The following is a 123,418-nucleotide window of genomic DNA, read 5'->3' on the forward strand; positions in this document are numbered from 1 at the left end:
GAGACTGAAGAAAGCCAGACCTGCACTTGCAGCTGCGTTCCAAAATTTGTGTCGAGCATTGGAAAGATAAAAGCCCACACGATCTTCATAGAAGCAAGAGCAAGGCGACAGAGAACTTCTCTAACGTTAGAATGATAGTTGACTCATCAACCAAGGCGTTGACATTATCTCAACCTACTGTGCAGATCGTCTTCCTCGCCTTGACCTGTGTGTTCGATAGTTCCCAAAAAACGAGGGACCAAAGTCAACTCTTTCATCGGTTCCCACTATCGGAAAAACCGCCTGAACAGATTAAATGCCCACCAGGACGATAAATGAAGACAGAGAACAATGACGCGTTGACTCTTCCTTAAACTAAATTCCGCACCAGGAGAGGAGAGGAGAGGAGGGAGTTCGACGAATTTCTGGAAGTTCCTGACCATTTACAATATTTTCACTTTGACTTGTTTTGACTTGTAACAGCAGCATTTGGAAAAGACAACTAATGAGCAAGTGCGATGATCGAATATATTGGAACTGATGCTCAATCTCGTTGATCTTCCACGTTGCTCCTCATACGAGAAAGTTGCCTACCGTCTGAAACAATATGAATGGCTTCTTCCATGTAAATTTCAGGGAAGATTGGACAGGTTGCAAATCATTTTTATATATCAAAAACCCGAAGTGTTTGAATGGAAAAAGGTATTTGAATTGGGGAAGAAAAATCCCACGAAAGCATCCTATTTTATTTTCATTTCTAGAGTCAATTCTCTTCTAGCGAAATTATTTTGCTCCCATGAAATGATTTTCACAACGATTTTTTTTCTTTGGATCAAACTTTTGTTTGAAATTTCCTGTCATAGTTGTAATAACAAAATTGACGTTTTGGTAGAAAAAAACAATTCTTCCTAGTGAATTTCAAATTTCATTAGAACAGATTTCAAAATCTGTTTCAATGAATTTTGGAATTTACAAGAAGATGTGTTCGATAGTTCAGCCTACACAAGTGATTGAGAAATCTCTTGTAATAATCCTAATTCCAACCTTCATTTGTCTTAATCTATCAAGTTATGTCATGGATTTGAGCAAGGTAGATATTGTATTCTTCTTTCTTGCAAGTGAGGTCTCAATTTACTAAAAAAATTAATTAATTTTCGTTTTTTCTCTAACCCATGCCAAAACCAGCATTGTATGTCTCTTTGGGTAGCCATACCAATTTCAAAAACTCCTATTTGGAGGGTTTTTCAAGTCTCTTTCTAGTTTGTGAAATTTCATAATTTTTCATTGGCTGAAACCCTAATTCCATTGAATTATTTTTCATGTGGGTTTAAACCTCTTAATTACTTGGTCTCTCTCAATCATGTTATAGGCCATTATATTTTTTATATTAAGCTTCTCTTTTAAAAAAAAAAAAGGAATTTTTTTGCTTCTTATGGGGCCTAGGAATTCAACATAGCCATATAATTATTCTCTTCAAATTTCTAAGTTGTTGAAGAAAGAACTTATTCTCCTACTTGCAAGTGTGCCTACATAAACTTATTTCTTTGTTTTCAATTGAGTTCCTTCTCTTTGAATTCTTCAAGTCCAAATTTTTATCAGGGTTGAAAGTTCTCATTATTACCATGATTTTTGGAAACATGATTATTCATAAATTACTACTATTCCTTTAAAGGGTGTCTCTAATAATTTGTCTTGGTCTCCATCCATCAAGAGATTTTTCATCACTCGTGACAGGGGTATTTATTACTTCCCTAAGCCAAACAAATTATTATTTGGTCGTTTGTAAAAATTTGACAACTCGATGATCGATCAATTGTGTGTAACGACTATATTTTTGTTAGTCTTTAGGCTAATTGATCAATCAATGTCTGTCTGGCATATTGGAAAATTTAAGTTGAGCGATCAGTCCTGTTGATCTATCAGTCCATCCTGGCTGATCGACCATGCATTGATCCTCCAACTATGCAAAACTATGTATGATCAATCAATGGCTTGTGTCTGATTGATCATGCACTATGTCCTTTGTTGGCATACTCCTTTATGATCCATCAATATTGTAGGTATGATCAATTAATATTGTAGGTGTGATGCATCATACTTCATAATTTTTCAATGCATGGAAAAGATTGATCAATCAGTCCAATTGGATTGATCGATCATGTTTCATAGTACATTCTAGCCAAGTTCTATCTAATCGATTAATCACCTTGATTGATTAATCAGGTTTTATATTTACAACCAATGTGCATTCTAGATGATTGATCATTGCCAGGTAAGATCTATCATGTCAATGCCAGTTTTCTAATCTAGGCTTCAAAACATGATAAAAAATTATTCTCAGTGATTCTAACATATTTAAAAACTTGGATATACATTTTTTAAAGCAATATGCCATATAGCTCCAAAAAGTTCATTTGTACCTCAATTTGAAAATTTATGGCTACTCTTTTACATGGTTAGAGTTCTTGAGATTTTTTAGACAATTTGGACTCTAAACTCCCATTCTCCAATTCTTCACTTATGGGTACTTCTTCAAGATGACTTACACATCGATGGAGCTTGAGGACTTGAGATGCAAAGGTTGATTGTTTGCAAAGACCTCGATTTTTGTCTCTTGAATGAAAATGCTTTGAAATGCTAAATTTATGATTGTTAGCTCGATTAAGTTTTGTTATCATCAAAATATGGATGAGAGTCAACTTTGGATCAACAATTTTCTATAGGGATTGAATCCTTAATTGATTCAAAAGTTAGTGTAACTTGGGTTCGACGTGTTGTTCCTTTCAATTGATTGTATGAGCTCGAATCCTTCACTATGGGATCGACTCCATATGAGTATGGGTTCGACTCCACTTCTTCCCAACTGATTCTCATAACAACTTTTCAAATTTGCTTTATTGCCTTTTCTGACTATGTTCAATTGCAATGTCATGTGCTCAACCCCATTAAGTTTAAGAAGAGTTAGGTCATGAAATTTTGAATGTTGTGGGCTCCTCTTCTTCATCTCCTTGTGATAAGTTTTCAAATTGAAACTAATTTTTTTACACTTAAGACAAAAAATAATAGATGCATGTTTGTTATTATCAAAATCTGGGTACTTAGAGAGATCTATGAGAATCTTGTTCCTCAAACAAGTACTTGTCACATATAACAATCATACTTGGGAGTTGACATCTCTTCCTCAGAAAAACCTTGTGAGTTGTAGATGGGTTTTTACACCGAAGCACTATCCTGTGGAACAATTGCTAGATACAAATCTCGATTGGTCACTAAGGGCTAAGTCATATGGCATTGATTATAAAGAAACATTTTCCTTGGTGGCCAAATTGAATTTTGTATGAGTTCTTATCTCTCTTGCTGTCAAGTTTAAGTGGTTTATATCTCAATTAGATGTCGAGAAGTATTTCTCAATGGTGACTTGTTTGAGGAAGTTTATATAATCCAACTACCTGATTATGTGATTGAGGGAGAGAAAGTATGCAAATTTAACAAGGCTATTTATGGGCTAAAACAGTCACCACATATTTGTTTTGAGAAATTTAAAGGGTAGTTCTCTAGTTTGGTTTTAAAAGGTGTAAAAGAGATTATTCTATTTTCTCCAAAAATACTAATCAATGCATAATTCAAATGGTTGTTTATGTAGATAACTTCATCATTACAGGCAATGATACTATGGGAACTCAACAAGTTAAAAAAGATTTTGATAGACCCTCCCAAACAAAAGGTCTTGGTTCACTAAAATACTTTCTTGGAATAGAAATTCTTCAATCTCGCCATAGCATAGTTTTATCACAACGAAAGTATATTCTAGGTCTCTTGAAAGAAATATATGCTTGGATGTAAGCCAATAGATGCTCCTATGAATCCAAATGTTAAATTACATATTAAATCTAGAAGTGATGTACATGTAGTTAGATTTCAGCGTTTAGTTGGTAAACTCATTTATCTCATAGTTACAAGACCTGATGTTTCATACTTTGTCAGTGTTACTAACCAATTCATGCATCACCTCCAATAATTTCATTGTTTAACATTGCCAAGAATCCTAGGAATACTTAAAAGAAAAATCCAAGTCAAAGTCCATCATCTAAATGTCATGGGCATACTAATATTGAAGGATTTTCAAATGCATATTGGGCTTGTTCTCCTGATGACAAGAAATCTACCTCTGGTTATTGAACAACAAGAGATGAAAATTTGGTCACTTGGAAAGTAAAAAAAAGAAAGTGTTCTAGCAAGATCCAGTGTTGTGTTATAGCACATGTAGTAAGTGAGTTGATGTCATTCAAATCCTTAATGTTGAAACTTGGTTTTCCTACAAAAAGGCCTATGCAGTTTGACAACCAACCAGTTATTCATATTGCAATAATCCAGTCTTTCATGAATGAAAAAAGTACATTGAAATTGATTGTCATCTTGTTCGAGAATAGTTACAAGTTAGGTGTATCTATACATTACATTCCATCTAAAAATTAGTTATCATATATCTTTACTAAACCGATAGCAGTTGGTCCTTTTACTACTACTTGCTCTAAGCTTGAAATATTTGATGTTTTTGCACTAGTTTGAGGGGAAGTGTCGAAGAAGATCAATTACTCTTATGTAATGGCATAGCTTGTGATTTCTTATTTTCTTTTAGTTATTCATTACACATTGTTAAGTTTCGAGGCAAGGAAGGGAGAGAAAAAGAAAAAGAGAAAATGTGGCAGGAAGAGGTGAGAAAACAGAGAACCAAGAGAGTATGTGTAAATTGATATGTGATGAAAAATATGAGAGAGAAGTATTATGCTCACTTACATCATGTCCTTTTATAAAGGAATACAACTTGAATCCTACCAACAATAAATTTTTCCAAAGTTCCCAATTACACCCAAAATATAACTTACTAAACTAACATAAAGAGACAAAACATAACTAGGAAACATCCCTCTAAATTCCTCCTTTTTGCTTTGAGCTTACTTCTCTTGTGAGACTTGTCTTGCTTGAGATTTAGCTTAGACTCCATGAGATATGTTTTGCATGAAACTTAACTTAAAATCCTTAATATGGCTTCATTAACACTCCCCCTTAGCTGCTATTTATAACTTCAACTTGTAAAAATCTCATGAAACTTGTCTAGCTGAAAATGAAATTTTAATCTTGTGTGGCATGAAAGAGAAATTTTGGTCACGTCTGGATTCATCTTGTTCTTGTTTGCATGTTGCTTATAGTCTTCAACTTGATGTCATCTTGTTCTCCCCTTACTTGAATATTTTGGTCACATAAAATTTGATTACCATTACGCGTGAAATCCTCCATTATTCGTTACCTCATACTTGTACTTCTTTTTCTACTTCTCCCCCTCAAACTTTTTGCTCTTTGCCTTGAGACCTAGCTTGCACAAAATAATGGTAAGAGAAGAAAAATCACCCCTAGCCCATTGACAAATTCCAACTCCAATCTGAAATGGCCGCACAAATTTAAAGGTGGTCTAGCCTATTTTAGGGCAATGAAAAGAGTCTACTTACTTCTTAAGGGTAGCTCAAAAATACCACTTGGCTATCCACTTGGGTAAAAAAAAAAAAAATTGAATTAAGTTGGAGGTTGGGCGTATTTTTCATCTTTGTAGGTAGTTGGTCTATAGGCCTTTCTATGTAGTGATTTGGAAAGACTCAAATTGAAGAAAATACTTCGAGGAATTAAAAGTGTGAATAAAAAATACCTACTCTCATACTCAAAAAGGAAAGAGACGCACAATGCACTTCTTCATACTTTCAAATAAGGAGATGTTTTTAGACCAATAGATGGATAAAAAGTGGTCAGGTTTGACTCGAAAAGGAGATAAAAATAATTCTTCTACAAACATTTATGATTGAGAAAACTTAAAGAAACTCTAATCAAGAAAGTTTTGAGATGGAACAATATAATAGAAATTTTCTAAAAATAGAATTCTCAGGTAAGGAAACTGTTTTCCAACAAAACTTGACTAACTTGGAAAGAAATTTTATATGAAAGAAATTTTTGAGACTAGTGAGATTTAAGGCACTAATATTTGGAATCTATAATGAGGAAACAATTCAAAAACTTCAGATTTTATTAAAAAGGAAACTAAACTCATGCCATTACAAGATGGAAAGAGGATGTAGGAGGAAAGCGACCAAAAAAAATTCTTTGAATTGAAAACCCTTAATTAAAACTCAAAATTACCAATCATAGAGACGGAAAAAAAGAAGAATGGGTGAAAACAATAGAATTTTTACAAACAACATATTTCCAACCTGGCCTTTTATTCTTCTAATGCTGATATCTTTCTCTGGAAAATTAGATTGAGAAACGGTTTGTTGGGTTAGAAAGTAGACTCACAGAGATTTATTTTAATATATAATTCTCTATATAAATTCTCTTTCTTATTAGCAAAAAAAATGTCCTGCAAATAGAAGTTTTATATTGTTGCTCGAAACTTTTTTGACGTTTGATCTTTGTAGAAAACTCCAATTGAAAATATAAATTGCATTGGAAATTAAACTCAAATATCTTTCACTAAAAATATAATTTTTTATATAAAAATTGTGGTAAGAAATCCCATGAAAAACAAGAACTAGGAAAAAGAAAAATTAAAGGGAAAAATGAAACTCCTTTTTTTTTCTTTTTCTTCTTCTTATTCTTTTTCCCTTTATTCTCCATCTTTTTTTTGTTTTTTATGTCAGAACCTTGTCTGCTTTGATACCATGTTAAGTTTCAAAGAGGAAGCGTAGAAGAGAGAGAATAAGAGAAAACATAGATAGGAGATGTGAGAGAAGAGAGAACCAAGAGAGCATATATAGATCGATACCTAGGGAAAAAATATGAGAGAGATGTGTCATGCCCTCTTACATAATATCCTTTTATAAAGAAATACAACTTAAACCCTACTAAAAATAAACATTTCCAAAGTTCCCAATTATACCGAAATGTAATATTACTAACATAAAAAGATAAAATGTAATTAAGAAACATCCTCCAAAATTTTAGCTTTTTCCTTTAATCTTACTTCTCTTGTGAAACTTGTCTTGCAAAAGTTTCAACTTAGACTCCATAAACTTGTGAGATATGTTTGTATGAGATTCATCTTAAACTCCTTGATATGAAAAGGGAGCAAACTCTCTTATTGTTGCCCTAAACCTTCTCTCTCACTCAAAACGTTTCTTCCTTTGCCTTAGACTCTCTTCAGCTCACCTTCACTTCTCTTCTTCTTTCTAAACTTTTCTCACCTCAACAAACCCTTTTGAAGTATGACAGCCTAGAATCTAACATCGATTTCACATAAATTTTGTAGGGCCTTGATTTTCTGATGTTACTCCTTTCTCTTTATTATTTCTTTCCAAGGAAAATTCTCCTATGTCAACAAATGTTTCATTCAAAAATTTAAAAGCCAATATTGACACAAGGTGACTATAGAGGGATCAAGTGCATTTTGCTTGTCTGCAGACCTACACAACAAGGATACAGATGTTGTTATCTGTGTATATAATGGGTTACAAAACAAATAAACTAAATCCTCTTCCCCCTTGGATCCATTAGAGGCACAAATCAAATAAGCAAAATCCAAAGTTACACAAAGCACTACTTGTTACTTCACAACAAACAACTAGTAAACAGGAAGAGACTTGTGCTCCGGATGGTAAGAAAAACTAGTAAACATGAAAGCAGGGAAGAAGCATTAGTGACACTAAAAAACTTCTTTCGGAAGTTGTTTTAAATGATCCCTCTTGTCAGTAGCTCCAGATTACTTTTTTTTTTTTTTTATCCATGAACATCAAGTGAACTGCTCCAAATATGCCTGTCCGCAGTTAAAATCTCTGCTGATGTAATGTTCCTGAAATGCTGAAGGTTCAGAATGTTGACATGAAAAGCAAAAGAAAAATTGAACTAAATTAAATTAATTTTTTTCTAAATATACAATAAATAATTGACCTGAGTCTATCAGCAAAATGTCATTCAGTATTTTTTTCCAATAAATAGTTAGGCATCCATTTCCAATCTTAATCCTTTGTTGTCCTTTACAAAACCCACAACAGTTGATTTGATGGAATAGAATTTCAACATCTCTTCTTCCAGTTCATGGGTATTGCCTACGATAACAAGGCAATGAAGAGGTGCACCAAAATTTACATCTAGAAGTTCTTTCATGGAACCCACAACAATCATTTGATCTTCACTTCCCAAACGAGCAATGCCAACACATTTTGTTTCCTCGCCATAAGCTGCAAAACAATAAAATAACATATTGCCTTATGTTTAGAGAATTTTCAGTGTATATCTAACAGACACTTGTAACTAAAATATAATGCTACATCTAAATAGGTAAAAGCAGCAACCAAAAACATTAGATGTATAAATGTGCTTTTACAAGAAAATTTCAATAGCTTTGCCTAGAACAGCAGTCGAAAAATCATAACAAAAGTCACCATGGGCGAAAAATACCCATATATAGCAAAAAAAAAACAACTCAGGAACTCCATAAAAGGGAATAACACAAGCAATTATTAAAACACGAGAAAAACTTTTCCAAGATGAAGTTCAAACCACAGAATATAAAAGTCTGAACAAAAACATAGATTTCGAAAACAGAATATAAAGCATTAGTTTTCAAAAATATGAGAGAGTTCACAGAATACGAGATGGAATGCGAGACAGGTACCATGACAAAAACTTATGGGGGATATACCGACATAAGTACAATGAAACACACTTAATTTAAAGTGCCCAAGGATTTAAGATATCAAAATTAATCATGAAGTTAACCATAAAATTGACCAATAGCTTGAAAAAAGAATTGACCAGACCACGAGTTAGACTAACCAATCAACAAAATCAGACTAGAAAATCAAAACATGAAATTGAATACCAAGGGAGACAAATTTTTTCTTAGAAGATCATCAATATGGAAGGATTGAACCATTACAAGTTGAGTCGAAGAGTGCAGCATCCAGAGTAGCTGGGTTTGTTGAAGCAAGGAAAGATCAAATGAAAAGATATTTAGCAGAGACTGACGAGTGAAAATCTAATTCCTCAAGTGCTTCTCTATTATAATTTCTACAGTGGCTCTCTTTCCCTACTCTTTAATTGTTAGCAGTAAAAAGTGGATAAACCTTAAATATCTGGTTCAAAACAGGAGCAAGGTATTGTCTGGTACTGTCTTCCTATCACTCAAGGGCTCACAATATTTTAAACCACAAAACAGTAGACAATTCATCGACCTGTCTGGTAATTCAGTAAAAAGGCTTCAACACCACATCAAAGAAAACTTCAAATTTGCCTGGTTTCTTATAAATATTTGAGGAAGTTCATCTTCAATGTAATCCGTGAAATGAACATAAAGAGGTTCGACAAATCCAGAGTTAGCATCGTATGTATCAGCATACAAATGCCAATAAAAATTAGATCTGACATTTTTAGATGATGATAGAGTCTAGTCGTGTAGTTTCTTTTGAAACTGTCTTCCACGAGATTCTTTCACGTTATAAATGACCTGAATTAAAGCATCTCTAAGAAAACTAACAAAATCAGTAAACCTTTCACATTTCTTAGCACTTGAATAACCATTATTTTCTATCCTTCAATGAAGCAGCAGGCGATCTAATTCAAACAGAATTCTTGGACAATAACAAGAATGGCAACTTGAGTTGAGAAGAGGATGGTTAAGATAAATGAAAACTTGAAGAATTCTCTAGAAGGCCATATGCATAAGAAAACCAGATCCATAGAGAACATTTTTTATTCTACCTTCCACCTTCAATGTCCACATAACACAGACCAGATCACAACAAACTTCAAATAAACTCTATTGAACCAGCAGCTTCACACCCAATTTCCAAAGACTTAATAAAAAACAATATTGCCACCAAATAGGGACAGAGGATGACAATGTTGATGACTCAAAAAAATATCTGAACCTTCTCAATCGTCTTTCCAGAGCCAATTTCTTGATGACTCTCGTTCTGCCAACTCCAATAATAGCTTTACCAGGAGACAGAAGAGCACAAATTAGAAAGCCAAAGACATCCACCAAGGAAACAAAATTAGAGCTTTAAATCATAACCAGAGAAACCTCTGATTTCCTCTTTCATAGATAAGAACTTGAAATAGGGTAATTGGAGTCAACAAAACAGCATGAATTGAAAAGGTAACATCAGACTGCTACTGGAATCAACTCGTCAAATCCATATCTCTCTGTACTACCCGTGTATAACAGGAGTGAAGAACTTTGCTCCAAGGCCTCTCCGATGTCTGTGTTGTAGGAGCGCTCTAGTTTCCAGTCTATATCTTCTTCCTCCAGTCTCATCAATGTTAGGCCTTGGAGATTACTGAGGTATCGATGTATATCAAACTCTCTCCTAGAATTGTTAAAATCAAATGATTCACGCCCTGAAGACATAAGGGACAGCATTCAACGGGCCATTAATTAGCAGAGTCCCAAGTTGATAATGTTGAACTTCTTGTTTGAGGCAACCTTGCACTATAGAGCAGGCAATGACGATAATGCCATCATCCGCATGGTCGACTTCAGGCTCGTACTCAAGGTGACTGTAAGTGAAAAGCGAGAAATTGTGTCTAGTGCCTAAATCAATGAGCAGAATACAAAACACCGAGATGTGATAGCCAGTAGACATCAATGAGTTCCAAGCCGGAAGAGGAGAAGACAAAGCAATCCCAAAACCAAACATCATAAGACTCCTCCCGTTGCACTAACATGAAAAAAAATAGCCAAACAGGGGACAAACAAACCAAAAACTTGAAGAACGAACAAAAATAAAATTATTCAAAAAGGAAAGAAAAAAAAGTCCAAACCGAAAAACACATAATCTCTATGAGTTGATTAGGTCAACTTGCAGACCGGCTCTAATACCATATTGCAATTTGCAAGAGAAAAAAATGGGAGAAGTTATGGGTTTACAGATCCCTCTACCTTAATTATAATATAAACAATATCAAAAATTATATCCATGTCCTTGCAGCCTATAAACCCAAGGAAACTATTTGTTCAATTTTTGGAAAAGAGAAAATCTTTATTGACTTAATGTAACTTGAGTATAATGAGCATCTATTTATAATAAAAGAAACAAGTAGAATCCAATTACAACTAAACTACCCTTGTCCCAGTTACACCCAAAGTTAAACACTAAAAGATAAGTCCTAGAACAATTGAACAACTGAATATAAATAGAAAACTAACATAACAAAAACACCTTTAACTAAGACTCTTCTGTGAGACCTCCTGTGAGATTCTTATAAGACTCCACCGAATTAATACCAGCATTGTGAGACTTCTTGTTGTGAGAGTCATGTAAGATTCTTCTATACCTGTTTTTCAACACTCCCCCTCTAGCTGGAGTTTATAACTTTAGCTTGCAATGAAAATGATTTTTGGTCTTCAATTTTGGTCTTCAATCTTCATTGGCTAAAATTTATCATTGAATGTAAAATCTTCATATTTTGTTCTCCCCTTTTCTTGAATATTTTGGTCACATAAAAATTACCACAACATGTGGAATAAAATACTTATTTTTTGTACTTCTTCCCCTTCTCCCAATCAAACTGGGGATAAAAAGGACATAAAGACCCAACTTGGACAAAATACAATATGGGAGAAGAAAATCACTCATAGTCGTACAACAAAACTCCAAATACCAGTCAAAACAGTCATAGTGAGAAACACACTCAGCTCAATTTTAAAGGCAAAAAAACGGCCTAGCTTTAGGGCACAACAAAGAGATTACTCACTTTTTAAGGGTAGCTCAAACACAAATCACCTCTTGGGTGAAAAATAAAAGACTTGATGCTAGGCACACTCATATTTTTTTTAGGTAGTGGGTCTAGGCATTGCTCTAAAGTGATGAAAACACAAGATGATAAAGTAAAAAAATACTAGAGAAAAATAACTTTAATCGGAAGGAGGCGACTTTGTAACACTCAAACTTCCAAACGAATCTAGAATATAATCTTTTTTTAAAAGAAAACTAGGGGAGCATATAATGATAGAACTTAATAAATGTGACCAAGGATAACTTTATTTTTCTTTGGCGACCACAATTTTTTGGAATTTACAACTACTTCAGCTTCAACTTCAGCTTCAACTTCAAATTTAAATTCAAATTCAATTGAATGATCTAATTCAACTTCAAGTTCAAGTTGGGTGTTAGTGTGGACGAGTTCAAGGGCACTGGAAAACAATTTCCAGTGTTAGTGCCCCAAAATTAAGGTTTCAATTAGAGCTGTGTGGAGATAATGCATCTTGTCCAGTATTCCATCGGCTAACTTCGACACAAAATCATCCATGTTTTTTTTATCTTCTTGGATCACTTCCTTAACTTGTTGAAACACTTTCTCCCGAATCGAAGGGTGCTTACAGAGCATGTAAACAAACCACGACAGAGTGTTTGCGGTAGAATCTTTTCCAGCAATTATGAAATTTAAGATTATATTTCTAAGGTGTCGGTCTATCATGTTTTCTGGATCCCTTTCGCTCTCTACCAGGAACCTTGAAAACAGATCTTCCTTAACATTTTGTGAAGAAACAAAAACGGTAGCAGTTAAAGGATATGATGCCTCATCCAGAAAATGATAAGAACTTTTGCCAGTAAACTTATATAATCGCTTAGATTATAGTGTCTCTCCCTCTTGTTTCGGATTTGGCTATACACGAAATCATCAACTAAATCGATATTTTTCCAAAGCCTAGCTTCTGAACCCACATTCAGCCGCCTCTTAATCTTCCACAGAAAATCTGCATATCACCAATAGACAAAGGCATTTGATTCATTGAACGCCTTGATGAATGCACTCCCCGCTTTGCTCGATTCCTCCACGCAATTCAAGTCGACCCCAAAACCCACTTCAAATATTGAATCCAAAGTGCATTTCATTAGCAAGTCCTGTAGCAAAACATATAATCAATCAGATTGAAGAACTACAAGGAAAGCTGAATTTCACCATGGAGCATTAGTGGATGTCTGAAAATTCACTTGGATATCAAAGCCACTTCTTTATTCTAAAAACTTGTGAACGATCAGCACAAGTTTGATTGAGTTTTTCAAGAAGATGTCGCAGCTGAAATCTCCGAGGACCCCTAGTGGAGAACTCAAAGGTAGCAAGCTTCCTCTGTTTGCGCCACTTATCGCCATTAACAGCAAAGATGCCATCGCCGAAGAGATCACTCACAATGGCGTAGGTGTACTTACCCTTGGGGTAATTCTCGAATTTGGTTTTGAGAATATGCTCCACGTTTCGTGGAACAACTGTGTAGAGTTCGCTGTGTTTGAGAGCGAGGAGTCGAAAAGTTGGGTACCGACAGCTGAAGTCGGTGAGGTAATCAAATAGATTGTCGAAGTAGAAAAGTTGATGGAAGACGGTCGCCACCAAGGTGGGTAAAGAGGGTTGGTAGTCGACTTCCCAGTGAAGATTCTAAGCAGGAAGATAAAGAAGCTAATTAAGGGAAATCGAAGAAATTGAAGCCGAAATGGCGAAAATCGAAGGAAATCGAAACCAAAATGGGGGAAATCGAAACCGAAATGGGGAGGATTTTTAGGGGAAAAGAGAACAGCGAGAGGGATAAGGGAGAGGGAGGCTGAGAGGGAGAAGAGAGAGGGAAGCCTAGAGGTAGGGGTGGCTTCGAGCCGAGCCGGTTCGCGAGCCGGCTCGGTTCGGCTGGGTTCGATTCGTCATTTTTCGAGCTCGAGCCGAGCTCGAACACCGAAATCGGCTCGTTTACCTTAACGAGCCGAGCTCGACCGAAGCTAGGTTTGGTTCGTTGGCTCGCGAGCCGGCTCGAAATGAGTCGGATCGGCATGAATCGGTACGGGATCGCGAGCGAGCGGGGGAGCGGGAGCGGGAGGGAGAGCGAAGGGGGGAAAATTTTTTCCTCCCCCCTCGTCACCGCCGACCCCTCCCATCGGTTGTTGTCGCCGCCTCTACCGCCGTCGTAGCTGTTCTCCGGCATCTATACCGCCGTCGCAGCTGCTCGCCGGCCGCCCCTGTGTCCGTCCGTTCGATTTCTTCCTCTCCTCGCCGTCGCCTCTGTTTCCGTCGCCGCCGCTTCCGTCACCGCCGATTCCGTCGCCGCCGACTCCGTCGTGGCCGTCATCTCCGACGATAAATCCTCCCCGGCGCCGTAAGCCCCTTCCCTCGGGGTCGTCTCGGCGGAAAACCAGAACAGGGGAGAAATAATCTCCCCCTTCCTCGCGAGAAGATGATCTCGCACGTGCAATTTTGCACGTGCGAGATCATAAAATAAAATAAAAACTTTTTCCTCTGGAAAAAATTAAAAATAAATTTTATAGAAATAATTTTCTATAAACTATCAGTGTCTCATGTTTTTTAAACACTTTTCTAATTGAAATTTTTTATTAAAAATCATATAATTTTCAAAGTAAGATTTTTTGTACCAAGATGGGGTAGAAAACTGTATAGAAAATTTTTGAATAAGTATTTAACAGTTGATGCTGTAATACTTTTAGCATGAAATAATTTTCATTGCAATTTTGTGTTTGATATTTTATTTAATTAAAAATTTATCGATAAGTATAATAATATATTAGATTGATTATTAATTTTTATTTATTTCCCTAGAAGAGACAATAAAAGGTCCGTTTAACTTTCCTAAGAAAATTTTAAAATATTTCCTATAATTTTCTAATAAGTCACTAATAGTAATAAGATTTTATTTAAAGGTTTTTTTGGGAATATGTATCATAGGAAAAATATTTTTAGTTTTTCCTATAATATAAATTTTTATCTAAGGGCACTAAGGAGGCCATAATAAATTATGGCCAAATTCAAAAATTACAAAACAAGCTAGACAACAGTTGGAGTAAAAAATATTAATATTGGTGCATTTTAATCCATTATTGAAATTCAATCCTGAACCTCCCCTATCATTATATTTTTTAAAAATGTATGTATAATTTTATATATAATTTATTCAAAGCCACCCCTACGTGCGAGATCATAAACAAGGAAAAAAAAAACTCTTTGTCCCTTCCTCATGGCTCTTAAATAAATTGAAAAGATATTTTAGTAGAAATACGTTTCCAGAGACTAGTTTTTTCAATAAATGTTGAAAAAACATTTTTAATAGAAATATAGGGACCATTAGTGCCTCGTATTTTTTCAAAATATTTTTTTAATTATAAATTCTTTTTAAAAAATCCTATAATTTTTCAAGTAAGATTTTCTTGCCAAGATGGTTTAGAAAACCATATAGAAAAATTTTGAATAAGTATTTGACAGTTGATGATATAATACTTTGAGCATGAGGCAATTTTCATAGTAATTTTGTGTTTGACATTTTATGTGATTAAATTTTTATCGATAAGTATAATAATATATTAGATTAATTATTAATTTTTATTTATTTCCTTAGAAAAGGCAATAAGAGGTCCATTTAATTTTCCTAAGAAAAATTTAAAATATTTCTTGTAATTTTCTAGTAAGTATGTAATAGTAATATGATTTTATTTAAAGAATTTATAGTTTTTATTTGGGTGATTGTAAATTGATAGTGATATTTTATTTAATTTTGTTGTGTTTGATTATTGTATGGAGTTTATTTATAATGTTATGCAGTGTATGGAGTGTTTAGATTATTTTATGGAGTGTATAAACAATTTTATGAAGTGTTTATGGAATGTATAAACAATTTTATGAAGTGTTTATGGAATGTATAAACAATTTTATGGAGTGTTTATGCAGGTATTATGTATATTGATTATGCCCAATTTTAAGTAAAGGTCATGCCGAATTTTATACAAGTATTATATATATAGATTATGCTCAATTTTAAGTAGAGGTTATGCCCAATTTTATGTAGAGGTCATGCCCAATTTTATATAAAATGTATGCATAATTTTATATACATTTTATTCGATATATATTTTTTGAAAAGTTTGAAATGTATGTTGAGGCTCGAGCTTGGCTCGAAGCTCGGCTCGAACTCGTTGGGCTCGAGCTCGATAACAATTTTAGGCTCGAGACGAGGCTCGGCTCGAAGCTCGGCTCGAAATATTTAAATCAAGCTCGACTCGAACATAGGCAGGTTCGGGCTCGGCTCGGCTCGATGCCACCCCTACCTAGAGGGAGAGTGAGTGCGAGAGAGCGAGAGAGAGAGAGAGAGGGAGGCTGAGAGGTGAAGGGACTGCCAAGACAAAGAAGCCGAGAGGGAGAAGAGAGCGGGAGAGAAGGAAAAAAAATTCGGGAGGAATAGACGCGTCCCGACGACTTCAAGTGGATGACTCACAAAAATGGGCGGATTCCTGATTCCACACTTTAAACCTGGGGTGGCTTCATCCCGATCACCAGCTTCATTCAGTTGAAGCCAGTGTTGGTGCACCACTAACGGCTTCTTTGAATGACCTAAATAATCAAGGTGAATCTCCTAATTCATGTTGACTACCCCCCCCCATGTGAAAGATACACAACCAAGGAACAAAATGCAAACCTTAAAAACAACATCGAAGCAGGATGTTGCATACTTTGAACGAGTACATCATGGAGTGATTAAATTTGACCAAAACTCTTCAATTGGAAGAAAATTTTGGCTAAAAAATATGTTTCTAGAAGAAAAGGAAACTCAATTCACGTCAATGCATGGAGAGAGAATAGGAGAGAATAGGGAAAGGAGAGATTTTTGGAAAAACTGACCTTTGGCACTTCTAATATCCATATCTCTCAAAATATAAATCACAATCACAAACTATTTGTTTCTTAAGAAACTCTTTTTTTTTTTTTGAAAAAAGTGTGAATATATTACTGAGACAGAATAATACAAACCTTACTAAACAGGACCTTCCTCCACAACAAGCTGTTGGAGAAAAATACCTTTTTTAGCCTGACTATCTAAACTCAAAGAACTTAACGTGATACCTAATTTGATATAAAAAGTTTCGTTCTTGAATCTTTTATGACCTCTTGATTTGCTTCGTTCTGTAGCTTGACTCTTGACTACTCCAATGTAAATAGATATATAGATCATACTGACATGAAATTTGTTCCTTCTGAAACTAGACTTTGATACCTTTCATTCAAGTACAATATCTTCACAAAATATACTTATTTGGAGAAAAAAAATCTAATAGATTTTGGACTTTGTAATCTGGCCGAACTAAGTATTCTTTATTTTTTTGCCAGGATGACCATTGACCCTTGCGAAATTGATATCTCCCTCTAGAAAACTCAGATTGAGAATTGGTTTGATAAGGTAGAAAATAGACTTACAGATCTTTCTTTTGACATCTAAATCTCCATATAAAGTTTTGTTCTTGATGGCATAAAACGGCTTAAAAATTGAATTTTTTTGTTGCTGCTTGACCTTTGTTGCTTCAAATATCGATTTCTCTTTGTAGAAAACTCTGATTGCCAAAAAAAAAGATTGATTTGGAAAGTAGACTCAAAGATCTTTCTATCAATATATAATTTGAAATATCTTCTACCTTGTCCAATGGTTGTTTGCCAAAAAATTGAATCATTAAAAAGGAGATTTCTGTGGAAGGGATCAAATGGTAACTTTAAATATCATCTTGTGGAATGGATTGATGTTTGTAAGCCAAAATCCCATGGAGGATTGGGTATTCGGCTCACACAAACAACGAACAAAGCCTTCCTTCTTAAGTGGCTATGAAAATTCAATAACTCTCCTCAGCTAATTTGGAGACTACGGTAGCCACAAAGGTAGGTTTTTACAATTTTTGGTGGACTCAAGGTGGAAAAAGGCATAATCTCTCCTCGCTTTGGAAGACCTATTATCCTCTTCTTCCATTGTTTGAAAAAGGTACAAAGCTCTATGTGGGATGTGTGGGATGTGGTGACAGAATTCAATTTTGGTATGATTGGTGGACTGATCAGAGGCCTTTAAGTGATAGATACAGCATGTTAAAAAGGCCAAGTATGTGCAGTAATGCCACAGTTCAGCAAGTTTGGATAGATAATGACTCCTGGAATTTAAACTATTTAAACTTTTGAAAAGGTTTCGACGAATTAGAAACTAATTTGGTTTCCAGTCTTATTGAAGAGCTTAGCTTACTTCAGATATACAGAGATAAACAGGACAAAATGATATGGATGAATGATGATAGTGGTCATTTTTCAGGCACTTCAGCATATAAGTATCTCAGTGGATGGATTAATAATGATAATCACCATGATGCAGCTATAGCTTGGCGGTCCTCTGGTCCTCTATAGTTTTGATTCTTTCTATGGTGTGCCCTTTTGAATAAGATCCTAACAGTGGATAACTTGAGAAGAAGAGGTAATCAGCTCCATTGTCCCCTCTGCTTCTTGTGTAATGAGGCTAATGAAACAGTAAATCACTTATTATTACACTATCCTTATGCATGGAAGATTTGGACTCATGTTCTTGATAAGATTGGAAATCAGTTTTGTATTCCAATGACACTCATTGGTATGTGCAAAATGACTCTTGACTTTAGGATTCAAAAGCTGGGAAAGATTATTATATCAGCATGTTTAGCTCATATTTCTTGGGGCATTTGGAAACAGAGAAATAATAGAAGGTTTAATAGCAAATTCAGACCAGAAACTGACACTGCGTCAATGATCATAGCGTCAATGATCATAGGACATATCTCTTCTTGGCTTCATACTCAATCTGAGTTTAGCACCATGAGAGATATTTCTTCGCCATAATTGGAATATCCTTGCTCACATGACGGTTCCACCTCGTCATCCCATAATGATTAGCTAGAGTCCACCACCGTTTGGTTATTTAAGACTAAATTTTGATGGTAGTTCTTTTAATAATCCTAGTCAAGCAAGAATTGGAGTATTAGGGACTTGTAGGGTGTTTAGCTTATAACTTTTTCAGGTCCTTTAGGAATTTCAGATTATACCAATGCTGAAATGTCTACTCTTCTTCAAGGTCTTATTGTTTTTTGGGAGAATTTTAACATCCCTCTTATTATTGAAGAAGATTCAAAGGTAATAATCGGTTGGTGTTCAAAAGTTGCAGACACACCTTGGCTGCATTGGAGATTTTTTCATCAAATTATGAAGATTATTTCTTAATTTTGAATGTTTTTGGTCTCATGTACCTAGATCAGTAAATGATATTAATGATTCTTTAGCCAAACAAAGAGTTCCCCTACAATCTCTTATTGTTAGGGGAGTTTTCTTGTAGTTTGTATTTTTCTGCACACTATTAATAAAGCATCTTATTCAAAAAAAAAAAAAAAAAAAGCTGGGAATGACAATTGTTTTCTTAGGGAATGACAACAAGCTGGGATTGACAAATATCAATTCACCAGCTCAATGAGAAGTATTGAAGCACAACATGTACCTTTCTGTATTTACATTTCTTGGGACTTAGATATAAGTTGTTCTGAGCTGTAATGTCTTGTTAAATATGTTTTAGGCACAGTTGAGAGAACTGGAAGTCCCTAATAAATGAAAAACGAAATGCAGCAGAACCTGCATACACTCGGGAAGAATTTTCTTGCATGACAACTTATTTTCCATCTCTACTCTTTCTTCATTGTAGCATCAAGAAAACCCACAGAAAAAATTTAAAACTTACAACTTTAGAAAGAGATGTTGAAGTTAGCTGAGTCATCTTTCATTTATGAGGCATGGATTTTCTTGTTTTCACCTGAACGATGGGGACTCAGTCAAAGATAAATCCCTATCAAAGAACACGACTCAAGTAGGGTGAAATTATAGTTTCATGCAGAAGGGGTGGAATTTTCAGAACTTGCTGTACTCTGATAATTGCCATTCAACGGCCATTATCATAAGGCAGTTTTAGTTTCACACTCAAACAACCAAAAGGCATGCTCCTCAATGAAGATGCAGATCTACAGCATGAAAAACTCATTAGTGAATAAAACTCACCATTTTGACTCCGCATCTGTTCAACTTCCAGAAGTTGTTCAATTGCAGTCTGGACTGTCATGTATTTTGGAGGTTCATAGCACTTTCTTCCTCTGAATCAGTAAAATGGGGTTAGTAACCTTCAGAACTTCTCCAGACACTTAAAAATAATAATAATAATAATAATAATAATAATAATAAAAGCAAACCATATTATACTGGCAAATTTAATAGAAATGTTAGGTATTTTAAAAGCAGAAATGCTTTGTAACCCTAATGTTACTGCAAGCAGGTTAGCAAGGGTATGCATGCAGATTCACAACATGTTGGTGCCACCACTACCCAACCGAACTGGAGTGTTATGAATTAGTAACTTCCAGAAACAAAGTCCTTCAGATAGATTAACATACAGATCTAAACCACTGAAAGCAGCATTTATATCATAGGTTAAGAAGCATCCATAAAGATTCAGATACGGGCCACAACAGTTTTAGAAAATAATAATTCTTGATAAATGACTGGTAAAGGACTTCTTGAATAAGGTAGGCAGGTGGTCTACCAGCAATATGCCATGTGTCTTCAAACGACCTTAAGTAAATAATGCCAAGGAAACATCCAAATTCTAACACCAACCAATTCGCCAATCAAAAAAATAAAATTAAAAAAATAAATAAAATAAATAAAAACTCTACAGGTAGTACCTGGCAAGAGACTCTATTGAAGGTTCCTTAACACGAATATCTGAGATTAAAAAATATAGCAAAATTTAGGAAAAAAGGAAAATGGAGAAATAGGAGTAGCAAAAGGAGTAATTGTTAACAGTTTCTTGATAAGAAACCCCACCTAACAAGCAAAGTGTGTGCAACCCATTCTCACGATTACTCCTAATCTTCTCATAGAAACTGTCAGGTCGCCATGTCTCAGTGAAGAATGGTATAGACACTGTCTCACCATATCGATAAAGTTGCAAACCACAAACCCCAACAGCATTCATCACCGATGCATTATGTACAATTTTAACTTTGACACCCAGTTTGTTTGCCCTAACAACAAGATCAGTATGAGTCGTTGCTCTGCATTTCAAAACAAGAAGGTGATCTCTCAGTAAGTGGTACAAGATTAATTGCTCAACTACTCTTTACTGAATAAAGTGTACAACTGATTGTTAGAGTACTCAAGTACAGTTGAAGTCACTAGTTTTTATCAAAGTATGAAATCACAAAACAATGCAAATTTTTAAAGAAACATAAGAGGTCAAAACAACAGTAAATAGAAAATTTTAAGGATAGTAATCATACAGATAGGAGTATAACTGCCATAGAAGAAAAACAACGTTAGATCTTGCCTTGTAGGCTGGAGAGAGGAGAGGTGCTTTGGTAGAGAGGAAAGCTGAATGGAGAAGAAGATGGAGAGCTGAGGCTGTAGTGCTCATACAAGAGAATTGGACACAAAGCAAAACAGTTTAAGTTTAGGGTTTGATGCCATTTCTCATGTTCCATTCACTACTTAAATAGATTATTACATCTTATGTGAAAATCATTCATATAGCAACTAGGAAACTCTCAATTCCTACTCGGGTAGGAACTCAGTTTCTCCAGTACTCCAACTACTTAAATTAGCAACTTTTTTTTTGAATGAAGATGTATAAGTTATTAAAAAGAGTAAAGAGTACAATACCTTGCTAAACAAGGCCTTCCTCCACAACAAGGTGTTGGAGTGAAACACCTAATTTAGCCTGAGCATCAGCTAAGTGATTAGCTGACCTAGGAATGTGCTTAAAATTACAGTTTAAAGAAGAGATTAAATTACATATATCATAAAACATGTCCCAATGACGCCATGGTGGAAGAGTTGTCTTGCACACTAGTTGATGACGATTATTGAAGATCCGAAGCCCATTAAGTAACCCGGAGAGTTCAGCAGTAGTTGAATCTGAAATTCCGATTGGCCCAACGAAAGAAAAAAGAAGAGTACCGTTACCGTCATGAACACCACCAAAGCCAACTGGGCCTGGGTATCCAAAAGCACTTCCGTCAAAATTCAATTTATAGTAGCCCATTGGGGGAAGAGACCAAATTTCCATAGTTGGGGGGCGAGGTGGATAAGACATGCCAGCAATTACTCGCCAGTTCTCTCAAAAATTAGATCCCTTTAGATTTCTAAATTCCTTACGTAGAAGAATCCACACAGTAACTTAGCCAATAATTTTTTCAACGAGTGTATCGCCAAGAATAGATTTTAAATTAAATTTGCAATTATTCCTTTCTTTCCATAATGCCCAAATGATATGTCCAACATAGCAAGAGATCAATAATTTTCTGAGTTTTGGGAGGTTAGCATTAGTAACGAGAGGATGGTAGATAAGAGATTTTGAGAGGGGCAGTACTGGAAACCTATTTTGTTGAGGAGGCTAGTCCATGCAAAATGGGCAAAGTTGCAATGTAAGAGGACATGGGTGGTTGTTTCAGGGGAAATTTGGCAAAAGGGGCATAGAGAGTCTAGGACAGGGGTTCCTCGCTGGATTAGGGAATCTGATGTGAGGATTTTATTCTTACATGCGGACCAGATAAAAAAATTTGCACAAGGAGGGGCAAGCAAACTCCATGCAATGGCAGCGGGATGTTTGGTTAGTGGAGGGCTGTGATAGCTCAATAAATTGTAAGCAGATGAAATAGAAAAATTACCCTGAGAACATGGTGTCCAGATGAGAGTACCATGCACATTTAACTTCTGATTTATTATGTACTTGGAAACATGTACCAAGATCTGCTAATCATTTAGCCGATGTTCAAGCTAAAAAAGGCGTTACCCTCCAACATCTTGTTGTGGAGGAAATGTCTTTTTAGTTTTTTAGTTTGTATTTTATCTCTTTTGAATACATTTACAACTCTTCTCAAAAAAATAGAATAGTGATGAGATCGGATGTCATCAGGGCCTCTAAGTCCGAAAGTGATCTTCGGAGATATATGTTCCATCCTCCAAAATCAGTTTGCTAGTCCGAGATGGACGCTTCAATATTTCTGGCCAAATTAAAAACCGAGTTGTGGCTGATATTGATGCTGCGAGTGCCGGCCCACCAATCTGACCAAAATTTTGTTACATTTTCTGTACCAGAGTAGCACTTGACAGCTTTCTTAAAAGCAGGTAATAGTATTACAATTTTTTTCACACAAGGGACAGTCGATTACATCTGCCACCCTCAATCCACCAACCAATTAATCTATTTGCTTTTGCAACAACTAATTTCCTCCAAATCAGATCCGGATATAAATTAAATTTCCAAATTCATTTAAGTAACAATGCAAAATTAGTGGTAGCAGTATCACAGATCCCGAGCCCGCCAAGAATTTTAGGTTTACATGCTTCGGCCCATTTTATAAGACAATATTTACTTTCGCCGTTCAGTCCTCCCACAGGAATCTCCTTTTGAGCGGTTCAATTCTTTTACGGACAGAATCGTGGCATCGATATAAAGAGAGAAAATATGAAGGGATATCGTGCAGGCAAGACTTAATGAGAACAAGTTTACCTGCCTTAGACAAAAATGTTCCTCTCCAAGATGCCAGACAGCCCTCCAAACGCTCAATAACAGGATGCCAAGAGCTTTTGGAAGGCAGAGTAGATGACAAAGGAAGGCCAAGATATGTAAAGGGAGGTATAGCAATTTTAAATCCCAGATAACAAGCCATAGAGTTTAACACATTATGATCAATATTGAAGCCAGTTATAGAAGATTTAGTCAAGCTTACCTTTTGACCCAAGGAGAGGTCAAATAAATTAAGTAGGGCTTTAATATAAGATATTTCATTAAAGAACCTTCACCAAAGAGAATAGTGTCATCAGCGTACTAAAGAAGGGAAATGTCTTGACTGGGATCATCAGAGATAGGGCAAAGCCAACCGGAATTTTTTGCAAGACGGACCATGGATTACCAGGTGTTCAGCTATGAGAGTGAAGAGGAAAGGAGACAAAGGGTCCCCTTGCCAAATGCCTCTTGTGGGGTTAAAATAACCGCAAGGTTTTCCATTAACAAGGACAGAGTACGACACATTAGAAATGCAACTTCTCATTCAAAATTTCCAACATGTCCCAAAACCCATTTTGTCAAAAAGCAGATCAATTAATTTCCAGTTAACACGGTTGAAAGCTCTTTCAAAATCAAGTTTCAGGACAAATCTGGGCAATTTGGATTTTTTGAAGGAATCTAAGAGTTCATGTGCTGCCATGACTGAATCAAGGATATTACGACCACGGATAAAAGCACTTTGATAAGGGGGAATGATTTTGGGAAGGAGAGATCTGAGTCAATTAGCAAGAATTCGACCTATGATTTTGTAGTAACTGGTGGTGAGGCTGATAAGTTGAAAATCTTGGGGCACGGCAAAGTTTGTTTTTTTTGGAATTAGAGCAATGAAAGAGGCGCCAACAGTTTTGTGAGTGATGCCGACTTGGTTTAAATTAGCAACTTAAGCACATGAAAAAGAATCTTTCTCTGAATTCTCTACAACTCCTACCACTTAACTTAGCAACTTAAGCACATGAAGTCTCAAAATTCTACCAGACTAGAGGACAAAGTTCCCATTATCCGCAAGCAGAAGAAACAAAATAAAAACATCATAGTATTACAATGTTGTGAGACAAAGCAACCAGAATCCATTTCTGAGAAACAATCCAAGGTCTTTTTTTTTTTTTTTGATAAAGATATATTTATAAAACAGAAGAAAATTACAAAGTTTGAGGGAGCATTTCCCTTACAACCAGAGATTGTAGGGTAGCTCCCTGCCTAGCAAGTACATCTGCCGCTGAATTTGCGGATCTCAAAATGTGGGTCCAACAACAAGAAACAATCGAGGTAATATCTAAAATTTCCTTAAATGTATCCCAATGTCTCCACGGAGAAGAAGACACTCTCTCACACCATCCAATCACCACTTTAGAATCCCCTTCAACTTGGAGGGGCCCACTACATCTTTCTTTGAAAACACGAAGACCGGAGAGGAGAGCCTGTAACTCTGCATTCATAGAATCAGAAATTCCAAGGGGGCCCGCATACGTGAAGAGCTGATTACCGGAATGATCTAAAATTACTCCACCATAACCGGAAATACCAAGGTTGCCAAGAGATGAACCATCGAAATTTAGCTTGAGATAACCGGGAGCTAGAGGAGTCCATTCTTGCATGACCGGAGGCTTTTTTCCAATGTATATCAAAACCAAGTTTCTCCAATTTTCACGAATGGAGGAACCCAGATAGGGAGAAAATGTTTTTTTTGTTAAAAGCCAAGTAGATATGTGACCCACCACTCTGTCCGCAACCCGGTCTATAGATTCACTTTTAGCATCAAATTGTCTTTTATTCCGCTCATTCCAAAGCCCCCACGGGATGAAACTGGAGCAGGCAGAGAGCATCATCTTTCCAAGACGCGGCATAGAGGTACCTAAGAGTGAGATACTAAAAGTGAAGAGGTCCTCTGCCATGCAGAATTGAAGCCCAAACTTACCAAGGATGCTTATCCACACCTTCCAAGAGAAACTGCATTGTAGTAGAATGTGTCTGATAGTTTCGTTCTTAGAGTTACAAAATGGACATAAGGGATCAACAGAGGGGTGGCCTCTTCTTCGCAATACATCAGCCGAGAGGATTTTACCTTGACAGGCACTCCACATGAAGAATTTTACCTTTAGAGGGGCACATAAATGCCATACGAAATAGATCCCATTCTCCCTCCACGCCGAATTACTACCGTTCAAAAATCCGTATGCCGATGAGACCGTGAAAGACCCCTTTTTGTCCGGCCACCAAATGAGCTTGTCGGCCTCCCAAGGACGAATTTTGAACGAAGCGACTAAATCCAACAATCGGCTAGCTTCCAATGCCTCACTATCTGAAAGACCCCTTCTAGGATGGAGGCTCATCCCTCCCCCCTCAAAAGCTTCAGCTACTGATATTTCTCTGCGAGTGGTGAGAAGGAAAAGACTTCTGAAAGCAGTCTGCAGAGGTTCCGGCCCTATCCACAAGTCGTCCCAAAACTTGAGCGATCTACCATTTCCAGCATAGAATCTACTTGCAGATTGAAATTTTGGGAGCAGAAGATAAAGCGCTCTCCATATAGGAGAGAGGGTTCTACGGTTCCCCCCAGACATCCACCAATGAGGTTCACTACCCAGCTTTGTGAGAACCATTTCCTTCCAAAGATTTGAAGAGTGAGTGTTAAACTTTCATAGCCATTTTAACAATAAAGCTTGATTCATGTCTCTAGATTTCCGGATTCCCAGGCTCCCCCTCTTTGGCTTGCAAACATCATCCCAACTAACCAGGTGGTACTTAAAAGCATCACTCGATCCCCTCCATAAGAATCTTCTTTTCAACTTATCCATGATCTTACAAATAGCAATAGGGCAAGGCATGAAAGACAAAGCATAATTTGGGACACCTGCTATGCATGACTTTAGGAGAACGAGTCTCCCCGCTTTACTAAGAAGACGACCCTTCCATGATGATAATCGGGATTCCATTTTTTCTACCACCGGATTCCATAGCCTCCTGCATATACGCCCATTGAAGAGAGGTAAACCAAGATATGTTACGGGTAATTGACTTCAGGTGCATCCAAATATATTTGTCATCTCAGTGAGAACCTCAGGATTAACATTGAAGCCCATTAGGGAAGTCTTTCCCCAATTTACTTTCTGACCAGAGGCTAACTCAAAAAGCCCCAACACAGCTTTAATCTTTATTGCACAATCAGTGGTGCCGACTCCAAAAATGATGGTATCATCTGCATACTGAAGTAGGGGAGTATTAAAAGCTGGGCTGGAACTAGTAGGGGGGAACCAACCAAGATTTCCTGCCGAGCAGAACATTGCAAATAGAAATTCCCTAATCATATTGAATAGAAGCGGGGAGAGAGGGTCTCCCTGTCTAATTCCTCTGTTTCCTTTAAAATAACCACATACTGAGCCGTTGAGGAGGAGGGAGTACGATGCTGAGCGCACACAACTTCTGATCCAGAATCTCCATTTGTTGCCAAAACCCATCTTTTCCATGATCTCATCCAATAGAATCCAAATTGACCCTGTCAAAAGCCTTTTCAAGGTCCAACTTTAGGGCAATTCTTGGGTCCTTATTGCGCTGAAAATGATCGATAAGTTCATAGGCAGCCATAGTAGAATCCAGGATCTCTCTACCTTTCAAGAAAGCGCCTTGCCCTTTGTGAATTACTGTAGGAAGGAGAGTTTTGAGACGATGAGCCAAAATTCTGGCTATAATCTTGTATGCACTAGAAACGAGGCTGATAGGCCTGAAATCCTCTGGTTTCTCCACACTGATTTTCTTCGGGACCAAAGTGATAAAGGACGCGCCAATACTATGGAACGTGATCCCATTGTTGAAAAAACCATTAACCATGGCTATGATATCCCCCTTGAGACACGGCCAAAATCTTTTAAGGAAATCCCCATTGAAGCCATCAGGGCTTGGCGCCCTATCACTATCCATGCCTAATACAGCGCGTTCGACTTCTCCCAGTGAAAATGGCAACTCTAGAAATGAAGCAGCTGCTGGAGAGAGGCTAGAAAAATGAATATTCTGAATTTTTGGTCTGTGATGGCATTCCTGCATATATAAATCTGTGAAAAACTTGAGCAACACATTAGTGATCGAAGTCCTACACGATGTTACCTCATTATTGATACATAATGAGGTAATACGGTTGGTCCTTCGCTTAGCCGAAGCCACTGAGTGAAAAAAATTTGTGTTGGCGTCTCCCTCCTTGAGCCATTTAAATCTGGCACATTGTTTCCAACGGAGCTTCTCTTGATGAAGGATTAAATTGAGATTTGAGAAACAATCCAAGGTCGTATCCATCTATTCTGTTTTCTTTCTATGAACAGAAATTTTAAAGGAGCATTGACTGTTCAATGGACAGCCGAAAACATAAGAGAAACTTAAGAGACATTTAACGAAATTGCATTCTCCCTGTATAACGTTGCTACTTCATATAAATCTGCAGCATCAGAATGTCTAGTACTTAAATAATATTAGTCATTTATCTGTTAGAATTTACTTTCTAAATCCTCTCTTCATCTAGTTCAGCAACAGATTATCATTGATTGATAGTTGGCAATAAACTTTACCCAAAAGGATCGCCAACAACAAGAAAAGCCACATCTGATCGAGAAGCTTCAAACAATATACAATCTGCTTTTTCCTCTACCATTTCTCTATCAGCAACTATAACTGAACGTCCATACAAATCTTCCTGCAATTAGTGTGTAAGATAAAAATAGATCAATCAACTATCCGAGCTTTGACAACATTAGTAAAACGAGTCCACAGAGCCAGGGGAAGTACAAATACCAAAGCAGATAGACCATCAGGAGAGAGTCCAAAAGACAGCAGAGAAGTGTAGGCTTCCATATACACTTTATCACACCTTTTCACTGTCTCAAGACCTCTCAACGTTATGTCTTTCTCATTGCCCAAACCGAGTCCCACTATGTATAACATCTTGCTCACTTTTCTGGGAATTGAGACTACAAAATCAATTAGCTTTTTTTCGAAGAAAAAATCCTAAAGGACAGATAGGAGCTCATTAAATGTTTACCACAAAATTTCACAAAAATAACAGAATAGGAAAGAAAGGGAAAAGCACAAGATTTCTAAATATTATTCACCCAAAATTATCATCAATAAGAGACTAAAATTTTATGTCAACCAGTAGTCATAACTGCAGATTAGAAGAACCAACATTACCAAAGCTGTCTTATTTTTTCCTTTTCCCCCATAATGTTAGACGAACCAACAAAAAAATCTCTACTTACGAAAGTTTGCTTATTTTGAATAGGTTAAGACACCCAGTTATCTTAAACTATCTTCTGAAGAGGAACAGGCCTCTCTTCCAAGCCTCGGACAAAGCAAGAAGACCCGATTGTGGTGTGGAAACCTGTAGCTAAAAAAAAAAAAATCAGAATGGTAAAAGCATGAGATGACAGAGCATCAAAAACTGATGCTGTTAGAGGCAAGTCACCGCTCTCGAATCAAGGAAATGGAGCAGTAGGAAGGAGCTCGTTGGTGACGGAAGGAAAGGCGACTAGAGGTTCGAATATAGAGACCATGAAAGACTAAAGACCCTAAAGGTGTGCTCGACATTTTATTTTCATTAGCAAGTTATATATAGATAAACTACATCATTTAGAATAACTTTCAATTTCTCTATCTTTACCAATCTATTACCCTGTGCCCAGACCCCCTATCCCTAAAAAAATCTTAATACTTAAAATGTGAGAGAAAATAATGACCTGTTTTTTTTGCCATAAATGAAACGATGGCTTGCATGTCTTCACATGCTTAAATGCACACGTTTTTGTGACAAATTATATAAAATGGAGAAGAAATAGCACCTAGATAGTACAATTTGTTACTATGGTGCATTGCATTATCCTCATAGTGTTGACACAATGCCACCACAACGTATTATGTTGTTAACATGATGCCAACACGTTGCATTGTAGTTGTGACAACACACTTTGTTGTCATTATGGTGTACTGGTCTTGTCATTGTAGTTGTTATCAAGGCATCACAAAATATTGCCACCATAACTCATTTGTGTTATAGCTAAATGCAACCATAATTGCACAGTATCTTGCCATTGTGACAATATATCTTGTTGATGTGGTCCACTATGTTGTAGACTAGTATTGTTATCCGCAAAGTTTCGTGCAATTGGAGGTTTTTGCTTCATTTTTATGTAACTTTTTAGTGTAGCATGTGCATCATGTGCAGAATATCAAAGCCTTGTGTGTCACAATTTTATTTATTTATTTTGAAGATTTTGTTTTATGTGTTTCAAAATTTAAAAGTGGAAAATAACATTTTTTTTCTAAATTTGCCTCCTCTCATACCAAATGAGAAAAAGTGACTTACTCTTTCTCTTTATTTTGTTTCTCCTTGTTTATCTTTCAAATCAAACATAACCTCACTAACAAATAATTCCTAAGACTTCTTGTTAAGCACTATTTTAGTTACTACAAAAATTATGTCTTTTATAAGGGTATTAATATAATTCTAGTGTAAGCAGAACATAAAGAGAATTACTTTAGTTCACAAAAGTAGTGTGGACATTAAATTGTAGTTAGGGGCAGTCTTAAGATTGTAATTGTCTATGTAACAACCAAATTGTGGTTAACAAATAAGAAAAACCATGTTTCTTGTTTTTTTTATCTTTTATTGTCTTGTCTTACAAAAGCTCGAGCACAAGCTCCACTTAGCCTATTGTCTTCTTCTATAAAGAAACCCTTTATGTTAGGGACTTTAGAGCGTTTGTAACTGTTCAGAGCAACTATTGAAGACTTACAGTTTTATGTTTATTTATGTATTTTATATTACTTTTTACCCTATCTTTAAGGGTATGAACACATTTTGTAATTAAATTTTTATTATAAATAAGAAATTAGGGGAAGAGTTCAACCATTGATAAAGGCTCCCTCTTTTTGTTTCAAGAAGAATTATCTCCTCTCTCCCTCTTACCTTTCATGCTAAACTCTCTGTCTCTCTCTCTCTTTCTCTTCTCATTCAATATCTCTCTTTTCCTATTGTTCTGTATTCTTCCCCTAACCTATGCTCTTTCAACCTCTATCCCAATGTTAGACCAATGATAAAATCATACTGATCTCCATTATTTTTATGAGAACAAAATGCTAGCTTGAAAGTGTGCTACCGGTGTTATTAGTTTATGTTAGACACATGCTTTCCATCACAAATTAAAGTGGTCTATGATAAAAACTCAAGACTAGAAGATAATCAATCAAGTTGCTAAGCAAAACCCAAAGCAAATCTCATTGAACAATGTTGCTATGAAGAAACACTTACACAAAGAAGAAGTTTGAAGCTTTGGAGACCTAGAGTCCAAGCGTAATAAAAAATCTAAAAAACTTTAGCCATGTAAGATAATAGCTAGCCAATTTTCAATTCTTAAGTAGAAATACATTATGGAGCATTAAGATATTCATATATCCAAAATCACACTAAAAATCATCATATTCATATTATAGAAAGATTTTGGAATATAACATAAGTTTCCACTACATATAAACATCAATTAAAAGTTGAATCTTATGCTTTTGTATCATATTGATATTTGAATTCAAGAAAAAACAATAAGACATGTAATATTTTCTAAAAATATATTTTTTCAACTTTAAATCCCTTGTAAATGGCCTAAATCATGCTAATAACTCAATAGAATATACTGCAAAGCAACATGATCGATCAACCTTCGTAGCAGAATCATCATAATAAATGTAAATACCTCTCCAACGTCAAAGAGATGGCAAATGAGGTAATTAAAAAGTCTACTCTTAAAGGATGACACAACGGTGTAATTAAAGAAAATGATGTATGTCTATTTATGTATTTTTTTTTCAAAGCTTGTAGCCCTAAGGGCATTGTAATCATTGTGAACCCCCTTAAAATAACTATAAATAGAGGCTCAACGCATTGGGTAGATCATTAAGTCTCTCCCCTTTCTCTCAAATGCGTCCCTAGCTTTCTCTCTTCTCCCAAGCTCTCTCTCTCTCTCTCTCTCTCTCTCTCTCTCCATCTCTCTAGTTCTCTCTTCCCTTTACCTCTCTTCTTCTTTCTCCCTCTTCTTCCTCTCCTTTCTCACCACCTTGGTCGAGGACCTTGTCATGGGATCCTAAATCTAACATGGTATCAGAGTAGTGGATTTAGGATCCCAACATTAAGATGGCGATTAAGATTACAAAACTTCATGTAAAGTTCTTTTGAAGAAGCAAGGATTAGGCTGCGCCAAAGATAAGTTTTTCATCCTTGATATTTTTTTCTCCAATATCATTGGCACCGAGGCTTTAATCTATCAAAGTTGAGCAAGGGATGATGATTCTTGTTTAATCTGGATAGAAAGCTTGAAAGTTGCATCTCTTATTTCAGTGGTTACTCTTTCATGACTTTTTTATATTCGATTTGAAAAATCTGCTTCAATTGATCAAGCTTTGTTATGCTGTTGTTTTTGTGCATGAAAAGTTGATTTGGTAGCTTGAAAAATATATGTGAACAAGCTTTTATGATTAACATAATCAAAGCTCATTGATCTAGTGTGTTTTTGAGTTGTTGATTTTGTTATATGTTGCTCATCCATCAAGAACTCGATTTGCTAAAAAAGAAGGTTGTTGAGACCTTCAAAGGTTGATATCATTTTTTTGTATCATGATTCGATAGAACATTATCTTATCTCAAAGGAAATATGTGCACAATTTTCTTGAAGAAATAGGAACTCTTGGTACTTTAATGGATCCGAATGTGAAATTTTGTGAGGGGTTTGGTAATGAGGTAGTTCTATACAGATCAGTTAGTACAAATATCTTGGATTTATTAGTTGGAAAATGGGGTTTTTAATTTTGCTAAGTTATTTTAGGATGGGTCTCAGACCCAACTTCATACGGTACCAAAGCAAGTACTTATACATGAGCCTCCACCCAAACTGCCAGCATATAGGCTACAAAAAAAAGGGTTGCACATGACGGAGAGTGTTAAGAATGGTCCCAAATAGATTTGTAAGTACAAATATCATGGGTTTATTTTTGTCTCGCGGTTAGATTTAGACTAAGTTTGTCTAGCCAAGCGGAATATCTACCTCGTGCGGCCAAGTTCTTCCCAAGAACTAGTCAGCCTCCTTGTGCCTCGGATCTTCCAACTAACCTCCACACTAGATGTTGCAAGACAAAAAGGACAACTAAAAGACCAGATATGGAAGAGAAAAGCCAACTCTGTATTGAAAAGATAATGTTACAAAGGGTGGCCAAACACTTTTGAAGGCCAAAAGCTAAAAACTCTTTTTATACACTTGAAGAGCAAAGAATGCTAAGAATCTCCCGAATATTTTTCAATGGGAGAGGCCCCTCTATTTATATCCTCCTCCCCTGGCCTTTAGAAGGCCCTAGAAATACTCAGAAACTAACCAACCAGCAAGTGTCGGCGCATTCGCCGCGCATATATCCGTCTCGTGCAGTCGCTACTGCATCGCGTGTGATGCGCGTGAAGGGTCTTCCGCATGTCGCATCACATGTTGAGGTTGCTGAGCGTTGTTTGCATAGGGCCACGTGCACCTCTGCCTCTATCGTGCGCACGCGTTCTATTTTTGAGCGTGTTCCAACAATGCATTCTGGTGTCGTGTGCTATATGGGTGCCAATACCATTTTGCCCTTTTCTCCATCAAAAGGCGTAGCAGAATCCGTCTTTTTGCTTAAGGCATCTGCAGCAGCATAGGCTTTCCCCGCCTTGTACATCATCTCAAAGTCAAACTCGGCCAAGAAAACTTGTCACTGAGCTTGCTTTGGGCTGAGGTTGCTAGCATGGAAGTATTGTTCCACTTGCAATAGAAAATTATCTATGACTTTCGCGTTTCTCTTTCAATTGAAAGACTTTGGCTCAGGCACCTCTATCTTGGCATTCCCGTAGGTATTGGCTCCCCTCGCAAGAGCACGCTCATGGAGAGAAAACCATGCACACAATGCATTCATCCTTGCGCTCCTCTCTTGCACAGGTTCCTTGAGATCAACACGCATCACAGCTAGTGAAACCCTCACGTCTTCTTCCAAGTCATAGAGCCATTTCGGGATTGGATATCTTTCTTCCAATGCTTGCCTAATGCCCTCCTCGACTTGTCTGGACAAAAGATCCTCCGAAGTCACCTGGAGGCTCATAAGACCAGAAAGACGATCTTCAATGGAAAGAAATCGGTTTTCGAAGTCACTTATCGATTGTCTTGCTCTTGAAGCATCTTCCCCACTTGTTGAAGCCATAGATTGCAACGAACGCTCTGATACCAGTTATCACATGGTTAGATTTAGACTAAGTTCGTCTAGCCAAGCGAAATATCTACCTTGTGCGGCCTAGCTCTTCCCAAGAACTAGTTAGCCTCCTTGTGCCTCAGATCCTCCAACCAACCTCCACACTAGATATTGCAAGACAAAAAGGACAACGGAAAGACCAAAGATATGGAAGAGAAAAGCCAAGTTTGTATTGAGAAGATAATGTTACAAATGGTGGCCAAACACTCTTGAAGGCCACAGGCTAAAAACTCTCTCTATACACTTGAAGAGCAAAGAATGCTAAGAATCTCTCGAATGTTTTTCAATGGGAGAAGCCCCTCTATTTATATCCTCCTCTCCTGGCCTTTATAAGGCCCTAGAAATACTCAGAAACCAACCAACTTTCGTCCCTGGCCCTTAGAAATCTCTAAAGACTCCCAAAAGCATGCTAGTTCCTAAAAGTTTGAATTCTGGCGTCCTGGTCGCACGTGCACCTCAGGATGCGCCTGGGCGCAACACTGCTTCGTGCGCCTCTGGATGCGCCTGGAGTCCTGGTCGTGCGCAACCCCATTTTGACCCGCTTGCTTGCCTGTTCGTCGGGCTACTGAGGTCGTTGCGCATCTTGCTGCTTGGTCATCCGTCTGGAAAGCTCAAGTATGTCTTCTTCCTCTGTAGTTGCTGTCGAGCCGGCTATATGCATGTGCCCCTCTAGGCTGTGCCATTGCACTTGGCCGTTGCTGGTGTTGCTGTGCACTGGACTTGCACAGTCTTTTGCCTTGGTGTGGCCAAACAACAAGGCACCAAAGGACACAAACGAGGGCATCTACCTTATGGCGGTGGGAGTATGAGACGAGGGTGGCCAAACACTCTTGAAGGCCAAAGGCTAAAAACTCTCTTTATACACTTGAAGAGCAAACAATGTTAAGAATCTCCCGAATGCTTTACAATGGGAGAGGCCCCTCTATTTATATCCTCCTCCTCTGGCCTTTAGAAGGCCCTAGAAATACTCAAAAACCAACCAACTTCCGTCCATGGCCCTTAGAAATCTCTAAAGACGCCCAGAAACTCGCTAGTTCCTGAAAGTTCGAATTCTGGCGTCGGAGGTGCCTTGGTCGCGCACACACCTGGAGTCCTGGTCGCGTGGGCGCCTTTGAATGTGCAGCCCTGCTTCTTGCGCCTGGGCACAACCCCGTTTCTCGCGGGAGTCCTGGTCAGGCGCGTGCCTGCGCCTGTAGTCTTGGTCGCGCGCAACTTCATTTCAACCCACTTGCGTGCCTGCTGGCCACGACCCCATTTTGACCCGCTTGCGCGCCTGTTGGCTAGGCTGCTGGGGTCGTTGCGCGTCTTGCTGCTTGGCCATCTGTCTGACAAGCTCAAGTATGTCTTCTTCCTCAGCAGTTGTTGCCGAGCCGACCATATGTGTGCGCCCCTCTAGGCTGTGCCATTGCACTTGGTCGTCGCTGCTATTGTTGTGCATTGGACTTGCACAGTCTTTGGCCTTGGTGTCTGGCCACACCATGGCTTCATCATCCGTCTCATACTCCCATCGCCATAAGGCAGACGCCCTCGTCTGCGTCCCCTGGCGATAGTCAGCCACCTCCTTTTCAAACTGCCACAACTCAGCAGCGTCTTGCCATGTTGCCTCACTTTTCGGTTGACCCTGCCACTTGACCAAGTATTGTGTCCTCCAGGGCTTGCCCCTTTGGCGCTCCTCTCGGTCTGCAATAATATACTCTACTTTGTTTACAAAAGTAGTTGATACATCCATTGGAGCTCTTGGGTCAACTATTCTATCCGGGTCCGGTCTTCAAAATAAGGTTTAAGGTTTGATACATGAAAAATATTGTGGAACTTAAACCTTTTCGGTAGCTGCAATTTGTAGGCGAGGTTGCCCACAAGTTCAATGATAGGAAAGGGCCCTTCATATTTCTTGAAAAGATCTTTGTTCTTGATTCTTAGGTGACGAAATTGTTCAGGTCTGAGTTTGAGAAGGACATGGTCACTTACATTGAAAGAAGACGCCTTCCTCATCAAATCAGCATGTTTCATCATCTTTTTAGCTGCCTTATGCAATAAGACCCGTGCCAGCTCCGTTTTCTCTTTCCACCTCTTCGCCAGTTGATGAGCTGCTAGACTTTTCCGTGAAGTGTCTAGAATGAGACCCATGGGAGCCAAAGGATGTCGTCCTGTCACCAACTTGAAAGGATTGTGCCCGGTTGATTTTGATTTCTGCAAATTGTATGATAATTGGGCCACGTCTAACAAGTCTGGCCAGTTTTTTTGATTTGCTGCAACAAAATGGCATAAATATTGTTCTAACAAAGCATTTACCCGCTCTGTTTGGCCATCACTTTGAGGATGAAAACTAGTGGAAAAATTTAGAGATGTTCCCAATAGTTTGAATAACTCGGTCCAGAATTTCCCTGTGAATCTGGGGTCACGATCATTGATGATCGTTGTGAGCAAGCCTCAGTGCTTCACCACATGTGTCATGAATGCTCTAGCTGCTTCGTCTGTTGTACAATCACTTGGCACTGCTACGAATGTACCATACTTCGTAAATCTGACTACCACCACCATGATAAACGCCAACCCATCTTTCTTACGTAATCCAGAGATGAAGTCCATTGAAACAGACTCCCACGACCGCTTTGGAATAGGTAAGGGCTGTAGCAAACCCTTAGGCTTGAGTTGTTCAATCTTATCTTGTTGACAGATAAGACACATGTGCACAAACTCCTCCACATCGTTCTCCATGTCCGACCAATTAAACTGACTAAACAGCAAGGTCAACATCCTTCTTTGACCTGGATGTCCTGCCCACAAGGTATCATGGCTTTCCCTCAAGAGGTCACACCGTAGGTTATCTTATTTTGGCACATAAAGTCGATTACCTTTAGTTTTGAGCAATCTATCGTTAAGCCAAAATCTTCTCATCTCGCCCAAGGTTGCAACTTACACTTATAAGTGATTTAACGTGTAGTATTAGAATATATTAATATCCTAATTAATGAAAAACTATATTATATTATTTAATTATTATATTTTATTATAAATTAAAACAATAATTACGTGTGACTAGAATAAATTATACAAAATTATTAAAAAAATAAAAAATAACATAAGAGAATATAATAAATAAACCTAATGGTTTAATTAATTATATAAATTGGATAATTAACCAATTAATGATTACAGTTTATTATAAATTAATATACTAGTTACGTGTGACTAGAATAAATTATTTAAAATAAAAAAATGTTAAAAATAACATAAGTGAATATAATAAATTAATTAATTATTTTGTAATAACATAAGATATAGTTTAACATTAGAAATCACTATTTTAATACAAAATAAAAAATAAAAAAATAAAAAAATAAATTTATCAATAACATAATATATATTTTACATATTATTAATTAATAATATATTTAAAAAATGAAAAAATAATGGTTTAATTAATTGGATAATTAAACCAATTATGACGATGGTTTAATTTTTCCTAACTTAGGAAAAATTAAACATCGTCTTCGTCTTCCTCAGCGGCGGGCCAGCGGGCAACAGCTACAGAGGCGATGCTCCGACGGTATGCCGAGAGGGAGAAAAGAGGGAGGCTAAGAGAGAAGAGAAGTCGGGAGGCCGAGAGGCTCTGCGATAGAGAGTCGGCCTCCCGTGCTCTGCGACGAAGGTCGAGAGGGAGCAGAGAGAGCAAAGACAAGAGGAAAAAGATGGGGCGAAAAATCGTCAGGAGAGGAAGAGGAGAATAACGAATGAGGAGAAATTTTTTCGTTTCGGGGGGGGGGAAGAAGCAAGGAAAGTTGATAATTCACAAAATAGGTAGGAATCAACTTTTCCCCATTTTTGCCTGAGCGAATGAAACGGTATAATCTCACTTCAATTCAATTATTTTTTTTATGAACTAGGTAATGCAGGGGAATTCATTCCACTTCATTGTGGACCCCCCCCCCCCCCCCCCCCCCCAAACGAAAAATTTCTGAGATTCAACTTTACAAGACTCACTTTTAATACAAATTTGTGTTGCCAAACGCTTAGAAGTCTCACTCTCTCCCACAGAAAACCGAGAGTCAAAACATTGTCCAAAAACCCTTCAGGTAATTCTCTTTCTCATGATTGGAAGGGGAGAATTCTGATTTTCTTCTGCTCTCTGAAGCTCCTTCTCCGGCCCACATCTTGCTTCCAGATGAAGGGAAAGCAGTTCATATAAACTTCTCATGACTAATGTGGCTACGTACGCATGCAATTGGCAGTTTAAACCAAGACATTGTTGCGAGAAGAAATTTTTCTGAAGAATGCAAAGACCATCTACAACTCAAACGGGTTTTCGACCACCTGAAGCTGGTTCTGGAGATGTTCTTCCAGAAAAAAACCAAGTAATTCGACAACCACAACCAAACCAGAAATAAGAAAAAGAACTGTTCTTGGTTGTCCGGTGAATGTAGACGACACAAAGCCAAAGAATTCTTTTGAACAATCAGCGCAACTATGACCAGGTTCCATTCGTGTCTAATCTATGACTAAGAAAGATGCTGCAATGTTACCATATTAGCTTGTATAAGTTTGGTTCGTCTTTCTCAACCCTTCATCCTGTAGAATATACAAATGATACAGAAGGGCCTATTCTTGCAACAGTTTCGACCTTGGATAATTGTTTTGAGCTTAATATTTTATCAGGAATGATCATGAGCTTCGTGGCGAGTAGGTCTGGCAATCTGTGATAAAGATGAGTGTCTTCCATGTCATTAGACAACTATGACCAATGACAGGGATTCGGAACACCCAAAGCCAAGGCTCGAGTAATCAAGATTACATAATCTTCTGTTTAATAGGAAAAAGATAGAATTCTGAATGAGTGATCTATGGAGAGGAACTTGGACGTTGGCAATCCTTGTCGTTTTTCCTCGTTGGCTCATGACATGGAAGATGCTTATCTTTATCAATGATCTTATGGCTGTCTCGTGAATTACAATAAACTATATCACCTTAAGTTTCTCGTAGTGAAGGTCAGCTCGTGCTTGCACGAGTCATTGTTTATCCCTTCGCTGCAGAGAAGAACAAGGTAAAATCAACAAAGAAACTGCTAACTAAGCATGTATACACATATATGCCGCTTATAACTTCAGCTTGGTTGTAAGACAAATCCTTAATTCTTCCTGTCGGACTTCCTGAGGCTGAGTGCATTTTCCATAACTCTTTTCTGAAAAGGCTCCTTTCCTCAAGATGAAAATCATTCTCATCACAGGTAGCTCACTTATCCAGGCACAGAGGGACATTAAAATAACCAGATAAAGAGGGAAATACAATAGAAAAGTATTAAAATGAAATGAGAGAAAGTTCAAACAATTGAAGCTACAAAAGTCTTTCGACCAATACCAAGAATTAGAAGTGAAATGTACCTCTTCATGTTTTGCTAGTCTTTAATATAAGCTGGATTGGAGAGCTCATTTTATCATTATTATTGTATATTATTATGTGTTTATGCTTGTAAAAAACTCAAGGAAGATTAGAGCAGAAGAAAAAATTGCCTCGGAGCTTAGTTTTCTTGTGTTGCCCCCCATTTGCCATATAATTTTTTTTTCACCTTGGTATCAACATTTAAGTAATAACACAATATGTGAAGTTGCTTCTGATTTATCAAGTGAAATTTTTTAAAGAAAACTTTAACTTTCTCTTGGCATAAATGCCAAAAGTTTTATCAGATGGAAACAGAGAGTAAGTGCTGAGAATCATTACAAATTACAAATAGAGCAGTGGAGGCTGTTCAAGAAGTAAAATCTATGAAGCACTATCTACATACAAGCTTGACACTCGAAAGGAAAGTTTACAGGGCTCTAACCATAGTGCAAACTTGATGCAGGATCAGAAATATGTTATGATCACTAATTGGAAAATGCTTTTCAAATTTGGCTAATCAGTTTTCAGATACCGACTGTAGCCGACACATTATGTAATCTTTCTCTTGAGCATATTGTAATTCAAATAAGGTAACACATATCTAGGGGCAGACCCCATCTTCTTGTTTAACAGACTTACATAATCCAGATACTGTTGTGACTCCATTAGTAGACATAATATAAAAAATTAAAGAGTCATTGATCAAAGCTGTCTTGGCAGGGAGACTCTATCAATGGATACTTTGCTTAAGTGGAAAGAAAGATGACAGCAAGAAGATGAAAAATATGAGATAAATGTTTTAATCTGAGCATCAATTTCTCTAGTTGAGAACTTTTCTTTCTTATGACAATTTGTCATAAATTACCATGTATACTAATGTTCCACAAACTGTAATGCATAACTTTGCTGAAAATAACTAAAGATTGTGATTTTTCAGATACAGTAATAGCTCTAAATCTTAGAACTCAAAAGAGAATCCCTAGAATATTACACTCATAACCATTGATCATTCGAGGCCATTTAGATGTGTTGAGTTAGATACGCTGAAAACATACAGAGGATCATGTAGATCGTTTCCTGTTGCTTAGCTTGCTTTAAACCTTAGCTGTTATTCTCGCGTGGAGCTCTTGTCAGAAACTATCTTTAATTGCAAGACTCGTTTAGTTTGTGGACAAAAGCTTTGAACAAAACTGGAGGAAACACACAGGCAGTAGTATCAAATTACGAAACATGCTCGATCATTAGCAGAAAATGAAGTAAAGGTGAAAACAATTGATATATAGAATTGAAGAGCTAGTCTCATCAATTGGGTTGTTCGGGTAAAACGGAAAATGAACATCAGTAGCTGTTGAAGCATCAATAATAAATTTTCGACATCAAATGTTACTGAGAAAGATCACCATAGAACGGGAAAGAAGGAAAAGAAGAAAGAAAGAAAGAACACTTTCAAGTTGGTTACTTCTTCAAGTTCTCCTCACCAAGAGCATTACGGAAGTAGTCGAAAGGATATGGAAAGGATGAAAACTTGCCATGTTCAGTACTATTGCTTCCTACTTCTTGCATAATTTCTTTCCTCCATAGAAGAGGAACTGACTTAGGAAACAAGGACATGATGCAGGACATAGAGAGAGAAGGAGAGAGAAGGAGAGAGAAGGAGAGAGGAGAGAGAGTCTCTGGAACCCTGACCAAACCCTAGTGGCGTGATTCTCCGACCGAAAGTGATGCACAGCAGTTACCTCGAAGTAGCGGACGAGCAGATTGTGTCAGTCAGTTTCTGCTGCAGTTGGCTTAAATCCAGTTCTTTGTTATGGACCTGCACATAATTAGTTGAGAAAACTCCACATCAAGCCCAGACGTGGTTGAAGCCACAGAGAAGCAGCAGGCAGTGAAGCGAGGTGTAAAAGCAGTACCTCAGACTGGATAGTGTAGACGACAAAGTGGTTGACTGTGGTAGAGACACAGCTTACAACATCAAGGCCGGCTTCAAGGAGCAAAGCAATGACCCTGGAGAGAGGAGCCTCTTCCCTAGAGAGAGTGCTGACCAATACCTCAATTCCGATCCAACACGGTCGAACGATCACATTCGTGGATCTCCCCTCCAGAGAAGAGGACCCATAACCCGAGGATCCAGATACAATCCTTCTTAACCCGTCTCTCTTCTCCGCTAGCTCCTGTATCTTCTTCTGCTGGTGCTTTATATAGTTAGCGGCTTCGTTCATGTGATCGGATATGGACCTCTTTCCCTATATTCCATAAAAAACCTAATAAAACACTAAAATAACTGTTGAAATTAATCAACACAAGGAAAAGAAAGAACGCGAGCGGAGTATTCACCTTGAGATACTCTATGGGAAGGAGAGTTCGAAGAGACGCATAAAGCATAGCCATCTCATGGCGTCGCTGGCGTTCGACATCCCGGTGGATAATCTTCTTTTTCTTAGAATTTTTTTGGTCATCTTGTACATCATCATCATTGGAGGAAGGTGCAGAAGCCAGCTTTCGTCGCGGGCCTGATTGCAGCTTCAAGGAAGAGGGAGCAACGAGCATGCCCGGGGTTATTTGCTGCTGCTGCTGCTGTTGCTGCTGCGGTGGTGGTCGGGAAATGGGATTTTGATAACACAGCTCATCACCTTGCTGGAAATGAAAGGCGTGGCCGATGTAATTCATGCTTTCCAGTGGTACAGGAAGATCTTCTCCCCAACAAAAGATCTCGGGAGTCAAGATTCCCTCTCTATAATCCCCTCTCTTTGTTTCTCAGTGAATTTACAAGGTAAGATGAAGGACCTCACGGCTCGGTCTTTGTTTTCTGAAAAAGGAAAAATAATGTTTGATCATAAAGAGAGAGAGAGAGAGAGAGAGAGAGAGAGAGAGAGAGGCGCCGCAGTACCAACAGTATCGAGAAGAAGATCGGAGCTTACAATATTTTATGGCAACACCGACCGCGTTTGAACTGGGAGAGATTGTGGGCTTTAAAGAAATGGGAGTAAACAAGTCGTTTTTGCTTATGACACCAGTACAATTTTTTTAAGAAAAACTCAACCCCATTATTAAAGGGAGAGAGATATAAAAGTGAAGACGTATACGGGATGCGTACAAATGCTTATACAATTTTTTTTTGCCTTTGTTTTAAACGCAGACAATCTTCTCATATCGTGATCCAATATATAAAAGAAAAGTGGATATGAGATTTTGGAACCAAATTTTTAATTAGGGCCTGGGTTCATAAACAGTAGGACCCCAAGCGGAATTTCGGTGCCACTTCGGGTTCCTATTGCTCTAAATCTTGATCAGAATCGTGAGACTTTCTTTGGGAAAAGCCGAAAGCATCTAATTTGATTTCTTTAAGTGTTCATGAGCTTTTAACGAAAGCTCTATCGTTTAATTTCCTGATCTTTATATGGGAATAAAGGGCTACTCTTGAGTTGGGCTCTGGGGAATGCGCCTGCAGTTCAGATTTGAGCCACATTAACTGAACCTTCCAACACTTAAGTAGCAGGAAAAGAAAACGAACTGGTTGGACCCCAAGATATTAGCTATGTATAATCAATGGTTGGAGCAAGTCATCTGGTCCGGCTATAAAGCAACACGCTCAGTCATCTGGCAAATTTTAAAAGCCACAGTGGGGATATTGCAAGTACGCTAAAACGTCAGTTCATCTCGTGAATGAAGGGCATTTGGCTTCCATGATGAGAATACTTTGTTTTTATTTCTTTTTTAGCAGTAGTGTAAATTGAACTGTTCTATATGTCTAGACTCTAGAATACTACTCTTCTGGCTTTTACTTCTCTTGGCAAAACCTAGACCTTACAAGAATACTTATATATTCTTTGGTTGAATGATTTCATCATCAGAGAAGAGCTATTATTCAAAACATGCAGTAGACACAGGTTCAGTAGTTCAAGTAATGGGATTTCTTCATTAATTGGGTGGGAGCTCAAAAAACAGGCAAGAAAGAACGACTGCTGGCTTACAGGTTTTTTAACATGTAGAGAGAATGCCAGTAGAAAACTCTTAATCTATAACCAAAACCCTTCATTATACTAATTGATTTTCATATCTTTAAGTAGGTTTATATAGTGCAAAATGGGATTACTTGTTCTTACTGAGTTTGTGTCCTTGGCCAGCATGAGCAGGCGATGGCAGGAAAAAAATTTCCGTTAATCTTTCATAAAGCAAACATTTGTTTAGCTATAAATCACCAAACCTCATTGATTTAAATCAACTTTAGCAGAAATTTTAATAATCTTTGGGTGGAAAGCATGCAACACATGTACTAACCCGGTTTTACAAGTTAAGGATGACTTCTCCCTCACATCTATGTTACCAACAGTGAATAGGAAACATAAATGTCCAGTTGAAATTGACGCTAAACAAACAAGAAGAACACAATGATGTAGTGATCACCAAGAACTGGGTGTTCACACTCTTTTGCATTGCAAAAAGAGTTGTGCTTTCCCCATCTATTAAGCAGCATCCAATGGCATAATCACACTTGACATATCAAACTGTTCTCTGAATGATTAATGATCACTGGCCACTTTTCATGTGTATCACACTCTGAAAATTGAAATTGTTCAAAGCATGCAGCATCTACATTTGATGTGATTATAATCATGTTGTCGGAAGTTTCATCGTAAAAACCCAAAAAAAGACCGATACATTCGTCACCCTTGAGCAGTAGGAAATATGGGATTAATGAGCCAGTCTGTTAAGCTCAAGTGTGATGGAGTAATGGCTGCGTATAACAAGTTAACAGCACAGGAACAGAACCACCCAACTTGCTTTAATTTGTTGCAATTGAAAATTTTGCATGCAATTCGCAAGCTGAGTGCTGATGCTTTATTTATTTATTTTTTTTGTTGAAGACATGAAAGTTACTTCTGGGACTCAACCAGCACGTCTTACAAAACCTATACAGGTTAGTATCAGCTTAATGGAGAGGACATAATTCTATTCTATCGTATTGAGCAGTTGCCAAACTAAAAGGATAAAAAGGAGTTTATTCTGAAGAAGAAAAGGATAAAAAGAGTTTCTTCTTTTGATTCCTGGTTTCGGCATGTCACAAATGGTTTTCTCTTTCACTTTCAAAACTTAAAATATTTCAGTTTTGGGGTTTTTTTATTTAAGTTGCAATTTTGAAGAAAAAAAATCGTCACCCATGATTTTGATTTAAGTTATTTTCTATTGTTTGATAGCATAAAATCATTGAAAAAAAAGAAGAAAATAAGAGTTTTGTTAATAAAATTTCTCTCACAAAATGATGGAATTTGGGAAGAAAATAAAAGAAATAGAAACTTGAGAGAAAATTTAGATATATTACTAATTTTATTTTTTTTCTTTTTTTTTCTCATTTTCCATTGGCATTCAAACAAGAGAAAAAACAAAACCCTCGTTTCTTCTCTTTTCTTTTCCCTTTCTCTTTATCTTATCTTCCTTTTCTTTTCTCTCCACTTTCTGTGTTCCAAACGCAGCCTATGATCTTGAGTTTTCTATCAAATAAACGGAAAAAGGACCTACACCATCAGCATAATATAATTGTGACACATACATTGTTTCTTTGTAAAAAGAAAAGAAAAAAAAATAACTTAAATGTTGCGTAGACGCAACAAGATTTGTTGTGATTGAGCGTGTCGATGAAAACAAATCGAAATTGTAATTTAAAGCATCACCCACACTCACTAACACTTCCATTAATATTACCAAAAATATTTATCTAATTTATAGTTCACTTTCGTTGATACCATCAACCTGTCCAAAATATGACACTAAATCATCATTCACTCTCAAAGATATCCCACCTGATCACTCACAACATTTCCAGCACAACCACTATAGAAAGTAAAGAATTTTCTTAGCATACCAGAAACTTAGGTGAGAAACTAGCAAGCTCAAGTAAAGACCACGAGCCTCACACTTGAACATATTTATATACCGTTAGATATATAGATTCAGTGATGCTGAATGCTTGCACCTGTATTTGTATTACTTGTACATATCTATGGTGGTGAAGCAATAATCTTGGGGGTTGTGATGGACGATGAAATCCAAAAAATCTGCCTAATGGACAGAAAAATTATCTATCCATTGTAATCAATCTACGTGCTCTAGAGGATTCACTAGATTCCTGTGTTGGATGCCTCTCAATATCTTATGTGATACATTGATGGCTCACTTCCATCACCAATGGAGTTCATTGATGATAACACGGACTCTTTCATCATTATCTAACATTTCAAGAATGGAATCTGTATGATCAACTCTTTATCAATTGGCTCAATAAGGATTTGAGCTAATTCCTTTTTCAATATCTTATGTTTTACCATTTTGGACGAAGACAAAGAATTTTGGCTTTTGCACGGCTTAAACGCTCCATATGAGTCATTTGTGACAATTATACTTGTAAGGCCCCCCCCCTCCCTTCTTATGGCGAGGTACTTCCAATGCTTCAGAGCCATGACCTGCGTCTCATGGAGATGATTGGTCACCCATTCTCCTCCATGCTTTAGAGTCGTGACCTGCATGTCATGATGACAAAGACCAATTGTTTCAGAAAGGCTCCACACAACAATGACAACGATAAAAATGGGAATTACTAACCCAACCAGCAGAGTAATCCACATTTGAACTATAATAAATCTCCTTCCAACTACAATCCACCCTCACCTCTCCTTCTAAACAGAAGAAGCTGTCCTCCAATTCAGATTCCACCTCTACTCATTGTCAAATTTGCCATAAGGTCAACCATATTGCTGAGGTGATTTGGCATTATTTCAACCACTACTACCAATCTGAAAGCATTTCTGCTCCATTAGCCAATCTATCTATTGCTAACACAAAAGAAGTCTCCAATGATCTCCAAGTAAAGCAACCCAAGTATGTTCATTCAACTTTCTCCTTACAAAGGAAATAAAAAAGTGTGTTATTAAAAAAAAAAAGGTTCTCTTGATTCTAAGGTTCAAAAAAGACCACAATTATTTAATGAAGTTTTACCCTAACTATTTTCACACGAAGGACAATCTGATTGGAATAATTCGAGCGAACGGGACTATGTTTAATGATCTCAATATTTTTCGACAAGATGAAATAGTACTTGACTTTATCCTCTTTTTGGTAACGCCAAATGGGACACTCATAATCTGCTGTTATTTCCACTTCAGTTTGCCATAATTTGCTTCCTAAATTCCGTATGTCTTAGTTGCCAAATGGCAAAACAATATAAATTAGCATTTGATAGATCTATTAATAAGGCATCAAGGGCATTAGAGACTATACATTTTGATTTATGGGGACTAGCTCCTCATGTTTCTAGGGTTAATTTTCAATATTATATCATCTTAGCAGATGATTATAATTGTTTTTTTGAGGATTTATTAACTTAAGTCTGAACACAAATCTTTTGGCACATTTGTTAAGTTTAAGTAAATGGTAGAAAATTAGATTTTATGCAAAAAAGTATTTCACTCTGACTGGGATGGTGAGTATATGTCATCATTATATAATGTTTATTTAGAACAACATTATCTTCTTTGTTGTGCTTTCTATGAGAAAAATAGAGCTACAAAATGGAAACATAGACATATTGTGGAATCTAGTTTAGCCATGTTATTTGATGGTAAAGGATAAATGACTTTTGGGTAGAAGCTTTTACTACCACGGTATATCTCTTCAATCATCCCCCAACATAGATATTATAAGGTAATCTCCTTCCTCTATGCTTTATAATTCTTCTCCTATTTGTTTACATATTAGGACTATTGAATTTCTGGAAAAGAGAAATGTTTCACAGACTTGTTGTAATTTGAGTACAATGAGTATCTATTAACAAAAGAATAAAAAAGTATAATCCAATTACAATTAAACTATCCTTGTCCCAGTTACACTAAAGTCTAATACTTAAAGATAAGTCCCAGAACAATTAAATAACTAAACATAAATAGAAGACAAATATAATTAAAACACATTTAACTGAGACTCTTCCATGATACCTCTTCCTATGAGACTCCTGTAAGACTCCACCATATTAATTATGGCTCTGTGAGACTTCTCGTTGTGAGAGTCATAGAAGACTTTTCCATACTTGCTCTTCAATACTCCCCCTTAAGCTTGGAGTTTATAACTTCAACTTGCAATGAAAAAGATTCTTGCTCTTTAATTTTCATTGGCTAAGCTTGCAATGAAAAAGATTCTTGTTCTTTAATTTTTCACAGAGACAAAGTTTTCATCTTTTGTTCTCCCATTTTCTTGAATATTTTGGTCACATAAAAATTACCACAACATGTGGAACAAAATCCCTCTTTCTTGTACTTCTTCTTCTACTTCTCCCCCTTAAGCAGGGATAAAAAGGACATAAAGACCCAACTTAGAAAAAAATACAATATGGGAGAAGAAAACCACTCACTTTCGTACAACAAAGCTCCATACATCAATCAAAATGGTCATAACATGAAATACACTCCGCACAATTTTTAAGGCGAAAAAATGGCCAAACTTTAGGGCACAATAAAGAGACTACTCATTTTTTAAGGGTAGCTCAAAACATAAATCTCCTCTTGGGTGAAGAACAAAAGACTTGACTCGAGCTGGATGTTGGACATATTTTTATACTTTTTAGGTAGTAGCTCTAGATCAAGATGATAAACTAAATAAATACTAGCTAGAAAAAAATAACTTTAACCCGAAGGAGGCAATTATGCAAGACACATAGTCCAAATGAATCTAGAATGTGATCTTCTTCTTTCTTTAGAAAAATAGGGGAGACTGTAACAGTAGAAGTATAAATATAACAAACAAGTTGGACCAATTATGACCCAAAAGAAATTTTCAAGGGGTGAGCATAATTTATGAAGATGACATTGTGGAATACACAACCAAGTAACAAAAAAGTTTAAAATTGAAAACAATATCCAATTAGGATATTACATACCTTGAACGAGCGCATCATGGAGTGATTATGTCTAACCAAAACTTTCTAGTTAGAAGTGAAATTTTCAATAAATTAGGACCTAGGATAAAAGGAAACTCAATTCACATCAATACATGGAGAAGTAATTGGAGGAAAAATAGGAAAATAAGAGATTTTTGGCTAACTCACCTTTGGTACTTCAGATACTAATATCTCCAAAAATATAGCTCAAAATCATAGAATGATTGTTGCTCAAGAAACTACACTTAAAGAGCTTTAGTGTGATACCCAATTTGAGAAGAAAACATTCATTCTTAAATTGTTTATGACCACTTGATTTGCTACATTCTGTAGTGTGTGCCTTGTTGACTCTCTCCTCACATATAGATCAAATACACATGAAAGTTGCTCGTTTTGAAACTAGACTTCGACGTCCTTTATTCAAGTATAATATTTCTTCATGAAATATACTTTTTTGAGATAAAGAATCTGGTATATTTTGGATCACAATCTTACTGAATTGAATATCTCCATCTAGGAAACTCAGTTTGAGATTTGATTTGATAGGTTAGAAAATAGACTTACAGAAATTTCATTTGAAATATAAAGACTCATTCTTGATGACATAAAATAGCTCAAAATTGAAGGTCACTACTACTCCTCGAACGTCTCTTACTGACTAACCTTTGCTACTTCAAATATTGATTTATTTTTTTTATAAAAAACTCCAATTACCAAAATTATTTTTGAGTTGGAAAGTAGATTCAAAGATATTTCCTTAAATATAGGATTTTTAATATGAAAACTTCATTATGGAGGTGAAAATTCCAAGAAAACAATGGGTATTGGATCACATTATGTCTGTGGGATTGACTGAGTCAACTCACAGAACCCGCTCTAATACCCTATTGAATTTATGAAAAAAAATATATTTGGCCTACTTATTGTAATTTGAGTACAATGAGTCTCTTTTTATAATAGAGGAAACAAGTAGAATCCAATTACAATTAAACTACCCTTGTACCAGTTACATCCAAAGTCTAACACTTAAAAGATAAGTCCTAGAACAATTAAGAAACTAAACATAAATAAAAGAGTAACGTAACTAAAATAACTTTAACTAAGGCTATTCTGTGACACCTCCTCCTATGAGACTCCTATAAAACTCCACCATATTAATTCTAGCTTTGTGATACTTCTTGCAATGATAGTCATATAAGACTTTTTTATACTTTCTCTTGAACACTTCTGGATCTATTTGTTTTCCATGTTTACATGCTCACTACAAAAATAAATTCTCCCCGCACTCTCTAACTTATGTTTTTATGGGTTTCCATGATGAATATAAAGGTAAAAAATGTTATTGCCCGTCTCTAAATAAAATGTTTAGTACTCATCATGTGTATTTTGACAAGTCTTCTTTTTCCTAGGCTACTTTGGCACAATTTAAGTTCCCACCCTCCATGATTAAAATAAGTGAGCTTTCCTTTGGATGCAAACATACCCTCGGTGACACATCTTTTTGATCCCCCCAACCCTAGCTTCTCATGACTTCTTTATCCCTAATCCCTTCACCTGGTCTTCCTAGCCCTATCCCTTCAACATCCTCGCCCTTGGAGTCTTCATTTGACCTTTTTGCACCCTCACCTCTCTCTAACTTGTTTGAAATAGTTTTACCCCTATACTCACCACCAAACACTTCCTTGCTTTCCCAACCCACAAAAACTCATTCTATGATGACCGGGGCAAAGAGCAAGATTTCTGCTTTAGCTCCACAAGTTCCCATGGTAAAAAAGAATTTTGAACCAACATCTGATAAAAAAAAATAGTTACATTTCTCATTAGCACACAACCATGCAAGAGGAATACAATGCCCTAATAAAAAATAATCATGAATCGGATCTTTGCCGCAAACTACTTGACATGTATGTTGTTGGTTTTAAAAACAAAGTATCATGTAGATGATAGTATTCATAAGTTTAAGGCAAGTCTAGTGGCCTAGGTCATTGCCAACTTCTTAGAGTTGATCATAGCCAAATGTTTCATCCCCTTGTTAGGGCCCAAATGATTCAAGTTGTATTTCCTTTGCTCTCTTTTGTAATTGGCCTTGACATTTTGATGTTAACAATGTGTTTTGAGGCAGACAAAGCTCATTGACTTCTCTAAGTACCCAAATTTTGATGATTTTACTATTTAGTGTGAACAAGTTGACTTCAAGTTGAATATGTAATAAAAGGGGTTGTTCCACGTCACAGGAGTCAAGTACAAATGAAAAATGAAGCCTACTATATTGAAAACTTCAATTTCAACTACTCCAAAAAACAAGAGTTATGCCCAAGGTGCACATGCTATTGTAGCTGATGACAAATAGAAAAGGCAACAAAATAAATTTGAAAAGTCGCTACATGCCATGATTGGAAAAAAAAGTGGCATATAACACATAAACATATAGAGGCAATCACTTTCTCATGGAGTTGAGCACACAAGCGATAAGCCAAGCTCTTAAAATGTAATTTTAAACCCAAACTTCATTTGAATCACAATAATGAGTCGACCCCTTAGAGAAGGAATTGATCCCATACCATACAATCACCTGCAAGAAATAAGGAGTCTAACCTAAGTTACAATATATTTTGAATTAATTAAGGAGCTGACCACTGTAGGAAGAATTTTTATATTGGACTTGGACTACATCAAATGATTTCAACCCAGACTAAAGCTATTAAAAAAAAGGATTTGGCTCTTTGAAAAAATGAGTTGAACCCTTTAGGAAATAAAAGTTATGAGATTTGAGTGAGATAGAGGATTCAACCCTCAAACGGGCCATTGGAGCACAAAAGATTCAACCCCAAATCAAAGGATTCGACTCCAACCTAATAAAATAAAATTTTAATATATTCAATTTAATAGATAAAATTTTAACTTTGGCTATAGTCTTCAATTTATGTAAGTGAACATCAAAATGACAGGAAACACTAGTAAAATTTATTAAGTAACTTCCATAACTTTTGCATTATTTTCATTGATTTTTATAAGAGGTAGGAACAAGCCTATCTTTTTGCAACCATTAGTTTTTTTTTTTTTTAACTTGGATTTTGTTCTATAAATTCCCAAGTTATTTCTATCTTTAACATCAACTTCATCCATGAAAATTTTAACTTCTCTTTGGAATTTTTGGAAAAGATAAATAATTCGTTGACTTGATTATAATAGAGTACAATGGGTCCTATTTATAATAGAGAAAATAAGTAGAATCAAATTATAATTAAACTATCCTTGTCCCAGTTACATGCAAAGGCAAATACTAAAAGATAAGTCCAAGAACATCTAAACAAATCTAAACAACTTAATATAAATAGAATACTAATATAACTAAAACACCTTGAAATTGAACCATTTCTGTGAGACATCCTTCCCATGAGACTTCTCTTAGACTCTACCATATTAATTTTGGTTTCATGAGACTTTTTTTTTTGTGAGAGACATGCAAGACTCTTTCATACATGTTCTTCAATAGTCCCCCTCAAGTTAGTGTTTGTAACTTCAGGTTGCAGTGAAACTAATTCTTGCTCTTTATGAAAAAGTTCTTCATATTGTAATCCTCCCGACGTAGATATTCTAGTAACATAAAATTTTATTACCACAACACGTAGAATTCTTCACGGTAAATTGTACTTATTCTTCTCAAATGATAGCAACACTCGCACTTCAATTGGAAGGAGGCGCAACCACTGCATGCAAAAATTCTTACACGTATAAATGATTTGAAGAAGATGTGCATCAAATCAATAGAGTAATGAAAGTGATCAAGCTTGGTTCAACTTGTAGAATCCTTCACACTTCTTCTATTCTCCCTCTCAAGTTGGGAAGTATCAACAATGATGCAACTTGAAACAAAAAAATAACTATAATAATTATCTATTCCATTAGGGTGTCCTAAGGATAAGTATTAAATTGGACACAAACTCCCCAAAATTAAACAATATGGATGATAAAAAGAAGTCAAAACCAACCTCTTAGTATCTCGAACAAAAAAATTATAATAATCACTAAAATGGGTAATGCCTATCACTCAAAGGATAGTGATAAAGGCCACCTTAAGGGTACCAGTAAAAAAGTCTTAATGGACTTAAAAATAATTAATATATAAAAAAAGAAATCATCTGAAACAACACACCAAGAGGTTGGCCCCAAAGGGTAAATAAGAGTCAACAAAAAGTGATAGGAGCAAGGTAACCAAGTTAAAGGGCTCCAATGATTGAAGTTTGGGCACTAGAGTACGACTGCAGCTCAAAGCTCAAACTTTCAAATGTACGACTAAAAGCTTCTTCAAGAAAGACAAGTAACAAAAGAAACGAAGAGAGATGAAACCAAAAAGAAACCAAAGTCTACCTAGAGAGACAAAAGCTACAGCCAAGCAACAAAAAGACAAAAATTCGGATTTGAATTTTAATTGGAACCTTGTACTGTATGAAAGAACGAAAATAATAGGGGAACTCTTCATCCCAGATTTCGTGCAATTTGTAGGCTCTTTTATCTTCCCAGGCTGAAAAAATTAGTAAAGAAAACCATGAACAACTAAAGATTCCCCAAACCTGATTACTTCCCTGTGAATAAAAAACTGAACTTGTTTCAAAATAGCACCTGCTATAAAATGTATAACAAATTCTAAGAGAGCTCATTGATGGACATACTGGAACTGGAAAAAAGACACCTCTTTCAATAGATGGGTTTGTGATAGAGGGGTCATAGAGAAATGCTTGAGAGAACTGGGGCAAATAAAAAATAAAAAGATTGAGATAAGGAAATAAGTAATAATAGAATAAATTAAACTAAAAACTTATTAGAAGAGAGAAACATATTATCTTTGCATGTTCTAATACCATGTTGAATTTATGGAAAAGATAAATAACTCATTAACATGATTATAATTGAGTGCAATGAACTTCTATATATAGTAAAGGAAACAAGTAGAATCAGATTAAAATTAAACTATTTTTGTCCCAATTACACACGAAGTCAAACACTAAAAGATAAGTCTTACAATAATAGAATAGTGAACATATATAAAATATCAACATAATTGAAATCCCTTTAAACTGAACTTCTTTTGTGAGACCCCCTTTCCATCAGACTCTTCTTAGACTCTATCATATTAATTATAGCTCTGTGAGATTTCTTGTTATCAGAGTCATGTAAGACTATTTCATACTTGTTCTTCAAAAGCTTCTCAATCACATTCAAGTGGTTTTAAAGGGTATGAGTAAGCCTTTGGTTTTGAAATCAAAACTTCTGTTCTGATTAGCATAAATTGATTTTGGTTTTTTATCTACTACAATGTGGCTAATCAAACTGATAGTTTCATGAAGAAATTTTGGTGTAACTCTTTTATTGCTTTCAATTGTGTATTTTCCCTTTAAAGAGATACTTAGTGACCACATTGTAAAGCAAGAAATCATTATTGTTGTAATTCATAAATCCCTTTCAGGTCTGTATTTCTACATAGAACTATTGACCATAAGTCTCAAAGTGTTTGAACAAGTGGTGTAAATGAACCTGAAAGGTTAAAAGTTGTAGATGTCATTTGTCTTTTCATAGTCAATTTTTTATTATAGGGTAAGAGTTCCCTCGGAGTGGAGTCGCAATCTAAAATAGTGATTGTGAACCACTATAAAATTTTAGAGTAGTAGATGTATTTTTGTATGAGTTTTGTCGAATTGTAATAAATCTTAGTAAACCTATTCACCTTGCCTTTCTTGGTTTACTTGAATAAAACCTTTTTAAGTGGTATCAGAGTCAATATCTCTACAAGTTTGGTCAAATATTTAGGTAGAGTATAAAATATCCAAAAATGTTTTCAACACATCAACTCAAGCTTCCACCACATGTATGTCAGTTACTAAGCCTCCATTACGTGATGGAGCTAACTATTCTCAATGGAAGTATAAAATGAAGCACTACCTTCTAGGTTACGAATTTGATCTATGGAAATCACAACCCAAGGTTCTTATACTCCCAAAAAATAGGATGGAGAAAAGGAAGTAGAAAAATAAAGTTTCTCTCAACCATATAGTCTTGTAATTGCTCTTATGTTTACTTAGTGCCATTGGATATTCAAAGAGTAATAGAAGTTGTTAGGTCTAAAGAAGTACAGGATAAAATTGAGGTGACCCATGAAGGGACAATTAAGTTAAAATTGCTTAAAATCAACATACTCATAAATGAGTATGAAAACTTTATGTTGAATTTATGGAAAAGATAAATACTTCATTGCTTTTTTTTGTAAGCAGAGTACATGAACCTCTATTTATAATAGAGGAAGTAGTAGAGTCCAATTACAATTAAACTACCTTTGTCCCAATTACACCCAAACTCTAACATTTAAATATAAGTCCTAGCATAATTAAATAACTCAATATAAATAGAAGACTAACATGACTAAAACACATTTAAACTGAAACTCTTCTATGAGACCTGCTTCTATAATAATTCTGGCTCTGTAAGACTTCTTATTGTGTAAGACTCATCATGCTACCTCACATGATCATGGTGGATCTCACCTGTTCGAATGATCATGGTGGGTCTATATCTTATGGGCTTGGGCCATCTTCCAACACTATTGAATATGTGGGCTTTCCTTGGTCGTGTGGGCTTGAGCCCATCTTCCAACACTTCAAAATGAAGGCAGAAGAACTGTAGAAAAAATGAGTGAGAGATTCAATGACATCTTAACCAAGCTAGCCTTGTTGGAAACTACCTTCGTTGATAAACAAAAAATGGAAAAAAAAAGGAATGGATGCCAAAAGTAATAGCTATAAATGAAAAAAAGGGAAATAAAACCAATTACTCTTGATGAGGTCATAGGTAATTTCCTCACCTACGAAATGATTCTAAGAGAATTTGAAAAGGAAGATATAAAAATAAAGTAAATATCAAATGCTCTTATTGTTAATGAATCTAATGAGTCTAAATGTCAAACTGAATTGAATTATGAAATAGCTTTGTTTGTCAAAATTTTCAAAAAATGAAGACAAACAAGTTAGAAAGACAACAACAAATGCTTCAAGTGTTGAAGCAAAAAATCTCTTCATTGTTGATTGTCAAGTGAAGAAAAGGAAGCAAAGTTGTCAAAAAAGAAGGCATTGAGAGTTGAAAAGTGGGATAAAACACTCTCAAGTTTTGACAATGAAGCCTAAAAGGAAGAAGTTGCCAACTCAGCCCCCATGGCATTGGAAGAAGAGGTAGACTCTGAAGTAGAAAATGACGAGTAGTGTTGATAAACTTAATGAAAAACTTTGGATATTTTTATTCAAAAACAGAAAATTAGCTAAGCCATGCAATTGAGAAAAACATAAAAAAAATAAACATAAATACCATGTACAAATAAGTAGTTTCTAAGCTAGACAAGCATAAGGAGTTGTGATGCTTGTGTATGTAGAAGAGATTGAGTTGTTAAAAACTAAATATACATCTTTATAAAAAAAAAGAGATCGTTTGATATCTGATTTTGAAAAAACTCATTTAATCATGATAAGTTGGATACATTAATTCAAACTCAAAGAATTTCATATGATAAAAGAGTAGGCTATGATTAAAATACTAGTCTAGGAAACTTGAAAGACTACTTTGTTAAGCCTAACATAGTTGAAGTTTTCTATATTCCAAAAGATCAACCTAGCACCCCAGTCACACAAAAAGTCAACAAGGTGTTTAGCAAGGATGAAATAGGTAAAGGGAAAGAACCTATTTTCTCAACACAAAAAATACATGTTGTTACATGTTTTTATTGTGGTAAGAAAGGGCATGCCAACATTGATTATTGGTATAAAGAAAAATGGTACAAGACCAACATATTTGTCAAAAGAAAAAGGCCAAGTTGTGTGGACCCATTCAAAGGGAACCACACCAATAGAGCATATTTGTGAATGGAGGTCAAAGGACAAGAAATATGTCACAAAGGCCAAGAAAGAGGAGGAACAGGGTTCCTCGACAATAGATGTTCAAGACACAACTTGAGACAAGAACTTGTTCATACATCTAGGCCACAAGGAAGGAGGAAATGTGAAAGGCACAACACATGGATTGGAACCATAGGTATGTAACCCCATCCTACTATGGATAATGTTTTATTTGTAGAAGGTCTTATTGAAACTTAGGATTCCATGATGTATAATCACAGTAGAAGAGGATTAAGGGGGTGAGAAGAAGAAAAAGAGTTGTAGAGAGAAGTTTTAGGAGGAGAAGAGGAAGAGTGATGAATTTGGAGAAAAGAGGAGGAAGAATAGGGTAATGGACTTGTCCAAACCCTCCCCCTTAAGTTGTATTTATAGATATCAAAAGTACTAATATTACAACAATACACTTCACCCTAGTAAGAGTGAATAAGAGACATAAATCATAAACTAGTTATATCAATGCCATTTTTATGAGATGACTCTTTATTTACCATCATGCCACCATTATGTGGGCCTTTTCCTTGGTCTGTGGGCTTGAGCCCAACTTCCACACACTTGGATGTGTAGGCCTTCCTTGGTCGTGTGGGCTTGGGCCCATCTTCCAACAGGTCTCAACGGCAATATTTTGAGCATAATCCAATTATGTGACAAGAGATTCAACTTTGAGTATATGGTGGATGGATGTCAAGTATTTTTAAATTTCAAACCAAATTTTGATTCACATAGGAAAGGAAACATGTATGACCTATGTTTAGATGACTTTATCAAAAATAAATTAACACATCGTTAATTATAAAGATACTACTTTATGACATGTTGGTATGTAATTTTGAAAAGCCTTTCATCAAAGTTGTTGAAGAATAAGTCTTACATGAATCTCACAACAAGAAGTCTCACAGAAGTGTCTCAGTTAAAAGTGTTTTAGTTATGTTAAACTTTTATTCTTGTTTAATTATTAATTACTCTAGTACTTATCTTTTAAGTGTTTAACTTTGGGTATAACTAAGACAGAGGTAGTTTAATTGTAATATGATTCTACTTATTTCTTTTATTATAAATAGAGGCTTATTGTACTTAGTTATAATCAAGTCAATGAATTATTCATCTTTTCCAAAAATTCAACATGGTACGAGAGCAGGGTTTGTAAATTAATGTTGCATCAATTTACAGGACAATGTTTTTCTCTCTCCTAATAAGATTTTAATGTAGCTTATCCTTTTTTTCACTGTCACGTATTTCCTTGCCCTAATTTATCTTTTTGTTATAGGTCCTAGTTTATAAATCTCGTCTTCATGCATGCCGCTAGTTGCTCATTGTTTAAAACCATTCTATGACCTCTGGAGCTCCCCTTCTAATCTCAAGCATAGTTTTCTACTTCTATCGTTATCGAATCATCGGGATTCTAGTTTTTCTCCATTTGGAAACCACAACAAAAACCAAGGACTTATGTCTGACTTCAACCACCTATTTGATTATTATCTTGGATTATTGGCAGCTTATTACTTGGTGCACAGCTTCCCGATGGACTCGTTGTAGATTATTTCATGTGTCCTTATTACACTTAAGGACTTTCATTATTTACCGGTTTTTTGTTGCTATATAACTGCACATTTGGTATGTGTTGTTTGGGCATTGGCCCATTTCCGCTGCTACTATTGTATCTCTTTGATTGTCACATTATTACTAAAGAAGAACTCCTTGATTGTTTTCCTTGGGTTCATTATTTTTTGACTATTGTCGGCATTGATTCATTGGTTCATATGATGGAGATTTGCATTACTTAGGAAAGTAAAACACATGATGGCTCCAAAATCTTATCTTCCTTTGATTCCCATTACCCTCTTGTTATTTGGCAGTTTTTCTCCTACCATCCTTTATTTGACTCTCACTTACCCCTTTGGCCAACCTTTTTTGAGTGGTGCATTGGTTGGTCTATTTATTTATATAGGTGTTTTTAAGCCCTTTGAGACTTTTTATTGGTACCCTTGGTTTTTTTATCGTCATCTTGTGAATGACAGGCATAACCCACTTTAGTGATTAATATCACTATATATGTTCAAAATCATTTGAGGTTACTTTCGACTTATCTCCCATTTTTACCCTTTGAGAGTCTGTGCCCAATGTCATACTTATCCTTGGAACACCATGATGGAGAAGCTTATTACCACTGCCATTACTTCCCACCTGAGGGGGAGTGTTGGAAGATATGATATAATTAGGGTGTCATTGATGTAATTAGTTTATGTTTCTTGTCTCTTCTTCACTCTTACTAGGGTGGAAGGTATAATTATAAAATTGTACTTTTATCAGTTATAAATAGAGCTTAAGGGGTAGAGTTTGGATACAAGTCCAGAATCCCATTCTTCCTCCTTTTTTTTCTCTCTCCACCATGATATAGAGTCTTGAAAATCAATATTTATACTAAGATAGGATATTAGTTTAATCAAATAATGAAAAACAAGACCAACAACAACAATGATCATGGACAACCAACAACAAGTCGATATAGCAACAACAGTGAGATGCTTGATCGTAACAGACGAGTTCTGAATTTCAATGATTAAGAAAAAAAAGATAGTTGTAGTAGTAGAAGATGTTTGGTTGATCAGAATATTGTTGCTTGTTATGTTATGAGAAGAAAAAGTGTAGCATCAAAGGGAAAAAATAAACAACAATAGGAATTATGAGGTTGCTACATCTTGCACTTGGAATTAAGGACAATTAAACTCCATGAAACAAACACAAACTTTACAATCAAATAATCAACGAAATTTAGGAATAGAAACCTTTGCAAACAAGTCTAAACTTACTACCAACTTTGAAACTAACATTAAAACTTGCACATAGCAAAAAATAAAAGACTAAACTAATCAAAGACTAAAAAGTAAAGGATCACACCAAAATAAGTGCTCCATTGTGTATGTGGGCTGACTTGGTCAATTCATAGAACTTGCTCTGCTACCATGTTTGAATTTTAGGAAAGAAAAATAATACATTGAGTGTGTTAATCGAGTACATTAGGCTTCAATTTATAATAGATGAAACAACTAGAATTTGAGAATAATTAAACTACTTATTTCCCAATTACACCTAGAATAATTATAATTAAAGTAAATAATAATTAAAGAGAGCTAAATTAATTAAAACACCTTTGAATTAAGATATTCCTGTAAGACTTCCTTCTATGAGACTCCTGTTAGACTCCAAAATATTAATCCTCCTTTTAGACTTATTCCTATAAGAGTCGTGTATGATTTTTTTATAATTGCTCTTCAATATTTAAGAAACTTAAAATTTGAAAATTTGTCATTTAATGATTAAGTGATTTGCTATTACATTGATTAGGTATATAAGATTGTTGTACCTATATACTTGTTATTGAATTATGAAATGGTGGCTACTGAGAAGCACCAATATTAGGCTGCAATTGTAAGCAAGTAACCCTTGCAAAGTGGGTCATACCTTTGGCAAGACAAATCATCTGCATCTCAAGTTGGTTGAGAGGCCCCTATGTAGTTGAAGAGCAAAAAGGGTGAAGGCTACTTTCTGTTTGAGTTCAACGCTTCTCTAGATCATATTAACCAGATAACTTAAATGTTAAAACATTAGTTAGAATTCTTGCTTTCTTCATCCTAATTTGGAAGTAAATGGGTGTTTTAGCGTTGGGGAGAGTGGAGGAATTTCCCACCCAAATGTCTAAGAGGGGCGATGAGCCCCTCCCCTCCCTCATTTTTGCATCGTTCTTTGCCCTCTTTGCCATAAACAACAGGGAGGACCTTTTTGTGCGATGTGTGACCCGCTGACCTAGTAGGGTCAATCAATTCATAGGTTGAACCGAACTACCTGACTCAGTGAGTTGAGTTTTTGTATTGGGTCTGATTAAAACCGGTTTTCTAAGAGATGTCATAAAAAAACATTTTTCCAATATTATTAAACCCAAACAGAACTCTTTCACATGACACAGTTTATTGCATGTAGAGAAATCCCAGCCAAAACGATCTCCTTTTGTCTTATAGGCATAAGATTTTGAATTTTCAGCGGTAACCTCCTTTTTACGTTGAAGTTCAAACCTTTATTAAAGAAAAAGATGGACTTTTGAGTTTGTTGCTTTAAATGGAACCAGTGAACGAGGCATTCACAAATTCCGCGGGTTAATGAAGAACACTTGAACAAAGGACATGGGTTCCGTTCACCCTTTCGAATGATCAGAGGGAGTGACTCTAATGCTGCTCGATGCTAGTTGCAAGGAAGACGACTGTCCCCACGCGAACCAGCAATGCATGTATGAAATTCCGCATTTCTTGGGGGAATCACAGACAGCATGAGAACATGAGAATCGAGAGGAGACTAGGAATGAAAAAGCGACTTCGAAGTCGAAATGGCAGATGGCCTTTTGCTAAATATAGCGGAGATAAAGCGACTCAGGGAAGCTGGGGAGCCACGAATGAACGCGACATTTTGGCGGGTTTTTTGCAGAAACCGAACACCATGACACAGCCGAAATCAATGGAAGGGTATTTGAATGCATTACAAATCAAAGCCTGCAGAAAAGATCATAGCCCGGAAACTAACGGATTTTACAAAACATTGGCTTTTTTTCTTCCTTCCGTCTCTTCTGCTTTGCTTCAGTTCTTCTCCCTTTCCCTCCTCGTCTTTCAACGTACCATCGATTGTATCTCCCAGAGAAGAATTGATATGTTTGGTTTCATACTGGACGCTTTGCTGTCCGGTGGTTGGTTCATTTTCTGGTTTCCGGTACATGTGCATTGTGGCCAACGTGATATACTGAAAAGGCTCTGGAGTGTGCCTCAGGAATAGAATGTTTCAGTCTTCTTTGTGTTTTTTTTTGGGTGTTTGGAAGTGAATTTGTTTAATTCCGATGGTTCGACAAGGTAGAGGTTGGGGAAATTGAGATTCAAGCTCCATGCGCAATCCGAATTACTCATTCTCCGAGGCCTGTGTTTGCAGTGACATATCCTGAGAACACTAGTGTGCCGGGCCCGTTGGACGGAGAGATTGTCTAAAATATTTGGTCCTTTTCCTTGCTTTTGCAGTAAGAAATGGTAAGCTTGCTTTTTCGATTAAGCATTTTCGTTTCATCAATTTGATGGTAACTAATAAGCACATGAACTTTTCTTTGAAGCTGCTATGTGAAATGTAGGTTGAGGTATTCTTGTTTTTTTTAAGCTTGCTTTTTCGATTTAGCATTTTCGTTTCATCAATTTGATGGTAACTAATAAACACATGAACTTTTCTTTGAAGCTGCTTAGGTTGAGGTATTCTTGCTTTTTCTTTACTTGGTGTTTCTGTAGATCAAACCTCCTTAATTCTTGGCAGATTTGATAAATATTTGTCCTGATATTATGAATTCTTTCAGTATTTTTATCTCCGCCTTCAATTATATCAAGAGTCTTGTTAGTTTAGTTGTGGGTTCCATGCAGAAGAAGCTATTAAACAGGCATTGTTGTATAAACGAGTACCATTTATGTGAGAATGGTAAAATGAAATATGCTAAAAGAGTGTTTTTATGCTAAGTAATCATGTTTGACGTTAAACATGTTGGTCTACCTATATGGTGATAATGGGATCTAATAAATGGTTCTGTAGCAAGCACAAAATAAGTTGCCACAAAATAAATAGCATTTGTTTTTTAGCACGTTTATTTTTTGAGATATCTGTGTTTTAAATGTTGATTTAGAGATATCCTGCAATGGTAACATGGGTTTTTTAACTGCTGTAGGCAATGCTAGTAAATATCAGTGTAGGTTCTCATGTATGGGTTGAAGATCTAGTAACAGCTTGGATTGATGGGCAAGTTACAGAAATTAGTGGTACAAATGCTGAAATTGATACTTCAAATGGCAAGAAGGTATTGATCATTTCATCCCTTGCCAATGTATTGGTGTTTCCTTGGAACATCTTGTTGTGGGGTGTTTTTTCCCTCTGGATGTTTTATGATTGCATTTGGTGGTTTATTCCTTCTTCTTTCTTAAGGAAGTTCTCATTCTTTTTTAGAAAAATGGCAGTTATGCTTACTTATGCTTGACATTTTGATCCTTATGTTCATCTATGATGCTAAAGCTTCTCAAGTGCAAAAATCATTAATAGATCTTTTGTAAGGAAAAGTAGAAAAAAAAAAAGGAGTTCAAACAACACTGTTTGAGATATCTTTATCTTTCACTTCCAAAGAGGTTTGAGGGGAGTAGGCAATTCGACCATGAGTTGTATATTATCCTCAAATGACTACAGAATTAACATCTTTTAATAGGTGTATATAACTTAAAGTTACCTTGAGATTCTGAAGTTCAGATTACACTCCTTGTGAAGTCAAAATTGGTCTTATCCCAGCTGTGGTGCATAATTACAACCGATTATGAGCAAAGAAGAAACACAATATGAGAGAGTTGAACACTTCCTTGTTGTTAGCAGTAATGCCCCGCATCTGATCTTCTTTATCTGCTTGTCTTAAACTTTTCTGAAGGATATATATTTAGAATGATAAGAATTTAATAAAAGAAGAAGAAAGAAAGCAAGAGAGCCTTTAGCCTTTTTTATGGTGGGGCTAGCCTTAGCATAATTTATGTGCACATTTATTGTATTTCTTGATAAAGTATGATCTATTATTCCAGAAGAAAAGCCCCACTTTGTTATTGTTGCAGATCATAACTGTGAGACATTTACGTCTTTCTACTTCAGGTTACTGCAGATCTTTCAAAGATATACCCAAAGGATATGGAAGCTCCCCCTGGTGGAGTTGATGACATGACTAAACTCTCTTATTTGCATGAGCCTGGTGTACTGCAGAATTTGTCAACTCGATTTGAACTGAATGAAATCTATGTGAGTTGCAAAGTGTTGTTTTCCTGGTACTCACTGCTGCAGCCAGCTGCAGTTGTTTGAAGCATCCCAGTCACTTTTTCTTAGATGTGTTCCCTTTTTATTTGGTTGCAGACTTATACTGGCAACATTCTTATTGCTATAAACCCATTCCAAAGATTGCCTCATTTGTATGATGCCCACATGATGGAGAAGTACAAAGGTGCACCTTTTGGTGAGCTAAGTCCACATGTTTTTGCAGTTGCAGATGTAGCATACAGGTGATTCATACTTAAAAATCAATTGAGGATGTTTAACTAGTGTTAGAAGTAGTAATGCTTATCTTGTAAATGGACTTGGAAACAGAGCGATGGTTAATGAGGGAAAAAGCAACTCTATTCTGGTTAGCGGTGAAAGTGGAGCAGGTAAAACTGAAACTACGAAAATGCTTATGCGATATCTTGCCTATATGGGTGGGCGTGTAGCAACTGAGGGACGAACAGTTGAGCAACAAGTTCTAGAAGTAAGTTGACAAGCTTTATTTGTAGTTAAATGAAGTACTTACTAATGGGTCGGCCATTTGTTCAATATCCACAGTATTTACCTGTTGGCATGAGCTTTTACATTCAAGTCATATTGTGGATACAGTTGAAATGATTCTTGAAAAAGGAAAAGAAGTAGGGTGTAATTTTTATTATAGATCTTTCCTCATTATTTTCAGCCAATATAGGTTTAGACTTTGACTTCCTATCCAGTGTTTAATTGTTGAAACTATTGTTGTGTCTACAGTCTAATCCAGTTCTTGAAGCATTTGGTAATGCAAAAACAGTTAGGAATAACAATTCCAGGTGCGTCATTATTCAAGCTCATATCTTTTGGAAGGAAATTGATTTCTTATTCACTTAAATTTTGTTTCTTAGTTGTTGTTTTCCACATAGTAATAAATTCATCTTGTTTTTTATTATTATATATAATCATGCATTCAGTGGGTACCCTTTTCTAAGCTATTGTTTCATTTAATGTTCCAGTCGTTTTGGTAAATTTGTTGTGATCCAATTTGACAAGCATGGGAGGATCTCAGGGGCGGCCATCAGGACATACCTTCTTGAGAGATCTCGAGTTTGTCAAGTTTCTGATCCTGAGCGCAACTACCATTGTTTTTATCTTCTTTGTGCTGCCCCACCAGAGGCAAGAATTTTTGTTTTCACTCTTCTTTACGTCATATCATTAGTACATATGGGCAAAATTTATCGTAATTTACTTTCTGCTTGCTGAAGTTTATTTATACTTTAGGTTGTTGAGAAGTATAAGTTGGGGAATCCTAAGTCTTTTCATTATCTTAACCAATCAAATTGTTATGAGCTGGTTGGTGTCAGTGATGCCCATGATTATCTTGCGACAAGGAGAGCAATGGATATTGTTGGAATCAGTGAACAAGAACAGGTATTTTCTCGTCACTTTTGTCAGGGCTCGGACATGTATGTATATATATAAAAGAATGCCATTTACAACAATTCCATTGTCTTTATTTTATCATTTAAAAATGATAAAGATAAGAAAAAATCACATTGATCATCACGATGAATGCATGAGATAACAAAATAAATGAAGAATAAAAAGAAAATAATTTTATAAGTCATTCAATTCAAATTAGATGGTTAAATTGGAAATTGGGTGCACAAAGCTTATATGGATTTGGGTCCATGCTTTTTTTTTTTTTTTTATGTAAAGTGTGAATTTATAAAGAGAGAAAATTTACAACCTTGGGGGGGGGGGTGCTCCCACCGCATCAAGAACTTGGAGGGAAGTGCCCCATTTAGCTTGAGCATCCGCAAGATGATTAGCAGATCTAGGAACATGATTCCAAATACAGTCTAGGGAGGAAGAGATGTTAAAAATATCCAAAAAGATGTCCTAATGGCGCGCCAGGTGGGAGACTTGGATTTGGCGCACCGATCAATGATCACTTTAGAGTCTCCCTCAATGATGAGGGGATCGGAGAAGCGATCACGGAAGGACATCAACCCTTGAAGCAACCCAGCAAGCTCCGCTGTGGTGGAGTCCGAGATGCCCAAGGGGCCGGCATAGGAGAGAAGAAGGTTGCTGCAATCATCATGGACGACACCACCAAATCCCGTAGGCCTGGGGTACCCAAAGGCGCTGCCATCAAAGTTTAGTCTAAGGTAACCAAAAGCCAGAGGGTTCTAGGTAACCATAGTAGGAGGGTGATAGGCCCCAGCCATAGCAGCAACAAGGCGCCAATTTCCCTGGAGGTGGGAGCTTTTGAGATGGAGGAAATCTTTCTTTGTTAGCAGCCAAGTAGAGACCTGACCTGCAATAGATTCAGCAATTTCAGAGTTAGTGGAGGTCTTGAATTGGAATTTCCACCTATTCCGCTCCTTCCAAAGTGCCCAAGGGATATGACCCACACAACTAGAAATGAGGAGCTTACCAAACTTGTGAAGCTGAGAGCTAATAACTGATTGGAGCATCGAAGGAAGATCATGGGTGACACGATATTGGATACCGATTCTGTTTAGGAGGCTGACCCATACCGACTGGGCGAAGCTGCAATTTAGGAGTACATGGATGGTACTTTCCAGCGAGTTGTCGCAAAAGGGTTAGGACGGGTCGACGACAAGAGTTCCGCGGTGAAACAAGACATCGGAAGTGAGTATCTTATTCCAACAGGCGCACCAGACAAAGAATATGGCGTGAGAGGGAGCTTGAAGAGACCAAGCAATAGCAATTGGGTGGTGGGCCAGGGAGGCATCATAGCCCATCAAGCGGTTGTAGGTGGAAGCAGTAGTAAAAAGACCCTTTCGACCAGGGCGTCCAGATAGGAGTATCAGGGGTGGAAGGCCTGATTTTAATCTTCCCGAGATCAGAGAGAAATCAGGAAGCTTCCAAAGCCTCCTCATCAATATGATTTATGTGGAAGTGGAGGTTCCAATCACCCGAATGGCACCAAAATTCAGCAATTGGAGCAACAGGATGGTTTGAGAGGCTCAAGAGAATGCAATAGGATTCCAGCAGTGACTTGTCTCCCAACCACCTGTCCGACCAAAATTTGGTGCGGAGACCATTTCCAGGGAAACGTTTGACTGCAACCGAGAAGTGAGATAGAAGAAGAAATTTTTTCTTCCAGATAGGCGAGAGCCTGTGGCATCTTCCCCCTTCCAGCCACCATTATCAGCTTTGGCAGCCACCAATGAGTGCTAGATCAACGAAGGAGAGGTGTTGAATTGCTAGAGCCATTTGAGGAGATATGCAGAATTGGTGCCCGAAATGCTCCTGATTCCAAGGCCGCAAGGAGCAACAAGTTTAAAAATATCAGCCCAATTCACTAGGTGAGGCTTCCTCTCCCCATTGGGACCACCCCAAAGGAAGTGCCGCTTGAGGAATTCCTATTTTCCAGCCACAGCAGTAGGGCATCGGAATAGCGAGAGGTAATAAGTTGGGATTCCATGAAGGCATGATTTAATAAGAGTGAGCTTGCCGACCTTAGAAAGGAATTTCCCTCGCCAAGTAGCCAGTCTATTCTCCATTCGATCAATGACATGTTGCCAGCACTACTTACCCAGGTTACCATCAGTCAGTGGAAGGCTGAGGTAGGTGCTAGGAAGACTAGTGACTCTGTATCCGAGGTTGTCAACCATACAATTGAGAGTGGTTTGCTCAATATTATATCCCGAGATAGAAGACTTGGCCTAGCTGACTTTTTGACCTGATGAAAGCTCAAAGAGATTCAACAATGCCTTGGATCGGATAATTTGTTCCATCAAACCCATGCCAAATAGAATAGTATCATCTGCATATTGAAGAATAGAGACGTCTTGGTTAGGTTGGTCAGTGATGGGAGAGAGCCAACCAATGTCTTTAGCGTGGCGGATCATGATAGGCAAATACTTAGCAATAATGGTGAGGAGGAAAGGAGACAGCGGATCGCCCTATCGGATCCCACGAGTGCCCTGGAAAGTTCTGCATGGGATGCCACTGATCAGGATGGAATAAGACGTAGATGAGACTGAGTTGCGCATCCCAAACTGCCAACGGTTATTGAGTCCCATATGCTTGAATAGATGGTCCAAGAGCTTTTAGTTGATGCGGTCGAAGGCCTTCTCGAAATCTAACTTGAGGGAAAATTGAGGTAGCTTTGAGCATTTGAAGGAGTGAAGGAGTTCATGAGCCGCCATGGCCGAGTCAAGAATATTCCGGCCTTTGATGAAGGCACTCTAACATGGCTGGATAATCCGCAGAAGGACCTTTCTGAGGCGTTTAGCGAACAACTGTGCGATTACTTTGTAGGAGCTGGTGGTGAGGCTGATGGGTCTGAAATCGGAGGGGAACTTGGTATTGGTTTTCTTGGGAACCAAGGCTATGAAGGAAGATCCAAGTGCCCAATATGTAATACCACAGTTGTAGAAATTATTCGCAAAAACGTAGACATTATCATGGGTTGGTTGCCAGCAATATCTGTAGAATTCCATATTAAACCCATCAGGTCCAGGGGCACTGTCAGTGGGTAGGCCAAGAGCTGCATCTTCGATCTCCACATGGGAAAAAGGAAGTTCCAAATTATTGGTTGAGTTGGGGCTAATACTCTGAAATTGGAGGTGCTGGAATATAGGCCTGTCAAACCTGTCTTCAGTGTAAAGGTCTACAAAGAATCTCACCATAGCATTAGTAATGGAGGGTCCAGCCGAACTCACTTGTCCCTCAATATTGAGAGAGGTGATTCGGTTAACCCTCTAACGGGCCGATACAATGGAGTGGAAGAACCTTGAGTTTCCATCATCAGGCCTTAATGCGAACCTTAAGAGACCAGGTCTTAATGCGAACCTTAAGAGACTTGAGTTTGAGCGGGAAGTTCCATCTCAGGTTGGGGTTGGCAGGAAGAGAAAGCCACCAATCCTTGATTTTGGAGTTAAAGTCAGTTTTCCGGAGCCAATAGTTCTCGAAGCAGAAAGAAGAGCACCCCCATTGCTGGAATTTTGTGTCAATGAGGATTGGCCAGTGATCAGAACAGATCTGATTAAGCACTGTGCCAGTGGTGCTAGGATAGAGGTCTAGCCAGCTGAAGTTTGCAAGAAACTGATCAAGCTTTAATAGGATGGGAGGCTATTGTCCATTGGTTCAGGTGTACGTCTTCCCAGAGAGGGGAATTTCAGATAGGTCAAGGCTCCCATTGAGATCAGCGAAGGATCTCATAGTGGAGGTGGTCTTTCTGGCAGGAGGAAAATTTTCATGGCAATGGCAGAAATCTCTGGCTAGGATCCAGGGTAGGCTCCATTGCTGAGAGATGCTCAGAAGTTCATCCCAAAATTTGGCACGGTCCCGATAAATTGTGGGACTGTAGACGCCAACAATGGCCTAGCAGTGCCCCGAAATCCGGTCTTTTAGATGAAGTCCAATGGAGTATGTAGCCGGCACAATCTGGAGGGTTTCAATAGAGTTTGGGTTCCAGGTGATAAGGATGCCACCCACGTGCATAATATCATCAACAGCAGACCACTCAAAGTCGGAAGAATACCAGAGCTCGCGGATGATAGTGAGATCAATGGACTGAGCCTTAGTTTCTTGAAGGACGGCAACAGAGGGACTGTATATATGTATGATATATATATATATATATACATGTGTGTGTGTGTGTGTGTGTGTGTGTGTGTGTGTATCTATCTATATATATCTATATATACACACACACACACACACACACACACACACACACACACATATATATATATATATACACACACACATATATCTATATCTATATATACACATATATATGAGAGAGAGATGCAAGTCCATGAGCCATAGTACTCGTATCTGCTGTATCTATCATCTATTCATCTATTTATCTCTATATTTATATGCACACACAAACACACAGACGTGGAGGTGCATGGCTTGGTTGCATGACCTGGCCCTGCACTGCAAATTTATAACTGTTTTTGTCACTGGGGCCTCTTTGATATATAGGGATGACATTCTGCTTCCTTTTATAGTTGTTAAGTCTTGCCATTCTCTCTCTCCCTCCCAGTATATATTTATGCCCGTACACATATCCATATCCAGATGCTCATGCAAACATGCATATACACACAGAGACACATATATGTATATCTAAAACATACATATATACATGCATATGTAAGCATTTGCAATAGAAAAGTCATTGTCAGAATGTATGATCTATATGCCTTATAAACAAAATGAGAAGCTTTCATATGCAAAAGTGAATAGTTGGCTGAAGTGGCGAGATCACTAGAGTACAGAATGTTAAAGGAATATGGTCTATGGGCTATTGTCTAATTCTTTTTTGGTTCTTTTGTCCAGGATGCAATCTTCAGAGTTGTTGCTGCCATTCTTCATCTTGGTAATATTGATTTTGGCAAGGGAAAGGATATTGATTCATCAGTTCTGAAAGATGACAAAGCAAAATTACATCTTAAGATGACAGCTGAACTTCTCATGTATGGTATTAGTTCTGTAATTTAAATTGAATCTTCCCCTCTCCCCCTCTCTGTCTCTCCCATCTGTTTTTTTTTTTGGAAAATCTCTCACGCCTTCTGTCAATCTCTCTCTGACTATGCATCTCTTTACATGTCTCTAAACATATATACAAATGTCCATATTGCGTTTTCATTTCATTTGTTGTTGAATTTTTTTACTCTTTATTTAATCATCATTCTTCCAGGTGTGATCCTCAGAAATTAGAAGATGCTCTGTGCAAACGTGTGATGATAACCCCTGAAGAAAAAATTACAAGAGCTTTAGATCCTGTTGGTGCAACAGTTAGCCGAGATGGCTTAGCAAAGACAATTTATTCTCGATTATTTGACTGGTACTATGCTGGCCTTGTCAGGGACATGTATTTTGTTTTGTTATTGCTCCCTGCTGATATAGGTTTTATATTTAATAAACTAATCCAATAACAGGTTGGTTGATAAAATTAATGTCTCAATTGGGCAAGACCCAAACTCAAAATCGCTGATTGGAGTCCTTGATATCTATGGCTTTGAAAGCTTTATGACAAACAGGTAATAGACTGAACCTTTGCCCGTGAGATACTCTATCTCAGTCTTATTTACTTGTATTTTAGGTTTAATTATTGTTTAAAAATCTACTTTGTGCAGCTTTGAACAGTTCTGCATTAATTTCACTAATGAGAAACTGCAACAGCATTTCAACCAGGTAAGGACCTATATATCCCAAAGGGAATTTTGTGTTGATTGTTCTTTTCATTCTGATGCTCATAAAGTATTGGTATTGTGCTTTCAGCATGTTTTCAAGATGGAGCAGGAAGAGTACACAAAGGAGCAAATTAACTGGAGCTATATTGAATTTGTTGATAACCAGGATGTTTTGGATCTTATCGAAAAGGTCTTTGCTATTTAAGCTATTTTTTACTGTTAGCTGCTAACTCTGTAATTTATCTAGCATCGTTCTACTTAGTTTATTTTTTTGGTTAGCATGGCATGTGGTCTAGTTTTATGTATGTGATATGCAATTGCTCAGGATATTAGAAACTTGTGCATGCTCCGTAAATCCTTAAGTAGTAATCTTGCTACTTGTGATTTCTCAAGTGAAGCTCTTAATTATTGTTATGGTTCCATGTGCTCAAATGTAAGGGTATAACATCAGGTTAGCTCATCCAAGTATGGGATAGTTTCAAGGGTCTAGTTCTCCATGTTCCATCATCTCTAGAACTTAATAATGGTTATTTACCTAATATGCACCTAGCATTTGCTAGAGCAGACTAGAGCAATCCATGGAAAAGGTTATTTGGTACCAAGTGGAGCTGGCACAAAAAAATGTGAAAAGGACTACCTGGTACATGTGAAAGTCGTCATAGAGTGGGTTATTGTAGAAATCAGCACAAAACTGTGGTGGATTCTTATGATCGTATGGGGCCCATCATGTAGTATTACACTGGGTTGGGCTAGCTTCATATTAGATAGTTTAAGGGTTGACCTTTTCTGTGTTTCATAAGTTTGTAGTTTATAACATATTGGCTAGGTACCTAACAGTTATTGAGATAACTGTGACTATTTTCTATCCTTTTTAGGTTATACTACAGAGTTTTTGTGCATATATATTAATGTGGGAAATTGCTAATTCAACCTGAGCAAACAGAGATAAAAATGTGGTCTAGGTGGATTCACCAGAAGATATTGACATTAGAAAACTGATGGAAAGAGAGCTAGAGCAAATTTCAACTGCTTTTGTCTAGTTTGATTCACCACAAGGCATTCACATTAGAAAACTGACAGAAAGAAGAGCTAGTGTACGTGTTAACTCCAATTCATAAGGTCCCATCAATCGCCTCAAGGAGAAAATATCATTCATATTTGTTGAAACTTGCAATTCTTCAAAAAAATGTATTTGGTTAGATTGGGCCACCTCCTCCTAGAGTTGTTGAAGATAACAAAGATCTTCTCAACAAATAAGTAGAAGACCTTTCTAAGAGCAAAACTATGTGGGACAGTTCTCCCTTAACAACCTCTTTCATTATCTGACAACTAGCTTGAGAGGACATGTACAGCCTCAACGGTAGGACTTCTACCCACCAACACTCTCCGTCATGTCTATGCCTAAGCAGACGACTTGGTATATGACGTGGAGAATGTATACACAAGGGCAACAAAGAACACAAATAGACATGGGCCATTGAATTGAATAGATGGGCTTTGTTTCATTTTAGGTTAGGTTAGTTCCTTCTAGTATGACTAACTGAAGTTAGGTCTTTTCTTAATTAATCAGCATAGTATCTTTCCAAGCCTGAACAAGTGCAGGACTATTGTTTGATAACAATGCCGACTCTAATTAGCTTGAGAGTTGAAGCAAATTTACGATCGTAATGGTGGGAGTTTTTAACCTTTAATGCTTAGAACTTCTAAACCCTACTAAGTTAGTTTAGTTGTACTTTCAAAAGTCAGTGACTCTGCTAAAAGCTTTCGAAGTTATTTTTTTGGAAATTCTGAAAATTTTATTTAGATGAAATAGAAACTACAAAGAATATACCAGGGCAGTAACATGAGCACAACTCAAAGCCAAATATCATCTAGGGATTCTGACTCTTAGAAAACAAAAATGAGAAACACAAATTACGTCAAGGATTATCATTGAATAGAAAAACTCTCTTACACCTACAACCAAATGCTTACAAGGAAATCCTTGATATGCCATTTTGATCTATCACTAGTAAGCAGATTGAGGAGTGTGTCTCCAACAGATATGCAGTGATTTGGAGATGTTATACATGCACACCATTGAGAATGCCTAAGTTTAGGGGTTGCAGGAATTGGCATGCTGGGGACGAGGCAATATGACAGAGATTACTACTCTCTGAAAAGTTCAAATACCTAGTTTGTTGCAAAGAGAGCAACATACTTCATCTGTATCATGATCTCTTATTCCTCAACGAAAATTTGAGATCCATTTCCAACAAAAGAGCTTGAGATGGATAACATGTGAACTTCTAACAACATTAAAGTGCTCAGGAACTTCGCTGATTGAGGAACATTGCTAATCCACTCATCCATCCAGAACTTCTCTAACCTACCAATTTGGGCATGAAACCTAATCTTATGACAAAATTCTTATGGCTTGGATTATTGTCTTTCATGAAATTTAATTAACTGTTAGTTTTACATACTTGTCAATTTACCCAATGTGGCCGATGGTTTTTATATTTAAGGATCGGTAATCTCTTATCCTGACCTTTATTCAGTGTTTTTCTTTTACAGAAACCTGGAGGAATTATTGCTCTCCTTGATGAAGCCTGGTTGGTAGCCATTCCTTTTTTCCACAATCGGAAGTCTATTATTATCTTTTTGTTAAAACCTAGTTAATCTTTGAAATATTAACTACTGGCAGCAATAAGTAAGTAGGAATTTGACTTTTGTCTCCTTGCTTCTTATTGACGATGTCTTTTGTTTCCAAAATTTACTTTCAGTATGTTTCCAAAGTCCACATATGAAACATTTAGTCAGAAGCTCTATCAGACATTCAAGACTCACAAGCGTTTTATCAAGCCGAAATTGTCTCGTACTGATTTTGCGATCTCTCATTATGCTGGGGAGGTGAATTTTTTCCTTCCACCTCTGGTTTTCATTTTTAACTGTAGTTATCTTTTATGAAGATAAAAAAGATATAGCTTTGGTTGCATATGAAGTAAAACTATTTATTACATACTCTTTTCAGGTTCTATACCAGTCTGACCAGTTTTTGGACAAAAACAAAGACTATGTTGTGCCAGAATATCAAGACTTGTTGAGTGCTTCAAAATGTCCTTTTGTATCAGGTCTTTTTCCTACACTACAGGATGAAACCACAAAGTCAACTAAGTTTTCCTCCATAGGTTCTCGTTTTAAGGTGCCATTTCTAGTGCTTCTTCCTCATTTTCTCCTTTTTGATTGGGTTGGGATGTAGTATGGAATTTTGATGTGACATGTCAGATTATAACCTTCCCTTCTTTCACTGACCATAACAATTAATGAACATAACTCTGTCACTTAAGTCCCGAAAATATAGGAACTCAAAATACCTTAATCTTATTGCTAAAAAAGTGTAACTGATGCAGCTGCAACTACAATCTTTGATGGAGACTCTAAATTCAACAGAACCCCATTATATCAGATGTGTGAAGCCTAACAATCTTCTGAAGCCTGCCATTTTTGAGAATGTCAATATCTTGCAGCAGTTGCGTTGTGGTGTAAGTTAATTTAGACTGAATCAATGTTACAAACACAGAAAAAGGAGGGGGGAACTAGCAATTTGAATAGATTGTGGAATCATGACTGTAGGGTGTTCATGAGGCTATAAGAATCAGTATGGCAGGATATCCTACTCGGAGAACTTTCTTTGAGTTTTTCAACCGTTTTGGTATTCTAGCTCCAGTACACATGGAGGGGAAGTAAGTATTGTTCTGCTCTTAAAGTAAGTGGCATGTAGATTTGATTAAATTTGAATAAATGATGCTTTGAATACTGTGAAATCCGGTACAGCTATGATGAAAAGCTTGTTTGCAAAAAGATTTTGGAAAAGATGAATATGAAAGGGTGGCAGGTAATTTCATTTTGCTATCATCAGAATTTACCCCATTTTTGTGTTTTATTCTCTTTTATCTCCTGGTTAGCTTTGCTTGGACCCATTGCTCATAGTTACTGATAAAAATTCTAAACAGCTGTTATATTATAGTCAATGACTTTTCAAATTGGTTTTTCAGATTGGCAAAACAAAGGTTTTCCTGAGAGCTGGTCAGATGGCTGAATTAGATGCACGAAGAGCTGAAATACTTAGTAGTGCAGCAAAAACAATTCAACGCCAAATATGCACACATATTGCTCGAAAGCAATTTATTGCATTGCGGAAAGCTGCTGTTTTTGTTCAATCTCTCTGGAGAGGTGCGTCTTTTGATGCTTTTGAAGCATTAAATGAGTGACTAGCTTTTAGTTTCTAATGATTGTTGGATCTATATATGTTATGATTCTGTGGTGCCCAATGTAGGTCCTACAAGACCATAATATTATATACATTTTATGATGCTTCTGTTTTGCTTTCCTTTTTTTTTTTTAAGTTAAAAATACAGTCATTGCCTTGTCACAGATGTGCTTATGATGAGTTCTTGACAAGTTTTTTAAGGCATTTTGATATAATCTTTGCTTTTGTTGTTAGTCGAATATGCCAGGATCATTAAAGTGAACAAAACAAGAAAAAATTGGAAACTGTAAAATGCTTGCAGAGTTAAGATTTAATCATACACATAAAACAACATGTTATAAACATAAGCAACTTATAAATGGATATAGCTTTGTTTTCTATATGAAAGAGACAATTTTCAAGTGTATGAAATCTGTATGAAAGTTAAAATAGACTTAGCGATGTGCGACTCGGAGGTCTCGGTGACTCGGGGAGTTGTTGTCCCCTCCCGTGGTGGATGATGGCCGGCATCGACCTCCGGTGACCTCGGTGACTCGGGGAGTCGCTGTCCCCTCCCGTGGTGGACGATGGCTGGCATCTACCTCCGGCGGCCTCGCCAAAGGTTCGGAAACCGCTCCGGCGAGGTGTACCAACAAAAGGAGATAGTTAGGGGACAGGATACCATGTCGCCCCCCTCCCTCTCTTTTCTTTCTGCTCGAAAGGATGATCTTCAGCGTCATCTCGAGAAGGGGAAGAGTAGTGCATGGGTTCTGTGTCCCAGTGTCCCGGCCTCGTGATAGATCTGGTCCCGCAATTTGAATAACGGTGCACAACGATGGGAAACGAGCTTTCATTTCCTTCCCTGCGGTGGAATTCTCCTCTTTTCTCAGCCAGTTCGAGACTACTACGTTGGTCGGAAGCCGCCGAACTCGATCCAAGGAGCTTCTGGTGGGTCCAATCTCCTTCCGCTTCTTCGTCTTTTGCTACCAGAAGCGATGGGAGTGCAAGATCATTCAAAGCCGAGGGGAGATGATCATGGAGCGAATATACATCCCGGAATCGGAAGGTTCCTTTGGCTGGTCGGCATTCCAAGCGGCTAACAAAGACTACTTTCCTACGGCGTCGAGCTCCCATTTCGTGCCGCCCAAAAATTCCCAGTGACGACCTACCACCAGTGCAGCGACCTCCCCACCTTTGCCAAACAATGCAACGACCTTCCCGCCTCTGCCAAACGGTGCGCTTGCTGCCCCGCCTCGGTCGAACTCCTAAAATTCCTCCGCTGAATTGTAGTACGGAATCATCCCCAAAGATCTCGGTCAGGGCAGGCATATGCCAAGCGTGAATGCCCCTAGAAGCCACGGTCAAAACCCCTGGAGGAGAGACCCAATCTTGAGTGAAATAAATACCGCGACTTCGGTCTTTTTCAACAAAATCATCATGTAGTAAATCAACAAAACCCAAAGTGAGTTCCCGTTCCCCTTCCAATTTACCTACTATGGTATTAGAGTGAATATGATCTCCACCGGACAAATATAATGCTTTTGCATGCGTGCGCCGTTGCTCCGATTACCACACCCATGCTCGGTAAATCTGCTGAGTCGTCGTGGGTCATGGAAATCTCTCTCCCCCGATTCATTGGTGCATGGGAGGTTGTTGCGAGCTATTGATGCGATGGCGACCATGGTTGATCCAAGCTGGAACTCCATTGGCCTTGCAAACTAGTTCCGCGCTCGGCTTCGCCTTGATTATCTGCCATGAGCCTCTTATCTTGGGCCACTAGTCCAGCTGATTTCTTTCACATCCATTGACGATAAGGCTAATGCCTTAAACGCTTTATCATGCTGCTAGGCACCACTCGCTAGCTTTACCGATTGGGACCTGTTAACTCCCCTCACCCAGTATGGGCAGCGGATCTCGATTTGGGGTATCCCAGTCGAGCTTTGGTTGGAGGAGACTTTGCAGCGGATTGCGGCCCGCTTTGGTAGGCTTCTTTACCAAGCTCCGGAGTTTGCCTCACTCTCTTGCATAGATGTGGCGAGACTATTCATTATCCCGAAACAACACTGAGTGGGGTCTCAATTCCTTCGGTTCTCGGTTGGTGATAAATGTTACCAGACAAAGGTGGTTTTTGATGACCTGTTCGCCTATGATGGCGCCGGGAACTTGGTGCCACCCATTGTAGCAACCCTCTTCTCTGAATCAGATTGACCGGACCATTGCCAGATAAGGTCACCCATCTTTGGGTGTTGGGGCACCTTGTCCCTACCCTCTGGCTAGCTCTGCCATGAAGCTCATCCCTCAGCCAGCCTTTCTCGAACCAAATCCTCAGTCCCAACCTTTCACTACCACTTTTGCCCCGCCTACCCCATCTCTTCTTGCAACCCCCCTAGCCCAATAGCTTTCTCCTTCCATTTAAACCCTACCCAACAACCCTCACAATTACCAACCCCCAAACATCCAAAACCTTCTCTTTTCGACAAGTGGTTCCCTCTACCCTCTGAAATGGCCTCCTGGAGACATCCCGCAGCTCCATAAATCCCCTACCTAACTCGAGCACCCCCCATCCCTCACCCAACCCTGATCCTCCCATAGAAATACCCACACCACCTTCATCCCCATCCTAGCCTAGCTCTGATTTGGGTCTCTCAGACTTGAAGTCAGCAATTGATACTGCTGCCTAGCTTACGATTGCTGCTCCAATCATTAGTCAGACGGGGATCTCAACCACCCCTGCTCTTGCTACATATCAGAGGCATCATAGAGCTCCTGCTCTTGCTCCCCCACCAGGGGAATCTCTTGGGCGTTGGCCTGACAAGTCTATGGAGCGCATCCCTTTCCTCCCTCCGGATGCTCGTTCGGAGCAGATTGTTGCCACCCTTAAATTGGAGTGGCACCGATATGATGATGATACCCGGCATCAGATGATGAACCCTGCCAGATTTATGGGAGTAGTCTACAAGGGTTATATGCCTGGTGATGAGGACTCAGGAGCGCACAAACCGCCCTAGAAATGATTGTGCTCTCCTGGAACATTCGAGGAGTTGGCTCACCTAGAAAATGTGTTGTTATTGGCCGAGTTCTTGCCTCCTACAATCCCTCGATTGTGATTCCTCAGGAGACAATGTGTCAGTGCACGACTGCCTCCATTGCCCGGGATATCTGGCCTTGCCCTACCTTGGACTGGCGTGCTATCAATGCGGTGGACCACTCTGGTGGTCTGATTATTCTCTAGAACTCTAGCTAGGTCGACCTCACGGATCTCTGCCTTGGCCAGTTCTCGGTTGGACTGAGCTTTCGGGACTGTTGCTCTATATACACTAGGGGGCTTGCTAGGGTCTATGGACCCACTAGATACCGACATCGTAGATATTTTTGGGAGGAGCTTCACACTCAGCTCCAACTTTAGTTGGTGCCTTGTCTCATTGCGGGGGATTTCAATGAGATCAAATTTTGCAACGAAAAGTCCCCTCCTGCCACCCGTATTTCCTCTTCTATGAGGAGCTTCATGGATTTCATCAGGAGTGCTGAGCTGGTAGAGATTTCTTTGTCTGGGAAGACTTTTACTTGGTCGAATGGGCAGAGGCAACCCATTCTTTCCAAGCTAGACAAAATTCTTGTGAGTGGTGATTGGCTCCAACTTTACGAAAATGTTTCTAGCAGGGTTCTCAATCGGGTGGGATTTGATCATTGGTCGATTCTCTTTTCCACATCTTTTGGTAGATGGGGATCGGCCCCTTTTTGCTTTGAGAACTCTTGGTTGCTAGATGTGGATTTTGACCTCCCCCTGGCTGGCTGGTTGACGCAAAATTTAATTACATCGGCTTTTATACCTCGCAAGTGTACGAATTGTTCATGTAATCTAGCGGGAAGCGAGGGTCATATCCACAGGGAGGACTGAATTTTGTGTATTCTTCAGTCAACTAGCCTAACCAAATATGATGAATTAATCTAAACTAAACACTAATTATATCCTAAATTATCAAACCATCATCTGGTTAACTACTTCCACAACAGGAAACGTCAACTCTGGATTTTACCGTGATTCATGCCTCTCTCGAGCGCCACGTAACCACGAATCCTGATTCTCAATCCTTGCGTCTAGCCCCTCTCGGGCGCCTAGAGTTAATGACAAAGAGCGGATTACAATAGAATGCAGAGAATCAATTTCCTATTGTGATGATGCTAAAATTATCAACTCTGGATTTTATCGTGATTCGTGCCTCTCTCTCGAGCGCCACGTAATCACGAATCTGATTTCTCAATCCTTGCGTCTAGCCCCTCTCGGGCGCATAGAGTGAAAGACAGAAATCGGATTAACAAAATCCAACCTAAATTATAATCCTACCCTAACTAGCCAATTTAATAAAATATCCGGAAAACAAATATTCAATAAACATTAATTATCAAATCACATTTAATAAACGTTCAAAACCTAAGTTCAAACTATAGAAAAATTAAATTTGAAAATGACGGATTACTCCCCTTCTCCTTCCTCTCGCTCGGGCAGCAGACTCGTTCTCACGGGTGCTGCAATTTCCCGAAATCAATGGCTTCGGGTTGGCAAGAGTGAGTGGCCGGAGGTAGAAACGACGCCGGCGACGAAGGTTGGAAGCCGACGGACGGAGGTAACGTCCGACGAAGAATGAAACAGAGCTGACATTCTCTAACCGGCTCTCTCGAGTCTCGGTCGCAGTCGGAATAGCTCCGGGAATGGTCGGAAATATGTGATAGACGCCGGAGGATGGTCGGAAAGCGGAATTGGCACCGGAGAAGCCCTCTCGGATCCCCTCTCTGCCTGGCGAGCGACGACTGTCGAACTCACCTCGATGGAGACTCTCTCGAGCTCTCCTCGGGTTTGTTCTCGGTTTCTGGATGGCAGTGGACAACGGTGGCGCGGCGAAAGGCAGTGGCCCGGCAAACGACGATGGGGAACTCCTCTCGGATCCTCCCCTGTTTCCGGTCCAAGGTCCTCTGTTTTGGTCTCTGTTTTCTCTTGATGCTCCTCTCTCGGGTCTCCCCTCTCGGGTGTCCCCCCGTATTCCTTTCGACGCTCTCCCCTCTCCTTTAATACCATCTTATTTATTTTAAAACGATTTGACCTAAAAATCACCTCCATTTCACTAAGGGCATTTTGGTAAATATCTCTTTCTCCACCAAAATTCTCTTGAAATTCCATAATTAAATCTATAAAAAGCATTTCAGGAAGAAATAAACCTTAAAAACAATGAAATATAATTCAGGAGAGAAAAATATGCAATATCGACAGTGATTAATGCCAAATTCAATAAATGCTCATTTCATTTGAAAACCGATAAATAACCACCTATAACACAATTATAAAGGTTATTCTATTATAATTAACTTAGTTCTCATGTCAGAATATGGCATCTATCACTGGTGGTGGCCGTGCTGAATGGGATCTCCCTAAAAAACTTGAACTCCTCGAAGGCAAGTTGAAGTCATGGACCTCACTCTTGAAGTCCTCCCTTGGTGCCGAAAAAGCTTCTCTCACCTCCTAGATTGGTATTCTAGACCAGATTGAAGAACAAAGGTACCTCTCAGATGCTGAATTCTCTTCCTGCATTGCTCTTCAGACTCGTCTCTTTGCTCTTCTCTGCTTGGAGAAAGTGATATGGAAGCAACGTGCCCGATTTAGATGGCTGAAAGAGGGAGTCGACAACACAAATTTTTTTCATGTCATCGCCTCGACGAGGCGGAGGACTAACCGAGTTACCTCTTTGTGTATGGACAATGAGGTAACCTCTGATAGATCCTCCATCACTGATGCTTTGATCAAGTTTTAACCTCTGACTCTTTAATCCGAAGGGGTACCCAAATCCAGGGACCACTTTGCCCATTTTGTAAAGATGCCCCAGAAACAGCCAACCACATTCTCCTCTCATGTCAGTTTGCCCATTCGGTCTGGACCTCCCTTTTAAATAAAATTGGATCCAATATTGTATTGCTGCAAATTTACCAGATACTATCCTCTCACTTATTGATTCCAGACTCCCAAAGTTTGGTAAAATGATTATATCAGGTTGTATTGGTCATATCATATGGGTACTTTGGAAAGAACGTAACAGGAGAAAATTCAAATTCAAATCCTCCCTTGTCGAAGTTCTGACAAATCTCCGGCCAAGTAACTATTTGGCTCCTTAACAGAAAAGAACTTAGAAACTTTAGTGGCACCAACTTCAGGGGAAATTGGCAGTTAATTGCAGGTCTCTCTCTGCCCTCTCGCCCTCCGATCATGGCTGTATGGACCCCGCTTCCACTCGGCCATTTTGATGGGAGTTCTCTCAGATGCCCGGGTCCTGCGGGATTCGGTGGAGTTATTCACAATGCGAATGGCGACCTCCTCTTCTCTTACGTGGGCCCCCTTGGCAACTCTGACTCTACAACAACAAAACTATCAGGACTATTAAACGAAATCAAAATTTTCTCAAATCATCTCTCGGGTCCACTTTGCATTGAAGGCGACTCAAACGTGGTCATCAACTGATGTGCGAATTCCATCAGGCCCCCGTGGCGTCACTGGATATGTATTCGGAAATATGTAATTTATTTTCTCATTTGAATTGTAATTGGAAGCACATTCCTTGCTTTGCCAATCACTTGGCAGACTCCCAAACCAAAGAGGGCATTTCACTCTAACACCTTGCTGTGGAGGCAGCCCCCAGACCTAGGTTTCTGTTATGAACCCAACAACAGGCCGAGTCATGCAGACGCCATGGCTGCGTCAATTACTCTGGCTGAGTCAGTTACTTAGTCATTTAGTTTACTTTTCAAGTTAAATGCCATGGAGGGGCAAAATTGTAATTTTCCGTTGAACCTTTTGATTTTCAAGTTAAATGCCATGGAGGGGCAAAATTGTAATTTTCTCTTGAACCTTGTGGTTAGGAACCCTATTTAGAGGGGGAATGGAATGAAAAGAGGAAAAAGTCTGAATTTAGGTCAAAACAGAGGGCTTGAGTTCTCCTAAATGAGCTTGAGGGTTTTCAAGTTTTCCTTCGGCTTGATTTTCTATTTTTTTCTTCTTCCGTACGAATCGCCGTGTTAGATCCAGGGGCCGTAACATTTTGGTATCAGAGCTGAAACAATGAGCGATTTGTGGATCGTAGATGAAATATGCGCAGTACTGCGCGAAGAAATCTCAGCTATGCTACATCAGTCTGCCATTAACATAGAAGAAGGTTGCTAGAATTCAAGAAGCGTCAATTTTTTTTTCAGAACGGAAGCTGAGCGCCAGTAAGGGTTCCAGCCATGGTTTCTTCGTCCGCAAAAACCTCAAATGCGTTGTCCTCGGTTTTGGAACTCCACGCAATCCAAACCAAGGGAGGGAACTCTGGCGGGAAGGCAGACATGCAATCCAACAGCAGCATGAGGGCAGTGTGGAGGCTTCTTCCTGGGGGTATGGCAACTTGGGCTTCGAAAATTTCATTGCGGACCAGTTGGGTGTTCCAGGAAGTAGTTACTGCAAGGGGTTCTTGGAACTCTAGTCGGGATGGTAATGTGTATGGTGGCAGTGGGGGAGGTGGTTATGGTGCCCCACCTAGCAGTGATAGAGGTTTTGGTGGTGATAAATTTGGAAGTGGTGGCGGGAGCTATCCTGGGGGTGGCGGGAGCAACGCTGCTCAGAATTATCAGGGCGGACAGGTATGCTCAATCATCTAACTAATCCAGAGCTCTATGAAGACATGGGAATTTCTGGAATGTGTTGGAGGGAGCTGACTACCGTTGATTATGGGATCCTAAAAATTGTAACTCTTCTGTTTGCTAAAAGGCTGGACAGAAAGGGGGTGTATGGGATGTCTGTGCTCAGAAGTCTTATTGAACAGGGGAAGGTGAGGAATTACAGTACTGTTGTTGGAATGTGTTGGAGGGAGCTGAATGCTATTGATAATGGGATCACCGAAATTGTAACTCTTATGTTTGAGAAAAGGCCAAAAAGAAAGGGGGAGTACGGGATGTCTGTGTTCAGAAACCAGAAGCCCAGGAGAAGTGAGATCAATTTCTTGGCGACCTTTTTCATTATCAAAATGGCTGATGGATCATACCGTCCATCTGTTTATGAGAAGATACGCACTCAGTCTCATCTTTTCTCAAGATTGTCTCCTAACCTGCATGCTAGAAATGTGGGCCTCCGCAACTTCTCTGGTGCTCAATACATGAATGGAGGCCTCCAAACCTCCGTGATTCATGAAGCTAATGGGCCACTTGGCATGCCTTTTGTCTCACCTTCATCTCCACTGTTTGTCCAAGCACCTTCTGAAAAAGGTGCTAAGGCTTTCCTTATTGAATTTCTTATGGGAGGTGTTTCTGCTGCTGTCTAACAACAGCAGCTGCACCAATTGGGCAGGTGAAGCTCTTGCTCCAGAATCAGAATGAAATGATCAAAGCTGGAAGGCTCTCTGAACCTTACATGGGCATTGGTGATTGCTTGGCATGAACAATCAAGGATGAGGGTTTTGTATCTTGGTGGAGGGGAAATACTGCAAATGTTATCCGTTACTTCCCCACCCAGGCCCTTAACTTTGCCTTTAAGGATTATTTCAAGAGACTCTTCAATTTCAAGAAAGATAGAGATGGATATTGGAAATGGGTTGCTGGTAACTTGCCATCGGGAGGATGTGATGGTGCTTCTTCCCTTCTCTTTGTCTATTCACTTGATTATGCTCGAACCCGTCTAGCCAGTGATGCCAAGGATTCCAAGAAGGGAGTCGAGATGCAGTTCAATGGTCTTATAGATGTCTTCAAGAAGACACTTAAATCAGATGGCATTGCTGGTCTTTATTGGGGATTTAACATCTCCTGTGTGGGAATTATTGTCTACCGTGGACTCTACTTTGGAATGTATGATTCCCTTAACCCTGTGGTTCTGGTTGGCGAGCTACAGGATAGTTTCTTCGCATGTTTCTCGCTGGGTTGGGGGATCACAATCTGTGCTGGGTTGGCTTCCTACCCAATTGATACTGTTTGAAGAAGGATGATGATGACATCTGGTGTAGCTGTGAAGCTATCTGGGACCTTAAAATATGACTGTGTTAGTCCAAATAGTAAAGGTACACTTTGCCATGCTGTTGAGACTGATACTGATATAGAAATTGTTGAGACTCCAGGGTTACTTGTACACTCTGCTCGAGGTAATTCACCAGAAAAACAGAGTGCGGTTGAGACTGATGTAAAATTGCAGGAGGTGTGTCAATTCGAGCAACCTCAGGATGAAGTGGCAGGATGTGATTGGGAAAATTTAATGTCCGATGCTGCTGATCTTTTGATATTCGATGCATCTTCTACACCTGAAGCTTGTAGGGTACAGAATCAGAAACTGGTGGAACATGAAACTGTGAATTTTTTCTGCTCATGGTCTGGATTTGAAACGTCAAAGGTGAGTACCCTGCTTAGTCCTGTTAATTAGCTGAAAGATATATTGAAGCAGGAAATAAATGAATTTGAAAGGGCCTTCGTTCTCGCTTGTGCTCCATTATTTGTCTCATTGACCTCTTGCATGGTAAGTGATGGTGCTGGATTGCTTCTGCCTCTAACTGGCTCCAATAATGCTGTAATTGCTGTTTCTGACAATGAACCAACCAGTATAAGGGCTTATGCACTTAGTTCAAAGGTGGATATGGATTACATGACTGATAGGTTTGAGTGGCATGAAATCTGGCATGAGAATGATAATAGCAGAGAAGATAATCTTGAACAGGCAAAGGCACGTGCAGGCAGTATTTATGCTGAGATTCTTAGCCATGGAATGTCAGGTGACGCTGATCACATTACTCAGCCACACACTGATGGGAGGGGGGGCATTTTGGCTATGACTACTGCGCTACACTAGTCAGGGCTTCATCCGAATCCAGTCGATTATGTACATGCTCATGACACATCCTCTACACTGGGTGATGCTTTTGAAGCCAATGCAAGTTCAGGGGTTTTGGCATTGTCTCAAAAAAAGGGTGCTACTGGTCATCTCCTTGGGGCAGCTGGGACAGTTGAAGTAATCTTTGCTGCCTTGGCACTACACTAGGGAATGGCTCAACCAACCATACATTGTCACCATGCAGATCCTGTTTTCCATGATGGTTTCAGGCCTCTGAGTGTTTCAAGGTGCAGCAAATTGAGGGGGTTAGTGCTGCTGAGTCTTCTCAATCCCAGGGGGCTGGTCATGATGTTGTTGCTGCCATGCTGGAAAAGTGTGGGCAGTGCACCCTTGCCAATGGGAGGCCGCCGTGAGGGGCTGTTTCACACCAGTCCAGGACTGATGGAGGGTAGAGATGCTACTTGGAGAGATGTGGTGACGTTCGGCACGCATCCCTACCTTCGACCTTGAGGACAAACTCGTTCTCCAGGGGGGTGTAATGTTATGAACCCAACAGCAGGCCAAGTCATGCAGACGCCGTGGCTGAGTCAATTACTCTGGCTGAGTTAGATACTTAGTCATTTAGTTTACTTTTCAAGTTAAATGCCATGGAGGGGCAAATTTGTAATTTTCTCTTGAACCTTGTGGTCAGGAACCCTATTTAGAGGGGGAATGAAATGAAAAGAGGAAAAAGTCTGAATTTAGGTCAAAACAGAGGGTTTGAGTTCTCCTAAACAGAGGGTTTGAGTTCGAAGGTTTTCAAGCTTCCCTTCGGCTTGATCTTTTTTTATTTTCTACTTCTGTACGAATCACCGTGTTAGATCTAGGGGCCGTAACAGTTTGTTTGTACTTTATTTCTTTTTTAATCTATCTACACACTTCGAAAAAAAAAAGTTTTATGCAGATCTCTATTCTAAGGAGTGTCCTCGTCGCCCTAAGCTTCAACCCCGTCACTTTGCCAGTCTCCGTTGTCGTTGCCTTTTTCCTTGAGCTTCCTTTCCGATCTAGAGATTGAGAAGGTTGTTCTTGGTTTGGCTTGTGATCGTGCGCCAGGTTCGGACGGTTTTAATGAAGATTTCTGCCACGGAACTTGGCCCATTATTAAGTAGGACATTTATAGTCTGATTTGGGGCTTCCACAAGGACGACATCACTTTCAGAAGTATGGGGGCTTCCTTTATTGGCTTAGTTCCAAGAAGGTCAATGTTGAGCAGCTAGACGACTTTCGGCCCATCACTCTCGTCTCCAGCTCGTACAAAATTATTTCATGGCTCCTCGCTGGGCGTTTGAAGACTTTCCCCCCGGGTCATTCATAATGGTCAAGGCGCTTTCCTTAGGGGAAGGAACATCCTTGACTCTTCCATGGCGACTCATGAGCTCTTCGATCATTTGTCCCGCTCTAGCTCTCCGCGCTTTGCTTTGAAGTTGGATCTTGAGAAGGCATTCGATAGGGTCAATTGGGACCTCTTGGATGATCTTTTGGGCTAGATGGGCTTCGGTGACCGTTGGTGGTTTTGAATTAGATCTTGTGTTTCTTTGGCCTCCTTTTCCCTCCGTCTCAATGGGACCGTTTGTGGCTTCTTTAAGGGATCAAGGGGCATCCGGCAAGGGGATCCACTCTCCCCCCTTTTATTCAATATTGTGGTTGAGCTCCTCTCGGCCATGACCTATAGGGCAAAGGAGGTTGGCTGGCTTGAGCCGATTAGTAGCATTGAGGCCTTCAACGTTCCCCTTCTGCAGTATGCGGATGATACTTTATTATTCGGGGTTGGATCCTTGGATTATATTGTGAAGATCAAGGCCTTGTTGGGTCTCTTTGAGATTGTTTTGGGGCAGAAAGTGAATTGGCTAAAGACATCTTTGGTGGAGTTTAACATCAACGCGGAGGAACTTCGGTCCATGGCGGATCTCTTGGGTTGCTCTATCTCTACCCTACCCGCCACCTACCTCGGTCTCCCTTTCTTTACCTCTCGCATCAGCAAAGACCAATGGAGCCCGGTTATTGAGAGATTGGAATCTCGTTTGGCTACTTGGAGAGGTCATTTCCTCTCTAAAGCTGGAAGACTTACCCTTCTCAAATCATGTTTGGTTGGAATCCCGACTTACTTTATCTCGTTTATGCATTGCCTTGCTGCAATTTGCCATCAAATCGATGGCTTGATGCGGAGATTCCTTTGGCAAGGTACCTCTACTGAGTTCAAGTACCATCTGGTGAGATGGAAGGATGTGTGCATTCCCAAATCTACTGAGGGATTGGGTATTAAGCTCTCCAAGGATATGCATATGGCCCTCCTTAAATGGATCTAGAAATTCAAAACTACTGACAACAATCTTTGGAGATTAATGGTGTCGTTTAAGCTCAACTGGTATGAGGCGTGGTGGACCTTAGGGGGGAGGAGAGCTGCCCTATCTCAAATTTGGAGAGCTATTTTTCCTCTCCTTCCATTGTTCCAATCAGGCATCCACCTCCATGTTGGGAATGGTCGCTCGATCTGTTTATGGGAAGATAGATGGGTTAGTTGTGGGCCTCTGAAGGCCTCTTCTGGCGGGCCTCCACGCAGAGCTGCTTATCGATTGCGGATGCTTGGGGTTTGGGAGATTGGGATCTTCTTTTGCATCGGGGCCTGAATGATGTTGATGCCCTTCTTGCCTCTCGACTGTTGGAGGTGATTTCCGCCTCAATGCCTTGTGATACTTTGGATGATTTGATGCTTTGGTGGCCTGAGGCTAGTGGATTGTTCTCGGTCTCTTCCGCCTACTCCTCCATTAAGGGATGGACCTCGGCTACCCCCAATCATGAGGTGGATTTTATTTGGCATCTCTCTGCTCCCCCAAAAGTTAAGTTCTTCCTCTGGAGTGCTGGGCTTAACAAAATTCTCACTACTGTCAACCTCCATCGTCGTGGTAATCTCAACGTGTGCATCTTGTGCTCCCTGTGTGGCCTTGATGAGGAGACTTCTTGCCACCTATTTGTGTCCTGTCCTTACTTGTGGTCCGTTTGGATGAGCATCCTCAGCCAGTTTGATATTCAGCTTTGCCTGCCAGAGGACATCCTCTCGGTTGGATGTTTACTTCTCGGGATTCCCCTCCCTAAATTGGGGAAGCTGATCATCTCTACTTGTGTTCTTTTCATCACCTGGGGCATCTAGACGGAACACAACAATAGACGCTTCAACACCAAGCATCTCTCTCCGTGACCGGGTAATCTCCTCTGTTACTGGCCACATCTCTACTTGGCTTTACTCCAAGGAGTTTTCCGCTCTTTCTGGGCTCTTGCTCAGGAAGAATTGGAGTACCATTGCTCATATGGGAGGCCCGTCGAAGTCTCCAATGATGCATGAATGGCAACCCCCTGATCCGGACTACATCAAGATGAACTTTGATGGAAGCTCCCTCGGCAATCCTGGCTTGGCTGGATACGGTGGTGTCTTTCATGATTTGGATAGTAATCAGCTTTTGTCCTATTTTGGACTTGTATGCATTTCTGACTCCACTGCTGTTGAGCTTTAATCCCTCCTTAGAGGCCTCATCATCTTTTGTGAGCATTTCTCCGGTCTGCTCCACATTGAAGGAGACTTTGCGGTGATTGTTGGATGCTTCTCCTCTCCCTCTTCCCTGCCGTGGCGTCTTTGGGATGTTTGCTATTCCATTATGGATATTCTTCCCCATCTTACCTGTATTTGGTTCCATGTGCCCACATCTGCAAATTCTGTTGCAGAAAGGTGTGCTAAGCAGGGGGCCTCCCTCCTTGCCCCTCTTGTTAGGGGGAGGCCTGCCTAATCTTGTTTGCTTTGTTTCTGGTTTAATAAAATCATCACTTCTCAAAAAAAAAAAAAAAAAAAAAATCTGTATGAAAGTTATATGTAATAGGGAGGTAGAAGAGTTAAACGGAGGAGAGCATTAAATAAAAACGAGAGTAGAAAGTAAGGAAGGGAGAAAGAGCTGTTAAAACTGCCTACCTATAGAGAAGAGGAGATGATTAGTGCTTGTGCTGTTGTTCTGATGGACCCATCCTTTTCTTATTGATAAGTTATCACAAATATATTGATATGCCCGTAGTATTATATTTTATTACATTTTAACAAAGATAATATTAAGTGCGGCCCTAATTAAAATATTGACTGGTAGCACATACGAATGTGAAGATAAGTTTACTTGCTAATTTCCTAAAGCAAAGTGTTATGACTGAACTTTGGTTAGGGAAAGATTTATATGTTATTGATTCACATACATCCATGCAGGGATTTGCATTCATACGGTTATACATTTATAAATTTCTAAAAGAAAAATCTTGAAGAAACTGAATTTACAAATGTCACTTTAAAGCTTTCAAAATCCTTCTATGTCCAGGATGATTTACCGAGTTCATTGTTCTTTTTGAGTATGAAAAGTAAAAACATAACATGCATGAGAATATAGTTTCTGACAGAGGTTCTTCTGTATGATCTTCTTCTCATTTTCTATGCTTTTTCAGGTAGACTGGCTTGTAAGTTGTATGAGAACATGAGAAGAGAGGCAGCTGCTGTGAAGATTCAGAAACAATTGCGTAGGTACCAAGCTTGGAAGGCCTACAAGCAACTACGTTTGTCAGCAGTTATCTTTCAAACAGGTTTCAGAGCAATGTCTGCTCGCAATGAATTTAGATTCAGGAAGCAAACTAAAGCAGCAATCCTCATTCAGGTTTTTGAGTTTGTTAATTACACAACTTTAAGTGAAACATTTTTAGATATTTTATCCATGTAACTCAATCTTGATATCTCTCCTTTTAGGCCCAATGGCATCGCCATAGAGAGTACTCTTATTACAAGAAATTGCAGAAGGCATCAGTAGTTACTCAATGCAGATGGAGAGGAAGGATTGGAAGGAGAGAACTCAGGAAGCTCAAGATGGTCTGTGAAACCATAGTTCACTCACAATTTCATTAAACAAACAAAACATTAGTTATAAATGTATACTTACAACTGTTAGACAACTATTCACGGTAAAATGCTTTCATATTGGCAAGTTTGTTCCTTGGTTAAGTATTTATGCATCTTTCTAGGCTGCTAGAGAAACAGGTGCTCTTAAAGAAGCGAAGGACAAGCTTGAGAAACGAGTTGAGGAACTCACCTGGCGGTTACAGTTGGAGAAGCGCTTAAGGGTAATATACATGTGCTAAAAGTATATGTCTTAGTATTTTTTTTTTTTCGTTGAAATGATTATGTCTTAGTATTGTTGCCAGTTTAAGAGTTTAAATATTGATAATTTAGATTATATATGCAGACCGACCTGGAAGAAACAAAAACACAGGAAATTACAAAGTTGCAGAGTTCTCTTCAAGTCATGCAGGCCAAAATTGATGAAACAAATGCATTGCTTATCAAGGAACGAGAGGATGCACGGAAGGCAATTGAAGAAACACTACCAGTTGTCAAAGAAACCCCTGTGATGGTGCAGGATACAGAAAAGATTGATACCCTGACTGCACAGGTGGAAAAATTGGAGGTAACACAATTCGTGTTAGGCCAAGAGATCCACATAATTTTGTTTTTTTGAAACTTTATTTTGTTAGTGTTTATCAACAAAATGGATCTATTTTTTTGGGGGGTACTAATAACGATTCTGCTCCATTCTTTGTGGCCATTATGATCTCCTTTTTGGCCTTTCTTATGAGTCGTTATCCTCCTTTTGTGCCATATTCCAGGCCATGTTGCAGTCAGAAACACAAAGGGCTGATGAATCTGAGAGAAAATACTCTGAAGCACAAAAAGCAAATGAAGAAAGAAAAAAGAAGCTTGAGGAGACAGAAGGAAAAGTTCAGCAACTTCAGGAGTCTTTGAACCGGTAAATATGATCTCTTATAATTCTCAATTACATCTGTTTATGATTTGAATTTATTCTGTAAATTTCTAACTAGTCTTAGTCTATATCAAGCAACGACCTTGGTGACTGTTTAAGTCATTTAAGTGAATTTATCTGAATATATATATATTTTGTCTATCAAACAAGAATGATGGGTGAGTATGAGTGTGGTGTGTTCATTTGAAAACCATAATTAAAATGGTCTTGTTCATCTTTCCAAGCTAAAAAATTTCCTTGTTACCACTTTCATGCTGCATCCATTCATAGGAACATGCTGTACTGTGTATGAGGTTAGTAATTGATTCCAGTACCCTATCATGAGGAATAATATTTAGGTCTCAACGTATGTGACTGAAAAAGGAAGTCAGTTCCAAGTTGTTTTGAGGATATATATTTCTTTATGGCAGCACAAGCTAGTTTTACATTATCTGTTGTTTTCATCGTCCTTCTGTTGGAAGGCTGAAAATATATGGCTCTTTATCACACTTAGACACAAGTTGGTATTTCCTATCTTCTTCCATTTGTTAGAAGTAAATGACATCATAGTTGTACAATAATGTGATGATGGTCCATCCAAGGATTGCATGATCATCTCAGCGAGGGAAACACCCTCTTTTGCTAGCTTGTCTGCATGCTCATTTGCTGAGCTTGGAGTGTGCACCATGATTGCCAGATGTAGATTTCTTCAACCAAAATTAGGAGATGCCAGGAGTATTTGCTCCCTTCTTGCACCACGGGATCACTATGAGACTCTCCCCTTGAACCATAGGAAAGGTGCTGAAATGATTGTCGGCAATGCAGAGCCCATGGAGAAGGGCAGTAGTGTCCGCAAGGTGGGATCACACACATGTGGGGTAGAGTAGGAGAGAACAATATCTCCATTGTGATTTTTGAATGTACTACCAAAGCCAACCAAACTGCAGAAGAGAATAAGAGAAGAGAAGAGAGAAAATGGAGAAAGGAGAGAAAGGAGTGAAGAGGTAGGAGAGAATGAAAGAAGAGTAGGACGAAGAGGCTACCTAGAGGAAAGAAGGAATACAAGTAATACAAGAGCCTACAAGGTAGAGAAGATGATTGAAATCGGCATCAATGTAAAGGAAAAGCCCTGACATCTGAAGATGAAGACAATGCTCATGGAAATGCTGTTATTCTACCTGCCAATGAAGATGAAACCGAATGGCAAACCGTTTGTAATAGAAGAAATTGTCCAAACAAAGCAAAAGAAGATGACATGGATACTCTTTTTCGATATGGTATTTCTTCTATTTGTATTCGAAAGATTGCTGTTTGAACGGGATTCATCATCAGACTAACTGCGAGAAATAGAACAAAAAGATCTTTCATCTATTCCTTATTCTGCTTGCCAAGCTTTTGTCAAGCAAGTTGAGGTTGTCACTGCTGCAAATAACAAGAATGGATATACAAAGGAGCTATGGACTGAATCATTGGTCTTTTACTTCTCTGTTTTCCAGTATCTTGGAAACAGAAAATTTAAGATCACACAGTGTAGTAAAGGTAAAATCATGGGACGTGTTTACATCCCAGAGGTTACAAATACAGGATTTGGATGGAAAACTTTATTAGAGCATCTCTACTGACTTGGTCCACCAAAATCAAAAGAAACATAGTCTCCAATTCCACCCCATCAATTCCCTCCATTGCCACAGGGAAAATATATGGTCACCCCTTCATCACCAGTTCAAGTTACTCATGCATCGACTACTATTTCCTTAGACCCTCTGATGCAACCACTAGAAGTTTCCATCCCAAATCAGATTATTGTGGAGGGATGTGACAAACTGGCTTTCTCTATTGTCGTTAATGTTGATCTTGGATTAGAAGAGGGTTTGTGATTTCTAATTGGTTTGCTGAACTCTCCATCTAAACTACATTCCACATCACTCTTATTTAGGAGATTATATCTGGTTAATCTCTTTTTGCAATTCAGCAGATAAGGATTCAGCACTCAATCTGCATCTTGCTCCAGAACTCAGAATCACTACCATTCATCCTTGGATTCCTTCATCTTTGGACAAACCTCTTGGACAATGGATTAGAGTTTTTGGATTACCTTTAGAGTTTTGACATGATGATACTTTAAATCTAATTGCAATGTCTTTGAAAAATATGAAAAGCTAGATGAACCAATGCAGGAAAGGTTTAGGGTTTAGGGTCTAGATTTTGCTCAGTTTTTTATTATTCTAGAAAAACCATGGATGACTTTTGTGAAAGTCAATTCAAGCAATGACATCTCTGGATTCAAGTTCATTTTGAAATAATCACCCCTCTGGTTTCTCAGAAGCCTGCAAGCAGCTGTCTAGGAAGAACAATATGACTTAACCCAGACGAACCACACTCAGACATGCTTAACCTAGTCAACTCAAGCCAACAGGATCATGCCGAAATTAATGGGGTTAGTAATTTTGACACCTTAATGGTCAACGTTTTAAATTCGAATTTGAATCATATTCAAATTTCATGAACTCATCTGGCCATAATGTCATCTGTAATGTCTCATCAATGCCATAATTGTCACAACAAAATAGCTGTTAGCAATACCAAACAGCTTAACCTGCCAAATCAGTTGCCATTCGATAGCACATCTACCAAAAAGTGTAGTCCATCCACCTCTGTTGTTAACCTCAATGTCATGCCAGAAACAACCTCCCTCCTACCCGAATTTGATGTTGAATCTCAATTCAAAACTATTCCAGAAAATGCCACCCAACTACCCGCAATTAATGCTGATTCTCAGCTTAATAAATCTCGCAAAATGGTCAGAATGGAAGCCGAAAATCTTCCCAATGATCCTTTTGAAACCTCTCTAAACAATTGGGGAAATCCTTCCACATCCATCAATCATGATCGTCAATTAGCTATTTTGAAAACTCCAATCCTTGTCAGTCATCCTAATCTAGAAATGGTATACCCCATCTTCACCTATACCTGATTTATACCAGAATGAGCACTCTGATTCCGAATCCTCTATCTATCAATTGAATATTTTTTTTTTTTTTGAAATGGTGCTGAATTTTATTAAGACAAAAACTCAAACGAGCAGATTACAAAGGGGGGAAGCCTTACCAAACAATGAAAGATTGCCGGGAAGTTTTGAATTTTTCCAATTTATCAGCCAAAGAGTTAGTTGATCTAGGAATGAGATTCCAATTACAATGAATAGATGACACAATGTCAGCAATACAATTGAACGACTTTGAAGCTGCCCAAATTTCTTGCCAACCGCCTCAAATCCCTCCTTCCTAAAATCATTAACCCTTGTCAAAGTGCTTTTATTCGTGGTTGAAATATTCTTGACTCATCAATGGCGGTCCATGAACTCCTAGACTCCTTCAAAAAATCCAAGCTGCCCAGATTTGTCCTGAAACTTGACTTTGAAAAAGCCTTCGATCATGTCAACTGGAAACTAATTGACCAACTTTTTGACAAATTGGGTTTTGGGACCCGTTTGAAATTCTTGATGAGAAGTTGTATCTCTACAGTGTCATACTCTATCCTTGTTAACAGAAAACCTTGTGGTTTTTTTAATGCAACCAGAGGCATTCAGCAAGGGGACCCTTTTATCTCCTTTCCTCTTCACTTTCATTGCAGAACATCTGGCGTCTATAGTCCGTCTTGCAAAAAAATTTGGTTTGCTTAGCCCCATCTCTGATGACCCTAGTCAAGATGTTGCCCTCCTTCAGTATGCTGATGACACCATTCTCTTTGGTGAAGGTACAATGAACCAAATTTCTCATATTAAAGCTCTGCTTTACTTATTTGAACTCTCATTTGGACAAAAAGTAAGCTGGATAAAATCCTCCATCATTGGCTTCAATATTGATCCAAAAGTGTTGAACTCTAAGGCTAGTTATCTAGGATGCAAAATTGTTACACCTCCTTGTACCTATCTAGGCCTCCCCCTATAATCTGCTCTGCCTTCCAAAAGCTCTTGGCATCCCGTTATTGAGCATCTGGAGGGCTGTCTGGCTTCCTAGAGAGGAAGATTTCTCTCCAAAGTAGGTATGCTTGTTTTTATTAAGTCTTGCCTTCACGGTATCCCATCTTATTTCCTCTCATTATATCAATGTCCTGCCTCTATCCGGAAAAGAATTGAACTCCTCAAAAGGAGATTTCTATGGGGAGGACCAAACAGTGAAAGGAAGTATAGTCTTGTGAAATGGGCTGAGGTATGCAAACCTAAACTCCTTGGAGGTCTTGGGATCTGTGATACTGCTACCACTAATTCTGCTCTGCTGCTTAAATGGATTTGAAAATTTAATTTGTATCCTAATTTGATTTGGAGGACTTTAGTTGCCACTAAAGAAAATAAATTATCTGGATGGTGGACTAAGGGTGGGAGATGTAATAGGTTGTCCCTAGTATGGAAAAAAATTGTAATTTTGTTACTTAATTTCAAAAACGCAGTCAAATGCTACATTGGTAAGGGAAATCTAGCAAAATTTTGGTCAGACTGGTGGACGGGCTCGAGCAGTATCACTATCAGCCATAGTTTGTTTCAAACTTGGCCAGAAATGTGGAAACCACTATCTCAGACTAGTGGACCGATTCTAGAGGATGAAACTTAAATCTCCAGAGAGCGCTTTCGGACTTAGAGGCTCTAGTGGCATCCAACCTCATCACTTGTCTATCCTCCATGAGCCCTCAGAATGTGCCTGATACACTCATATGGGCACCTTGCTCCCTAGGTACTTTTTCAACTTCCTCTGTTTATAATTTCTTGAGCTGCCCCAACCCCCCACAAATCAATCATCTTGCAGCCATCGCATGGACCTTACTTGCCCCTTCTCTTGCAAATTTTTTTATCTGGAGCGCATGTCGGAAAAAAATCCTCACGTCTGATTCTTTAATCCGACGAGGAACCCCTGTCCAGGACCCTTATGCCCCTTTTGCCAAACTTCACTCTCAAAACAACCACCCATGACCTCTTACTTTGCAATTTTGCCCACACTGTTTGGACTAGCCTCCTCAACAAAATCGGTTTCTAGTACTGCCCCTCTCAAAATCTTACATCCACAATCCTTTCTGTTACTAATGCTAGTCTCCTAAAGCTCGGGAAATTACTTATCTCTTGCTACGTTGGTCATATCATTTGGACATTATGGAAGGAAAGAAACAACCGAAAATTCAATTTAAAATCTATCCCTAGTGATATACTGATAGAAAATATTGTTGGCCAAGTTTCCACGTGAATCCTTATGCGTAAGGAATTCCGAAATTTAAACGGCTCCAACCTTCGTGGGAATTGGCGGCTGATAGTTGGCATGTCTTATCCTTCTCATCCCCCGACTATGGAAATTTGGTCTCCCCTTCCGATGGGCCACTACAAATTGATTTTGACAATAGTGCTTTTGGATAACCTGGCCCTGCGGGTTTTGGTGGAGTTATCCTGTATGGTAACAGTAGTTTTCTTTTCACCTTCACTGGGCCAATTGGAATCTCAAACTCAACCACTACTGAGCTCTCCGGTTTGTTTAATGGGCTGCAGATTTTCAAACGCCATCCGGTGGGACCCCTCTGCATTGAAGGCGATTCTAAATTTTTATCAACTGGTGTGCAAAGTCAGTTCCTCCTCCATGGCGACACTGGGGTATGCTTTTTGATATATGTAATTTAATTTCTCTTCTAAACTGCAATTGGAAGCACATTCCTAGGTCAGCTAATCATTTAGCTGATACTTAGGCTAAATTAGGTGTTTCATTCCAACGCCTTGTTGCGGAGGAAGGCCCTTTTTAGCTAGGTGTTGTACTCTTTACTCATTTAATAGCTTATACATCTTCATTCAAAAAAAATGAAAAAAAATGACTTTGAAGATATTTTAGTTTCTAATCTTATTGAGGAGCTTCGTTTGATCCAGATTTATAGAGATAAACAAGACAAAATGATTTGGATGCATGATGAAAGTAGCTACTTTTCGGTTACATCAGCTTATAAATTTCTTAATGGATGGATAAATAATATTGCTTCTCATGTTGGGGCTATCACTTTGTGTGTTTTGGGACCATTAAGAGTCCGTTTTATCTTGTGGTGTGCTCTCTTAAACAAAATTCTTACCGTGGACAAATGAGAAGAAGAGGAAATCAGAGGTATTGTTCTCTGTCTGTTTTGTTATGGGGAAGACAAAACGGTTAATCATCTTCTATTACATTGTCCTTTCTCTTGGAGAATATGGACTCATATCCTAAATGAGATTGGGCTACAATTTTACATTCCAATGAATCTTGTTGGTATGTGCAGAATGATTCTTGATATTAGAATACAAAAGTTAGGGAAGATTATTCTTTCAGCTTGTGGAATTTGAAAGGAAAGGAATAATACAAGACTTAATTGTAACTTCAGATCTGCAAAAATTGAAGTTGCTTCCATTATCATAGGACATATCTCTTCATGGAACCATACTCTTCCTAAGTTTGCCAGTATGAGGGATTCTTCTCTTCATCATAATAGGAACATCCTTGGACATATGATGGTCCCTTCATGTCCTCCTATCATGGTTATTTGGACTCCACCACCACCTGGGCATTTAAAACTTAATTCGATGGAAGTGTTAATGGGAATCCTGATCAAGCTGGATTTGGAGGAGTTATTCGTGAGTTTTCTGGAACTCAACTTATTACTTATTCAGAACCATTGGGAGTATCAGACTCTACTACAACAGAATTTGTTTGCTTTTCTTCAGGGGCTTATTGTTTTTTGTGATAATTTTAATGCTCCTTTTGTTATTGAAGGAGACAACCAAAAGCTTAGGGCTTTAACTTGTCAACAATTTAACAAGACACAATACTCCTCTCTATAACACAAAATCACCTTAAGTAATCCAATTTCGAGGAATTTTTCAGTTGATGCAGTTGCAGACTCTGATTTGAAACTCTGCACAGGTAAAGGAGGGAAGAAAGAGCCACTAACAACACTCTAGGAGAAATCATAGATAACTGCTCAATTGGTAGTACAAGCCATTAACCCTAAGGTTATGGCAAAATTAGAAGGAAAAAAATCGAATCTTTACCTCAGATCAGTAGTAATTTAAGAAAATTCCTCTTTTTAGAAAAAATTGCAGACTTGAGAGAAGGAAGATTAGTGCTAAAGGTTCATAGTGATCAGATTGATTACTTTGATGCCTTGTGAAAAGGTTAAAAATAAGAGAAGAAGGAAGGAGCATAATAGAAAGGAGAGAGAAAGAAAAGAAGTGCGTTAGTTGCACTCTGGTGGAGTGGAGAGACTCACGTCCCCTAATCCTTTTATTTCACTCAAGTGAGACTTAATGTCTTTTTAAAAAATGCCCCTTAAGGGTTAACACTACATAACCCACTAACTACGTATCCAAATAACATAAAATTTGAACCATAGACTTCTAACATTAATCCAATCTAACTACTACCCCTATGGACTCGTACATGATATATAAAAGGCTAAAATACTCCTACACATATAACTTTAACAATTATATATATAATGAACAAGATTTTGGGCTTCCTGAAGAGCTCAGAGGGGAAGGTTTTATGGATTTTTAGCTAGTTAGGGATGATCTTAACATTGACTTCTGGGTCAAAATCAAGTGATGGGAACATGCATTCAGAAATCTGTATATATGGAAGAGCATTTTTGCTTTGATCTTAGTTCTCTCAATCTAGATGAGTGGTTGAATCAGTCTTCCAATTTCTTTCACTTTATTCTAATGGCTTTGGAATCTGTCCAGCTTTGTCTTGGTCGCGCTGGAAAGCTGCTTTGGATACTATCAACTTTCCATCTGGAGCAGTGACATGCACCAGTTGAGTAGCTTCCAGTCTAACTAAAACTGAAGTTTGTCATACCATACACTACTTTTGTATGAACGGACAAGAAGCTGAAACTTTGTTATTCACAAGCTTACAAAGCAGAGAACTAAGGTGTTTCTTGATGGCAGTGAGAATTGATCTTCAAAGTGAAGGCAAATATTGATCTGGAAGTCCCTTGCATCAATAGTTGACTAGAGAATTAGGTGGGTGAATTCCTAGAATTCTGGAAGTTGGGAGTCTTGATAAAAGAGAAGCAAGAGGATAACACTAAGCGAAGTCAGTAGGTGAGTGAAGGGGAAGTTATCTCCAAGTCCAAAAGTGATTTCTTAGGTAAATTCCATGGCATATCTGCTTGATTTTGTTGGAGAGTAAGCCTCATATTGAGTCAAGGCCCATTATCAATGTCTTGAAGTGACTAATACCTCATTTGGACAAGCCTGTTGAGCTCAATGTAGTTGCTACCATATACCTTAACATTTCTAGCCTTTGTCCACTGTTCATTATTGTTAGATTTTTATTCAAAAGCTACTGTATGACATTGTACCTCGACTAATTTTTTAACTTGTCCCTTTTAGAGTGGGAAAACTGGACTTTACAATTATTCTTTTCTTCTTTTACAAACAAAAAGTTTTGTTAAATTTTTTCTATTCTACTTCTTTTTTCTTTCTCATATACCTACGCTACTGATTGATTTATTTACTTTCTATGAGCCATCTTGCTACAACTCTTGAATTTAGCATAACCAGTTTTCCCGGTCATTGTGTTTTTCAGGATCTACTGTCGAGATTGGAGGGTATCGTGAGTGTTTCGGTTTGAACTGCCTTCAAGATCCCTTTCAGCTGAAGGTTTTTTTTTTTTTTTTGAACCTAAAAGAGTGTGCTCATTTAGGGTATGCTAATTCTATTGATTTGATTTTTTAGGTCCTTCACTTTTCAGGTGGTAATGTACATTGTTCATTTTGTACTTCTTGATCATTTTTATACATCTTCCTGTGGCTGAATAATAAAATTTATTTTCGTTTAGCTCGTCTTTTCTGACGCTTGTGGGCTGCCGTTGACTCACCAAGGGTTAGTATTTTGTTAACTAAGAGGATTGGTCTTTTTGAAAGAGGGAAGACTGATGGATGTATCTCATAGAACAGAGGTTAAGTGGATATAGATTATGTTATAAGTGCATGTCAAATAAAGTGAAGGCACAATTCTTCAATGCTATAATTAGACCACCCCTGCTTTTATGGAGCCAAATGTTAAGCATAGAAGTAGCTTGTTGAAGAAATATGAGTTGGCAAGTGTGGCAAAATGAGGATGGACGAGATCAAATTTTAAAGTATCAGAGGCTGTTCAGGAGTATTGCCTGTCCATAGACAAAAAATTTAGACAGCCAACTAAGGTAGTTCAGATGTGCACCAGAGATTTAGGATTTATTAATGTTGGTTGTGGACTTGTGAGACTTAGAGAAGCCCAAAATCATATGGGTGGAAGCTATGAAGACTTGGAGAAGACTGATTTGAGTAATGGAGCAAACAAGAGGTACATTGGAAAGCAAAATTGGATATTGTAGAGGACCCCTGCCTAGCTAGGAGAAAGCTACGACAAAGATGATGATCATGACACCATGGTCGAATCTTATCATTGATTAGAAAATCCCGTGAGTCAAACAAATTATTTGTCAGAGATTAAAATTGGTAAGACTTTCATTTAAAAAAAAAAATTGGTAAGACAGTCCCACCTAGTTGTATGAAACTTTCCAAGGGATGGGATTAAGGTCTGCCTTTCTCTCTTGACGCAAAATGGAATTACCAACATAGCTCATGTCCAGTCGAGGAAAAATCAGGTATTCAATAATCTCTTTAACTAGAACTTATTTTGGTCCTTTGTACTCATCATGTGTAATCCTGTTTTCATAGACGGAGGCACCCATATGATTATTAGAATATGAGATTTTTAAAAAAATTCCGTGTCTTAATTTGACAGTACTCCTGGTAATATATTACTGTCTTTATATGTCAGTTCTTGTATAAACAACAATGTTTTGATTGAAGTTATGCTAGAAGTGTTGCCTTAAGGGACATTTTAATGGAGATATGAGTGTTCTTTTTTCTTTTTTGGTTGTCAGTGATTGAAATAATGTATTTTAAACTATCCCTTATTGTTTATTAATAAGGCTCTACGGTGATGATCCTCAACAAATATCATGCTCTATGGTTGCACTCTACATTTGTTTCTTACACAGTCACTGGTAATGTAGTTTCATAGTAATCTAAATATGCATATACTAATGTAAGGAGATCACTAGAAGTATAATGTTGACATTTTACTGAAGGGATCTCTATGCCAATTTCACTAAAGCATTTCATTTTTTATTATAGTAGTAATTGGTGAATATCTTGCAGTCATTTTCATATGTAGAAGCTTTTCCAAAAAAAAAAAAGGAATTCATTTTCATGCATATTCACAAATCATTCTGCTACATTGTAAAGTTTGCTTGTAAAGGAATTGATTGATTTTCATATTCACAATTCTTTCTTCTACATACTTTATAAGTTTTGCTTGTATCCTCAATTACAATTTTTTATACAAATTTGATGTGATTTTGCATTTCTCATGTCATATAATAGTTTCTATTGTGTTTGTGGCTACAAAGTATAAAATGTCAGTAACTATGTCATGTTTTACCTTGTTCAACTCTTTTGTAAGTGACAGAGCCGTTTGGACTTTACATTCATGACAAATATCACAATTCTTCTCCTCAGATTCGGGTTAATTAAATTTAATAGTTATGTGTTTTGAAACCCAGACTTGAGGAGAAACTGACAAATTTGGAATCAGAAAATAAGGTCCTTCTTTGGCAAGCTCTCTCCATGGCACCCAATAACAAGTTTCTCTCAGGATGCTCAAAGTCATCAATTCAGTTAAAAGTTAGTTAAAAGTTCTCTGTTGCAGATGCTGATTCAGTGTTTCCAATTACAGAGGAACTCAGAGAGTGGTCATGGTTTGACCATTGATAAAAGAATGGCAGCTACGGTAAGTCAATAGTGTGTCAGTGGTTGGTTTACTTGTGAATTTGTTTCTTATGTTGGTTATAAGTTTTCCATGTTATCTCAGGATTCACACAGTACTGTATCAACGCCAAGAGAACTTTCAGAAGTAGAGGAGAAACCACAGAAATCACTTAATGAGAAACAGCAGGTACCCTTAAGACCAGCACTTTTCTTTTGCATTTTTAAAGTAATTTGACTGTCTGATGGATTGTCTTTTGTCTTTCAGGAGAATCAGGAGATGTTGATCCTGTGTATTATGCAACATCTTGGTTTTGTAGGGACCAGACCTATTGCTGCTTGTATTATTTACAAATGCCTCCTGCAATGGAGGTCATTTGAAATTGAACGGACTAGTGTTTTTGACCGGATTATTTCTACAATAGGCCAAGCCATTGACCCAGAGAGTGCTCTTTGTAATGATAAGTTTTTGGTTTAGAGTTTTAGAGGAACGCCTCAAGGTGTTAACCCTCTCTTTTGTCAATGGTAGCTTGGTTGGTGGGTTGGATACCCTACACCAAGTTGAAGCAAAGTATCCAGCATTACTGTTCAAACAACAACTTACAGCTTACGTAGAAAAAATATATGGAATGATCCGGGATAATCTGAAGAAAGAAATTTCTCCCCTCCTTGGGTTGTGCATCCAGGTATTTCATGTTGTTTTTATGACAGTAGGTTTCCACCCTATTAGGGAATATTACAGCATTTCTGTGTCTTTCATATCACTATCGAACTACAATAAAATTTCACAAATGGTTCTTAGGCACCAAGAACATCCAGAGCAAGTGTAGTGAAGGGACCATTCCGTTCAGTTGCAAATTCTCCTGCTCAGCAGGCATTGATTGCTCATTGGCAAGGAATTGTGAGGAGCCTTGGGAACTTCTTGAATACGTTGAAGGCAAATCATGTTAGTGGGATCTCTGTTGTTTTATTTCTATTTTCATAATATTTTATCCTTTACCTGAATAGTCTTTCCCTCGTGGAATTAGTAGATTGGTGTTCTTTGAAACTCGAGTCCGCTGATTACTTCTACTCAGCTTCTTCGTGGAACTGGGTGCTATTACATTTGTTAAGGAATAGCCCAACATAGATTAGTGAGTACAAAGAATTTGAGTTTATTAGTTGGTAAAGAGGTTTCCTAAGTTGGCTAGTCATTTTGGGATAGGGCCTTGGACCCAACTTAACATGGTATCAGAGTGGGTACTCATATGTGGGCCTGTACCTAAACTATCTACTTGTAGAGCCACAAAAGAGGGCCTACACCTAAACTATCCACTTGTAGAGCCACAAAAGAGGGTCTACACGTGAGGGGGAGTGTTAAGGAATAGTCTCACATAGATTAGTGAGTACAAAGATATTGAGTTTATTAGTTGGTAAAGAGGTTTCCTAAGTTGGCTAGTCATTTTGGAATGGGCCTTGGACCCAACTTCAACATAGTATCAGAGCAGGTTATGTGAGTTGACTCGGTCAACCCATAGAGATAATGGGATACTTTTTTGATCTATTATCTCTAGCAGTTTAAGTTCATATCTATCTTTTTTTTCTCTTTTCAGTCCCTATACCCGTTGTTTTCTTGGCTTTCACACCACCATACTGAGTTAACAAAATGTCTTGTCTAGATTGGGGATCCATAGAAATTATCACATGATAGATGGAGTGTCCAACTGAAAATTGGTGCTATAGAGCAACTGATGAGGTAAATTGCTTTTTGAGTTTTTCCTTATATTGTCATTGTGGTTTAACTTCCTGTATTCTGATCAGCAAAACTTTTGCAGTATGCAGGTTTGGCTTGGGATGAGCTTAAGCATATACAACAGGCTATCCTGTCAAAAGGCATTTAGAACTGAAAAGTCGATGAAACTTCAAAGCGTTTCTGTATTTGCTTTGTTATTTTTTACGAAGATAAACGTGACAAGTGAGTATGCAGATTCATTTATCTTTTGTTGCATCTAATTATAGTCTCTGTGGAATACTGTGATTATTTAGATCATTCATCAGAAGCCTAAGAAGACACTAGATGAAATAAGCCATGATCTTTGCCCAGTGGGTGACTCTGGTCATTCTTTTCCCTTTTTCTTTCTCTCCCTAATTCATTTCAGTCTGAAACTGTTTACCGTTGGTGTGCAGGTGCTAAGTATACAACAGTTGTACAGAATAAGTACAATGTACTGGGATGACAAGTACGGAACCCACAGTGTGTCAACAGATGTGAGTTATATTAGATGTTATTACCCAAACTAGTTTTGGTAACATGGGTACCAGGAACTCTTTATGGGGTGGGAAGCTTGTTTCTCTGAAACCTCGTTGCAGAAACCAAAACAAAACTTTTCCTAAATTTGGTGGGAAGCCATGCGGCATCTTTAAGGAAACACTAGGGAAAAATTCATCAGAAAATTATATAGAACTCTATAGAAAACATATAGTTTATATTTATCAAAATGAGAGGTTCAAAAAGGGAAGGGAAATTTTGAAGTGTTTGGTTTATAAGTTGTTTAAGTCAATATGTAATCACTAATTTATTATTTTAAGTTCTTTATATAATGGCTGGTCAATAAGAATTGACATTGACTATTTCTTTGGATCACAATTTATAATGCTTGTTATTTATTTGGTTCTTTGTCGTTTCTAACAAGTTTGTAAATGGTTTCTTGTTCATTTTGTAAGTGTTTAATAGAAATTCCTCAAATGTTTCCAATCTGTTTCTTAATTCTTCTTGTCCTAGAAGCGTTTCTCACGTTTTGATTTCCTTTTGTTTCCCAATTCTGTTCCCCATCCTGGTAGCTAGGGTAATGAAAATCATAGTTTTTTTTTACTGAATCTTATAAAATTGTCTGATGATACTTGCTTGGGCACCAAGCCAGGTTATATCCAGCATGAGGATATTGATGACTGAAGACTCACACAATGCTGTTTAGTAATTCTCTCTTATTGGATGAAGACTCGAGGTAAACTACATGTGACAATATTGGTGGCAAAAATGACCTTTACTATTCCTCTTGCTCAAATTTGTGTCACAAGCACTAAATTTTATTTCCAAAAAACTGGTCCAAATAAAACTTGATCCTTGAATGCTTGTTGTTCACTTGTCTTTCTGTATTGCAGCATACCATTTCCTGTAGATGACATATCGAAGTCTATGGAACAAATTGATATCTCTGACATTGAACCACCGCCATTGATTCGGGAAAACACAGGCTTTATGTTCTTGTTGCCACGTTCGGAATAAAAATCTTATGTAATGGTAAAAATTTTGCCTCTTTTTTACCGGAGGTTTGGCTTTGGTACAGTTATTGTTGTAAGAATTCATGATAGAACCAGCATTTTGGTACAGGATTAAACACCCTGTAAGAAGGTTTGGCTTTGGTACAGTTATTGTTGTAAGAATTCATGATAGAACCAGCATTTTGGTACAGGATTAAACACCCTGTAAGAAGGTTTGGCTTTGGTACAGTTATTGTTGTAAGAATTCATGATAGAACTAGCATTTTGGTACAGGATTAAACACCCTGTAAGAAGGTTTCGACTTTCAAGTCCCCTGACTCAGAATCTATTTAGGCACCTTAAGGGCTTCTTCATAACAGTCTTAACTAATTTACACTTTTGATTTCGAGGCCTTTCCAACATTGGTCCCATGAGGAACAAACTTGGGTGAGGGGGTAACATTTTTGTTCACTTTTCTTCCAATTTTAAATCTTTTCCTTCAAGTTTATATATGTAATATTTTCTTTTTATGGAGATTTTTATTGGCAACTTAATTTTAAACTAAATTCCATGCAAATAAGGATAATACAAGATTTGTAGTGGTTTATAGCCTAACTAACTCGGGTTGCTCCTCTACTCCCAATGTGTTTGCACACAGAGTTAATTCATTATGTTCTTAAATTTATCGGCCCTGACGACCTATTTCGTTGACCACATAGTGACTTATGCCACTCAATTGCCTACGACAATCAAATTACAAGGCACACTCTCACAAGGGAGTCCACTAGATTGTTGGGAGCACATTGTCTTAAGATACATTTCACTGAGTTCTAATGATAACAAACACTTGGAAACTAAAGTGGTGCATTGGGACTTTTTGGACTAAAGTTCAAAGTCATTCAAAGCTTTTGCAGCTTAGATTGTTCCCATAGATTGTTAGAAAAATGGAAGAAAAGTTAGAGAAATAAAGATTGTTTGAACAACCAGACACCGTCTGGATGCTCTATAACAAAAAAGATAAACCCAACTCTGAATTCTACATAATAGACCATCCAAATGATCCAACATTGTTCGAAAGACATGGAAAGAGAGAAATTTCTCTATGAGAAAGCATCAACCTCTCTCTCTAGATGCCTAGAAGGTGGTCCAACACATTTTAAAGAAGACCATTTGAATGGTTTTGGAGGCTGACTTCCGAATGTTGATTCGGGCTTGTTTGTTGTCTTGATTTGTGTGTAACCTACTGTTGTGACCAATAGCTCGATGAGAACATTTTAGAGTAATTTTTAATTTAGTAATTTTAATAGGAGGCAATAAGTCCCTATCGAACCTAATGACTCTATTTTAGAACATTAGAACTTTATTTCTAAGTTAATTTTCTACCTCCTTTCATTAGAGAAGCTCTCTAGAGTGACCAAAACTCCGAAAACTCTTGTTTTACATGGGATTGAAGTCTTGTTCACTATTCTCTTACAAGGCTAGAGTTATTAAGTTTTATCTACTTAACTCTAGTGGACTCTAGTCTTCAAGTCTTCATTCTTCATGTAGGTGCTTCTTCGAGATGACTTGACATGTCTTTGAGCGTGAGGTCCTGAAATGTGTTTTTCAGTTCATTTGCACAACCTTGAAAATTGTGTTTCTTGAAGGAAAAATATATGAAATGCTAAATTTATTATTATTATTAGCACTATTAAGTTATATTATCTTCAAAATATGGATGAGAGTCAATAGTTGTTATCGAGATTCCAAGCACGGTCAAAAGAGACTTCAACCATAATATTTCACTTATTCCATGAGTCATTGCTCGATATTCAGCTTTGACACTTAATCTTGCCACAATATTTTGTTTCTTGCTATACCATATAACAAGGTTACCACTGACCATTGTGCAATAACCAAAAGTAGATTTCCTATCAAATGGAGTACTTGCCCAGTCTACATCTACTAAACCTTCAAAGTTTAACATGGCCATTGTTCTTGAATAGAAGTCCTTGTCACGGATTTTTCTTAAGGTATCTTAATATCCTCTCTCAAGCTTTCCAGTGAGTATGTTGAGATTGATGCATGAATTGACTAATAACACACACAACAAAGAAAATATCAAGTCATGCATCGGAAAGATAGATTAGTGTACCCACTAATTTCTAAAACTTACCAATGTTGACCTCCTCAAATTTAACACAATTTCACATTTGGGTCCATAGGTGTATCAAGAAGCTTACACCCTAACACACTAGTTTCTTCTAATAAGTCAAACACATACTTTCTTTTAGAAAGAATGGTACCATGTCGAGATTGAAAAACTTCAATACGTAGGAAGTAATTAAGTATGCCGAGATCCTTTATTGTGGAAGAACTTACCTAGCTCTACTTTGGTACATCGAATACCAATTGCATCACTTCTTTTCAGTATAATATTATCCACATAGGCTGCCATAAGGATCAAGTCTTGACTTATATGTTTAACAAAAACAAAATGATCTATTTCACACCTTTTAAAGTCAGAGCCTACCAATTGCATCACTTCTTTTCAATATAATATTATCCACACAAACTGCCATAATGATCAAGTTTTGACCTATATGTTTAACAAAAACAAAATGATTTGTTTCACACCTTTTAAAATCAGAGCTTATCATTACCTAACTAAACTTTATGAAGCCATAAAGTGATTTTCTAAGTCGACATAGCCACTAGTAACATTATAATTAGTATATGATAGTGATGAGTGGTTTGTTGGAGGAAAAGAAGTCTTAGTAGAAGATGCATCTTGTCGTTATAGTATAGGTTGGTCCAATGGCACAAGTGGTTTAGATTGTCCTGCGGAAGATGGAATCCCTGGAAGAGGAGAAGACGCAACCTAAGAATAAAAAGGTTGATCTTCAAAAAAAGTAACATGAACTGAAATAAATATTCTATGTAGTAATGGATGATAACATACATAAAAAATTTTACTTTTAGATTAGCCAATGACTATGCATTTTAATGTTCAAGGATCAAGTTTATTTTATTTGTAGGAGAAATCGTGAACAAACACTCTTGAAGCAAAGATGGTTTCTTGTCACAGATGCATTTTATTTAAAAAGATTCGCAAAATATTATCAGTTCCCATGCAAAGAAAGTGCTCTAACAACTACGTGACAGCACGACCAAGCGTCTCCATATTAAAGGAGAAAACCTCAGAATGGCCAACCACTGCCATAGGACCTCGTGCTTCTTGCAGCAGCATTAGCAGGCAGGTCAAAGATTACTCAGAAGCTGACTGCATAGCTTCCTTGTGTCATGTTGAGACGAGACAAAACCTACTCTCTCTCTCCTCTCCTCTCCTCACTCACACTTTCGGTGGCTCTTTCAGTCTCTGAGCGGTGATTCTTATATATATAATTCTGTGAATTTCTCTTTCTCTCCATTTCATTTTGGTTCTTCATCATCCCTGCTTTCTTTCCAGACATGTCGAACACCCTGTTTGTGACTTTCGTTACCTTCTCTTTTCTGCTCTTAGGCGTGTGCGAGAAGACTTGCGCCTTACCCGGACAAGGTGATGATTTCTGTTCTTTAGCTTTTCTTCCTTTCGTGGGTCTTCTTCAAAAAATAATTAATCAGCTCTTGGTGTTTGGCGTCCGTGCAGATAAAAACGAGCTGGCCGTTGTTAGTATACCTTCAGGAAAATCACAGGAAGAGGTGAGGGCACGTATGATTTGACCTATCTTTGATGTTTTCGTTTCAAACCAGACCTCATTCATTCTTGACCGGTGAAGGTGGTGGGAGAAGGAAGAAACCGACAACCTCAAAGGCCTTGATGTGATGGTAATTTCATAGCGACCTCATCTTCTTATTGCTTGAATGGTTATTGAACAGGGGAGCGTGGAGTGTGAGAAAGGTTGGGAAATGGAATGCAAACACGGAGGAAAGGGCGAAATCGACGAAAGCGTTTTGGAGGCAGAGGATTATATCTACACCAATTCCAACCCTTGACAGGAACAATGCCGCTTTCAATGTTTTGAATAGATTGTTCATGTTGTCAAACTCTTTTTAATGTCGTCCTGCCTTCTGTAAGATCCCTCCTGACTCTTAAGCGTGTTGAAAGAGAGAAATTTCCAGATTTCCTCTAATTATTTAGTGAGATGCAATGGGTGGAGCAGGATCCTTACATGGGATTCAGTCAGTGTGCAGGGGGGGGCACAGCGGTTGTAGTGGTTGGCACACAGGGGCCTTAACGGACCCTTTTGTCATTGCAGTAATCTGTAAGCAGTGTAAGGGGTTCCTCCAATGCATATGTGCCCATATAACTCTCATTGTTAAGGTCACCATCAATGGAATTTCTAAAAGAGTTACCGCAGCTATGTGAAAATCGTAATAAAGCATTGCATATTCGGAGAAGACGACAGAACGAAGCAAAGAAAATTGGAGCTGGGATGTAATATTATAATGCTCGTCCTCGTAAATGATGACCTTTTTGTAGTCCAGGAGAAACTGAATGCTCTCCGTATTGGATCCGTGTCCACTTGTTGTCACCAAGTCAAGCATAGGCCAGGGCACCCATATGAGAGACTATCATCACTAAGGCTGCAATGACGGTTCCAACAGAGGAAGAACTGGACGATAAGATCACTGTACGAGCTTCCAATAATATAGAGCGACTGAGATTAGGCAGCCAGAGTTATTGTCAAGACAATTGATTAAATAGCAAAATCTCAAACTCAGGCATAAAAACCACATTTCCCTAACTAAAATCAAAGGCGATCATAATACCTAGGCCACAGATTTCTATATGCTCTTTAATGACAGGAGGAGGCTCCAAATGTCGGTTAAGCTATACGCGCAATCCATAGAAACAGAACGAGGAGATTATTTATCAATAGTAACTTATGATGTAGAGAGGCAAATGAGGGGCAGCTAGATTAGACCTGAAAGCAAATGGAAGGCAGAATCACTCTTTACAAAACATTTATGCGTAGGATTACACCCTCACTCAAAAAGCTGAGACCGAACGATTTCCTCAAATACATTATTAAGGAAGATGATCAATCACTGAATCACTTCAGTGACCGTCTGCAGGCCTGAATATGGAGTACCCATTTAGTCCACAGGCCAAACTTGAGTAGTCCGGGAGCTGGAAAGGGTACCCATCATCCACGTTTCTCATGTTAAGCAAGGAGAGATCAGTCGTGGTATTTCCGGCCCATTGGTTCTGCATCATCCCATCCATCTGCCCATTTGCATATACCGACATACCAATTCTCGGCCCTACTTCCATCATTGAATCGTAAGGGCTACCTGAAGCACTGTACATCCTCTGGGTACCATCCTCATACCTTGCTGCCCTATCAAACCTGCAACAGTTGATTGAAGGGCCCATATCTGCCATCCCAATATCAGAGGGGAAAGTCAACTGTCGGCTCAACGGCGGCTGGTGATGCCCGCTATGGGAGTTCTGCAACACTCCATTCACCTTACCTGCTCTCCCAATGTTTTGCTCTTCATCAAGCAAGTAGTTGATGATGTCAAGATGAGGGAACTCATCCTGTGCCTGACGAGTTTGTACTTCCTCAGAAAAGCACATGCCTGATCCACTGCTCGTTGAGCCATAGATATCTGAGCCTGAAATGTCATTTAATAGATGCGGGCCGAGCATTCCATTCATCTCTTGTTGAGAGGTCTCGTCCATCCACTGGGGTTGGAGTAATATTTCAGGAGTCACCGTGCCAAATGTGAAGCCTGATCTGCTTGAGGTATCATTTTTCCTAGTGGAGTGTTGTGATGGAAGTCCCAGTGAAGATGGCGCCAATGTTGAAGATGCTTGAGAGTAAGAAGTAAGAGGAGGGTTCAATGAGCTTGAGCTGGAATGAGGCACATAGGTAGCAGGGCTGGAACCAGATGTTTTACCCATTATAGCATTTCGGTAGGACTGTGGCATATAGTTGTTGGTAGGGACAGGGTCAGCACCTAATCGTCCAGCTGCACTGACAGACCTGGCAAGCAATGGTGTCGTCTGAACCATGGATATCACAGGAGCATTAGGCCTAGGAGCAGGGATTAGAGGAGCACTGGATGGCCGGGACACAGATGGTACTTGCTGGGGCATAGCCTTCTCAATAGATGCAGTAGAGGGTTTTGTCAGCACTGCAGGTTTCTGAATGTCAATTTTTGAGCTGGACAATTTAATGGACTTTGCTACAGGCAGGACCAGTTTCTCTGTTGGACTCGGGTTGTGTGAAGGTACCTCTCTAACTTGAACTGTTTCAGTAGGTTTCTTTAGCAATGAATTAGATGGCACATTTCCGGTAGGACTACCAGGAGAGCATGAATCTATCCTTGGCTTTGATGGTCTATCAACTTCAACTTGGTCTTTGTCACTTAGCTTCCTATGCAGCGAAACAAGCTCTTCATCCTGCTAAGAAATTGCAATAGCTACAAGAGTTAACATATTGTACCAATCATTAACAGCATGATTCAAGTCCTCGTAACATCAATACCATGCAAAAGGTCCTTTACTGAGTTATTTCAACAGTTGATATGTTTATTCATGCATTTATATGCAATTCATAAGGCTCTTTCAGCCTCTCATTTTCTAGCCTTCATTTAGTCAGAAAGTAAAGGAAAAAGGAACAAACTACACCTTTTCAACCAGAGATTGCTCTAGTCGCTGTATTCGATCCTTCAAGGAGAGGACAACAGCCTCTGACTCAGGCCCCTCTCCCCTGGTATTAATACTAATAGAAGCAGGGTCCCGTGCTTGATTATCAGTGTCTTGGACCCAAGTGGTATGATCACGTGAACTTTTGTTACGTTGATTTTTCCCTCTACTGAAGAAAATAACAACTATCAGATTTTAAATTGTCAAATAAACTAAAAGACAGATCCTCACCAAGAATAACAAATATGGTACGAAATAAAACAAACAATTCATGCTGAGTGCTAAAAAGAATACCCAACTAGGTTGAAATTTCTCATGCACAACCTTCTTTATTTCGAATTGCGTGAGCAACCATGCATAAAAGACAATTAAGAACCCAAGATTAAGTGAAAAAAAATCTTAGAGACACTTTATCTATACTTAAAAATATCATTGAAGAAGCTTCCACCTCCATTCAAGTAGTTCTGATATCGACTCCCTAAACAAAATATACAGCACACTAACAAGAACATAAGACTATACCACAAGAAAAAAACACTACAAAACACTGATGGTCATATATTACCTGCTGAGTGAGCTTTTGGGATTAGCCTTGCCATTATTTCCTTTGTAGGGTCCATTCATTACAACAGATGGTACTGAATCTGTAGAACATGTTGAGGAACTATCATCCATCACAGATCTCTTCTCTCCTCCCCCATTTTGCATAGGCAATGATCCTGTCCCACTACTACTAGCCTCTATAGCAGGAAGAATTTCTGATGTATCTGTGTCCCAGTTAGAAGGATCAATATCTCGATCTTCAAAGTCCTCTTGAAGTACTTCAGTGACATCTCCACCATCAGACACATCAGAAACATCTTGTGTCATGTCAGGTTTTTCAATAACAGGCTGGGCTTCTAAGACTTTTTCAGTAGAGGAGTTTCCATGTTCATTCTTTTCTAAACTTGTCACATCAGACTTTTCGGCTTTTCCTCTATCTTTGCCTTTACGACTATTTCGCTTCTGTTTAGCCTGGACCATAAAATATTAGGTAGCGTAAGTAAAAACTTAAGGAATATGTTCACTATACTCTTACCTTAACAAGTAAAATTTATTACACAAACAATGTCTCAACATATCATTAAATGTTATTTTCCCAGTCTTCGTCTTATGTATATTGATTCATATTCCTATCTCCCCTCCTCTAGTAAGACTTCCACACAAAAGCAGGTAGAAATGGAGTTAACAATGCCCAGAAAAATTAGTAGAGAGTTTTGAGAGTATGAAAATTGTATGAAAAGTCAACCTGTTTTTTCTTTGATCGTTTTTCCTTCTCACGCTTCACCCTTAGCTCATTTTCAGCTTGTCCAGCAGCTTCCTCTTCACGGATTAGCTCCTCTTGTCTCTTTAAAGCAACTGCTTCCTGGTAGGCAACCTCAATCCTATTGCTGAATGACGAGCACATAACTTGTCAACATCAAAAAAAATTTAGGAAAGTATACAGAATCGAGGGGGTCTAATTGGATTGAATTAACAGAAATCTATAAAACATTTAAATGATAAACGAGTACTGTTTTGCTTGCACATAGGTGAACTGCAAGAAGTAGAAATTTTCATTTCCAATTAGTTATAACTGTACCTACATTATCCTACTTGCATCTAGTCTATTAGCACAAACTAATCTATTTGAAAAGAACCTCTGAATAGCCAAAAAGCACATAAAAATCATAATTATTCAAAAAGTAAATCACCTACAAACAAAAAGGATCAAATCATGACCTTTATTAAGTACTAGGAAAATTTATAAAATCAAAGAAACATTTATTAGTATGTGATAATGTTTTCTAAATTTCTGAAACAGAGATCTTTTTTCTCTAGAAATGCTTTCATTAATATTTTACAACATGAGGCACATAATTTTTTAGTAAAAATTTGAAATGCTTCAAAAAATATTTTACAAAATTTATTTTACTACACATGCACACTATATCCTTTCCTTTGGTGAGACTCACAGACTAAAAAGACCCCACAACATGTGGCACTTGAGCCAAGGCTCAGCCCACACTTCTACAATATAAACATAAGAAATTGTTTTAGAGTATTGGATTACATAAACATATCATCTTGTTCTATTAAAGCCCCCCCCCCCCCTCTTTTTTAAAGAAGCCATTCATCGTACCTGCACCCTTACAAGGGTAAATTTGCCAACTAAAACTACAAATCCCAATTAAGAGGTAATAAATTTGAATGGAAGCAATCTGCTCTCACCCATACTAGGGCTCCTGACTTTTTACAAGTAAACAGGAAGTAGCAAAAGAAGATCAAAAAGAAAACTCTCCAGTATAGCCTTTCTTCAAGTGGCTAATCTCCTTGACAGCCAACAAGATATCAGGGCCAAGATCAAGGATCTCCTTCTTGACATTGTCTTATCCAACTTGAACCACACAACCTGCAAGGCCCAACTCAACCTGATATTCCACAAAGGATTCTAGCAACCCAACACCGAAGTATTTGCTTTCAAACTGAGCCCAGCTCAACCTAACCTTTTTCTAGCATCACATTCCCACACTGGACTTTGACCTGAAACAGGACTGACCCAACCAAATGCAGCCATCTAAAATGGGCCCCGTTTGGGCCACTCTGGCAACAGTCAAGCACATGACTTGTTTTTTAAAATAAGATAGTTTATTACGAAAGATCAGAGGACTACCATCACAGGAGGAGATGATTCCACCAAAAACCAAGGATCCCAGGTTACCTTCAAAATTTCGCTTAATGAATCCAATAATATGGCAAGTCAGTGTTTGACCACATGGTCTCAACAAAAGATTAAAGCCCCCACGAACATGACATTAGAATGTCAAAGTTATTTTGTCCAAAACCAGAACATTTCTAATGTAATCCATACAATGTCTAAGCAAAAAAACACATCACAAATGCCAAAAAAACAGTAATTTGTAGGTGTTAGCCAACGTAAACAAGAATCAGCAGTTTCCTAAGACTTGACAAAAATGTTACAGTATGTTACCTGAAGATGTGGGCCAGGACAAAGATTTCAACAGTCCTACGGCCTAACTCTGTAAGCCGCCTTTCATCGCGCTCAATCGAATCTTTGTTGAAGTCTTCTCCAGAACTACCATCCTATAGTAACAATTGTCAATTCATCAGGAAATTAAATGTGAAACAACAAATATTCAATTGGCAAAAGGACACTGAAATTAAAAATTTGGGACAAATAAGTTAAAGAGTTTCAAGAAAACAGATGACAAGAAGAAATGCACAGAAAGCTCAATCACCAAATATCCAGTTATATCTCTGTGCGCCTCTGTATGAGAAATTGTCCTGATTTGACTTCATTCAATATCCTGGTTATACAAGAAACTAATAGAAAGTAGACAGCGGTTTGGTATAGCCTGGACCAGTATCCTTCACACGTTGAACACTATTGCTGAGACTCCTTTCTAAATTTGTAAACAGAGCCTTGTCAACTGGAGCCAGCAGGGTTCAATAAGAACAAACACTCATACATCACATGAAATTTTTTATGAAGGGGGCATGTTTGCTTCAAAATTTTACCTATACCAATTCATAACATGTCATGATTTTGAAGATAAAATTACATTTATAAGACTTTAAAATCCACCTTTGTGCGGTTCTGTGGACCCTTATCATCCTTTGGAGGCAAAGGCTCCATGGCAGCTCTCTCCAACAGCACCAACACATCATCAGCCAAAACAAACGTGTCCTTCTCCACACGTACAATTGGAGCGGGTGTTTCCTCTATATCCCCTGATTTTACTCTTCCTTTCTTAGTTTTATTGTTACTCTGGCTTTCAAGAGCCTTCAAACCACTATACAGGGAATCCATAACCAATGTTGATGTGACTTCCTTCTCTATAAAGAAGTGCTTCACAACTACTTTCAATATTGCATCTGTTTTATCCCTAGACATTCGGCGCCTAGCATTTTGGTCCACTCCTAGCCAGAAAGCTCGGAAGCTGAAACCGGGACAAGGAAGATAGAAAACAAATGTGTCAAATAGGTTTATAAATCACCATCAGTGAAAAAAAGAGAGATGAGGCAAAGAAGCAACCTCGACCACCTCACTTTGTCCTCTATCAACTTGCCAAGCTTGGTTCTTCGCTCTTCAATGAAGCGGCAACAAATTAACTCTACATTTGATAAATATACTCGAACCAGTTCTCTCCGATATTGACAGTCTAGGCATCGAAAAGGCCGATGTGCTTTTTCCCTGTTATGTTAAAAACATAGACAATCAATCCTATGAGGTAGCATTTAATGAACAGAGCCACTGCTCGTTCATCAAAAAAGAGAGTTCAAGCAAGCTTCAACCAGTGGATGACTAACACAGTATGTACAAAACAGGCACATTCTTGTGAATGAGTAAAATCATTAACAGTGGCTACCTGATGACTTGAACCTGAGCTTTAATCACAAGTGTGTCAGAAACAATAAAACCTTCTAATACTTTTGATAACTCCATAAACTTTTTCCACCCCCAGTCATGCTCTTTCTTCCAGAATCGATGCAAAGTATCTGCAGAACTTGCATTAATTTTATAAGCCTTCAATGAGGCAGTAAATAAGGGATAACTTAAGAGGAAAGTAGCAATACAAGACTAAAATCAGTATACTGACCAGAATATTTAGATTTCTTTGGATCTTTATTCACCACAGCTATTGTAAATTGTGCAAAATGACTCCATCCTGCCAATAATGCAAGAAAATAAATTAATAAAAAGCTAACAGGCACGAAATGAAGGTCAGGAATCAACTTGAGCAAAAATCCTCTTCTTACCAGGAAGAAGTTTATCATGATTAGCAACACAAAGAAAGAGAGATAAATGGTTGCAGACATCACATCCCTGGGGATATATTAGAATGTACCTGTAGATTGTTTAATTAAACCAAGGTTAAAACTAAAACATTATACAAATACATATTTCATAAACAACTCCCACCTTGACCTACACTGAGCTGACAGAATTCAGAATCCTAACATCATTTTTCCTGGAATATCCTAACATCAATTTTTAATTTCTAACATAAGAAAGAGAGGGCTAATATTGGTGTAGATGCAAGTGAAAGACTAAGCTATCCAACATTGAATAAGACGAGAAAAATTAAGTGAAAAAAATAAAAGTAGAAACAGCTCGTACCATTTATATCCACCAACCTCAAATGCATTACTCCGAAGTTCACGTTTGCTTATTTGTGAGAAATTTTCTATCTTCCATGTAAATTTCCCGTACAGCTCTGAAGGCTTTGGCCCTACAAGAACATTTACGGCTATAAAGCATAATCACAACAATTTATCAACTGAACCTTAAGTTAAACTTTATAAAAATCCATTTGATTGATAGAGTTGAACTTTATCTGAAGGCAGTAGGTCACAAGCATACACACCAGGAGTAAGCCATCTCACAAGTAAGATGTAAACCATCAAAGGTTAAAAAGCCACCATAATGTTTATTTTTGGGAAAATTGAAGGTTCAAGAATGAAGCCCTTTCATTCTTCTCGTAGGACTAGATACTTTCTCCACAACAGCACAGTGTCACCAATTACAACCCAATCTGCATGAACAGATGTATATTGATATCTTCTAAATTATCCTCGTTTGTTTAAAAGGTACCTATGAAAATTCATTTGCTTATCCATAAAACCCTCTAAATGATCAATAAAGTAGTAAGCATGACTTGAGAAGCTTCAAAAATGAATGAAAAAAACAAAACAAAATGACAGGAAGGAACAATCTAACCCCACCTTTCCGAAAAATAAAATAAATAAACAATCAAACCCCTGGAAACAAAATGAAAAACTAAAATTTATAAAATATTATAGTTGAGATGATAGTAAAGCCTGAGAGTCTGGCAGTCCTCCTGTCAGGTTGTATAACAAGGGGTAGGCAAGGGTTGGGTTAAACGAAGAATCCAAACCGACCCGTCCCGACCCAATTTTGGCGGGAATGAGGGAAAAAACCAGTTGCAGATATGGGTTTTCTCATGCCCACTCCAAACCTGACCCCCAGGATTTACTTACATAGTGCATTTTAAAAATGATATATAAATTTAACAAGAAAAAAAATCTTCGTAGTTTTGTTGTTAGAGAACAATTTAAATGACATATATCAACAAATTATTATAATTTTTTACAATTTCAAATTTATTATTTTCCATCTCCACCCAAGAGCTTGACCTGAAACTTGTCCCCATGAAAACCAGTCCCCGTAAAAACCAAACCCGTGTCAAATTCATGGGGTGGGGATGGGTTTTCAAAAACCTGACCCACACCCACCCTTGTGTATGACAAAAATAACAATCTCTCCCGGCACCTCTTTAATAGTTAGTGAGTAAACTTTGGTTATTTTTAATTGTAATTATACACTAGCCCTTATCCCTGGTGAGACTTTAACCAGGACCACACACAAGAAATCCCCATTGTGACCAGTATAAAAGAAATCAAGGATCATGGAGTTACACATCTGCACCATGAAATAACTATGGTTCTCCATGCCCTGTAGTCAAGAAGGAGAGATTTTTTTCATGAAAGAAGAAAAATAAACAAATAAGGTAAAGCATTGAGGTATGATAGGCCAACGGAATGATGTTTTAGACCTTGTCCTCTTTAGCCTTGCATCTCTTCCCCAAGCCCACGTCAAAATAGAGATCTCCTTGAAAAGAGTTGCCAGAGCTATCAATGTCCCGTTCAAGATATTGGAATAGCAATTTCCCTTCATGTCATTAGGTGAAATGCATTGAAAGCATATACACATCTCTCCTCTTCTTCAAACATATCCCTTTTTCATGGATAATATAGAGGAATGTAGGTTGAGCATTTGGATCACTGACCTTATTGTATAAGCATCATGGGGTACAACTTGTATGTGTGAACATGTCTCCCAGGGTATCATGGGTTTGTATACTACAATAAAGTGGAGGAGATTTGCATTCATGTCATGGATTAGTTTGATAACAAGCAGAACGTCTATCTCTCTTCAGAATTAGGAAGTTCCTCATCCCATGCACTAGAGAAATAGATAATCTGGAAATTTCTTAAGAATCAATGGTGGTTCAGATATGTCTTTTAAAGAAAGAAAAAAAAAGAGCAGCTTCCAACATCATCTTGTTACTTTTGCTTTTTTTTTTTTTTTACTTTGTCCCTTACTCTCATTTTTTGCACATTTTGTACCATCTAATACAATCTTCAAAATCTTGAAATAAAGAGATAACAAGATTAGATAAGATCCCTTTGGATGTCAATAACAAAAAAATCTATCAATTTATTCACGTTGTTGCATCAAGAGGACTTGTGCTGCAGGCCACAACAATTAGACCTATAAATACCAAAATAGCTAGAGATAAATAGTTAAATGGACACCAAATCACCTTTTGAAATCAGATAGGAATTTCTTGAGGTAACAGTTTAGCGTTACTGTATTGATATATGAACCATCACACATATTTCATTTTGAATATTTGTAGTACAAACTCCACTTATATTCCACTTTGACCAATCTCAAGAATTGTTGATATGATTTGTTTAAAAATGTAAAAAGACACTAATTCTAATAACTATGGACAAACTAAGAATTATCCTCCTGGCCCTAAAATAAACCTAGGTCCACAAAATTGAGTATGAAATATGAAAAGCAAAACAGATCGCTGAATAATATGATTTCTCAAATAAGTGCAAAGCACAAATAAAAATAACCAATGGTAGAACCAAGAATAGTCACTCAGACTCGCAAAGTCCCAAAGAAAACAAGATAGAAGCATTTTTTGAGTAAAAACATGTTGGATCAGGATCCTTGGTTAAGCATCAATAGAGCATGGCCTGAGAACTAAATTCAACCTCAGGCTTAATGTTCATGGAATGATATGTTAAAAGCTCAAGAAATTTATCTACGCTTAGAACTAAGAAACTGTTAAATGTGAATGTCATCATCATCAACACCAAAGTATAGACTGTCCCCCTTTTTCCTCTACCACTCTCATCTACATCATTTTGACCTTCCTCTACTCTTCCAGTACCATGAATGCATTACTGGTCAAATAGTTGCTACTTATCTGCATGCACTATCCTGAAATATGTTCAACTCCAGGGTCAAACATGCCAACTACTGACACAGGTTGCAAACTTCTATATTACTTCATTTTGTTGAAGCACCTCCGAAGATATGCCTATTTTCCACAATTGAGACAAAGATATCCATTTAAGGGATAACAGGTACATGTGAGTGGAAAGGGTTATAGATTCCACTTATATGCTACTTTAGCCCAAGTACTTACTAAGTGGCAGAACTAAAAAACAAGAGGGAAAAAAAGAAAAATGAAACAAAGAATTAAAAATGAAGACCTAAATCTTAATCATGAATTACAGCCTTCCCTAAATAATAAAGTTCCATCTATAAGAGTGAAGTGCAATTTTTAAATGAAAACATGAAAATCAGGGGAAACTACCAATTACAAGACAGAGCTAAAGTAACTTCAAGAATCACCCGTAAATACAAATGCTGTGACATCCATTTGTAGAAGTAACGTCTGATGAATGCGACTATTGACAGCAAAGTGAATGGGTATTTGGTCAAATCCTTGTAAATATATCCCAAAACCAATGCAACCTCAGGAACTGTTTCTCAAAGGCACATCAAACACTTTTCCAACTTGGATTCTATTTTTTTATAAAAAAAATTGGCTTTTTAATTTCTTTAGAGATTTTATTTTCAAACATCATAACATAAAGACTGCCGATAAGAACAGACATGAGAGAGTGAGAAAGAGTACCACAATCTTCATCGTCATCAGTGTCCCAGTAAGGGGGTGAAGTAGAAGGTGTCCCATTCTCAACTTGCTCAGATGATCGCCATTCTGCAAGAGAGTTACCAGATTGGCACCGCTGTCCACAAAGCCCCTCAGAAGACCTCCCCGTCCCATTATCCTCGCTCACACTCCCAGCCATTACCCACTTCAACAATTTTCCCTAGAATCCTTTCTTCACCTAAAAGATCAAAATAAATACGCTTACTCAAATAAGATAGCAACGGTCCAATCTCCAAAAGCCTCACCCCTTTTCACAAACCTGTAAACCAACATGCTATAAAAAGCAGCAAAAAAAAAAAAAAAACGAGAAGAGCCAAAATGAATGGAAAAAAAGGAAGAGGTTCAACCTAGCGATACTCATTTGATATCTAACAGAAAAAAAACTATCCTATTTCGAAAAAAATAGAAAAATTTAAATATATCATCTTGCATTAGAAAACAGGCTAATGCACAATAAAACGTCATAGCTCGAGTCATTTGGCCTTCAATCCAAATACAGTGAGAAGAGAAGAAGACACCGTGATAACATTGAATAAAACCAATGAAAAACCACATAGCTTGATCCATTTTGTCTTTCAATCAAAATATAGTGAGAAGAGAACGCAACATCGTTAATACATTCACTAAAACCAATATCGTCAAAAAAAAATAAAAATTCAAGACACTAATATGAATAAACGATGAACAGTTACAACAGCAGCGAAATCCTATTCCCATATCTGAATTACGGAAGAGAAAATAAGAACTGTATTAATATCAACAAACAAAAGATCATGATTTGAAATACCTATAACCGAACGTACAGAGAAGTTAATTCAGCAACTCCAATTAAACAAAAAATACACCTCTATTTTCACCAGGAAAAAAAAAAAAAAGAAACAGAAACAAAAAACGAAATAGATACATCACGCAAAAGTAAAAAAACGCACAATCGAGAAACTGAATTTGGTAGTGACAAACACTAAACCAGAAGAAGATTTCCAGGAAGAAAAAAATAAACCCTCAGATAGTAAGGGCATCCACTCGGGCAAAGTACGCAATAATGAACGACGATAATAAGTTTAGGGATCTGAAGCATACCTTTGAAAAGAAATAGGCCAGGAATGGCCAAAAAAGATCTATTTCCCTTCCGGTAGGAAAGAAGGAAAGAGAAAAGAGATAAAGAGATTATTGAGGCCGGAAAACGGCCGCAGCAGGAGAGCGACGGAAGAACGGAAGAATAAGGTATGAGATATGGAAAAGCGAGGGCTTGACAGGAGCGCTTCCTCTCTCTCTCTCTCTCTCTCTCTCTCTCTCTCTCCAAAAAAAAAAAAACACAAGCAGAAAAGGTAATTTCTCAACAACAGAATACTGAAAAGTCTTAAAACCCCATATACTAATTAAGCCTCTTACCTCCTAAAAAATCTAACAAAAAATCTCCAAAATTCATACTACTAACAATTAACAAATAAGGAACAGCGCATGAGGGTATTACCGTCAATTCATGTCATTTTCTAAAATTAAATTCCTATTTTACCCTTACGTCCGACGTGCCCTAATATGCCAAGGCGGTTTTCGTTATTTCGGCGACGCGACTGGCCCAGCGCATGAGATTTTCTCCTTTATCGTCGATTTAATGCCATTCGTCGTAATCCGAGAAATTCACACTCGTGGGCCCGGCCACCTCAGGTGAGTCGACCCGGAACTCGGAAACGGGAGTCTTAACTTGGACGATCCAAGCCGACTCGGATCGGTTTCACATGATTGACCAATCGTAGAGGCGAATGATGCAAACTAAAACTCTTTTTGCTTATATGCAGGGGGAAGGAAAAAGGGGATAAGTTCGGTGGAAGTGAGAAAGTGTTGAGTGAGTATGACCAAGTAAAAGTGTTGAGTTCTTCTCTATTTTCTGGTGAAGTACATGTCAAAAAAGGAATGTTGTCCTTAGAAAAACAAAGGTAGAGGAAGCAAATCAATTTGAGAGATACACAATAGAGCAACATATGAGAATGAGATTAAGAGCTACTTATCATGAGCAAAGTAGTACTACTAGAGCTGCTTATGAGATACGACCTAAAAGAAATAATAAAAGACAACTTGAGAGCAAATACGACCTGAGCTACTGATGCGATTGAGATTCAGAGCTTCCTACCATGAGCAGAGGATTGAATAGAATGACAAAGAAAATTGTTAAGAGACACCCATGTGTGTAGGGATGGCATGACTAGTAAATAAGAAAAACTTTCATAGAGATAATATAAAATTATCGTTATGCAAGCTGGTTTATATCCTCTTATGTCATTTTTCCTTTTAAAGAATGTAGCCACAAGGGCATTGTAGTCATTGTAAACAATTTTACATGACTATAAACACTACCTCAAGGCATGAGGTAGAGCAATCAAGCCTCTTACTTTTTAGTCAAATTCGTCCATACACCTCTCTCATTTCCCCTTATTTCTTTCCTTTAGTTTATTCTCTCCTCTCTCCTAAGAGCTAAGAGTTTCTATTTTCTCTCCTTCCATTGAGATCTCTTGTGTTTATGTGTTGGCCCTATAAATCAATATGGTATTAGAGCTGGCAAAGATCTGATGGACAAAGAGAAGAAGATGGAGCTTAAAAGGAGGAGGAAAAAAAAAAAAAAAAAGGAGTTTCTTATTTTTCCTTAGTCTTCTTTCCCAATTCCTTTTTTCACTCTCTTATAATATGTTCACACAGAAAATTATATACCGTTGCAAATATATTTGAGTTTATTTTGCAATTCAAAAACAATCGTTGAAATTAGATTTTTCTAGAAAGAAAAATTAACATCTGAAGCTGCGAAGGTCAAGTAGCAAAAAAATTTCAAGTAGCAGTTGAAAGCCTCAAATTTCTGAACGGTTTGTACCAACATTAATATGAATTTATATTGAGAAATATATCTCAAAAGAAATCTATGTGAGTCTACTTTCTATCCCACAAAATTGTTTTTGAATCTGATCTTTCTAGAAAGAGATATCATCATTGTAAGAATAAAAGCTTATGTTGGTATCCTATTGTATGCAAAAATCCGAATTTAAGCCAATTTTTTTCTTCACTTCTCGAGTTGCTAATGTTAGTTAAGTTTCTTTTTTTTTTCAAAATTTAGTCAAGATTTTACCAACTTAAGTATTTTTCTTTCCTTAAAAGTTTCTTTTGTTTGATCTCATATTACTCTAGTTTCCTTAAAAGAAGTTTTTTTTTCCAACTATGAGTTTAGTTTCTTTTTTTTTTCTAAAGTTTGAAAATTTTGAAATAGAAAGTCTTGTTACTAGTGTCATATTATCCCTTATTCTAGAATTTTTTAAGTAGAAAGTCCTATTCTAAATTCCAAATATTAGTGTCTTAAATTTACCTTATTCCAAAATTTATCTCTTGAAAACTTTATTTCCAAATTGGTCATGGTGTGTTAAAAGGTAAAGAAAGTTTTCATCATTATGTTCCATCTCAAAACTTTCTTAATGAAAACATTTTTTTAAAGTTTCCTCAATCATCATGTTCATAGAGAAATTGTTTTCTATCTCCCTCTTGATTCAAACCTGGTCACTTTTTATCCATCTATTAGTCTAAAAGCAACTCCTTCTTACTTGGAAGTATGAAGAGCTACATTATGTGCCTTCTTTTTTTTTAAGTATGAGAGTTGCTATTTTGTTATTCACACCTTTAGTTCCTCAAAGTACTTTCTTCAATTCATTTTTGCCCACTGCCTAAAAAATATAAGAGTGTTCCCAACATCCAACTTGAGTAAGGTTTTTTTGTTTGAGCTACCCTTAGAAAATAAGTGGTCTCTTTGTTGTACCCTAAATTTGGGCTATTTTTCCACCTTTTAAATTGAGCGGAGTCTGTTTCAGACTATGATCGTTTTGACTAGTGTATAGAACTTTATCATACGATTATGAGTGATTTTTCTTATTTCACCATTATGTTGTGCAAGTTAGGTATTTTGGTAAAGAACAAAGAGGTTACCAACAATGAAAAATTTCACGTGTTGTAGTAATCAAATTTTATGTGACTAGAATATCCAAGTGGGAAAACAAGACAAAAACTGCAATAAATATGTGAACA

The 123,418-nt window shown here is 37.9% G+C and overlaps 4 protein-coding genes, 1 long non-coding RNA gene and 3 pseudogenes across 10 annotated transcripts; 4 read left to right on the forward strand and 4 right to left on the reverse strand.

Moving 5' to 3' along the window:
• Nucleotides 1-7,400: 7,400 nt before the first annotated feature.
• Nucleotides 7,401-28,940, reverse strand: LOC137934793 (probable diphthine methyl ester synthase). Of its 2 annotated transcripts, none has more exons than XM_068779323.1 (8): nt 28,639-28,940; nt 28,175-28,337; nt 27,952-28,076; nt 20,659-20,888; nt 20,517-20,556; nt 19,837-19,928; nt 7,912-8,201; nt 7,401-7,813 (listed from the first exon to the last, which is right to left on the reverse strand). In XM_068779323.1, exons 2-7 carry the CDS (start codon nt 28,322-28,324, stop codon nt 7,960-7,962), a joined length of 879 nt encoding a protein of 292 aa, XP_068635424.1. In that variant the 5' UTR covers nt 28,325-28,337; nt 28,639-28,940; the 3' UTR covers nt 7,401-7,813; nt 7,912-7,959. The 2 variants fall into 2 exon arrangements, with proteins under 2 accessions (XP_068635424.1, XP_068635425.1); XM_068779324.1 differs by having other exon boundaries at nt 28,175-28,350.
• LOC137934172 (cytochrome P450 704C1-like) lies at nt 12,181-18,676 on the reverse strand (annotated as a pseudogene).
• Nucleotides 28,941-40,681: 11,741 nt separating the features above from the next.
• On the reverse strand, nt 40,682-41,750 carry LOC137935548 (transcription factor bHLH118-like). Its single transcript, XM_068780202.1, has 3 exons — nt 41,396-41,750; nt 40,972-41,304; nt 40,682-40,874 (listed from the first exon to the last, which is right to left on the reverse strand). The coding sequence occupies exons 1-3, from the start codon at nt 41,726-41,728 to the stop codon at nt 40,794-40,796; spliced, it is 747 nt and encodes a 248-aa protein (XP_068636303.1). The 5' UTR covers nt 41,729-41,750; the 3' UTR covers nt 40,682-40,793.
• An 18,654-nt stretch (nt 41,751-60,404) lies between these two features.
• LOC137934522 (myosin-9-like) lies at nt 60,405-101,099 on the forward strand. The gene is made up of 29 exons (XM_068778915.1): nt 60,405-60,981; nt 61,659-61,787; nt 62,615-62,758; nt 62,870-63,015; nt 63,101-63,257; nt 63,524-63,582; nt 63,763-63,922; nt 64,028-64,177; nt 69,077-69,213; nt 69,438-69,584; nt 69,679-69,780; nt 69,877-69,934; nt 70,022-70,123; nt 72,490-72,527; nt 72,699-72,825; nt 72,947-73,117; nt 73,326-73,457; nt 73,549-73,658; nt 73,750-73,810; nt 73,971-74,148; nt 88,503-88,708; nt 88,798-88,917; nt 89,070-89,168; nt 89,291-89,512; nt 89,712-89,851; nt 98,434-98,507; nt 100,459-100,685; nt 100,767-100,850; nt 100,929-101,099. The coding sequence occupies exons 1-26, from the start codon at nt 60,979-60,981 to the stop codon at nt 98,462-98,464; spliced, it is 3,129 nt and encodes a 1,042-aa protein (XP_068635016.1). The 5' UTR covers nt 60,405-60,978; the 3' UTR covers nt 98,465-98,507; nt 100,459-100,685; nt 100,767-100,850; nt 100,929-101,099.
• Nucleotides 82,207-84,967, forward strand: LOC137934174 (ADP,ATP carrier protein 3, mitochondrial-like; annotated as a pseudogene).
• On the forward strand, nt 99,061-104,073 carry LOC137935391 (myosin-11-like; annotated as a pseudogene).
• Nucleotides 104,074-107,353: 3,280 nt separating this feature from the next.
• LOC137967126 (uncharacterized) lies at nt 107,354-107,975 on the forward strand. The gene is made up of 3 exons (XR_011116492.1): nt 107,354-107,438; nt 107,529-107,581; nt 107,759-107,975. It is a non-coding gene; the product is annotated as an uncharacterized lncRNA (long non-coding RNA).
• A 799-nt stretch (nt 107,976-108,774) lies between these two features.
• On the reverse strand, nt 108,775-120,610 carry LOC137967160 (TNF receptor-associated factor homolog 1b-like). 5 transcript variants are annotated; one of them, XM_068813629.1, is made up of 13 exons: nt 120,440-120,610; nt 119,324-119,537; nt 115,699-115,810; nt 115,338-115,426; nt 115,178-115,246; nt 114,947-115,076; nt 114,622-114,771; nt 114,163-114,517; nt 113,548-113,660; nt 111,826-111,967; nt 111,103-111,551; nt 110,520-110,706; nt 108,775-110,294 (listed from the first exon to the last, which is right to left on the reverse strand). In XM_068813629.1, exons 2-13 carry the CDS (start codon nt 119,496-119,498, stop codon nt 108,942-108,944), a joined length of 3,324 nt encoding a protein of 1,107 aa, XP_068669730.1. In that variant the 5' UTR covers nt 119,499-119,537; nt 120,440-120,610; the 3' UTR covers nt 108,775-108,941. The 5 variants fall into 5 exon arrangements, with proteins under 5 accessions (XP_068669730.1, XP_068669729.1, XP_068669727.1 ...); XM_068813628.1 differs by having other exon boundaries at nt 108,775-110,291; nt 110,520-110,703; nt 114,613-114,771; XM_068813626.1 differs by having other exon boundaries at nt 110,520-110,703; nt 114,613-114,771.
• Between the last annotated feature and the right edge of the window lie 2,808 nt (nt 120,611-123,418).

Source organism: Aristolochia californica, unplaced genomic scaffold (assembly GCF_029961685.1).
Source record: "Aristolochia californica isolate CCGP_79_NKW_82.1479 unplaced genomic scaffold, dmAriCali1.0.hap1 SCAF_6, whole genome shotgun sequence".
Lineage (NCBI taxonomy): Eukaryota > Viridiplantae > Streptophyta > Magnoliopsida > Piperales > Aristolochiaceae > Aristolochia > Aristolochia californica.

Bases quoted from the DNA above. Each gene is read 5' to 3' on its own strand.
- LOC137935548 (XM_068780202.1), bottom strand. From the start codon at position 41,728: ATGAATTACATCGGCCACGCCTTTCATTTCCAGCAAGGTGATGAGCTG. The intron at 41,305-41,395 runs GTGAATACTCCG...TATGGAATATAG, and splicing joins TTCCCATAGAGTATCTCAAG to GGAAAGAGGTCCATATCCGA. The intron at 40,875-40,971 runs GTACTGCTTTTA...AATTATGTGCAG, and splicing joins TCTACACTATCCAGTCTGAG to GTCCATAACAAAGAACTGGA.
- LOC137967160 (XM_068813624.1), bottom strand. From the start codon at position 119,498: ATGGCTGGGAGTGTGAGCGAGGATAATGGGACGGGGAGGTCTTCTGAG. The intron at 115,247-115,337 runs GTAAGAAGAGGA...CATTATTGGCAG, and splicing joins TCATGATAAACTTCTTCCTG to GATGGAGTCATTTTGCACAA. The intron at 114,772-114,946 runs GTAGCCACTGTT...TTAACATAACAG, and splicing joins GCTCAGGTTCAAGTCATCAG to GGAAAAAGCACATCGGCCTT.
- LOC137934793 (XM_068779323.1), bottom strand. From the start codon at position 28,324: ATGTTATACATAGTGGGACTCGGTTTGGGCAATGAGAAAGACATAACG. The intron at 20,889-27,951 runs GTAAAGTTTATT...TTTGAAATGCAG, and splicing joins GTTGTTGGCGATCCTTTTGG to AGCAACGACTCATACTGATC. The intron at 8,202-19,836 runs GTGAGTTTTATT...ATTGTTTTGCAG, and splicing joins ACAGATGCGGAGTCAAAATG to CTTATGGCGAGGAAACAAAA.
- LOC137934522 (XM_068778915.1), top strand. The intron at 63,016-63,100 runs GTGATTCATACT...ACTTGGAAACAG, and splicing joins GTTGCAGATGTAGCATACAG to AGCGATGGTTAATGAGGGAA. The intron at 88,709-88,797 runs GTTTTTGAGTTT...CTCTCCTTTTAG, and splicing joins AAGCAGCAATCCTCATTCAG to GCCCAATGGCATCGCCATAG.